Source organism: Spermophilus citellus (assembly GCF_964194105.1).
Source record: "Spermophilus citellus genome assembly, chromosome: 6".
Classification (NCBI taxonomy): Eukaryota; Metazoa; Chordata; class Mammalia; order Rodentia; family Sciuridae; genus Spermophilus; species Spermophilus citellus.
In genome coordinates, this window is record NC_138187.1 from 36,338,140 (window position 1) to 36,477,856 (window position 139,717).

The 139,717-nt window shown below is 52.7% G+C and overlaps 4 protein-coding genes across 10 annotated transcripts in view; 2 read left to right on the forward strand and 2 right to left on the reverse strand.

The window, feature by feature from the left end:
* The first annotated feature begins 14,336 nt into the window (after positions 1-14,336).
* Positions 14,337-70,149, forward strand: FOXK1 (forkhead box K1). The gene is made up of 9 exons (XM_081299418.1): positions 14,337-14,922; positions 52,952-53,137; positions 63,189-63,345; positions 63,802-63,948; positions 64,584-64,777; positions 65,834-66,000; positions 66,087-66,371; positions 67,324-67,548; positions 68,061-70,149. The coding sequence occupies exons 1-9, from the start codon at positions 14,396-14,398 to the stop codon at positions 68,336-68,338; spliced, it is 2,166 nt and encodes a 721-aa protein (XP_081155544.1). The 5' UTR covers positions 14,337-14,395; the 3' UTR covers positions 68,339-70,149.
* An 8,110-nt stretch (positions 70,150-78,259) lies between these two features.
* On the forward strand, positions 78,260-89,169 carry AP5Z1 (adaptor related protein complex 5 subunit zeta 1). 4 transcript variants are annotated; one of them, XM_081299413.1, is made up of 17 exons: positions 78,260-78,399; positions 80,623-80,757; positions 80,987-81,173; positions 82,084-82,228; positions 82,368-82,571; positions 83,081-83,245; positions 83,773-83,913; positions 84,288-84,325; positions 84,398-84,560; positions 84,971-85,152; positions 85,458-85,600; positions 85,869-86,009; positions 86,538-86,649; positions 87,324-87,421; positions 87,960-88,092; positions 88,173-88,387; positions 88,594-89,169. In XM_081299413.1, exons 1-17 carry the CDS (start codon positions 78,359-78,361, stop codon positions 88,862-88,864), a joined length of 2,514 nt encoding a protein of 837 aa, XP_081155539.1. In that variant the 5' UTR covers positions 78,260-78,358; the 3' UTR covers positions 88,865-89,169. The 4 variants fall into 4 exon arrangements, with proteins under 4 accessions (XP_081155539.1, XP_081155540.1, XP_081155541.1 ...); XM_081299414.1 differs by having other exon boundaries at positions 82,462-82,571; positions 83,077-83,245; XM_081299415.1 differs by lacking the exons at positions 82,084-82,228; positions 82,368-82,571 and having other exon boundaries at positions 83,077-83,245.
* An 8,635-nt stretch (positions 89,170-97,804) lies between these two features.
* RADIL (Rap associating with DIL domain) overlaps positions 97,805-139,717 on the reverse strand; it is a 56,396-nt gene continuing 14,483 nt past the window's right edge. The window contains exons 3-15 of one of the 4 annotated variants that reach the window (XM_081297748.1): positions 122,848-123,095; positions 121,947-122,570; positions 119,552-119,589; positions 111,693-111,853; positions 108,120-108,232; positions 107,178-107,415; positions 106,328-106,500; positions 102,293-102,443; positions 101,021-101,211; positions 100,310-100,661; positions 98,940-99,079; positions 98,463-98,542; positions 97,805-98,173 (exon numbers count right to left, since the gene is read on the reverse strand). In XM_081297748.1, coding sequence (XP_081153874.1) covers positions 98,068-98,173; positions 98,463-98,542; positions 98,940-99,079; positions 100,310-100,661; positions 101,021-101,211; positions 102,293-102,443; positions 106,328-106,500; positions 107,178-107,415; positions 108,120-108,232; positions 111,693-111,853; positions 119,552-119,589; positions 121,947-122,570; positions 122,848-123,095 — 2,615 coding nt within the window. In that variant the 3' untranslated portion in view covers positions 97,805-98,067. Of the gene's footprint in view, positions 98,174-98,424; positions 98,565-98,939; positions 99,080-100,309; positions 100,662-101,020; positions 101,212-102,292; positions 102,444-106,327; positions 106,501-107,177; positions 107,416-108,119; positions 108,233-111,692; positions 111,854-119,551; positions 119,590-121,946; positions 122,571-122,847; positions 123,096-139,717 lie in introns of all 4 variants that reach the window. The other 3 variants (XM_081297750.1, XM_081297749.1, XM_081297747.1) reach the window with 3 other exon arrangements.
* The window catches only part of PAPOLB (poly(A) polymerase beta), a gene marked incomplete at its 3' end in the record, with an annotated part of 2,327 nt that continues 941 nt past the window's right edge, over positions 138,332-139,717 (reverse strand). Inside the window, 2 exon segments of the mRNA XM_081299825.1 lie at positions 138,332-138,373; positions 138,375-139,717. The exon segment at positions 138,375-139,717 is cut by the window's right edge and continues 941 nt beyond it. Of these exon segments, the coding sequence (XP_081155951.1) occupies positions 138,332-138,373; positions 138,375-139,717 (1,385 nt within the window).

Genomic DNA, 139,717 nt, shown 5'->3' on the forward strand with positions numbered 1-139,717 from the left:
ACTTTTTTTTTTATAAACGGCCAAGAGGCGGGCTGGAAGCCAGAGCTTCTCAAATTCCATTTCCTTCTCTAGGATACAAATTTCTTCATAGATGTGGGAAGCTCCATTTTCTTCTTCCTTTTCTCTTCAAAACAGGGCAGATATTCCTATGAATTTAGAGCCGAGAGAAACAAGCCGTCCCTACCCACAGCATGTAATTCACTAACACCCAATTCCGCTTTCTCTCAGCTTCTCTACTTAAAGATTTCTTCCCTGTTCATGGCTCTGAAGATTTCTCATTGAACTCCTACACTAGGCTCCCTATTAAAAATTTTTAAGCTTTGATTATAATTTTAGGTTGAACCATATGAGATTAATGCCAATTGAGCCACAACTGACCATTTTCAAATGGCAATTGCCTCTGCTTCAACTCGATAAAAAATAGTATGTATGTATTGAGATCTTGCTCACCGTGCTGGGCACTGCACCAATTCTTATTACACATCACCATCATTTAGTCTGGAGGCTTGCGTGAAGAGGGGATACTGAGGCCTGCAGAGAGAGTGATTGTCTTGACAGGGATCCTGCAGTCGAAAGCTTTGGAGTCACAATTAGAAGAAGCCAAGGGACCTGGCTCCAGAGCCGGTTCCTAGACTCCACACCCTAGCCCCTGGTTCCGCTAACCTTAAGGACACACCAAATTATTCGCTGCATGGTCCATGAAGTATTTTGAAGAAAAGTACTACACCAAAGTGGCTTCCTTATGTATTTTAGTAACTTTCCCTTCAATCAATAATTTTCATCAATTGACAAAGAAAAGGGGCTAGGCAGAGTCAAAGTGGGCCTTGGCGTCAGACCGGCCCAAGTTCTGGACCTCAGCTTCGCCATTCCGACCAAGGCAGAGCGTGCCTGCAAACACGTGGCTTCAGCCCTTCCGGTCTCAGTTTCACTTGTCTGCTCTGTAAAATGGGTTTAGGAAGAACTCCTGGCATAGGTCTGTTTGGAGAATTAAATAATCCATACAAGGTGCCTAACACGGTTCCTGGCACCCAGTGAATACTCGATAAATGTTAAATACATTACAACACAGTGAATTGCAAAAGCACTAAGGGTTAGGAATGGGGGTCTGCTGTAACCAGCCTGGTTATTTCTTCACTAGCAGCTTCTGTGAGCATGGATGAGTCATTTAAGTCAGAATATTCACCTTCTTAGGGACAGGACAAGGATAGCAATGGTCTCTCCAGCCATCACAGGGAATGGGATGAGGACGTGCAGCCAGTAGTGTCATGGCAAAGTCCCTGGGCATGGAAGAGTGAGACTCCAGGCTCCAGGCCTTCTGCAGCCTGAGAGTCATAAGCTTTGGGCCTGTCACCCATCCTACCTGAATCTCAGCCTTGTGTCTATGAAATAGAAATGAGGACTTTTTTTCCCCTCTGGCCTCTGTGAGTCAATCAGATTTCAAAAATGAAACAAAGCTTTGATACCAATAAAAGTAAGGTATTGTTTCATAAGACATGAAGATGTGCATGGCAAAGTATCTCCTGATACATACATTTGCATTTAGTTCTCTTTGTCTCTTTCAGAAGTAGCTGGCCCTGTGTTCCCTCCTTTTAAGGGAGGTTTGAAGAGTTCTGGCAGCTTAAGTTTTAAGTGAGGGGGGTCATACTGGGGGCTTCCAAAAGGGAAAGCTCCCAGACAGGGTATCTCCCAACCCCAGAGAAAGGGCCACAAGCCAACAGCAGTGACCGATACCAATTGTGAGGTGCTACAGGCTACAGCAATCTGTGTTCTGCTCTCTTGAAGACCTCAATAAGGGGACAGGCCACATGTAGGCTGGGCCTTGGGAGATGGACTTTCTCTTCTTGCCCAAGATTCCTGGACTATGAAACTGGAGATGCTTAACCTCAGGGGATCTTTTAGCCTCAGTCAATGAACACATCAGCAAAGATTGGTGCAAGGTAAAGGCTTGAGTCTTCTCCAACACATCGTAGACAGGGCGAGATGCTTTTGTGTGATTCTGGAACAGGGTGGGACTGATGACCAAAACCGAATTTTCCACTCCTGTTGGGTGCTGGGGATGAAACTCAGAGGTAGAGAGGCCTTGGTCAACTTGCTCAGCAAGCATGAGACCCTGGGTCCTGGGTTTGACCCCCCAGAAACACACACACACACACACACACACACACACACACACACACCAATTCTTGACTTCTGTGCTCAAAGTTTTTGTTTGTTTGTTTGTTTGTTTGTTTGTTTTTGCGGTGCTGGATAGAACCCAGGGCCTCACACATGCCAGGCAACTGTTCTACCTCTGAGCCACACCCCACAAGCTCATCAAAGACTTATTTTGATGACTTGAAGAAATTCTGTGAGATTTCCTACATTTTGTGCAGTGGCTATCAATTCATAATCATGTATCCATTCATCAAATCAGTTCTGGGCCCTACAACGAGCCAAGCTGTATTTCAGGTGCTCAGGAAGCCAAACAAAAGAGAGTACCTGTCCTCACGGATCTTATAGTCTAATGAATTCTTTGGTACTTTTATTTTATAATTTGCTAGAAACCAGAGAATATTGCAGTTATTTAGCTCCTGCTGGGGAAGTCTGGACTTTGAATAAATAAGACGTTTTCAAGTGAGCAGAGAACTCCATGATAAGTTTTTGCTGTTGTTGTTGTTTTGATACCAGGGATTGAACTAAGGAGCCTTCAACCACTGAACCACATCCCCAGCCCTATTTTGTATTTTATTTAGAGACAAGGTCTCACTGAGTTGCTTAGTACCTCACCATTGCTGAGGCTGGCTTTGAACTCAGGATCCTCCTGCCTCAGCCTCCAGAGCCGCTGGGATTACAAGCATGTGCCAACACACCCAGCCCATAATAAGTTTTGATGAGATAAAATTTGCTCTTGTTAACACCCTTCCTCACTGCAGAACTCTCAAAGGCATGAGGCAAACAGTGAAAGAAAGATGCTAAAATAGAACCCTCACATATTAATACCCCTTGGAACAAATACTTGATTCAAAGGACATGAATTTACCAAGCCAGGTTTGCAATAAGCAAGGTCAGGGGCAAATATTTTTATGGGGGGTCTCTTTTTATATCCCAAAATAAGCTGGCTGAACACGCGTTCTGGGGGGACAGGCAGGTGCATAGCCAGGAAGCTGGGTATCTTCCAAGAAGATGTGGCATCGCTGACCTCCTGGTCTCTGCTCAAATGCTTGACTCTTTGTGGATTCAGGACAAGAGGATGAAACACACAGAAGACCCTTATTATCTCTATTCAAAGGGTTCTTTCCCTGAAGCCACTTAAAATAGGAACCCCAACTTCTTAGTTGGTAAAATTTTATGAATATTATATTTTAAAAAGTATAACTCAGACTTTACCTAGAAAGATGATTAAAATGAATTGGTTTAACTTAGATGCAACTAAATTTAGTTCACACACAAAATTTAGCTAAATTTTAATAGCCCTGAGTTAACTCACCCATTTTAGTTCACAATTTGATGGCTATCAGTACACTCATACAGTTGTGCATTCACTGCTACAGTTAATTTTAGGACATTCTCATTCCACCAAAAAGAAACCCCACACTCCTTAACTGACACCTTGACTTCCTAACCCCATCCCTCCCAGGCCCCAGCACACACAAATCATTTCTGTCGATGGATCTGCCTATTCACATGCATGAAATCACAGGCAGGTGACCTCGTATCGACTTCTTCACTGAGCGTGATGCTTTCTAGGACCATCCATGTTGTGACATGCCATGGCTTTCCTTCCGATTTATTTCCAAATAATTTTCCATGGTGTTTTGTTTATCCATTCATAGGTTGATGGATCTCTGGGGCTGTTGTGGGGGCAAAGCCGCTGTGAACACTCATGTACAGGTTTTTGCATGGACACATGTTTTCACTTCTCCCAGGTAAAAATCTAAAAAGGAAACTTAGGCTAATTATTAGGGGAAAAAAAAGAATGAATTAACTATATATATATATATATATATATATATATTTTTTTTTTTTGCTTGTTTATTTTCATGGTTTTTTGGGGGGGTTGGTAAGACTTTGTGGGTCAGGTAGTGTTCTAAGTCCTTTGTTAGGGAGTATATTTATCCATTTCTTTTCTTCCTCCATTGCAAACTCGGGACTTGAGTGATGGTGAATATTCGCCAGGACCCTGTAATATTGCAATTTGAAGTTGCCTTCTTTGGAGTTGGAATTAGAAGTCTGACTTTCTATGCTTCTTCCTCAGATCCCAAAGAAACCTACGGCCATTTTTACTGTGGAAACCCTTCAACATTGCTGTGCACTGGCCAGGTCACCAGCAGGGTGTCTGTCCCATAAACTAACCACATCCTTAACATAGAAGTGGGAATAAGGGTGGATATTTTTCTTTGTCTCTGCCAGAAAATTTAAAAAGTCAGCTTCCACTGAGCAATCAGCTTGTTTTTATCTTATGGACAATAAATTGGTAAGGGGACCTGTTTCCTTCTTTGGGTTGTAAGGTAGCTCAGAACTGAAACTGAGATCTGTCTCTACCAACTCAGCAGACTCTACAATTTGTATTTTGTGAACTAACTGTATCCATTCCCAATTTCCAGGCTTTCTTAGTTTCCTCACTTACTAATGTACTTTAAAAAAAATTGTGATTGTAGATGACTTTATTTTATTTGTTGAATTCTATGTGGTGCTAAGGATTGAACTCAGTGCCTCACCCATGCTAGGCAAGCACTCTGCCACTGAGCTGCAGCCCCAGCCCCTAATGTACTTTTATTTTTATTTTCATATATGTGTGTGAATATATATATATATATATATATATATATATATATATCTGAGTAAGCTATCAGAAATGCTTTTGTTTTGTTTTGAGTTCAGATGAACTTAGACATCATGATGTAATCAGCCAAAGTCAGACTGTGGGAAACTCTAAGAAACAAATGACCCAATTTCTTAAGTAAATGGAAAGTGGGGGCGGGGAGGGAAATGGAAGAGAAACAAACTAAAACAGATTAAGAGAACACTCATCCTTTGTTGTCGGGAATGTCAGATTCTGCAGCCACTTGGGAAAAAACAGTCTGATAATTTCTTAAAAAGTTAAACACACACTTAGGATGTAACCCAGCAATTCCACCCCGAGGAATCTACTCAAGAGAAATGAAAACACATGTCAAAGACGAGTCTGTGAATGTTCATAGCGACAGCATTAGTCATAAAACCAAGAAACTGGAAGCAATCCATATGGCCATCAACTAGTGGGTTTATTATTATTTTTTAACTGTGGTGTATTCACCCAATAAAGCACTATCAGCAATAAAAAGGGATGAACTGCTGATACAGGTAACAACACGAATGAACCCCAAAACCTCTTCTTGGAGACAGTAGCCAGGCACAACAGGCTATGTGCTGTATGGTCCTGTGGGGAGGGGGTTGAACAGGGAAAACTAGAGAGGAGAAGGGTGAGACGAAGGTGATTGCAGAAGGGCATAAGGGATCCTTTGGGGGTGACAGAGACACTCAAAAACTCAATTATGGTGATGACGGAACAACTGTATAGGTCTATTAGAAACCAACCCCTGCACACTAATGGTGTGTGAATTTTATGGCATGTATTACAGTTTTCATCTTCAATGTCCCCCAGAGGCCCAGGTGCTCAAGGCCTGGTCCCCAGCTTGGTGCTATTGGGAGGTGGTGGAAACTTCAAGAGGTGGGGCCTAGTGGCAGATTTTCTGGTCACCAAGAATATACTTTTGAAGGGGGTATTGGGATTCCAGTCCGTCCTCTCTCTCTCTCTCTCTCTCTCTCTCTCTCTCTCTCTCTCTCTCTCTCCCTCACTTCCTGGCCATGAGGTCAGCAGCTCTGCTCAGCCATGTGTTCCTGGCCATGATGGTGCCTCACCACATGCCCCAAAGCGACTGGGCCAATTGCCCAGTGACTGAAACATCCAAAACTGAACCCAAACAAACCTTCCCTCTTTAAAAGTTGATTGGCTCAGGATTTGACAATACCCCAAAGCTGGCTAGAACTATGTAATTATATCTCAATCAAGTAAAAACTAAAATCGAAACACCCATGGGCTGGGGCTGGAGCTCAGCAGTAGTGCACTTGTCTGGCATGTGTGAGGCACTGGGTTTGGTTCTCAGCACCACATATATATATATATATATATATATATATATATATATATATATATATATATATATATAAAAAATAAGGGTCTATCAACAACTAATATATATATAAATCTAAACACCAACAAATTTGCTAACATTAAGGTATCATTAGGATTCTTTTAGGGGTAATAATGGCAGAATGGTTATTTTTTTTTAAACAAACTCTTACCTTTTAGAGATATACACTGAATTCTACGAAGGAATATAATGCCTGAGAGGTGCCTCAAAATAATGTGAGAGGGTTATTTTGATGAGCCATAAGTTGATCATGGTTCAAACTGGGTGATGGGTCCGTAGGAGTTGATTTTATGGGTGTGTCTTCTTTTGCATGTTTTAAATGTTTCCATAACTAAATGTTTAAAAAGATGGATTTGAGAGTCTTGAAAACACAGACCAATGAATTATCTGAGCTCTCCACAGGTCACTGACAAAATCTAGTTGCAGTGAGGCAGTGGACAGCCATTGCTTTTGGCCACTCTGTGCCCTGACTTCTGCTAGCACTAACCAGACTTTGCTTTAGGACTTGGGGCCCTCCGCCTGCAGTCCCCGAGAGGCTGCCTGCCACAGCTCCCGTCCACTTTCTGCCCAGGCCTAGCCAACCAGCTGCTCTCCTGTGGGGATTCTGATGCAAGGAAAGGAAAACTCTGAAGCTGATTAATCAGGTGGGAGCATCCTGAGGGACCAGGCTTGGGATTTTTGCTACTCAGTCCCCAAGGCAGCCCTGGCTCCTGCCCTTTCTGAAACAGGGATCTCGACTCTCTTTGGTTCTAAGAACTGCTGGCATCCGGATGATAAATTCCCTTCTTATTTAAGTTGGCCAAGTTTGGTTTCCCTGGCTCCAAACCAAAGCACCCTGCAGTCACCCACTATTTTGTGTTCTCTTTCATGTCTTCACCTTCCTCATGCGGTCACACGCTCAGAACCCCTTGGAGATTAAAACTCACACACATCAATTCGGTCACCAAAAGAAGGAGGAAGACAAATGACACAAAGACAACCAAATGGATCCTTTGGAGCCTGTGTTCAGCTAAAACACAAGTTCAAAGCAGTATTACATTAGAAGCATTTATTAAGACAAGACAAGTTTCACTGAAGCTGCCTGATCGAGATGCAAGATGAGCTACAGCTAGGGACCACAGATGCCATTGATTTATTTATTTTTTAATAGCAACATTAAATTGGGCAAACTTAATATTGTTTTATTGAACCCCATGTGTCCAAAATAGTGTCATGTCAAGCTATAATCAATATAAAACTATTAATGAGATTTTTGCATTCTTTTCTTTTCAACAAAGTCCTTGAAATCCAGCATATAGCATATTTGATGGCTCATAGGGATTTGGAATAGCCACTTTTTAAGTGCTTAACAGCTACAGATGACCAGCAGCCATTATATTGGAACCTCGGGCGGGTCTGCAATATGTCCAAGTATTCTCCTGGGTCATGAAGTCTTAGAATGGCCTCCACATCTGCCCAGCTACATCTTCATGGTTCTAGCTAAAGGCTCAACTCCATGTGGTTCGTCAATCATGTGGTTTTTGTCTGTGGGTGGGGACTCCTACACCACAATGACAGCACCTACCTGAGGATGGCCTGACCCCACACAGGCAGCTCAAAGACAGGAAGTCCACTGTGCCCTTGTCCACCAGGCCTAAAGGTGATTCATGAGGCTGGTCAGAAGTTTCTCTAGAGGAGTGACCCTTGAGACACTGGAGAACTGAGCAGTTAGTGGCGGAGGTGGAGGCTTAAAGAGATTCCAGGAGAAGCAGAAATCGAGTTGCTGAATAACCATTTGTAATTACCAACTCCCAGTTCCGTGTGGCATGGAAGAAGCCTAGAACTCACCGCTCCTATCAAAACAACAAACAAACAAAAGGTGAACAAATAAAAATGAACACCTCTTCTTGGATCCATGAGGCCCCAGAGCAAACCACTGAACCAACTGGAGAAAGATAGGAAGATAGAGAATCACAACTTCCCAGAGCAGACACCTATGGCAGAAGCTCTACAGGAGCCCAGAACCAGGATTGGAAATCCTAAACTGCCGTGGATACATGACTGGAGGCTCCGTGTGGACAAGTCTGAGAGCTAAAAGCTGCAGGGACCCAGTCTTAGGATCCCTCATGCTTTGCTGAGTTTTGCTTTTACCAAGTCCTACCATATTTTCTTTTGCAGTAAAGATGAGTAAAAAAAAAAAAAAAAGAAAAAACTTTGTGCTTCCAGCAGGGAGGGGAGAACATAGTCATCTTGAAATACACTGGAGCATTCTAACTGCGGTTAGCCAAAGACTCTCTGCGTACAATTAATCTTTTCTGTGCCTCAGTTTCCCCATCTATAAATTGGGGTAACAGCCATAACCCATCTCGCAAGGTCACTGGAGGATAAAGTGATTAATGCTTGGGAAACGCTCTAAGTAGTGCCCGGCCCAGAGCCTGTGATAGATTTGCCACCACTGTGCTTATTTTCATTATCCCTTGCTGCCAAACAAGGGAGACATGGAGTTCTGGATCCCAATAATCTTCCAGTCCCCACTGGTCCCCAAATCCTCAGGGGTTTCTGTATGGCTGGCTCCAATGTCCATGCCCCTTCCACACATCATCAAGTTGGTCTGATTTCATGGAGCATCCCAAGCATCTCAGTATATTTCATTTCACCTCCCCATCCAGGTCAGAGATAGACTTATTCAGGTTGCTTTCATTATTATCACCAGCAAATGTCAGGATGCCGAATAACTATGTGGCACATCAATACCACTTTCCCACTCCTCTCCTGGCATCCACATCACTGCACAGTCCTCTTCCACACTGAATTGGGCTGACCTGGGTAAATATTAGGATTCTGTGGACAGGCAGGGTGGGACTTCTGAGGCCAGGTCCTGAAAGACCTTGTGTTGTGGCTCCTCTGTGCTCTTCCTTGAATCCCTGGCTTGGGAACCTACCAACCCCCATGTTGTGAGGATACTCAAGCAGTCCTGTGGAGAGATCATGTGGCCTCCTATCTATAAAACAGCACCAACTTTCCAAGTGTACAAGGTGCCACCTTGGAAGTGGAGCCTCAGGGCAAATTTCCAGAAGACAGAGCCCTAGCTAACATCTTTTATTTTTATTTGTTCTTTTTAGTTTTATACATGACAGTCAAATGTATTTTGACATATTATACATGCATGGGATCTAATGTCCCATTCTTGTGATTGTACATGATGTGGACCCGCCAATATCTTGACACAGCCTCACAAAATACCCCGAGCCAGACTCATTCAGCTAAGTCACTGCTACCACACTGATCCACAGGAGCTGTGAGAAGATACATGTTTATAGTTTAATAATTTGGGAGTTATTTGTCACACAGAAATAGACGAATCACACACAACGCTTCACTTCTATTTTTTTTTCCTAAGCCCCCACACAAGCGTACTCTGTCAAGAGCATTTATGTCCCCATGTTTTGGTTTGAACACATTTCCTGCGGTGTCCGAGTCAGACATATCTTTTCCTGAATTGGTGTTTTAAAAAATATGTGCGAGTTCTAAATGACAGAATGTCTGTAAAATAAAAAATGAGTTCGCCTGTTGGAAGCAAGCTGAAGAAACAAGGCTCATCTCTCTTAGGTTTTTTTAGAGGATGATCTGTAATGGGTAAGGGAGTGTGTCCATGGATGATTTATCCTGTGCCTTACACACACACACACACACACACACACACACACACACACACACTTTTTTTTGCCTTTTGCAGTGATATACAAATGCAGTCCTTCTCAGGAGGGGCAGAGTCCTCGTCATAGTGTGATGTGAAATCCTAGGGGCTCAGGGAATGGGCAGGAAGCAATATTGAGGACACAGGAAGGATCTGGGAATGATATAGAAGCAACAGGATGTGAGATCCAGCAGACCGGAAAAGGAAGGGTCGATGGGAAGGCAGAGAAGAGTTCGAGTTCTCCAATCATTCACCACCTATTTATGGAGCTCCAAGTCTTCTGAGATACTAGAGGGAGCCAGCTGCTTTTGCATTTTGAGGATTCTCCCTCTGGACTTTGTCTCCTGACTTCAGACTCAGCTTCTGCTGGGGGAGGGGCTTCCCTAGGCTCCTGTCTTGTGCTGGGGGCTGTATTCTGCTGCCGGTGTCTTTTCACCCAGAGTCACAGGCAAAGCAAGGACCCCTTTGGCTTAACGTGGCGAGTGACCCCATTGCTTTTCTCTGTGGGTCTTCTGCTGCAGTTATCATGTGTCGGGCACATGTTGCACGGTGTGATTCTCAGATTTCAGAGAGTAAAGGGAGGAGAGGACAGAAGTTCCAGCCACTCTCAGACTCTCAGGGCAGCACAGTTCAGTGGAACTTTCTACAATGTCGGAGCTGTTCTTTATCTGTCCTGACCAACACAGTAACCATTAGACATCGGCGGCTACTGAGCATCTGCGATGAGGCTCCTGCCACTGAGGAATGGAATGTATGCTGTTATGTCATTTTGATTAGAGTGTAAGTTCAAGTACCACACGTGGCTAGTGGTTTCTAAATTGGGCAGCAGAGCTCTTAGGCCTCGTTTTGGCTTTTATAAATATGATCTCTCCAGAGATTTAAAGAAAAATGTTAAATGCAGGTTTGATCGACATAGAGTAAAATTCTCTTTATTGCAAAGCAGTGCTACTTCTGACAGATATGTAGTCATATAATTGACATCATAATTGCCACACCTCCCCCTACCACCAGAATCCCCAAAAGTCACTTTGTGACCAATTTCTTCTCTATCTCTATCAGTATTCTTCTCTATCTCTATCTCTTTTTTTTTTGTCTCTTCCAGAATGTCATACACATAAAATCACATATGGTACACATAGGATTCATCCATGTCATCCTGTATATTGATATCTTGCTTTTTCGTTGTTGTAGAGTACTCCAAGGCCTGGTTGTAACACAGTTTGTTCCCTCCCTAGCTGAGATACAGAGGGGGTGTTGAGTTGCTTCCCATTGTGACTGATTTTGAATAAAGTCACTATAGTATTCATGTATAGATCATTGTGTCAATCTGAGTTTTCATTTCACTTAGGTGAACACCTTGGAATGCAGTTGGGAGCCCTACAGTAAGAGTAGTATACAAGATATTACTGCCAAACTGGTTCTTGAAGGGTCAGTACCATTCTGCATGACGTCAGCAATGGGTGAGAGTTCAAGTTGCTCCACCTTCTCTCCAGATGTTGATATTGTCAGTTCTGTGTGAGTGTGTGTGGTTTTTTTTTTTTTTTTTTTTTAGTGATGGACTGGGGATTGAACTCAGGGGCACTAAACCATTGATCCACATTCCCAGCCCTAGTTTGTATTTTATTTAAAGACAGGGTCTTACTGAGTTGCTTAGTGGCTCACCGTTGCTGAGGCTGGCTTTGAACCTGCCATCCTCCTGTCTCAGCTCTGTGTTTTTTTAAGCAACGTTAACAGATGTGTAGTAATAGGCCATTGTGATTTTAATTTGAACACTATTCATGAATAATGTTGAACATCTTTTTATAGGTTTGTCTGTCACCTGTATACCTTCTTTGGTGAAGTACCTGTTCATACCTTTTGTGTATTTTTTAGTGGACTATTTCTTTCTTTCTATTATTATTATTTCTATTTCAGTTGTCAGCCTATCATAGTAGGAGTCCGGCTATTATGGGACTCCATCTTTGTGAGACAGCTTTAGCGTGCCCTCTAGACCTGAAGGGAGTGAAAGAAGAATTCTGTTTACATATTTTGGTTGTTTTAATGACTTTTTATTGGCCCTTTTCTTACCTTCTCTTTGGTAGTTGTCAATATATCAATGACTTTCTTTTTAAGGAAAAAGTGATTGCAAAAAAATAGATGTCTAGACTTGTCAAGGTCACAGTGAGCTGCAATCTCTGGGCATTATTGTCATACAGTTTCTTGCTACTCAGCAAAGAATCATCTAGGTTTGTCAGTCTGTGCATAATTCTTCACATTTAATATTAAGTCAGCCCTGACATGCCTGGAAGCATATACATGCCTCTGGTCACAAAACGGTCCTGCCATTAAAAAGTTAACAAGTCAGGGGCTGGAGTTGTGGCTCAGTGGTAGAGCGTTTTCCTCGCATGTGTGAGGCACTGGGTTTGATTCTCAGTACCGCATATAAATAAATGAGTAAAATAAAGGTCCATCAACAATTAAAAACAATTTTTTTAAAAAAGTGACAAGTCACGTCAGATGAGCCAGAGGAAGTAACCTTATGTAAATCCCCCCCCTTTAATTTGTGGTAAATCATATATAATATAAAGTTTCCAAACTGAACCATTTTTAAGAGCACAGTTCAGTGACATTAAAGCATTCAGACTGTTGTGCAGCTATCACCCCTATCCATCCCAGAACTTTCTCAACCCTGCAATTTCAAAGTCTGTCCATATTAAATTCTTAAATACTGACTCCTCTTCCCCCTCCCCAGCCCCTGGCACCCACTATTCTACTTTCTATCTTCACGAATCTAATCACCCTAGGACCTCACAGAAGTGGAATCACACAGTATCTGTCCTTTTTATTGCATCTGTTTAGTTGCACTGAGCATCGTGTTCTCAAGGCTCACCCATGTTATAGCACCTTCTTAAGGCTGAGTAATAGATCATTGGATGATGTGCAGGTATGGATGGGCATCTGGGTGACTTCCACATCTCAGCTGTTGTGAATAATGCTGCCATGAATGTGGGTGTACCAACATCTCTTCAAGATCCAACTTTTAGTTGTTTTGTATTTATACTCAGAAGTAGAATGCTGCATTATATAGGACTGCTATGTGTGACTTCAAGGAACCACCATACTTTCTCCCATGGCAGCGACACCATCCTATATTCCTACCATGTTGGTATGAATCTCTTGGTATGAGCTCGATGCTTCTCAAATCCCTTGGCTTCTCTCCATCTCTCTCCTTAAGCCCATCTCTTCAGTCCAGCAGCTTCCTAACCGGCCTCCCATGGATCACTTTGACCCTTTGTGAAGTCAGGCTCCCTGGTAGCCAGAGTGGGTGGATTTTAAAATACAGGGATGTGCACACCCTCCATGCTTTTTTGGGGGGGGGGAGAACCAGATCCATATAGGACCCAGCACAGTTCTGCAGTCCTCCTTAGCCTCATTTGGTTCAGCTGACTTGGTCACTCTGCTCCACACACAGAAGACTTCCATCCACTGCTCCAAGGCACACATCTTCAGCACATATGTTCCTTGGCTGGACACTGTCCCTCTACACTCCCAACTACTCCCCCAGTTAGCGCCAATTCACCCTTTGGGCTTTGGCTCATGTGTCTTAGAGAAGAGATTCCTTCTCAATTAAGTAGGGTCTGTTGCTGCAGCTTCTCATGAAAATGAGTCCCTTGCATCCCAACACATACTTCCTCTGTTCACATCCATATACTCAATAACGTCGTGCTTGGATTCGTGTGTGGCTGGGAGGTGGGAAGAAGGTAGGGAAGCTTCCCACCATAGATGGTCAGGTCTCCCTTCTCCCTCCTGCGTGCCGCTATGCAGCATGCCCCCCACCAAACATTGGGTCGTTGTGATTTTACAAGTGTCAGTCTGTGTCTCTGATTTTAACGTGTCTGTAACTCCCAAGAGACTGTAAGCTCCATCCGGCTGGGAGCTGTGTTTACTTTTTCATACTCAACAGTTATTAAAAGAGGAGACTACTTTTTTTTTTTTTTTTAGGGGGACCTGGCTGAATTAACAATACAGGACCAGGACCCTGCTGTCCTAAAGGGATTTGAGTAATGCCCAAAGTGGCCATTCCCTGTTTGCAGCTAAGGTCTGTGTTCGGGCATCTTAGTCCCCTGCGTATTTGTTGAATGGTTCCAAAAAGTACAAAAGGGGGTCGGGCTGGATCACCAGCGTCCTCCCTCAACCTTGATCTTCCGCGACTGTGTGAAACTCTCAACTGGGGTTCTCAAGTAGGCTCTCACTTAGGAGTTGGGGTGGGGGGAGGTGGAGTCATCGGGTCCCAGGAGACGCCTTTGGGCATGTCCCCCTTTTTCCGGTGACCCTAGGGCAAAACTTGGGGGGTCGCGGGGATGGAGGCACGGGCACGCGCTGCTGCGAGCCGGGGCGAGCAGGGGCCGCGCGCAGCGGGGAGGGAGCGGCGCCTCCCGGCCCCCGCCCGCCGGCGGCTGCTGCTGCGCTGCGCTCCGCTCCGTGTCCGGCCCGGGTTTCCGCGCGCGCCGCGCGCCCCGCCCCGCGCCGCCTCGCCGCCGCCGGAGCCGCTCGGAGCTGCGCGAACATGGCCGAAGTCGGCGAGGACAGCGGCGCCCGCGCCCTGCTGGCGCTGCGCTCGGCGCCCTGCAGCCCCGTGCTGTGCGCCGCGGCCGCCGCCCTCCCCGCCGCCGCGCCTCCCGCGCCCGGGCCCGCCGCGTCGCCGCCGCCGCCGCCCGCCCAGCCCCCGCCCGGGCCGCCGCCGCCGCTACCGCTACCGCTGCCGCTGCCGCCCGGCGCCCCCGCGGGCGCGGCGCCGGCGCTAGTGGCGGCGGCGGCGGCCTCGGTGCGGCAGAGCCCGGGGCCGGCGCTGGCGCGCCTAGAGGGCCGCGAGTTCGAGTTCCTCATGCGGCAGACCAGCGTCACCATCGGCCGCAACTCGTCGCAGGGCTCGGTGGACCTGAGCATGGGCCTGTCGAGCTTCATCTCGCGGCGCCACCTGCAGCTCAGCTTCCAGGAGCCGCACTTCTACCTGCGCTGCCTCGGCAAGAACGGCGTCTTCGTGGACGGGGCCTTCCAGCGGCGCGGCGCGCCCGCCCTGCAGCTGCCCAAGCAGTGAGTCCCGCCCCGCCCCGCCCCGCCGGACCCCCGGGGTCGTAGCCGCTGCGACACCGTTCGCCTTGACCCCCCAGGGCCGGCCCTGAGCCCCCGGCACCACCCCAACCCCTCCCGTTTTGAACCCCGGAAACCATCCTCGACGTCGACCCCCACTGGGCCAGAACCCCTGGGGTTAACCCCGCTGCGACCCCGCTAGGCCTGAATCTCAGGGATCACCCCGGACTCCGGTCCTGAATACCCCCCCAGGATCATCCCAGATACCGAATCCCTGGGGTTAACCCCCGCTGTGACCCCACCAGGCCCATATCCCCAGGGTTACCCCCCAGATCACCCTGGCTATGACCCTGCCCAATCTGAATCCCCGGGGGCCCCCATACTGGCCTGAACCTCAGGGTTACCCCCACGCCCACCCCATCAGACCTGAATCCTTGGGGTCACCCCCCACACACACACTTCCACCTAGTCTGAACTCCCAGAGTCGACCCCTGACCTCATCAGGACTGAACCTCTGGGACCACCCCTGACGGTATTCAGCCTGAGTCTCCAGCATCAGCCCGACCCCAGTTACCCCCAGGTCTCAACCACTGTGATCAACCTCAACCTCCACTTGTCTTAGTCTCTGTGGTCACCCTGGACCCTTGACAACCTAGATCCACAGGTACACTCCTGACCCTGACTCCTGCCAGGCCCCCAGTGTCACCCCAGCTGAGCCTGGGTCTTGAGGTCACTCTCCACGCCCTCCCGGTCTTGACTTCAGGATAATACCTCTAGGCCCCAGGTCTGGATCACCCATATCACCCTTCCCCACCCCAGACCGTGATTGTCCTGGAGGGGACAGCCTGGTACCAGTGGTCCCTGGATGGGATCCCCACCCCATAGTCCCTGTGTTAGGGGCAGGTCTGAAGCCAAGGGTCAGCTAGGCAGGGAGGGGCCAGGACAGGAAATGAGTGCCTCAGTGTAACCTGAGGTCAGAGGTAGTAGGGAATGGGAGGCCTTAGCCACCGGAACTGGGACCCTTGTTTCAGAGTCCTATTAGACCACTGACCATCTGATTGGTGCACTGCCCCTTCCCTGCCGCGCAGTTCCCCACCCCATGTGCTGCCCTCAGCTCTTGGGGACTTCAGGGGACCTCGGGGACTTCAGGGGACCTCGGGGACTTGAAGTCTGTGCTTTAGGAGAAAGCCTGGCAGATTACTCACTTCCTCTGCTGCACTTTCTTTTTCTATTCCGTAATTGCCTCCAACCCCTCACTAGTGTGTGTACCCTTCAGTGCCGGTTGTGTACACTCAAGAGTTGTCTGTCTGTCTCATAACACATTCAGAAGCACTGGAATCAAGGGAGTCTTTGCTGGACTAACTCCCAGGCCTTGCCTTTCTTTCTTTAAACTGCTCTCCTTTTAGGGTCGGGCATGTTTGTTGTAGACACTTTATTGAATGATTTTCAACATCAACAGTGACTCACCCCAACTTAGGGTGTGAGAGGGAAAGTACACCTTCATTTTCCAAACCTGAAAGGTGTGCACTTGTAAAGTCAGGACTTGGCAGATAACAGTTCTGTTCCTCTCTCATAACCTACACACTGGGTCCATTGCCATGTTAAAGGTGTCCCTGGCCCAGACTCCTCCAGTGAGAAAATGACAGGTAAACACTGCTCTCCACCTCCCCCAGGCCCCTAGAGGCCTGTCTCTGTACCTTCATGTAGCTCTGATTCTACAGCCCTCTTTTCAGGTTTTCCTGCCCTAGCCACCCCTCACCTGCCCCAGTTACTGGATCTTGAATGAGGTGTTCATACTCGTGTTTTCTCCATAACAGGGGAAAGTTTCAACCCACAGGGTCCTCCTGGTCATCTACCAAATTGGCCAATTCAAGTCTATTATTTTTGAAAGTTTATTGGTGCACACGGTGCCTCAAAATCTGTACTTCAAGGAATTGGTATCTCAGTGGGTGTGTTTGGGAGCACTGGCTTAGCTGTCAGGAAATGTGTGGCCACTGAGTTTGTGCTTTAGACTTGCACCAAGTACTCCGCCCCACTGTGCTGTCTGTATTTATTTGATTTCTACTTCTGAGCACCATCCGTGTTAGCAGAGACGCAAATGGTAGAACAGAACCACGGTGCAGGAGGAAAACTAGTAAGCGGATGCCCGTGTCTGCCCTCCTAGAGAAAAGACATTTGTTCTGCAAACCGCTGAAGCCTGTTAACAATAGTTGAACAGTTCCAGCGGGTGTGCATTCTCTTTTCCTTTAGGAAGCTAAGTAATCGAGTATATGGAACAGGATGTTGTGAACTTCTGTTTAAGAGTTAGGTCAGGTTTCTTAGGACGAATCAAATAATCAAGAAATTTCAATGAATTCAGAGCAAGGAAGTGGGTTGTGAACATTTTCATCACTCTGAATGGGAAATGCGTTACTGACTAAAGTCACCGCAACACTCACCATGTCTGTTCCCTAGGGCTTTGGTGTCCACTTTTGCCATTAACATTTGAAGCTATGAGTTTCTTTGCCTTAGCTGCAAGTTCTCTCTCATGGCATTGGAGTTTTGTTGACTTGAACATGTGTGAATTCAGTGGACGGAATGGTTTTGTATTGCTGGTTTTGCATTGTATTGATTCCCAAAGCAGTCTTGTCCCTAGCCTCCTTTTTCCCCATCCTTAGGACAGGTGACAGCCACCTGGGTGACATTTGCATGCACTCCCCTGTGCACCTCCCACTTGGGAAGAAAACCAGACTTCACCCCCAATTGTTACTAGAAGTATAACTTTTCCAATCTTCCACATTTTAAATTATTGGTGGTGGCAGGGGGAAACAACTTGCGACACTGCTCAGAGCTGAACTTGGTGCACTGCAGAGTCTGACCCTGTGGTAGAAAATCACACCAGAGCTGCTAGGCCCAAAGGAGCATGCGTCAGCTCTGATTCAGTAGCTTCTTCAGGTGGCCTTGGTGGGACTTCGGGTGGGCTTGGCAGGACTGCATGTGTCTGAGTGGTAGCACTTTTCTAGCCCCTAAGCTCTCCTTGAGGCTCAGGCTGAGAATCTGTCACCTTTAATTAGCCTCGGTGCAGGCACTGGCAAGCAGTAACAGCAACTCACTTATACTTGTTGAATGAACAAATCGATGACTAAGTGGACTTGTAGTTTCTATAGGGGCAAAACATTGTTATAGATTTGGCTTTGTTTCCTGAAATGTGGCAGTCTTCTTAGGTTACATAGTGTGTGTGTGTGTGTGTGTGTGTGTGTGTGTGTGTAGTCTTTGACACCACTTAATTCAGAATTTGAATTAGATATGACTGGTGAACTTGAAATACCCTTTCACGGCCCTTCTTTGCTCTTCCTCCTCCTCTGCAGCCCTTTCCCCAGTCCCTTTGTAGGAAGTCTTGAGCACTTGAATAGTTTCAAAACTTCCCTTTGCGGTAGCTTTGAGTGGCAAGATTTATGAGACTTTTTTTTTTATTATTAACTTTATACTTGTCTTTATTGACCAAATTTTCTGCAAGGAACATGGTTACTTTCTAAAAACATTTTTTTTTTTTGTTATGGAAAATTTCAAACATAAAAACAGAGTAGTGGACATTCATGGACCCATCACCTCGTGTCCACAGTCATCATCTTATGGCCACCCTTGTTTCATCTGCATCCCCGTTCTGCCTTCCACCTCCTGGAGTTACTTAGAAGCGAATCACAGATGTCATATCACTAAAATTGAAGAATTCTTTAAAAAAAAAAAAAAAAAAACTTAACCACAGCGTCATTGTCACACCTGAGAATTTAGTTCCCTGCTGTCATCTCTTCACTCCACTTTCAGGTTTCCCTCACTGCAAGGGGATTTTCTTCCTCCTGTGCCTTTTCTTGAATTGAAAACCCAAGGAGGTTCTGCTGTGGGCTTGGTGGCTGGGCCTCCTGGATCTCTCAATCTGCAGGCTCCATGTCACCCTCTTTATTTTCCTGCTTCAACTTATCCATGGAAGGAAGAGGGTCATCTGTCATGTGCAGGTTTCCACAGCTCCTCTTACAAATTGGATTCCTGTGGCATCCGCCCCGGTCCCCTGTCATTCCTGTAAATTGACTGTTGGATCTGGAGAGCTGATCAAACTCCAGTTTGTTTGTTTGTTTGTTTGTTTGTTTATTGCCCAAACTGCATGGCAGGTCTTGCCATGTGTGTCTGCCAGGCAGCGAAAATGTTCTGTTAGGCTCCTTTTTGTAACATTAGCAGCTTTGGATAGTTGTTGCCTGAGTCCCTTAATTTATTCTCTCTTGTCCTCTCATGGCTCCTGCCAGCCACCAGCCCTAGGTGCTTAGCAGTGCTGACGCGTTCTACCTGCTGAAAAGGCTACGGTGAGTGGCGGGTGTTATGGATCCCAGCTCCTGCACTTGTGCCGTGATAAAAATCAATTAGTTGAAACCACCAGAGCGTTTTACTACACAAATAATTATTTTAGACCCAATAAAAACATATATAACATAGTTTCTCGTTGCTGTTTTGACTGGCCAATTGAAATATGTTCAATTAGTTTTTAACCATTATGCAACTAGTTATCTGTACAACATGGTTATTTTCAAATTAATTGGAAAATGCCATAGACTTGACAAAGACCGCAAGTTTGTCTGAGTGTCCATTGTGTAGCATCCAAGGACAGTCACAGCACTCCTTCAGCACTGCCTCCCCGGAGGGAGCTGCTGGGTCACGGCTGGTTGGCCAGGAATGGCATCTGTGCTGAGCTGAGATTTGCACTTGGGACGAGAGAGAGTGTCAGATCCACCACTTTCCAGTGGTCAGAGCCAGAAGCCGTGAGGACCAGGGTTGTGCTGTTCTCGTCTCCACGCAGAGGGGGCCTGGAGTGAAGATGGGCAGAGCCACGTGGGGAGGGGTGGGCTTGTGGTAGCTGTAAGGGCAGCAGAAGCCACGTAAGGGACCGGACAGTCATCCAGCCTGGCTTACTGGACCTGGGGCCACAGTGGGGCAGATCCAGGTGAAAGACTATCTGAGGAGGACGGTCCTCCCCAGTGACTGGATAGGGGGAGGAGGGCTCAGCCCCAGGGTGGGAGGAGGCGGCATAGCCATCCCAGGCAGGCTGGTGGGGCGCTGTGTGGCAGAGAGGAGAGGCCTTGGCTTTTCTTGGCTTTTGTGTGCGTGTATGTGTGTGTGTGTGTGTGTGTGTGTGTGTGTGTGGTCATCCAGGCAGAATAGGAAGTACAGTGTCTCCTGTTCCTTTCTTTCTTGCTGTGATTGTGCGTTGGGTGTGTTTGTTCAGTTAAACCGTCATCTTGTTAGAGGCTTGCTTTAAAAATTTGGGGAGAGCCAGTTGCTGTGGCACATGCCTGTAATAGCAGAGACACAGGAGGCTGAGACAGGAAGATGGCAAGTTCAAGACCAGGCTCAGCAACTTAGTGAGGCCCTGTCTCAAAATGAAAAATTAAAAAGGGCTGGGGATGTTGCTCAGTGATACAGCACCCCTGGGTTTGATCCCAAGTATTACAACAACAACAAGTTGTGGGAATGTGGCAAATCGGGACAGCGGTCCATTGAGTCCTTGTTATAACATTAACCATCTCCTAGGGTCTCATTCACACTGAGAGTTTTGAGTTTACACCCATTCATAACAAAGTTCATAGAATCTTAAAAATCAGTCCGTGGAAAGAATGTCATTTATCCTGCAGTGCGTGTTGAAACGGACTTAGAGTAAATGTGTGGAGGCCTTTGTTACGCTGCTGGAAGATTGAGGTGGTGGGTTGGTAGGACCTCAAAGGGCATAATGGAGAGTCTTTATGGGGTTCATATTTAATATTTTTGAAAAAGACTCAGCTATGTTTAAAGTTATGTACTGAAATGAAACCAAAGCATTTGCTTTGGAGTTATAGTAATTTACTATTTGCTGTTTTTGCATCTTGTGAATGTCAGGGGATAAACTTGCTAAATTAATGACAACTCAAATTGCAGCAATGCCTCATTACCATAATTACCCCACATTTAAAGCATTTCATATTAAAATGAGAGGATTATTTGAAATGCTTTTACTTTGATTTCCTGGAAGTAGACTGTTAACATTGCTATTTGTTAGGAGATTTCCTAGTTAATTTTCATTGGGACGATCACTTCAAGAGTTCTGGTTTCCTGGTAAGATGTTACCAGTTGGTAAAAAGAAAGAAAAACGCAGCGTGTATGTGAACACGGCTTGTGAGTTTACAAGGGAAACCAGGAGGCGTGCTGTGTGTGGCTTGGTGTCTGAGGCTGGGCTGGCCTGGGCAGGATTGCTTCCCTCGGGTGACCCATGCGCAGAGAGTTGGTGGTGTGCGCCTCCCTGGCCACTGTGAAGATGGGCTGGTGTGCGTTGGGCTTTGCTTAGACATGACAGTTCCAGCTGCCGGCAGATGTGCGGCTTTCCTCTCCTGAGAGCGATTTCTGGTGGGTAGAGGAAGCTGGTCAATAGACAGAAAATGGAGATGGACATTTTGTACGTGACTTGGTTGAAAAGACTCCTGTTTGCCCCCAGTCATCCGGCACGTGTCTAACCTTGTCTCAAGGGCGCAAACTGTCCTCCATTTATTCCCTCAGAGGTACTGACTCGTTCTTCCTGGTGCTGCAGAGCTGAGCTCTGATCCGATTGCTGCGATGCTCAGAAACCTCACTGGCATCCCAGTACCTGCTCTTCCCCCCCTGCCACCTCACCAGCCCAGGGCCGGCTCTCCGGTGGCACTGCCTGGACACACTCTACCTACATAGCAGCTCACAGGGGTTGGTCCAGGGCCCTTGTGTGCCCTTATATGTTCTTGGGGACCTCAAAGTACTTTGGTTTATGTGAGATATGTCTGTGAATGTTTACCATATGAGAAATTAAAACACATATTTATTAATCTAAAAATAGCAATAATAAGCATATTTCAAAAATAACTTCCATGGAAAAAACCTCTATTTCCCAAAGGAAAACAAAATTAGAAAGGGTCATTTTTTCTCCTTCTCCTTCACACGTCTTCAGCGCCTGGCTGACAGACACTGCTGGACTCTCATAGCTGCCTCTGCTTTGGGTGTGTCACTTTGGCCAAAGGACATGAAGACGATCTGGCCGCAGACGTGTGGCTGGAGTGGCGGGGGCTTTTAGCAGGCTTTTCAGGTGACTGAAGCTCCTGACATCTCACCAAGACTCCGGTTTCTTATAGACTAGTTGCAAAATGGACTCTGAGCTGTGTCTCGGGCTCTGGTGCCAGACTACAGATTACGTTAAAATCCATTGCTGTCTTGCATTCACGAGTGACCTTCTTACCCCCACGCATGGTTTTATGACATCCTGTGTTGGCCACGGGAAAGGTACCTACTGAGGTGTGCAGACTCACACCAGTGCATCTGACCGTACAAAGATCTACCACGCGGCCTGCGCAATGGTTTCATTAATGAGGTTCTAGGCATAAAGTTAGCTAGATGAGATCGAAATAAAACACACAGACTCAGTTACCTTATTTCTATTGCTAGGTCCGAGACGGCTCCCCTCTCTGGTTCCCTCCTCTAACCGCCCAGCAGGGCAGCAAGGATTACTCAGGGCTAGCAGGAGAGAGAGAGAGTGAACACGCCTGGAGTATCCTTTTATTGGGGAACAAGAGATTCAGGGGAGAATTCCATCCAATGAAGGTTGAGGGGGAGCTGCACTCCAAGGTCAGGGTCAGTGATTGGGTCCCCAGGGTCAGTGGTCAGGCACACCCCCACACGGATGGGCTCTCTCATCAGGAAAGGGCCGGGAAAGCTTCGACAGAGCCAAAGCACCTCAGACCCTTAACGGGAGTCACCCAATCACGTGTTAGAATGGCTTCCCACACAAAGACAAGTCTGTGCCACCTTAGGTTCAGTTGGTACTTAAACTTGGTCCCTTTGAATATAAAAGTGGAAACCTTGCACCGGAGCAGACTGCAGTCACTGGCCTGCCTGGTGCCTTGTGGCATGATTCGGGTAACCGCAGCAGCGTTATGGCACAGTGGCACTCCTGCGTTCTCTCAGGTTGTCGGTTCCCCTGAGCAGATGGGCCTGTGGGTCTCCCTCTCCCTTTCTGCCAGGGGTAGCAGGGTGGGCGGGCAGGGCAGGGCCAGGGGGCTCCCAGGGGTCTTGGGTAATGTCAGCTACCCCGTGCATTTTTAGGCAACAGCAACTGTTGTTTGGGATTCTTATGAGACTTTTCTAAGCACACTGTTAGAACTACCATTTTTGTATTTTATAAAAATGTGTTTTCTCCCACCCACTACAGTACGGGGACCCTGGGAGGCCTGCTTTTCGTCCTCTCCTCACCTAAGCCAATTCAGGCGACTGCTCTTCCACCGTGTGGCTCCAGCTCCAGGGTTGAAGCTTGGGGTGGGGTTGGCAGTGTCCAGGATGCACACAGGGAGTCCGGTGCTGTCTTCCCTGTGGCTGGGCCGTGTGGTCGTCTTTGGTAGTTGTGGCTGTGACATGGGAGTCCGTGGGGTCTGGGTGCAGTGAGCTACAGACTCAGCCGGGCACACTCCCACCTGGTCTTGGAGGGTGAGCCAAGCTCAGAGGTGCCACAGGGCCGAGGGGCCAGAGAGCCTTCCCAGAAGTGTCCCTTCCGTCATGCTGACAAAATGAATGCCCTGTGTTCCCAGGAAGCAGTAGCTGGGCTGTCCTGAGTGGGAAGTGATCTGTAACCCTGGTCATTCCTTGGAGCCAGTCTTGAAAGTGTCAGATGAAAGCTGATGCTGGGGACAGCAGGCTGGGGTGGCAGGCGTGAGTTGGAGGAGGAAAGCATGGAGGGTATCTGCCTTGGGACGCAGGGATCCTGCCTGCCTGGCAGGTACATCCCTGTGGTTGGGAACAGACTCATCTCTCAGCCTGAGGAAGATTCCTGCCCTTGGAGCATCTGGCTCTCTGTTGGGTCGGGACCCGCCCGGAGCACACAGAGCCCCGTTAGGTTCTAACCCAGAGCAGACCTTGCCAGCTGCTCGGCTCTCTTTGTAATTGCGTTTTCCTCTTCAGTTGTGGTGTGGACAGATTCTTCCAGGCCTGCCTACCCTTGGTCTGGCCATAGGGATGCCATGGAGAGTCTCGAACTTTCTACAGCTGCACTGTGTAGCTGTGGGCCATGTGGGGCCAGCAAGCATTTGGAACGTGGCTGACATGACTGAGGAGCCGAGGTGTTCACTCCTTTCCAGTGTTCAAGGTAACTTGGGACAGTCAGGTGCCGCTGTTCCCAGAGTGCCCAAGAGCCCGCAGACCTCTGGGTGTGGCCCTTCTGTCTACCTCTGCCTCAGGGCAGCCTGGTTTTCTGCAGTGTGATTGGAGGTGGTGGAGGTGGCCCAGGCTGTGGGGTAGGCTCTTTTGGAGTGCCTGGTTGCTGCACAGGTGGACAGCTGTCCTCTGTCCCTGCCACTGCGGCCTCAGTTGGAGCAGGTATCTTCCATGGTCCCTTTATTGCCCTCTTGAAGCCAGATTTGGATGACTTACTTCCAAAGGAAGATGCCTGCGGAGAGCGGGGCAGGGGCAGGTGTGCTGCGCAGGGGCTCCACAGAGGGGCCTCTGTGTTCCTGGGGTTACGGTTGCCTGTGAGTGCAGGTCCGTCGTGTTTCATTCATGTCCTTGCAGATGTTGTTTCCTTGGTAGACGGTGGGTGTGGCACGTCTGCCTGCCCCTGACTGCGCCCACATGGCTCCTGTTCTAACCGGGTGGCACTTGTCTGACAAGCCCTTGAAGTGCTGGCTTTTGGCTCACAGGACCTGGACCTGCCATGGCACTCGCTACGTGTTGGGGTGAACTTGGGTATTGCCTGCAAGTCCCACAAGGGCAGGGGGTGGCACTGTTGGGAGACTCCGCTGGCCCCTGCAAGTCCCACAAGGGCAGGGGGTGGCACTGTTGGGAGACTCCGCTGGCCCCCGCTCAGCTCTGCAGGCTGGCACCAGAGGAGAGGTGGGTCCCAGGGATGATGGGCCAGGCCCACTCATGCCAGTGATCAGAGCCCAGCCCCTGGCCACTCCAAGGAAGGGCAGTGTGCCCAGGAAAGGGATGACAGCAGTTCACTCAACAGCTAGCCAGTCCATTTTAGATCAGGGCGGAAAGCTGCAGCCTGTGGACTGAAGCCTGCCAGCCATCTGTATTTATAAATAAAGTTTTATTGGAACACATCATGCCCAGCTGTCTGTGTGCCATCTGTGCTGCTTAACTGGGATCGAGGCCCTGTGGCTCACGGGCCTGCACTGTTTGCATCTGCCCTTGACAGGAGCAGCGTGCACAGTGCCCTCGTGGGCTGCTCTCCAGGCCAGCACCCTGCAGCACTGGTTTGCTTCAGACAGAGCCGTATTTTTCTTGTCATGTTTAATCCTAGGTGTTTTATGTATTTGTTTTCATAGTATGAATGGATCTTTTTTCCTCATTACTTTCTAAAGAGTTAGTGTTAGGAAAAGTAGGCTGTGTGTTTTTCTTTGGTATGAGTTTTATAATACCAACTTTAAAAAAATCTTAACATTAAAAAAATAAGCTTTCAAGAAAGTTTTAAGATTAGTACAAACAACTCACCCATCCTCTGCCCAGATTTGTTCCTTTTTAGCCTTCTGCCACATTTACTTTAGCTTTTCTCTGTGTGTGCTTTTAGGAGTGAACTGTATCATATCCTTGACACTGCAGCCTAGATTTTCTGTAAATAAGGGCATCTTATGTAACGTTGATCTCACTAAGTTCGGGAAATTTAGCATGGATGGGTGCTCGTAATCTGATATGAAGTCCCTGTACCAGTTTCATCAGCTGTCCCAGGAGCACCTTCAGTGTGTTCTGTCCCTGGTGCAGGACGCGGTCCAGGATGAAGGGTCGAGTTTGCTGTCACGTCTCTCTGGTCTCCCCAATGTGGGTCAGTTCCTTTGTTGTCTTTATTGATCTTGGCATTTTTAAAGAAGACAGGCCAGATATCCTATCTCTTGTAGATTTGTCTGATGTGATAAAATCCTGATTAGAATCAGATTGAACACCTCTGCTTGAAATACCAGAAAGCAACAACGTGTGCCTTCTCAGGCTGTCCCGGCCAGTTGCCATCCCTGGCTTAGGTGCTGTCTGGCTCCCCACCAGCCAGTTACTGTTGCTTCTTGTGTAATTAGCAGCGATGTCTGGGTGGGGCTTGGTGGAGAAGGTTTTGTATCTAGTGTATTTACTGTTTCTAGTAACAGGCCTTCGGTTCCTGGGCTGCACTTCCTAGGCCTCGTCTTCATCTACAAGTGAAGTTTACTTTGTCTCTCTTCCACTATTTTATCTTTCGTTTCTTTTTGTTGAATTGGCTGGAAAAAACTTCCAGATAACATTGACCAAACATGGTGACGAGGGGCTCCTTTCTTGTAGCTAGTGGAAAAGGAACCTCTGGAGGGGTTTCAGAGAGAAAGCAGCTTTGACCACTTAGGAGACACCTCCTCTCTGGTGTGGTGGCACACCCCTGTGGTCCTAGCTCCTTGGGAGGCTGAGGCAGAAGGATCCCTTGAGCCCAGGAGTTAGAGGCCAGTTGGGGCAACTTAATGAGATCCCATCTCAAAAAAAACTAAGAATAAGTAAATTTGTAAAAAGCCACTTCCATCTGGTTTGGTTTGGTCCCAGAGCACCCACCGAGCCCTGTGACTGTTGTGGTGGTCTGAAGTTCTGTTTGTCTGATGCGTGCTAAAGAGTTATGGGAAGCTGGATGCGGTGGTGTATGCCTGTAACCCCAGCAATCCCAGCAGCTCGGGAGGCTGAGGCAGGAGGATCACAAATTCAAAGACAGCCTCAACAAAAGTGAGGTGCTAAGCAACTCAGTGAGACCTTGTCTCTAAATAAAATCCAAAATAGGGGATTGGCTCAGTGGTCAAGTGTCCCTGAGTTCAATCCCTGGTACAAAAAAAAAAAAAAAAAAAAAAAAAAAGTTATTGAAGGAACACCACACTTTTCTGGTTTACTGCTGTGACCCCAGTGTGTGCCAGACACTAGGTACTTTGTAAATAGTTGTTGGCAGAATGAATAAACAAATGGCAGAGAGCTGAATGCAGAAATAACCTGAGAAGTGATTGGAGCTTAATTTGCTTAGCTTCTAAAAGATCCAGCTAAGTCAGGTTAGCTGGGTGCCCTTGGGCAAGTAGCCTGGTCTCTGAGCCCATGTCCCCATCCATAAAATTCTCACACTGCCCACTTCCCAGGGAGATGTGGGAATTTCAGGAGGTGGGTTAGAGGGCCTTTCATGCCTGGCACATAGATAGTGTCTTAACCCCCAAGTCTGCACATCATCATCACCATCATTACTGTCCTTGTTCCCAAGCACAAGAGACTGTCCCCACTCTGTGGGGCCTATGGATGTGGAAGTGGGGTGTGTTTTGAGGGACCATGGAGGGCCCCAGCTTCTCCGTCCCGGCCTGTTCCAGCAGAGGTGGCCGTCAGCTGACAGGTACACCGGCTGGAGGATGGGCTGCCTGTCTCTAAGGTCCCTGCAGGCTCTGAAGGCTGTATAATCGGAGCAGAATAGTCGTGTTTTGTTTCTTTGTGTTTGTCTAGAGAACAGGAGCTCAAAGTACAGAGGATTGGAGAAGATGAACTCAGGTTTTACCTTTAATGCCTTTGAATGACCTTTGGAGGGCACCAGGACTGGCTGAAGCCTGGGGAGGGCACAGGGATGTCGCCAGGAGTGTTTGGGTCCCAGGTGAGCCACAGGCTTCAGCCAGTGCCATCCTTGAAGGGCTTTGACCCCAAGCCGGGGTGCAGAGAGGTTAGGAGTCATGGACCAAAGCACCAAGTGGATGGTGGAATTCGTGTTTTAAGGCATTTTTAAAACACAGGAAAATACAAAGGATAATTTAGCAATTGCTGTGCATCCACTAAGAGTTGATGCTCTTGCCATTTTGTCATATTTTTTTTAAGAGAGAGAGAAATTTTTTTTAATATTTTTAGTTTTCGGTGGACACAACATCTTTATTTTATTTTTATGTGGTGCTGAGGATCGAACCCAGTGCCCCGTGCATGCCCAGGCGAGTGCACTACTGCTTGAGCCACATCCCCAGCTCTTGTCGTATTTTTTTGAGCCCTTTTTTTAGTTGTAGATGGAACAAGACCTTTATCTATTTTATGTGGTGCTGGGGATCAGACCCAGGGCCTCACACATGCTAGGCGAGTGCTGTACCACTGAGCCCCAGCCCAGCCCCCCACTTTGATATTTTTGGGTTGTAGATAGACACATGCCCTTATTTTATTTTTATGTGGTGCTGAGGATCGAACCCAGCATCTACCTTCCACGTGCAGGGTGAGTGCTTTATCTGTCAGCCACAAGCCCAGCCCCTCGGGCCCATTTTGGGAGGAAGCGTAACAGCAGATGGAGTCGAGGTCCAGGGTCCCCATCACCATCCTCTTCTCCAGCAGCAGCTCCTTGGAAGTAAACCTGGCCCTGCGTCCGGCTCTCCCTGGCTATCTGAGGGCGTCTCTGTGGAGTGTTGGACTCTAACACCCCTAAGCCGTGGCTTGTGGCCTGCACCCCAGGGCCGTGGTCAGGCAGGGCCCCTGTCTCCACAGCCCCCGTTCAGACTCCAGCCCTTGGCCAGGCGTGGTGCCCTTTGAGTGCCTTTCTCTCATTCTCGAGCACTGACATTGGCTTTCCGTCCCAGAAAAGGCCAGGTTTACTCCCACCACTTCACCCTCTGGGGTCAGGCTCCTGTGCCCAGCCCAGGGTCTCCTCTCCAGCTCACCCCTCTTGAGCTAACGGCTGCGTGTGACCGCTCCTGGGCTCTTCCGCCAGCCCCTTGCATGCCAGCAGAAGGCAGGTCTGGCGCACTTCAGCAGGCTGACTGTGCGCTCGGGTGGTGCTCCTTTGGGCATTTCAGGTGTGGCGTCCTCTCTGAGGAGGTGGCTCTGCAGCTCAGATCTTGGTCACCTTAAGTGCCTGGTGACGAGGGGAGTCAGAGCCCAGGCATGGTAGGCAAGCAGAGGGACACCAGCCCAGAGTGAGTTGGCTTCGGGGTTCCCAGGCAGGGAGAGAGCCTCAGATGGCTCAGAGAGGCGAGGTGTGAGGGCCGCCCCAGGGACAGATTGCCGAGGCCATGCCCAGGTGCAGAGAATGGTTCTTGTCATCTACGGCAGAACTGGAAGCTTGACTGGTAAAGCCAGATTATCTTGGGGAAGCCCCAGGTGGGGGACTGTGCCCCATCACATTCAAAAGCCATCAGACAACCCGCTGTCCCTCCAGTTCTTGGGAAGCCTTTTAGCCATGTCTTTCAGAATATTGTGACCACATAAAAATGAAAACGGAGTCTCGGCCTGCGGAGGGCTGTCTGGGCTGCTGGAACCGGGGTTTCGCTGGGGAGAGGAAAAGTGGCCTGCGGGAGCCGGTGACATCGGTGAGCCCACGAGGAAGCGTGCCCTCCGCGTCACTGTAGGTGCAGCAAGACCGAGCCCTGTAGGGAAACGTGCGCTGCGTCCACATTTGGAACTTTGCCTCTTGCTTTCTTCATAAAATACAAGTTACTCAGACACCTCGAGGCGCAAATGCAGGTCTGACCCTGTGAGCTTTAGTGACCGCAGCTCTTGGGGTGTCTTTTCCCTTCTCTGTGAACAAGAGCCCTGTTTCAGAGACTGAGAAGCTGAGCCTGGGTGACGGTCATCACAGCTCCTGGGAGACTGTGGCATCTCGTCAGCTCCCTTGGTTCCCTCTAGCCCAGCCGAGTCCTGTTTGCAGACTACAAATTGCAAAGGGAAGCAGTGGAGCTCAAGGTGCAGGGGCCGGCTCGTGGGGCTGGGGAGCAGAGCTGGCCCCACGCTGGCTACCACCAGCAGCAAAGGAAATGAAAGAACCTCTCTAGCTGAGAGAGCGTCCCTGTGCCATGGCTATCTACAGCCGTCCACAGCCCTGTGAGACGACAGGTGCCCCTATCTCCTAAGCAGATGTGTTCCCTGGGACACTCAGTCCACTGAGGGCTCACTGGGGCATGAAGGTTGGAACCACTAACCCTGGGGTGTGCGGGGGACTTCCCAGAAAGGGTGTCCTTGACAGGGCCTCATGGGTAACTGGGCAAGGTAGAAGATGAGGGAGCCGCAGGGCAGATAGTGCCTGCCGTGCGTCTGCAGGGTATGTGGGATCCACAGGCTGGGGGGTGCTGCTCCAGTCCCCACGCAGCCCCGCAGCCCGTGCCCAGCCTGGCGTCTGGAGGGCAGGTGGTGTTAAGCCACCCCTCTCTCTCCAACCTGGCTGTGTTCTGGCTCCTTCTGTCTGGAGGGTGCCAGTCATCCTCCAGATGGGGGCTGGCCCCGCTTGGTCCGAGGGAGCCCTCTTGCTTCTTGCAGTGCCTGGGGGAGACGGAGAGGCCGACCGCAGCCCTCGTGCCCCTTCATCTGCCTGAAATTATGGGATTTCCCGTAACGTTTTTCCCCTTACATTTAGTGCGATTTAGGGGATCGTATCAGCCAGCAAATTTAATTTTTCTGTGATTTTTTGTTTTGTTTTTTAAGTGCCAGTGAGATTCATGGTTGGTGTCTCTGGGCAGTTTGGGACATTTCCCTTTGTTTTGTCTTTGAACTGAGGGTCAGCTTACCAATGAGCTACTTCCTGGGCCCTTTTTATCTTCTGCTTTGAGATAGGGTCTCTCTGGGGTCCCAGGCTGGCCTTGAACTTACTGTTTCCCAGTCTCCGCCTCCCAGGTTGCTGGCACCACAGGGTGGGCCACAGTTCTCAGGCCTGGCATCTTGCACAGTGTTAAGCAAGGCTGTCCCTGGTCAGAGGCTACTGCGTGGCCTGTGGTAGGGGCACAGAGACTGGCCCTGGGGTGACCAGGCTGAGCTGGAGCCACCTGTGAGCGTGGTGACAGCAGGAGCCTCAGGGTAGCCTCTCTGGGTTTCCTGTCCAGGGCCGTCTGGTCACCCCTCCACAAGGTTCTGCACCCCTTCTCCTGTCCGCCACCCCAGCCACCGCGCAGCCTCTCAGTGGTTACCATCATCATCATTATCTGGTGAAATAGAAATAAAATTGCCACCTTGAGTGTCTGGGGCCTCAGGCACGTTCCCACTGCTGTGCAGCCGTCACCACCGCCCACCTCCAGAATTTACATTTTCCCAGGTGGAATCTCTGCTGGTGAGACACTGACGCCCCGCCCAGCCCTGGTACCCCCATGCCATTCCCGTGAACTCACTCCTTGCCCCCCATCCATTTCTGGGGTCTTTGTGCATTGCAGCCAGTCTGAACCTGTGCTTCCACTTAATTTAATGTTAATTTAGATGTTTTTGGCATCATGTCCCTTTTCATGGGTGTCCTGAGCCTTCAGCTGCCCCTCCCACCGAGTGCCCATCTCTGCCATTGCCCCTGCACCGTGGCCCGCGTCGCCCTCTGTTCCCTGCCCTTCCCACCATATGCTGAGTGTCCCTGCCCACTGTCTGCCATGTGGACCCTGTCCCTCAGGACCCCTCCTGGGGACTGTGTTTCTTAGTGTGGTTTATGGTTGTGCCTTTTTAAAAAATGTGTCATTTCACTTCTCCCTTCCTCTCCTGTGCTCCACATGTTCTGAACCGTGTAGAGAAGGGTTTCTGTCATTATTTGTAAAGATTCACACGGGCCCTTGACCCTGCTGGCCATGTCACTGGAGTGAGTAGCAAGGGACATGGAGGAGGTGAGCTCTGGCACTCTCCCTGGTCCGACTGCCCCTGAAGGGTGTGCTGGGGTCTGGGCCTGGGGGATCTGCCTGCGAAGTCGCTGCTGCCTTGCAGCCCCTCGCCTAGGCCCAGCCTCAACTCCTCCAGGATGCGGTGGCTCCTGGCCCTCCGTGTGGTTGTGGGTGGCTCTTGGCCCTCCGTGTGGTCGTGGGTGGCTCCTGGCCCTCCATGTGGTCGTGGGTGCCTCCTAGGCTGTCCGTTTCCCTCATCTCGCACGGGCCACCGGGAATGTGGGGATCCCATGCGGCTACCCAAACCCCAGTGTGCCCATGGCTCCCAGCCTCTGATCAGCTCCTCATGTTTAGCTGTCACTAGGATCCTGCACACGGCCACCAACACCGTGTCTGCGTTTACCCCTTTAAAGCAGGGCTTTCATCAGCTTGTGCTTGTAAGTCGAGCAGCGCTCATCTTCTCAGCTTTATGAATCATGATTCTGTTTTGTCACTGTATCTAAGAAGCCAGGGAGTAGGGTGTAAGCTGATCAAGATAACTGTCGAAAGGGGCAGGGTCCGTCCTGCGGTGCTGGGGATGGAACCCTGGGCCTTCTGCTTGCTAGGCCAGGGCTCTGCCACTGAGCCTTATTTTGGTTTTGTTTTTTCATTTTTAATAGAACAGCTGATGGTTGCTTTGGAGAACTCATCCATCCAAAATGACTTTTTCCCTGAGGACTCTGGATTATTAGTATGGTAGAGTTAATAGAAAGTCAAAGCTTGAACTTAAGAAATCAAAGTTTCTCAGGCCAGCCTGCATGCATGGTTTTCTAAGTCAAATTTTATAGGTGATTTGTTTTTGTAGGAGCCAGATTTTTAAAAGAAAGCTTTAAAAAGGTGCTTTAGCCTTCATGTTATGTATCTACGTAGCTTTATTATTTCAGACTTCTCCATGACCCGGTGATGCTCCACATTACAGAAGAGAACCTTCCAGAAGCACATCCTCAGCTGACCTTATCACTCTGAGCTGCAGCCTGTGCTCACACTAACTAGGATGATACAGCGTCACCAGGCCATAGGATCCATGGGACCCCCATGGTACACATAGCTTGTCCTTGACCAAAATGTCATGTGGTGTGTGTGCTTATGGAAAAAACTGGAAAACATAGAAATGTGGGAAGGAGAAAAGGCACACACAGCTCTCCACCAAGGTGACTGTGCCTCTGTCTGTTTCCCAAAAAAGTCCACTGTGGGGACTTCACTGAGCTGCATATTTACATCTTTATAGCCTCTGAACATCCAAGTCCTTATTGGTGAGGGACATTAGAGTATTTTTAAAACACCTTTCCTATATGAATGCTCTGTTTAAAAGGCTAGGTAAGTTTTTTGGTTCCCTAAGTTAGGAGTGTGCATCTGTGGAAGGCAGGCTGGCTGGTCCCCAGCAAGGCTCTCTGCTCAGCCCAGTGCAGGGGCTTGGGGTCTGCGTGTCCCACTCTCCACCTCACCAGTGCAAGCCTAGTGCAGACACCCAGGCCACCCTCAGCCCAGGTTGGACAGTGCTGTCCTCTGCAAAGAGCAGCATGCGGTGTGTGGCTGTTTCTGAACCGCCTGCCTGGTGGACAAGTGTCTAGGACTAGCAGGCGCAGCCTTAGAAACCCGCAAGGCAGCCTGCGTTGGGACGCTGCTTAAGGGAGGATGATCTCCTTTCCTGGGAGCCTAAGTCGTCTTTGAATCCTGAGTTTGGCGGGCCCTTCCCTCATGTGCTTGGACACTGCTGGGTGTGGTGCCTTTGTCCTCTTCTGGTCCTTTCTTGGGGAAGGACATTCCGTGGTGTTTGATCTCCAGCATCTTAAATGCTGTGGAAACAATTCCTCAAGGAAGTAATTCGGCTGCTTCACGTGCTAATTGAATTCTATTGCCCTTTCTGCTTAAAAATAAAAACCAAGACCCTGGGGTTCCTGCCTCTGTCCTCCGTGGGGTCTGTAGAGTAGACCACGCTGGACAGGCCAACCTCAGGGAGCTCCTGATGCTTCTCCCTAACGTACCCATTTCTTGTGAGGCTGCAGTGCTATGGGGACAGACCCCGAAGGAGAGTCACTGGACCTTTAGGACGCCTAGGGAGGGATGTGTGGGGCGGTGGGCTCAGTTTTGATTTCAGGGAAAACTGTGCTGATGAATGGGCCGTTGGGGAGGGATTGACGGGACTGAGGGTGCGATTTGCATAACAATTAAACTAGTTTAGTGTATCCTGTAGCACTGGAAACCTGGCTGCTCCCAGGCGATCATTCAGTGTTATTAATCTGTTTTATGACCCAGTTTCCCCAAACGGGTAATTTCTCCTTCCTAGTATTAAAATCTATTTAGAGACGCAGCTCTCTGAGCAGGCAGAGGAGGTGGCTGGAGAGCAGTCCCTGGATACTCCTGGGGCCTCCTGAGCTGCTCCTGCCCTGTCTTTCCAGGCCGCTCTTATGATGTGGGACGAGGTTTGCCACTGAATCTCAGTTTTTCACACATTTTTCAGAAATCCATGTGACTGTAGAGGTGGTTGGTGGTTGCCCCAGAGCTGGGGGGGGGTGGGGGGCTCTGGGTCAGGAAGGCCAGCGTGGGCCTCTTCCCAGCAGGACCTGGTGGACTTGGCAGAACCCTGTGGCATGTTCTCTTGGAGTCTTAAACCAAATAGTGCCTTTTCCTGCATTCTGTTTGGTGCTGACCCCGGCAGCTGGGTTCTCTCTAGACTGGGTTTTATCTAGGTCTCTAAACAAAGGCCGGTCCCTGTTGCTGCAGCTGCAGTCAGCCAGCTTTCCTCCAGCACCCCCAGTGGTCTTTGATCAGGTTTTATCAATGGCTGCTAGTTTGGGGAAACAGACTCACATGCAAATCAGAGCCGTGCTGGGATAAGCACTCCCCTGGGGAGCACAGGTCAGAGCCCAGCTAAGCTGCAGAGCCTAGAGTTTTCTGTTTTGTTTGAATTTTACATGACACAACAGCACAAAGGCGACCTAGTGTGTACACGGATGTAATAAAGTACAGTGATTTGCCCCCAAAAGGTGTTCACTTGACTGCTGCGCGGCTGGGGGACAATTCCTTGGAGAGACCCCGCTTGGCCATGCGCGTCTGTTGGAGGTTCCCGCATCCCAGTTTCGTCCTGTCTCCTCATCATGGGTTGCACTGCCCTGCTGATGGCCAGCCCCGGCTTCTCTGAGGGACTGTTTGATTTCTATTCTTAGGGCGTATACAGGGCCTGGCACAGAGGACTTAATAAGTGTTGGTGAATTAAAGGCTGGACACTCACCGCACAGGCCACCTCTGGCAGGTCACAGCTGACCCCCTCTGCTGTCTGGTGGCCTGGTGGACGCAGACTTCAACTGGCAGCACAGACCTTGTCTGCAGAGCCCACACACAGATACCAGGTTAGTGGCAGGCATGTGGGGTCTGCCAGAAAAGAAGAGGTTCCAGGGAACTGAACCAGCAAGATGGCAGACTTGTTCTGCCACGATAAGGTTTCAATTCACCTGATAAAGAAATAAATCCAGTTGCATATTGTGTCTGGTTGGAACATCTGCGCAGTGAAATCCCACAATGTAATGGTGATCGCTGACTCTGACTCACGTGGCAGCATCCTCTGCGTCCTCTCCCTGTTCAGGTAACAATGTCTCTCCTGTAAAATGGGCCCAGAGGTAGCTCCTGCCAGAGGGTTGAATGAGCTCACCTGGGAGTGGCAGCTGGCTGGAAGGAACGCCACAGGACAAGACTGGGAGTTGGGGTTACACTGGGGCCTTAGGGGAGCAACAGGCAGGGTACGGGATTCTCCAGGCCCCACGGTGGAGAGTTAGTTCAGCAGGACTTTTTGTGGTTTTGATTTTATTGTCAAGCAAAAAAGTTTTTAAGAAAATTCAGTTTCTTTGTTTCCTCATATGAGGAGTTAGAATATTGAAGCATAAATAAAATTCATCATTTGCTGCTTTGATGCCTGTGGACAGTTACTCTCACTCCCCTAAGCCTGGGTTTCCTCATCCGAGATACAATGTAGATGGTGCTTCCATCTGATCAGGGAGAGACTCCTAGAAAGTACAGAGACCTGAGTCTCCGTCTTAGGATCTGCAGTCTCAGTGGCTACTCATTATTTTTTGTGTATGCTGGGGATTGAACCCAGGGATACTCTACCACTGAGCTTACATCCCCAGCCCCTTTACTTTTTCATTTCATGACAGGGTCTCAGTTGATGAGGCTGGCCTTGAACTTGGGATCCTCCTGCCTCAGCCTCCAAAGTCTCTGGGATTTCCGGCATGCATCACTGTGCCTGGCAATTGGCTGCTTATTTAAAAAAAACCCACACAGTAAACTTCAGATTTGGTGCCCTCGATCCATCTTTTAATTGGCATTTGAGTTAGGAGTATTGTAAATTTTTTTAGAGGACTATTTTACATATACTTGGAATAAAAAAAAATGGCCTTGGCCTTCAGATAAATTAGTGCACCCAGGTTTGGCTTTCTGCCTGGATAGGGAGAAAGCCTGCTGGCAACAGGGGGCCTCAGCATTGTCACACCAGGTGGCCACACTGCAGTGCAAGGGGCACCAGTTCTGGGATGGGCTCACAGGCCACGGCTGCTTTTAGGGGACACTAGACCCAGAGGGAGCTGCTCCATCCCCCTACCCGGAATCACAGCAGTTCCACACCTTGGATTTTCTCCGTTTCTTGGTTTTCAGTTTGTCCTTGTCACTGGTCTTGGGACAGTTACCCTTGTTCCTCTCCTGTTCCATGCGACTCCTTCTTGACAGGGCTGTGTGTCTTGAAAACGTCCCTGTGTGTGATTTAAATGCCCCAGCAACCTGGCCTCAGCTCCAGCCCAAGGGCTCGCTGTCCTCCTGCCTTGCTGATCTGTCACCCTCAGATAGGGGAGACTTCGCTCTGTTCCCACTTGGGAGAGCGCTTGGATCCATTTATGATTAAACACTGCGCAAACAGCCAGGTACGTTGTTGACACTCCGCGGGTCGGTGCAGACACAGTGCCGGGGGTGTGTGTGTGTCGGGGGGGGGGGTGGTGGTGGTGGTGGTGGTGGATATTTTTCTCTTTTCTGTTTATTTCCAGTGGACAAGAGATGACATTTCACTTTAAATTGTGCTCAGAGCCCTGTGGTTTCTGCCAAACTCCAAACAAGATTGCATTTTTAAAATATGGCCAGAAGAGAGATAAGGAATCAGATGTCACCAGGTTACTCTGTGACATTATTAAACTGTTGTCACCACCAAACCACTGCCAGTTCCCCTGGGTCCTTCCACAGCAGCTCTCAGGTGCTAAACTCTACATCTAGAGCTCATATTAGGATTTGGTTCAGGTGGCTTATCCTTAGTGGCTTAGTGCCCTTCCTGTCCTGCCAGTGAGCTGATTCCACTGTGAGATGCTCATAACTGTCCACAGCCGTCTGTGTGATTGCAACGTGATGAAGGATGTTTCTTTTACACAAATGTGTCCGCGTGCTTCAGCGCCCAGCTTGGGGTGGGATGGGGGACCCACATGGAGAAAGAATGAAGCTGCGCCGGGCCCTACGCCTACTGTGGGGTCAGCAGGGGTCAGCTCCTGAGAGAAGGGTTCCCGTGGCCACTGTCCTTCCCTCTGACTCCTGCTCATCTTGCAGGTGGTTTTAGGTCTGCTTTTGAGCCCTGAGAACTTACTCTGTGCCCCCCCCCCAGTGCAAGATAGTGCAGAGGCTCGAGGACCCCCGGCCTTGCTGTAGCTTTGAGCATGACGCTTAAGGTCAAGAACAAGATCCTGGAAGGGATGCATTTGTTGGTTGGTTTTGTTTTAGGAGGCACATCTCACGGACTTGGACCAAGTAGGTGACATGTTCCCACAGCTCAAAATTCAGGAGTGACATAGGAAAACTCTTCTGCCACCTGGGGTCCCTTCCCTGGTAACTGGTCTCTGGCTTAGGGAGGGCCTGGAATCCAGCCCTCCTACCCTTAGAGGGACGTGGCTGGTGTCAGCCCTCCTGTGCCTGCAGGAAGTGTGCAAGGAGTTGTGCCCATGGGGCAGGGTGTCGCAGCTCTTCCAAACCTGCCTTTTCCTGGTGCAGAGTGAAAAGCCTCTCCAGCCACCGCCAGGTGCTAGGAAGCATGAGGGGCAGCTGCTCGGGTCAGAGGAGTCTCTCGCTTGTTCAGTGCATAACACATTCACAGGGAGCGGGACAGGGCTGTGACATGGGGGTACAGGGAAAACTGATTGGTGGCACTGGTTTGTTGGCAGTGAAGCTGGCAGGCTCTGGCATGAGCATCAGGGGATCAGGTGGGGGTGGCACTGGGACACACCTGGCCAGGCTGGGGCTTCGTCTGGCTGCTGGCAGACGGGCCTTCAAGAAGCCTTGCGCCCATCAGCCTCTCCCACAGAGTGGAGCCGGGAGTGAGGAGCAGGCACCTCGATGTTCTCTGGGGTTGTGAAACGTGAAGCTTTGCGAGGTCTCCTAGCGGTCCTCTTTGTCTCGCTGTGAGTTACTGGCAGGAATCAGATGTCACCAGGTTACTCTGTGACATTATTAAACTGTTGTCACCGCCAAACCACTGCCAGTTCCCCTGGGTCCTCCCACGGCAGTTCTCCAGAGCATGTTCCCACCCGTGGTGACTCTGAGTCTAAGGAACCATGGGGCATCAGGACAGGCGCTCACCGTGCATCCAGCCCGGCCTCAGCAGGGCAGGGGCCAGCTCAGCCCCACACCTGGAGTTGGTAAAAACAAGTCAGCAAAATTGGGTGCCTCTCTGCAGGGTGCTTGGAGGGAGCCGGCAGGACGTGGGTGCTGTGTGGGAACCAGGAAAAAACCGGGCACATGAGCCTGGTCCGTCTGGCTCTCCCGAGGATGGCGAGGGTGGGGGGACCGGCCCCTCCATGCTGCAGCTGTGCGCAGCCTCCTGTGAGAAGGGGTGCCCTGTGCACATGGGCCTGGGCCCTGGGCCAGCCTCAGGAGGAGAAGCCACTGTCCCCATGTTGCAGTGACTAGGTGCAGCTCACGAGCCGAGCAAACCAGGGGCCTGAAGGTTGTGACTTTTAAGCTGATTGTGTGATTTTTCTTTTTGTTATAAAAATTAAGCCTGCCCCTGGTTGTACCTCGTGTTCTGAAGCAGCACCTTAGCAAAAAGCTGGTCGTGGGGGTGTGGGACCCCGATCTGCACCTGCCCTTAGCATCTGCAGCTGCCTCTATTGGAGTGCCGAGCCCAAGCGCCAGGTGCTGACATTTTGCATGGGGCACGTTTTGTCGTGAGTGCTCTGGTCCAGTTTCTTGTAGAATAACTGAATTCTGATAAAAGGTGCAGACATAGCTCTGGGCTAGTGTCAGGTGGCGTTCTGTTCCCAGGTCTTAAATCGGGTGATTTTTTGGGGGGGAGTTCTGGGTATTAAATGCAGGGGTACTATACCACTGGGCTACATCCTGCGCCCTTTATATTTTCTTTTGGGGCAGGGTTTTACTAAGTTGCTGAGTCTGGCCTCAAACTTTATCCTCCTGCCTCAGCCTCCCAGGTTGCTGGGATTACAGGTATGCATCACTACACCTGGTGCAGAGTCTCATTTTTGTAAAAGCAGCAAAATAGTGAGCATCTTTGCCTTCCTGTCTCTTCCTGGCAGCCTCCTACCGACCCTGCTTCATGTTTTTACCCCTTCTGCAGGGTATCCCAGTTTTTTTTTTCAAATATTTATTTTTTAGTGTAGTTGGATACCGTACCTTTATTTATTTTTATGTGGCGCTGAGGATCGAACTCAGGGCGTTGCACGTGCGAGGCGAGCTCTATACCCCTGAGCCACAACCCCAGCCCCGGGATTCCAGCTTTGAGAAGGGGAAAGGGCTGCTCCTTCTCCCTCAGTCATGACCCCAGGAGGCATGTGGCTCACAGTGAGGGGCTCCTGCCCCTCAGCTCACAGGTACCCTTTTTCTTTTCCCACATATTTAGTTTTTAGTTGTGGTTGGACTCAATACCTTTATTTTATTTACATATTTTTATGTGGTGCTGAGTATCGAACCCGGGGCTCCGGATGTGCTAGGGGAGCGCTCTACCTCTGAGCCCCAGCCCAGCCCCACAGGGACCGTTTACTGTGAAATAGATTCCCAGGAGGTTGCAGGTGTACTCCAGAGAGCACAGCCACCTTAGTACCCAGGTGATAATCAGAGCTGGACACTGACGCTGGTGCCGGGTTGGGGCTCCGTCACCTTACCAGGTGTGCACCTGTGCCTCAGCCCCTCAGGGAGGATGCAGCGCCGCCCCCACCACCGTCACCTGCCACGGTGCAGCCACCCCAGCCCCATCCCGACCCAGCCACCCACTCTTCTCCGTTGACAAGGTCATCCTCATTCTGAGGCTGTTGGGGTCACTGCAGGCTCAGCCTGCTGCCCTCCTGTGCAGTCGGTCACTCAGCCCTTGAATGGCCAAGGAAGATGTCACAGGGAGTGATGTCACAGGGAGTGACCGCCTCTCCTGTCGGGGAGCTGCTCAGCTTCTCCAGCTTCTGAAGCTGCTGGGAACAGCCGGCCATGGGCTGGTCTGCAGGGGACCCCAGTCTGTTTCCCTGGAATGGACAAGCCCGGGCGTGAGTCATCAAGTCGTGTCCTCAGTGGACGTTTAGCTTCTGGAGCACCTGCAGAGTGGCCATGGGTCTCACGCTCCCACCCATGTGCAGGGGACCCAGGGTCTCCGCTCCTCACTGTCCTATGGTGGCGTTGGTATTTTTCACCTCCTGAGGGGCTTCAGGGTGACACCACAATTGCTGGGGTGCAGGTGACACCAGAACCTCTGCTCATTTGTTTCCCAGCTTCTCCCTTGATAGTGCACTTGTTTGGTGATGCCTGTGTCGGTGGGTGTATAGTGTACATATTCCGTAAACAAACGAGCAGGGCCCCCTCGTTGTGCCGTCATGGGGACACTGAGACACCTCACTGGCTTTGCCCGTAGACAAAAGTGTATCAGTAGCCAGGTGCATGCCTACAAACCCAGCCACTAGGGAGGCTAATGCACGAGGATCACAAGTTGGAGGCCAGCCTCAGCAACTTAGCAAGAGATCCTGTCTCAAAATTTAAAATAAAAATAAGAAGGGCGTGGGTGCAGCTCAGTGTTGGAGCAGTTGCCTAGCATGTGTGAGGCCCTGGGTTTGATCTCCAGTGACAGGAAAGGGGAGGGAAAAGAGGACAGCGTGGCAGCTCATCAGCTTGCGGGCCTTTGTGTGGAAGGCACTGCAGTTGTTGATTTTTTGTTGTTGTTGTTGTTTTGGGTACAAGGGATTGAACCCAGGGGTGCTTAACCATTGAGCCACATCCCCAGCCTTTTGTTTTGTTTTGTTTGTATTTTATTTAGAGACAGGGTCTCACTGAGTTGCTAAGGACCTCACTAATCTGCTGAAGCTGGCTTAGAACTTGCGATCCTCCTGCCCCCCCCCCCCCCCCCCCCCCCGTTGCTGGGATCACACGTGGGCGCCACCACGCCCAGCCCTGCAGTTGTATTTTTTAACTAAATAAAAAGCCTAAAAATATTTTAATTTTCTCTGAATTAGTCCTTAAAAAGAAGAAAGAACGCTTGCTCACCACTGCTGTGGCTATTGCTGCCCCTGCAGGACGACCACCCACCTCTAGGATAGGTCCTTGTGAGTGACAAGGACCCTCTACTTGGCAGGGTAGAGGGCACAGGCAACATGGGAAAGGGCCGTTAGAGGTTCCCTGGATTTCTCAGGAAGGATGGAGAAATTGTGATCAGATGAACGTAGCCAGGGGCTGGGGCTGGGGCTCAGTGGCAGAGGGCTCGCCCGGCATGTGTGAGGTCCTAGGTCCAATCCTCAGCTCTGCATATAAATAAATAAAATAAAGGTCTGTGGACAACTAAAAAATATATTAAAAAAAAAAAACAAATTCTTCAACAAAAGGAAAACAGCTAGATGTGGCCCAGGTGAGCAGCAGATGCCAAGAGCAGCCTCCCATGTCCCCTGACCCTCGGGTGCCCTCTGGCTGGCTGCAGGGTGTGGATAGAGAGGCGCCGTGGCTGGGCCTCAGGGTTCTTGTCCTGTTCTGCACTGGTCAGTGGGTTGGGGGGCAGGAGAGTTGTGTGTATTGGTAAATACTTGGTTCGGGTCCCTGGGTCCCTTGCTGCCTTAAAGCCAGTGTGTGGTGAAGGAGGCGGGGCCTCGTTCTCCCCTGACTATCCTGGATCCTCACCCAGACCTGTGCTCTGAGGTCCCTGCCGGTGCTCCGGGGCCCTGTGCGCTGTGGCAGTGTTTCCCTGGCTAGGAAGTGTTCTCCTGTGACCAGGTCCCCAAGGTCGTGGCCACAGGGCTCTGCCCACTTGCACGTCACGCACACACTTGACCTGTTCCACGCCTGCTTATGTAAGTTACACACACACTCAAGAAAGGTGCACACTTGCACACTTCATGTGCACACTCATGTACATTTTCATTTTCTCAGAAACGTGATCACCTGAGTGTCACAAGGTGTGCTTGTCCTGCAGCAGACGATGCAGAGCCCAGGGGCGCTCTGGGGAGAGCCCAGTGCCTGGCTGATGCTGGCCCCGGGCCTCCCCAGCCCTCCGTAGTGTGGGTCTCCCAGGGAGCTGGCATCGGGCCCGGAGCTCCTTGTGGAGAACTGTGCTCACAGCCAGGCCGTCCCCAGGTGAGGGACCAAAAGAAGGAGGCTGGCACCGGCACCAGATCTGGAGATCCGGCCTCCACCGAGGATGACTTTGTGATCCTGAACCAGAGCCCGGTCTCCTGAGCCTGATGAAGGTGTGCACCTCAGCAGGGCACTGTGGCCGTAATGGCACGCCAGTGAGGGACGACCCAGTGCCCCTGCTTCTCGCCCCAGGCAAGTGTACCTGGTCCCTGGGTCCCGTTGCCTCTTGGCCCCAGAGTGACAGACACCGCAGAAGAGCATGTTCGTGACACTGCTGCAGACGCTGGCTTGACCTGTCTCCCCAGGGCGGTTTTGGGTTATTAGATGCTCCCGGCTAACTAAACCCGCCCCCTTCATTCAGGGACCCTCTGAACGATCGTGGGTTGGAGACCTACTGACAGTGCCACACGATGCCCTTGTGCCGCCCTGAGGCCTGGTGGGCCATGTGCTGTGCCTGCTCCTTCAGACCTGGCTTCCCCGAAGCCGGGCAGGACCCTGTGGGCGCAGGACAGCTCTCGGGGACCTGCAAGGCTCAGGGCTCTGTCTCTCCTCCCCGCTCCGAGCAGATGTCCTTCAGAATAATTCTCACCGGGCTGAGGCCTCATGGCCTGTGTTCCCAGCATTCTCAGCGCCTTTCTTTTCTGAGAGCTCTTGGCATTGGGGTCCCTGATATGAAGCTAGGGGAGTGCACCGCTGGCTTCCCCAGGGCCGCGTGCCTACTTGGGACTCCGATTCCCCCACTGGGTGCTGGGATCCGTGGGGTGCTGCTCTGTGGCTGGACTCTCCTCCACTAAAGGGACGGCGGCAGCTTTTGCCCAAGCAGCAGGTCACCCTGAGAATGCCCCCTCAGCCTCCCCTTTGCCGTAGCAACAAATAAGAAGAAGCATATCCCTGCAGAGGAGCCCAGGGAGCTGTGCCCTGGGACAGTGTGGGGGATTGGACTGCTCTCCGTGGCCCACCGTGCTACCTCCCGTGGCTGCGGGCCAGGCACCTGCTTTCTCTCTGCTGACTGGCAATGCAGCTGGGACCAGCCTCCACAGTCCCCGCGGATACCTCTGTGTCTATTCACTGTCAGCTTCCTGGGCTCTGTCCCGCCCTCCCAGGTTTCAGGTCTTGGGGGAGCCCACCCACCACCTGGAGAGGGTCTGGGCCTGGCTGGGTGTTCCATATTAGGAAGGTACCCCACTGGCGGTGTGGCTGAGGCAAGGGAGGTATCTGTCTGAGCCTGTGGACTTGTCGCCGCTTTGTTTGGATAGACGGAACTTGTTTTTAAATGGCAAAGACCTCCCCTTCCTGATGAGGGGTAGTCAAGGTTGGGGCTCACTTCTGAGCTCTGCCGCCCGCTGTCTCCCAGAGGTAGCAGGAGGGAAGGTTAGAGCCAGGCATTGTCTTGTGTCTGGCTGGGGACATGCCTGTGCCATGCACACTACTGCTTTCATTGCAGGGGACAGGCTGCCGCTCGCCTGGCGGTGATGTGGGCTCCTCCCCAGAGGCCCTTCCCGCTCTGCCCTCTGTCCTCGGCTGCTGGAGGCATTTCCTGGGCCAACTTTGACAAACTCAGGCCAAAGCCTCTTGAAGTTGCCAGAATCCAAGGAGTGAGCCAGTGCCTGTTCCCCGTGTGTGCCCACGGCCCCTACTGCTCTGAGCTTCAGCTTCGGCTTGTCCCAAGGTCCTGTCTCTGCCTGCTCAGGTTCACAGGGAGTGAGGGCAGCCTTTGTGTGACATCCTCAGACATGTTTGTGTATAATCCTGGGGTCCAGAGACTGGAGTGTCACAGCTGTTGAGCCCTGCAGCACTCAGGTGGCTCCAGCTCTGGGGGCAGGTGCTCCTCCAGTCACCACGCTGAGCCCCAACCCTCTGGGTCTTGCTAGGGACCCTGAAGCGCAGCGTTTCTGCTGAGTGCCAAGGGCCGGGGCTGGCTTCGGCACTCCCTGGACAGCATGCCATTCCTCTCCCTTGTCCCTCGTTCCTTATCCCTCATCTGGCAGGAAGCAGGACACAGAGGAGGAGCCTGCCCAGTGCTCTCTGGGTGGGTGACACGAGGTAGTCTGTTCACAAGGGACCCCTCTGTGGCCACACTGACTCTTCAGCCTCACAGGGTCTTGGACTTGAGACCCCCTTTCCTCCTGCTGGATGTCCTCTGACTCTGGCTGACTGATTCTCCTAAATGCCACAGGATCAGAAAGGCTGGCAGTTCCTCTGTGGCTTTGGGGCATCCCGGACAGCATGGGTTTCCACCAGCTCTCCTCGGTCACCCTGGCTGTGACTCCCGCCTGTGCTGATAAGCTGTTTACACACATTTGTCTCCTGATGGACTTTAAAGTCCTGGAAGAAATGCATCACAGCCTCCTGTCCGTGAGCACCAGCTGCCTGTGTTGGGTGGCTTCCTGGAGGAGCCTCGTTTATTGGGAAGAGAGAGCCTACCCCAGCAGGAGGAGGCCCTGCTGGCACAGGGAGTGGGCCAGGGAGCTGGATCCAGGGAGGCCCCTGGCTGGAGCAGGTGGCCTGTGGGACCAGCCTTGAAGGATGTGAGTCTTTTCAGATGAACCGTGTCTGGCTCTCAGTGTCCACGGGTGCCCAATGAGTAACGATTAAATTGAATTCCTGTGGGTGACATTTAAGGATCTCTAGATTAAGCCATTTGGACTTTTAAAAAATATTTTCTTTAAATCAGCCCAGAGGCAAAAGGGAAAAAGGCCCGGGCTGCTCCTCGAAGGCGAGCTTAAAGGGGCCCTCTGAGCCCAGCTGCTGCCGGAGTCCCCCGTGCGCTCGTGTGCTCTTCTGCAGCCCCACAGCACCGGAAGCCCATATTCTGCTTGGAGCTGAACTTTAGGAGGTCAGCACTTTGATGGCTCCTCCATTCACCCAACTGGCCGATCTTTGGTGTGCTTTAGGCAAATTGGATTTTCCAAATTGTAAAGCTTGGGAGTTTGACTTACAGACACAGTGATTCGTGGCTGGGCGCCGGGACGGGGAACGTTGTCTTAATTCTGACAAATCTCTGTAGAAGGATGGGGCGGTCCCCTGGGAAGGACGGCCTGCCCCCGACCATCATGTCTGCCCCTCTGTTGGCTGCCCTGCCAGGATGCCTTGAGCTTCCACCCTGGGCCCGGGTCCCTCACTGATTTCCCCTCCTGCGGCCTCAGGGGGACGTGGGGAAGAGTGACTTGCCAGCCTGCTCTCTGACCTTCAGGATCATCTTCAAGAACACCTTCAAGGGCTTTCTCCTGGAGCTGGTCAGCAGAGGCAGGCGTCCTGGCTCCCTGTTGGCACTTGGATTCACCAGCGTCTTCGCAGTTCCACAAACTTGCCCAAGAACAAGCTCTTTAGAGCAGATGATTCCCTTGGGAGTTCTTGTTAAAAATGCAGATTCCTGGGCCACCCCCGTCACCATCATCTGGGCGCCACCATCATCTGAAGTAAGGCTGCAGAAGTTCCTGTGGCTTCCCTGCAGCTGGACTTGGAGACAGTGCTGCAGTGTCCTTCCTGAGAGGGCAGGTGGCACAGCTGTGGGGCATGACCCAGGCACCTGCTTTTGAAGCACTGCTCCTCTCCTCCGGTGCGTGCCAAGTGTTCCCTGTTCTGGAGAAGGGACCACTGCATTTCTGCCAGCATCTTGGCCTTGTCTATTGGTAGGCCTGAGCAGGACAGTAATCAGGAGCAGTGGTCCCCCGCCTTCCCAAAGCCAAGGCTCTTGGCTTCTGCTCCTGCTGCTTCGAGTCTGTTTTATTTTTCAAAGCTGTGCTCAGGCCTTCTTGCTGTGCTGCTCCCTCTGCCCTTGGTGTCTCTGTGCTGTTTTGTGTGGCTTCTCGGCACCAAACAGGTGCCATAGCCACAGCCACATTGACTCATTTTGGGAGTGTTTTAGGAAAATGTATTAAATTTTTAACAGAAGATATTTTGGGTTAAAAACATTTAATTAAGATTATCATATTCTTTGCTGTGGGATTTTACATGTAAAGGGTCTTTCAAAGCCATTTCCTGAAGGGTCTTATTTTTCTTTGGAATTCTTACAAACACATAGAGACCCTGGTGCCTTTGGTGCTCCAGTTTCAGACTTCCCAGAAAGATCCTCTTCCAGAAAGGGCCCCTCCCGGAAAGCCGTTGGCTGGTGTATGCAGAACACGCTGGTGCAGGGGACCATAGGGTCCCTGAAGGGCTGTTGGTGGCCTCTTGAACTATGCTTGCTGTGTCCAGCCCTTGGGTGTCCTGGGGCCTGACCACTTTTTCCTTGGTGGGGCCTGGCCCTGGGGGCTCCTCCCTCCTGAAGCCTGGCCCTGCCCAGGATAGGACACTTCTCTGCACCCCACGGAACATTGGAAGCACCTGTTACCAGTCCTCTGCCGGCTTCTTCCCCATTGTCCTATCTTCTGTATCTTAAATGAAATAAGAAAGGCCAGCGTGACACACCTGTGCTGCGCAGAGGTTTCCGTTCCCATCCCTGTCCCGTGGAGTCACAGGAAGGGAAGTAGATGTGCACTGGCCACTTGCCCCACACAGCCCTGTGCTCGTGGCCATGTTTATGGCACCGAAACCTCCAGACCCAGGTAGGAGGGATCGGCCAGCAAATGGCCTGGGGCCCCTGAGGTGTCCAGATAGCCCTTCTCAAACCAGTTCCGTCTGGTCTCGGATGCTGAGCCCCTGCGTGGCTGCGATAGGTCTGCAGGTTTCTTTGTCAGCGTGGAGTGGACATTTCCCACGTTCCTTCGCTGAGTGGCATTTAGCGGGCCTGTCTTGCCTGCGAGACACTCTCTGCACGTGCTTCCCACTCCTTGCCCCAGAATCTTTCCTTGACTACCCACAGGAACCCCCAAGTTTTCAGAGTGCTCAAGGTGCCAAGTGGCAATCGGCCCTCCACCAGGAGCAGGCAGGCACTCTGTGCGTCCATCCCCTCTCGGTGGGTCTCTGGCACCTGGAGTGTTCTAGGAGATCTGCAAAATCAAGGGAAATACAGCGTTCTGAAAAAATCTCCCAAACAGGGTAGGTCTGGGGCAAACCCCAGAGCTCTCATTCCCTTGCTGACCGTGTCATCTTCTCAAGTGTCACTTTGGAAATGTCACGTGTAAGTCGCAGTGACATTCTAAGATGGTGAGGCAAGCTTCACCATGGGGCCAGGGCAAGTGCAGGGACCACCACAGCAGGGTCTGGTGGGGCAGAGGTTGGGCCAGGCTCCTGGAATGTTTTAATTTTGATTTAAATGTCTTAAGAATGCCATCCTTGGTAGCTTCATTTATTACATAAAATTAACAGAATTTTGAAATTAAAAATTTACGGCTCATGTGGAAAGACCGGCCCTCCTCTGTCCCAGACCTGTCCCAGGGCTGCTGGGTGCACTGCCACATCTGGGGCTTTGAGTGGCAGGCTGATGGCATTCGCCTTCCGCCTCAGCGACCCCCCCATGTCCCACTCAGAGGTCCTGGGTGGGGTTTGAGCCTGCCCATACCCTGCGCCCTGTGGAGGGTCCCAGGTCTCTGCTTCTCCAGGTCCCCTTGCCCAGGGAGGGCGTGGCTTGGGCTGGGGGCGGGGCCAGCGGAACTGAGCTGGAGTTGGTCTTGGGTTTTAAAAGCCTTTGGTCACTGAGGAAGGTTTTCACGCCCAACTTTTACTGTTTAATTCATCAGTACATGTGGTTTAAGAAGCCGAGCAGCCACATGGCCGCAGACAGCTGTCCCTCAGCCGCACTGTGCTCAGCCCGCCCCAGGGACTTCCCTAGTACCACGCCCGCACTGCTTGTCTGCATTTTGGGCCTCCGGCTTCCTGTTAGAGGGGAGGCCGACCTGGCTCTCCTCCTCCAAGCCCTGCACCCACCCCTCACCCCCTCCTCAGAGGCCACTCAGTGAGTCGTGGGACTTGGCGACAGTCATCTAAGCCCAGGGTCCGTGCTGTCCCCTCTTCACCATGCGCCTCTCCCTCTCTCCTGATCTCCGCTGGCTCGCCTTCCGTGTCCCCACTGCAGATCTGTCCCCAGATGCTGACAGCAACCTGCCTAGCAGTTGGGCAGCATGATGCGTCCATTTTTAAGTTCCCGGTGACCGTTCATCCCACAGCCCTGGTCCTCTTCCAAACTGGAAGAGGTTTCTCTCCTGCACTGAGGCAAACCTTCCCCTGCAAAAGCAGGTGTTTCTCTTGAGGCCTCTGCACATCGCCTGTTCTGGGGCTTCGTGTCATGTTCCTGAACTCTTTGAAGTTAGGTTACAGGCTTGGTTTTGTGACAGGGGTGAAGTGTTTTTCCTTATCATATAACACTCTTCATATGAACTGACATGGTGTATAACCTGGCACTTTCTAGTGTGTCACTATTAGCCACTGTCCACTCTGACCCATTGTGGCTGTTCCGCCTCCTGCCATCACACCCACAGTCTGCCTGTTGGGAAGAGGAGACATGAAGAAGACACTTCATTCCCTGCAAGGCCACACATAGCCCATTTGCACCTTGTTGGACAGCACATAATCTTGTGGGTACTAGAGAGGCAGAGAAATGTCTTTATTGGGTGGATGTGTGTCTGACTAAAGCATTCACTGTGGAGGCAGGAGAGGACATTTTCAAGGCCAGCAGTCTCTGTCACAGTCTGCCTTTTCAGACAAGCATAAAAACCATCACCCTCGCTGTCAAAGGAGGCAGCCAAGTGCCCACAGTGACTGCATTCCACAGGATTTACTCTTGGGAGCTGCACTGCAGTTCGCCTCTGTGCGGGGCCCGCTGTCTTCCCATGTGGGTGGAGGCTGCTTTGAGGCCGCCTGCAGCTGTGGGCCTGGGCGGGAGGGCAGGAGCCCCCACCTGCTCCTAGTTGTAGTCTGGCTCAGTAGTGTCGCTGGTGGCTGCCACCTGATCGAGACTTGGAGCCCCTTCTCCCACTGTCAGTCTGTCCTCTTGCTGGACAGCTCAGGCCAGGCGGAACCTTAGCTCTGCACACTGCCCTTGCGTGTGCCCCGGGCACGGTTCAGGCACAGATCCCGTCTCTGGGGTCTGCTCTCGGGTGCTGCAGGGGAAGGGTCACCCAGTGTGCGAACGTGGCCTGCCTTCAGCGAGTGCCCAGTGCTCCCTCCAGGCCACAGCGGGGGGTGCCCCTGCCTTAAACATGGTGCTTGCAAGCCAGACTTGAGGTGGCCAGCCCTCTGCAGTGGAAGGACATGGGGACAGCTGTCCCCTCAGCCACAGCTCTGTGGGTGGGCCCTTCTCCCAGGTGTGGGATTCTTCGCGGCTGCCTCGTGGAATGACTGATTTTCGTGCTCTGCCTCCTGGATGGAGCCACCGAGGGTTGCTTTATTTCCTTGTTTTTTCCATGAGGTTTATTGAAGTCTGTCATCAGCCTTGGCTCCTGGGGGCCTGTGGGGACTCATGGTCCTGCAGAGTGTGTCAGTCCTGTTTTCTCTACAGAGCCTGGTGTCCTGCGGCTGCCTGTGTCCAAATCCCAGCCCAGGCTTCACAGAGAGCCAGCACCTCTCCACTGGGAGGAAGAGGAGCCCAGGGAGGGGGCACTTGGTGCTATTAACACCTTCCCCAGGAGCTTCCACTCTGCCATCTTGTTACTTCTTTGTGTCTAAAATGAGGTGAGCTGTTTCTGCTTAGATCAGTGAGAGCAAGGTGGGTGCCTCTTACTTTCCTGACGACTCCCAGGACCAGAGTGAAGTGACCTGCCCGATGTCACTGAGGCGCAGTGGTCGAGCTGCGACGAGGACCGACCACAGCTCCCACGTAGAATTCGACAGCAGTGTCTTCTCCCACCAAGGCGGCTCTAGTCTGCCCACTGTCCAGGAGCCGCTGGCCACCAGTGGATGGGCAAGGGGCCACGGCTGGAGCAGACAGGCTGGCAGCAGCTTCAGGGCCAGGCCTCTTGTCGGAACCCTTGGACGGGATCCACCTGCCTCCCCACCTGCCCCTCAGTCATCCAGGGTGGAGGTTTTCAGCCAAGTGCTGAGCGCCACGCTCTGCTCCCAGCCTTGAGGACAATCAGTGAGGATGTTTTAAGAAGCACTCTCCCTGGCCTCCAGGGACACCTGCTTTGTGGGAACCTTCCTCAGTGGGTGGGTTGACCCCAGCAGGGAAGGACAGGAGTCATGTGGCTAAGCAAGATTGTGACACCTTCCAGAAGAGACTTCAGTTGCAAAGCAGCTCATCTGCACTCGCCTCGGGCCCTGAACCCGTGAGAACATCTCTGGGAAGAGCAGGGCGACCGCAGGGAGCAGAGGGCACTTGGTGGGGAGCGTGCCCTGTGCCCCTCCTCCTGCCCCTCCAGGTCACTGCCTGCCCTGACAGTCTCGGAAGAGTGAGTCAGGAGCTGAATTTGAAGTAGCTGTGACTGCCCATGTCATGAACAGGCCTGCTGTTAGCTCCACTGGAACACTGCCATGGTCCCCACAGGGTCGTCCTGCACCCAGCAGCTCCAGGCAGCCTGAGGTTTGGCCACTAGTGTCCTGCCAACATCCCAGGCCTGGAAAAGCTCACATTACTAAGAGCTAAGTCTATGTGCATGCTGGGTACGACCTTAGCTTTTGAACTGGAACTGTGCTTAGAGGTGCTCTCTTCTTCCCAGACCCTCTAGTTCTGTTGGTTAAAAAGCAAAGCAAAACAAAAACAGGACAGGACAGGTTCTGTCGCAGTCATCTATGGCCAGCTCTGCGTGAGCAGCACACCCCACTTCTAGCATCTGTCCCTGGTTCCTGTCCAGTAAGACTCAAGGCCGGAAGTGGAGGGAGGGGCCTGGAAATCAGATGGCCCCCCGCCCAGAGCCCCTCTGGGGACGTGACCCTCTCTGGTCTTCACCCCCAAGCTGTGTTCTCACAGATTCCTATCTGCCCCTGACCTCGGCATGGGCCAGAAGCCACATCCTCCTTCTAGTTGGCCTCCATGTTCCTGGGGTCCCTGGTTAGTTCAGGGACCTTCAAGCATGGGACTGTGACCTGCTGACAAATGGGGACCGTGGTTGGTTTGGCAGCTTTGCCACAGTGGATGGAATGCGAGAAGGAGGCACACAGTCAGGGTCTATGGGAACCGTCCCACGTCCTCATGCCTTTCCGCTTGGCATCAGTAAGTCACCGGCACACACGACAAGCGTTTGCTCCTTCACACCGTCATTCGCAGAGGGCTGCATCTTCATCTGCTCAGCTCATCGGCAGGGGCCCAGCCAGACCCCTGACTCCAGCGTCTTTTCCGTCTGCACTTGGGGACACGTAGTCTGTCCTCAGACTTGGCTGTGAGCAGATGTTGGCTCCCCAGAGCCAACACTGTTGGGCCTCTGGATGGTGAGCCCGTAGGCTTCAGAGGCATCTGAGAACAAGGGCTGGTGGTCCCTTCTGCCCAAGTGCTGATGGAGGAAACCACTCTGGGGAATCTAACAAAAGTGGAAATGACATCAAGTGCCTTAGGTTGGACTTGGGAGCAGATGGGGCAGCAGACTGCCTGCAGGCAGAGCCCTCCCGTCCTTAGCACCGGGCTCCCAGGCAGTGCTTCCCGTCATGCTTCTCACCCCAGACAGCAGCTGCAGCCCCTTCCTTGGGCTTCATATGTGGGAACATCAGCATGGTGGCCTGTTGCCCAGCACCCCTGGGAAGTCAGCTGCTGGTGATGCCCCCTCTCCAGTTCCCCTGGCCAGAGCCAGTCCAGCCTGGCCTGTTGTTTGAAGTTCCCATCACCTGTTGGTGTGGGAAGGCGGCCTCCCGGGGAAGGTGTGGGGAGCACGCGGGGCCGAGTCATCTCCTCCTCTGCAGGGCCCTGGGCAGGGGTGGACTCCTGGAGCGCCATTCTCTTAAGTCTTGTTTTTAGAACACTGTTTGCTAAGAGCAGGAGGATCTTGGATGGAAGGGCGCCTGCCCAGGTCTGCATCTGCGTGGGATTTGGGGCAGATTCCCTGTTGCTCCAGAGTAAAATCCAGGGTCAGGAGCAGACTGGGAGCCGCACTGGGGTGGCAAGTATCTCCCCGCCCGTGGTCTCACGGTTGTCGTGGTGGGGTGCCCGAAGTGCTGGAGGCAGGATGGGTGATACTCAGCTTCCCACCTCCCATCCACTTTTCAACAAAGACCCTCTTCTAGAGAGTTGTCCCAGGGGCCAGCATAGCCGGTCCCTGCACGGCCAGTCTGCCTTATTATTTTTTTTTAAACTGGCATGCCAGTCAGCAAGTTGTTGGTTAGTAACTTCTCAGTTCAGAAATCAGAAGGTGTGCTGGGTAAACGTGCCCAGACTTTGATAAGCAGGAGTTCTGTGAACTTTGCATTGTCACTCACGCGTTCACCTGAGCACACGGGCGGGCGTGGTCTTGGGTGTTGGGAGCACCTCCCTGGGCTCCAGGATTGGATTTGTTTGCACGTGGCCATGTCCTATAGGAAAACCAGGGCCGCAGGTTCCCACCCAGAGCTGGTGGTGAGACAGCTGGAGCCCCTGTGAACTCCAGGCCCCTGAGTCTCACTCCTAGAGAGTCCAGGTGTGCACAGGGTGAACCTCTTATTCCGTCCCAAGACACTTGTTTTATACGTCCCAGTGGCCCCAGGGAATCATATCCATAAAATCTCTACAAAATGTCATCACGTCCTTTGAGTTATTTTCCACATGTGGTAGGGAAGGAACCCCACCTGGCAGCTGCCTGGTGGATGTAAAGGGGCTGGGCCTGTGTGGAAGCCCCAAGAGCGGTGGCATGATGGTGTTTGGGGTTTCTCTCTCTTGTGTTCACGCACAGAGCTGATGTCAGCAAGAACCCACATTTATATTCCAAAGTGTGCTAAGGGAAGCATGAATGTGCCACCCTAGGCACAGAGTAGACTGCAGGCTACGGCCAGCGATGACCGAGACTGGCCCCTTTGGGCAGGGCTTCCTTCCTGGGCCCTGAGCCTGATCCACTGCTCTCCTCCTGTTGCAGGTGCACGTTCCGATTCCCCAGCACAGCCATCAAGATCCAGTTCACTTCTCTGTACCATAAAGAGGAGGCTCCAGCATCTCCCCTCCGGCCACTCTACCCTCAGATCTCCCCGCTGAAGATCCACATTCCGGAGCCGGATCTCCGAAGCCTGGTCAGCCCCATCCCTTCCCCAACCGGCACCATCAGGTAAGTGGAACTCCTTGCCAAAACGGCGTGGGCAGCGGGCCGGGTGACTACTTGGTGGGGTCTCTGTCAATGCTCCTGCAAGGAGAGGTCTCTGCCAGCTCGCCTGTCATCCAGCTTGACTGACGCTGCCTTGCCAGGCTCTGTGGGGGCAAGCGCAGGGAGACAAAGCAACATTGAAAACGTTTTTGTTTTCTTTTACACATTTTCTTTCTACATTTTTCTTTTTTACACATTTTCTTTCCACATTTGTTTTTGGTGCCTTAATTCTACATCACGATGGGGTTTGTTGGTACATATCTGTACGCACACACAATACGGCAATGCAATTTGGCCAATATCACTTTGAAAACATTCTAAAGTAATATTTGCTTACCAGGAGTTGAGGAATTTTGTTTTTCTAAACTGCATTCATGGAAATTTTTTGTGAAGTGATTGAAATTAACTAATTGTTGTTAGATTATATGATACAGAGGTAAAGCCCTGGGGACAGGTTCTGGGGCACCCGTGTACATGAGCTCCCATTGTTGCCCCACATCAGTCACACAAGTGCTTCTGGGAACAGCCTTCAGCCTTCGCACCCAGCCCAGGCCCTTCCATGTGCTCCTGTCCCCTCATTCAGGACGCTACAAAGATGTGGTCTTGAGGGCCAGGATTAGTAAGTTTTAAAAGGTCTTGGTATGCCATCACCAGCCTCCTTAAATGCAGCGGCTTCCCCTCGCAGCTGCGCAGGCGTGGGCCTGAAGGTGCAGCGCATGTGCAGTGGGGTGCGGTGGCCGTGGTTCCCTCCAGCCCCACAGCTTCCTCTGCTCTGCATTGGCAGCAGAGGTGGCCCCTCGGGGGCGCTGGCAGTGTTCGGTATTGTTTGGAAGTGGTGTGTCGGGGTGTTGATGCTGTGAACCACTCTGCAGAGACAGCCAGTGCCAACCCCTAGACCCGGCACCCCCGTGCTGCCGGCCAGCCTCACTCGGCAGTCCCTCTGGGCTGCACGCTGCACCTCTCAAGGCCTGTGCAAGAACCCCACGTTGTCCTCTGTCTACAGTCCCTGGGAGCGGGATTCCCCAGCAGTTACTCCATCGTGGGCGCCTGATTCTTCCTGAGTTTCTACCTTGGAATTCTTTTCAGAGGCCAGTCACTTGTGTTGAAGTTGATGGGAGTTGTCCTGTTTCCAGAGTCAGCACGGGGTAGTCTCTTTGGGGTGGCCCTGGAGGCGGCCACCACAGAGTTCAAGTCTGGGATCTGAGTGTGGTCCCAGCCATGCTGTCAGTGGTTGTGCACCTTCAGGCATGTCCCCATCTGTAAAGCCAGCCCTAATAGTTCTCTGTGGTGTCGGTGATGGTAAGTGACAATTGCCTGACACAAGGACGTTCGATGCTTGTGCATTAGGACTTAGTCCTTGGAGCTTCACGAGAGATTGGTGTTTTCTTAACCCCATTTCAGATTTCTGGAGTGGTCTGTTCCAGTCCCTGAACTCTGCGTGTGACCTCCTTTGTCCCTTCAGACACCTGGCTTGTGTGCAGTCCTGACAGTCAGCCCAGGGCTCGCTGTCAAGTGTCGTTTTGTGACCATGCTATCACATTCACTTGTGTGTGTAGTTCCCATGCGGGTAAAAAATTATAGCTTGAGACCCCAGGCAGCCTCTGTGGAGAATTTGGCAGTTCCCAAAAAGGTGACTCAGTAGTGCACTGTCACGTCCATGCAGTGACTCAGCTTGTGTTCACAGCAGCACTATTCAAGATGACCCCAAAGTGTAGACACTGCAGACGTGTGACCTGTCCCTACAATAGGCAATTACATGGCCAAGCAGAGACCTGAGGTACTCTTACTGGTCGAAGGGGTCAGGACACGCCATGGGCAGAGGCAGGACGTGGGCCAGTGGATGCCTGGTCAGGGTGAAGGGAGGGGTGTCCATCAGGGGTGGGACAGGACCATGTTTAGGAATCAGACAGTGGCGTGGTCACTCCCTGAAACCACTGTATTGTACACTCAGTGGGCAAAGTGTGTGGTGTTGACATGCATCTCAACAGAGCTGTTGGGAACCACAAGTGGAATTAAATCTTGATCCAGTATCACCTTAAATCAGCTGGTGGAGTGGAAGCCAAGACCATTCCTCCAGCCTCCAGGTGCTCAGACCTGCTAATTCTGCCTGTGTCTATTGCCTTCTGCAGGCAGCAAAGGCCTTCCCTGTCCACAGGAAGCCAGACCATGGGCCACTTAGGGACCCCTGAGGGGTGAGCTCACCCCTCCTCCTGGGACTGGTGTGGGCTATTAGTCAACAGTTTGTAATCCAGCTGAACAGAAGCTGTTTCAGAAAGAGAAATGTTTGGGTTTGTATATAGCAGACTTACTAAAATTATTTCCCAAATAAAAATAGCCTCCAGCTGGTGAAGGTTGAGTGAAGGCTCAGGTGTGGAGTCCTCTCTCTGGAGCCGGTGGTGATGGGCTCAGGGGAGCTCTGGTTGGCTGCAGCTTCTGAGTCCCAGGTCGTAGCAGCTCTGGGTTTGTGTGTAACCTGCTCTTCCTGTTGGAGCTGGAAGGGTCAGTGACCCCTGTCCCTGCCCCCCCCCCCCCCCCCCCCCCCGGTTCCCATCAGGTGTGTGGGACTGGGTTCCTGGGCGCTGGGTGAGACTAAGGACTTGGGTTCTGCTCTGTGTCTGGACCTTTAGTGTTTCAAGAAGACCTTTGTTGACACCCTTGACACCCGTTTATCTTAGCGCTTTGAAATTCACTTGAGAGTTCAGAAACCTCAGGCCTTGGGGTTGGCTTGCCAGGGCGCTTTTCAGTTTGAGTTTCTTTGTGGGGGCGGAGCCGGCGTGTTTACAAACATGCGCTGCCCGCCACTCTCCCGCCAGGTCCCGAGGGGCGGGGCGAGCCGCCGCTCCAGCACTTTCCTAATTTGGTGTGTCTTCGCCTCGCGCTACCCCATTGGCCGCCGCATCGCTGCACTGGAAGACCTCCGGAGCCGGCTCCTCCCTGGCGCAGCTGGCCCCGAGCCGGCGGCTTCAACTGGTCCCCGGTGGCTGTGGCCTGCGGGATCCTTCCCGAATTGAGCAGCGGCCCGGCCCGGCCCAGCCCGGCCCCGCCCAGCCCCGCCCCGACCCCGCCCCAGGCCCCGGCCCCGACCCAGGCCTGGCGGTGCCTGGCGGCCGGAGGGCTCCCTGCTCCAGGTGGGCTGTGCTGCCTGTGGTTGTGTGTTCGCTGGCGTGGTTTGGGGGTTTGTCCTGCCCAGAAGGACTGCACCCAGAAAATGAATGAGTGCTCTTTGAAATAAACTCTGCGACTTTTAGCAGCACTCTTTTCTTTTTCTTGTAAAGAAGTGTTTTTAGGAAAGAGCGAATGGGTTAATCATTTTCCAGGCCTTATAAAAACAGAGGCCAGTCTAAGCCATGGCCCCCAGGCTTTAAGAAAACCTCTGGATTTACACAAGAGGAAAGGCGGTGGATGGGGGATGAAGAGACAAAGGAAGTGGGAAAGGGGAGAGGGCAGGTTCTACAAACTGCTTCTGCCGGGCCTCTCTGGATTGCCCCAGTGTGGGCCTCGCTGGGGAGGTTTTATTACATAACAAGTGGCTTGAGTCTGGACCCCTTAAATCATGGTGCTTGTGCCCAAGCTGCGCTCTGCTGCCAGGTGTGTCACCCTGACCTGACCTGCTGGGTGCGTCTGGGTCTTAGAGACGTTAGCCCGGTGGTTCCCCATCCTTGCTTTCACTTTCCTTGGTTTCGGTTACCCAATGAAGTCAGGTTCATTCTGAAAATACTCAGTGGAAAATTCCAGAAGTGGAATTTTAAACTGCATATCATCATTCTGAGTAGTGCCATCCTGGGGCCCGTACCTCTGTCCCATGTGTCCGAGCAGTGTGCCACCCACCCACTCAGCCAGGGCACGACAGTGGGGCGCGCTGGGCTCCAGGCAGGTCCCAGTGCCAGAGTCATCTGCGACTGGAGCAGGCCCAAGACAGGCTGTTGGGTGCTTCCTTTAGGTGAAAAGAAGAACATTTCCCACACGTGTGGAGGGGGCACAGCAAGGTTCCCATGGGGCTGGGTGCCATCCCAGGTCTCAGATGTCCACTGCAGGTCTGGGATAGGGGCCTGTGGAGAAGGAGACTCCTGGACTCTTTGTTTTTCTGGTAACCGTGGGTCCTTCCTTCAAGATGACTCGTCCTGCTCCAATTTCTAGCTGCAACTCCTCCTTTATATCCAGTGTTGGCCTTAAGAACAATGCGTACAAACATTGGGTAGTCACAGCAGGGACCCAGCCTGGCTGGCCTGGGAGCCTTGGCACTTGTAGATCATGAGGCTCCAGCTTCCTGTTTCCTGCCTGTACCTGCAGGCCTCGCCAGCCCCATCCCGTCTTGTCCCCTTCCCCGTCTAAAAACTTGAGGAAAATAAAGTGGGTTCCTCCACACTGAGAGGTTGGGACCCTCTCTTCTGTGTTCCTTTTATTTTTCCCTCCTTTGCAGAGGTATTTTTGGCTCTTAACTGCTGGAATAATTGAGTGGGGTTAGTGGGGACGTCCCCAGTTCTCCTGTGATCACCGCAGGAGCCTTTCAGGGGCCATGTCTGGCCTTTGTGTGGTAGGCCTGCTGTGTGCTTTTGTGGGGGCACATGCTGCGCAGTGGAAGCCTGTCCCAAATTTTGCACTCCTGGGAAGCAGGAGCCTCTGTAGGGCACAGGGCTGCTGGAGGCCCGGGAGGCCCGCCCCTGCCCAGAGTCACAGAATCTGGGACTGATCCTTAGCCTGAGCATGTGCATGGGTCTGGGTCTTAAGCCTGTCTGAGAATAGCTAACAGCTGGGGGCTAGCTGGTGTTTTTCACTGGGGCAAAAGGCATTCCAGAGACTAGTCAGTCCTCTAAGGTAGTGTCTCAGGATTTTATGGCATTTCATTCACTTATCTTAAGGAATCTCGGGCATTCTTCAAGGTAGGTCCTAACAATTTTTTTCTCTGAAAATGTCCTTTCACTATATTTTTCTTTCTTTCTTTTTTTTAATTTAGAAGCACTACATGTACATTATATAATGTGGACATTTTAAAAAATGAAACCCTTCTCGGGACACCCCCCAGAGATTATTCCTGTCCCTCTTGACTCATCTTCTGGGCTCTGTCTGTGTGCCTCTGAGCCACAGACTTATGTGGTTGTCCCTGGGGTTTTCAGCTTTAGGTGTCACACTGGACTTCCTATGTGAAGATCAAGAATGTCACCGTCCCTCCCCACCCCAGCCTCCCAGTAAAGCTGCATTACTCTTCGGTTCCACTAGAATCGACATTTCTTTATTACAGCTGTGTTGTCATCATCATGCCCAGCCATTTCCTTCCTGTTCTTTCGCCTTGTTTCCCCCTCCTTGGAGTTCATAATTCCGCTTTTCTGTTTGGCTGGTCCTCTGTGTACCTAGTGTGGCACTTCCTGTGCGCTCTGCTGGGTGTGTATGAGTCTCACTGTGAGGCCTTCCTGCCGCCTCTAATCGGGACCTGGGTCTGGGGCCCCTGACCGTAGGATCATCTTCTCTGTCATTCTGGGGAATTCCCACGGACTGGTATTCCCTGACTCAAGGGGTGGCTTCCTCTTTCCTGCTTTGCTCCTTTGTTTATTGGGAAACATCCTTCATTCGCTTCCTGGGAAAGGGTCCAGGAGAGGGACATTTAAAAAAAAATCTTCCCTGCCTGGAAATGATTGTTATTTTTCATTCCCCTGCTTGGATGGTTTTACTGGGTAGAGAAATCTAGGTTGGAAACCTCTCTCCCTCGGAATTTAAAGCCTTTTTCTGGCTTTGAGTGTTGACGGTAAGAAGCTGGATGCTGTCTGGTTCTGGCTGCTTTCCCCCGCCTGGGATTGGGGGGTTCTTTTCCATCCCCTGGCCAGACATGCAATGGGGTCCTTTCAGGCTGAGGACGTGCTTCCTAGACTCCAGGACATCATCTTAGGGCCCGCAAGGCCATGCTCCACCTTCTTGTCCTCTGTACCCAGGGGCATCCCCAGGTCCCCTCCATTCCTTGCCTCTGTCCCCTCTTGGCTCTTGTTCTGGTTCACAGGACCTTCTCCACTCTCCCTCTCCTGCCCCCTTTGTTGTTTTTGTTTGTTTGATTTTTAGGAGCCTTTTCTTCTAGGATATGCTTTTCATGGCGTCCTTGCCAGCTCCTGCCTACGGCATCTCTTCCCCCTGAGAAGACTCGCCGTGTCTTGTTCTGTCGTTTTGTCTTCTCCTTGGCATGTGGCGGTCTCGTCTGTGTCCCCTCCTCCTTGTTCTGTTCTGCGTGGCCCCTGCCTGGTGGAAGCTTGTCTGAAGACAGGTGCACCATGGTAGCCTTTAGGCTCAGGAACAAGGTGGTGGGGACCAGGACTTGGACCAGGCCTTAAGTGGGCTCTGCTGGTGAGACCGGCCTCCTCCCCCAGGGAGCCTCCCAAGGGTGCTGCAGGGGCTGCCTCAGGGGCAGAGGACACAGAGCTTCCTGCAGCCTCCCCAGCCCAGCAGACATTTAGGGCATGGACTTGATCCTTGTCTCCCCTGGGGTCTGGGGTCCAGGGATCCCAGGGGCCCGTGGACTTCTCACACTGTAGCCATCTCTGGTTCTGCACAGCTGCCCTCCGGCCCCTAAGTCTGTGCTTTGACTTCAGGGACCAGCACTGGGGGACAGTGGTGAGGGTCCCTGGCCCTCTCGGGGTCCCGTTTGGGCTCTCCAATAGAGCCATCTGTCAGGGTCCTTCTGGAGGTCGGCAGCTCTGTGCCTGGAGAAGGCCTATCCTGGCTTTGGCAGGCTGCCCAGGGGTGTCTGGCCGTCTGTCTGTCAGATTTCTTTTCCTCGACTTGAATTCTTACTGCAGTGAGGCTGAGGGCCATCCGGCCGATAGCCTGTCCAGTGCCCTGGACGCAGAAGTGTGGTGTTGCCAGGCGTGCCTTGGGCGGCCACCAGAGCAGCTTCCAGACCTGGCTCCAGGGTGTGGCCCTGGATGTCATGGGGCCAGCATGGGGTGTCCTGGCCAGCACAGGCTGTTGCCAGGCCAGGCCAGCCCTTGGGGAGCGTGCTCAGGGCCTCCAATCTTCCCTGCCTGAAGCGGAAATGTGACTTAGGAATTGTTTTCCATAAAAGGGAAGAGGGTGAGCTGCAGCTGCCCGGAGCCTGTCCTCCAGCCCCGGCTGCTTCAGAAGCGAGGACGATGGGCATTTGTTCCACACCGTGGTTTGGTCTGGGTCCTGCTCAGCCCAATGCCTTTACCCCATTCAGAACGTAGACTCCCTCCACCGAGCAGCAGGGGCGGTAGGGCATGTCCCTGGACTCCTCCCCAAGGCACAGCGCGTCTGCCTTTCCTGGAATGATGCCTGGCATCCAGGCAGAGCTGAGACCAACGGCCCCTCAAGAGCTTGTTCAGATTTTTTTTCCCTTCAATTGCTGTCCGAGATTTTTGGTGGAGCAAGATGGGACTCGTGGTGTGGACCTGCACACCCTGGTCATCCTCCCTGGCAGCCCCTAGGCCAGCAGCCCGTTCCCAAGCTCCAAAGCCCTCTTGGCTGGGGCCTTGTGTTCCAGCCTCTCCTCAAGTCCAGAGTTTCCCAGCCCTGGGTTTTTCCAGGCCCTGTGGCATCTCTTTGCCTCCCCCTGGGTGTGGCCCTTGTGTAGAGGTGGCGGTTCCAGGCACAACCCTCTGGGGAGGGTGGCTGAATGGATGCATTGAGACAGGAGCCGCTTGGAGGGCAGGAAGGCCTGAGCAGACACCTCACCCGTCCCCTACCAGGCACTAAGGAGAAACCGCTGGGTGTTGTGGCAGCTGGACGCCGCCACTCTTAGGAGGGCTTGCGGCACCAAGCAGACACAGCAGCCAGGAGACCCCCTTGCCATCCTCGTTTTGAGCCGACCTTGGCCAAGGCCATGGGTCACCTCCATCAAACTCGACGCTTCTGGCTTCCCCTTGTGGGTGTGGGGTGCACTTTCCACCATTGCTCAGGAAACATCCCTGGAACCGCGGCAGGGGCTCCCGAAACAGGTGTGCTTCTGGGTGGCACCTCTTGGTCTCGTGTGCTCCAGTCCCAGGGAGCGTCCAGGAAGCCCCCAGCAGCCGCCCAGCACCACCACGTCGCAGTCCCCTTGGGCCCACCCTGTGCTGCCTCTGGTGGAATCGTGAAGAAATCCTGGTCTTGGACACCGTTTCTGGCGAAGTCCTTGCCTCACCTTCGTGCTAGAGTTCAGGTTCAGAGTTGAATTCAGGAAAGGTTTTATTTTCGTTTCTCCCTCTCACAAGCTCATTTATGGTTGTCGATCTCCATGTGACCAAGGCCTTAAGCCACTTCGTTGCCAGGGGCTGGAGGGCGGGACACACCACCTGAGAAGAGTCTCTACATGCACAGAGTTGGCCTGTCTCTACCAAATTTGGTGACACAGGTGGACAGAGAGTAAGAATTCTCCAATTAGAGTCCTCAGAATTCTGCTTGGCTCATTACTGCAGAGGTGATGACCAGAATTGAGTTCTCCCGGGTCAGTGTGGACGTTTCTCCGTCTGTCCTTCCTTCATCCAGCAAGCATTTCTTGAGCCCCTGGTATGTGGGGGTGGCTTCCAGCCAAGACAGGTGACCCATGGGCAGCCCGCCTGAGGCCTGAGGGGCTCCAGTGTGCAGGAGGGTGCCCCCAGAAGCAATGTCTGGAATGAGTGGTGACATTTGTTTGGATAGCTGGGGAGGGGACATTCTGACAGCTTCTAGGACAAGGGAGCCAAGCACAGGGCAGGTTCCCTGGAGAGGGCTCTGGGTGCCTGAAGGGCATTGGAAGTGCATCCCCTCCCGGGCCTGGCCTCCTGCCATCACAGGCCCTGGGTGGGGTGGCATCACAGGTCTGCCCATGTTGCTGGGACAGTAAGGCAGGGCCCCGAGTGAGCAGGACGAGGACCAGGAACACTTCTGATCTGGGCTGCTACACCCACTTGCCATATTCAGTTAGTTTTCTCTCAAAGGTTCGGAAAAGAAATTGTTTTCAGAATCCAAATGTTGATGTGGTGTGATCGGCAGAGCCTGCCCCAGTCAACCAGGGGAGGCGGCCACAGCACAGCCCTGAGAGCAGCACAGGCCACTGTGGGTCCAGGGAGCCGGACCGTGGTGTCGTCATGACACACGTGGAGGACAGGGCTGCTCAGGCCCTGCACAGCCCACTCCCGTGGTGTCACGTCTAGCTGAGGGTTATTGCTCCCACCCAGGAGGAAGGGGCCGCAGGGTGCAGGAGACCAGGCTGAGCTGGGCTGGCCTGGGAGACCTAGTGTGCCCTGCTTCATCCGCCCTTGGTGCTCCCTGTTTTGTTTTTTTTCCGATGGGCAGACCACATTTTATTATCAATTCACTGTTAATGGACATTTAAGTTATTTTCATCTTTTGGTTATTATGAATACCCCCCTGTTAACATATTCCATATTATTGTTTGTGTGCAAGCTTGATCTATGTATTTTTGGTTCTCTTTAGGCACACGTGACGGTAGCGTGTATTTTGACATGCTATACTTACGTGGAGTCTGACTTATGCTAATTAGGACCCCATTCTTGTGGTCGTATGTTGTGTGGAGTTTCACTGTGATGCATTTATGTGCATAGGAAAGTAATGTCTGACTGTCCCGCTTCCCAGGCCCTCGTGCCTCCCACACAGGTTGGTCCCCCTATTTGCGTGTATAGCTGGCAGTCTCAACCCAGAGCCTTTTCTTGGGGTGCCATCTTGTGGACACCTTAGCACAATCCCGTGGCTCCCACAGACATGAGCTCAGTCTTCCTCCTGCCTGGGGCTGAGGCTGCGCCCTGGGCCCTGCTGGGCAAGGCTGGACCTGTCTGCAGGCTCGGGACTTGAGGTAGCCTGGCCTTGGAGCAGAGCTTTCTGCTGGGGTAAGACAGGATTGCCCCTCCAGGGTCCTGTCTTCAACACTGCGTGGCTCTGTGCTTCATTGTGTTGGAGAGCATTGTGTGGTGTAATGGGACTTCCAGGAGGAGAGTGAGTTCTGTCACCCCATCCAGGGTGGTCCTGAAACCCTGTCCTGCCCAGATTCCTCCTTCCCTGGGTTGTGAACTCACAGTGTGTCCTTTCCTCCCTTCAGTGTCCCCAACTCCTGCCCAGCCAGTCCACGTGGAGCTGGGTCCTCTGGCTACCGGTTCGTCCAGAATGTGACCTCGGACTTGCAGCTAGCCGCAGAGTTTGCAGCGAAGGCCGCCTCAGAGCAGCAGGCAGACACGTCTGGCGGGGACAGCCCCAAGGTCTGAGCCTCATATGTGCAGTGACCGGGAGTGGGCGATAGAGGCTCCTGAGTGACACAAGCCAGGCACTCCAGGGTGTAGCACATGGTTGCACGGGAGGCACTGCCCCATGATGCACTTGGCCACTGGTGATAACTTGGGTTCGTGCACCCTGCTCCTCCCTATCCCGTCTCCTACTGACAAAATGATTTCAGAGTTTGAATGACAATGACATTGAGAAGAATGACATATTTTTTTTCTTATAATGTTGTGTCTTGGTTCTTTCCATCTGATAACTGACTTGATATGTTGAGCAGGTAAGAAACTTCAAACTTAAATCAGGATAAAAACCTAATTTCTCCTCCCATGGGGCACAAGTGGCTGAGTGTAGCGCCAGCTGGGGTGGCTTGATGAGGAGCAGGAGACACGGCGGGTGGACCCTGCCCTTCTCCAGGTAACCCCGTGGTCTGCTCACAGGATGAGTCAAAGCCGCCCTACTCGTACGCTCAGCTCATTGTACAGGCCATCTCCTCCGCCCAGGACCGGCAGCTGACACTAAGTGGCATCTACGCCCACATCACCAAGCATTACCCTTACTACAGGACGGCCGACAAGGGCTGGCAGGTGAGGCAGGGGGCCGAGGACACAGCCCGTGGCCTTGGGCAGGCCATTCACAGGTGCCCTCCGGGATGCCACATGGCAGCCTCGGGGACATCCGTGTGCAGCGCCACCGCGGTTCAGCCGGCATCTCATTAATTTCTCCACATGTTTGTGCTCTTATCCTTACCCCACGGGGGTCCTGTGTCGTCTTGGAAGGACACTGTGCACGTCATGTCATGTGCTGGTTGTAGTCTCGCTCGTGGAGGTTGGGCTGTGGAGCAGGCATAACCGACCTGTGTCCTGCCTTTGTGTTTCCCTGGTTGCTATTTCCCATCTGCTGCTCTGCTCAAGATCAGCTCTGAACCCCGGAGGCCCACTCAGGTCTGGGTGGCAGACATGCTCCTGCATGTGGCTTGTCTCTTTGTTTTGCTTTTCCTGCAAAGAACAGTGATGGGTTTTACCTGAGTGGAATTTGGATAGGAAAAGCTGCCCTGGACCCTTGGAGGTCCCCCATGAGGCACAGTCACCAGGCAGCCATAGGGCAGGCCATCCATTCCTGTCACCTCTGGTCCTGCAGCTCCGTTACATGCAGATTCGGGGCAGTGGGATATGTGCTCTTGACATGCTAGTGACCAGTGACTGTCCCTGCTTCCCTGCAGAATTCTATCCGGCACAACCTCTCTCTGAACCGTTACTTTATCAAAGTCCCGCGCTCCCAGGAGGAACCTGGGAAGGGCTCCTTCTGGCGAATAGACCCTGCCTCAGAAGCCAAGCTTGTGGAACAGGCGTTCCGAAAACGGAGACAGAGGGGTGTCTCCTGCTTCCGCACCCCCTTCGGGCCTCTGTCCTCACGGTAAGCCCCCTGCTGTCCTTGAGCGCTTAGGAAAGCTGACTTCTCCAGGTGTAGAGGGTCACGGATTGTTCTAGACACCACAGAACTCCACCTTTTCTTGAGACAGTCTCAGGACCACTGAACTTCTGGACTCATCACTCCATTTATCAGTAGATTGTTGACTGCTCCTCAAATGTGTTAGCTCTTAGAAGTGGAAGTGTGCGATGCACTGAAGACAGGTACCTGTCAGTGCCTGTGAACCCGAGCTTTCTGCCAGGGAACTGAGGGGTCCCAAGCACAGCCAGCTGCTCCCCTCCTCCATGGTCCAGACCTTTGAAGGAGCAGATGAGAATGAGGCTGGTGAGCTCAAAAGCAATTCCACTGTTAATCGAGTGGGTACTGTGACTGACAGGCTGTCAGGTGGACCTTCTTGCTGGTTGCTGGCACCTGCCTGGAAGGTGAAGGCCTTTCTAGCCCAACTCGTTCCTGGCCATGCTCAGTCCGGAGGAGCAGACTGCCCCTTGATGGGCTGGCAGCTGTTCCCACGCTCACCTGTCGGATGAGTGGCTCCGGGCTGGGCAGGGGATGGAGGGCTTCCAAGATGAGCATCAGCCTCAGGCGCTCCACGCAGGCTTCTGTTTCAGACTCGATTCTGTGACAGGCTGCCCCGGACCCCAGGCTCCCGTTTCTGGTCTGGGGCCTACAGATGTGGTTCTCAGGCAAATTGGTTGTGCCGGCCGTCCAACAGGAGCTATGTCCTTTGACACCGAAGCCGAGCCACTCTTAAGGATTCTGGTACCTTTCAGGAGACAAATGCTGTTGACTGTGGCACTGCTGGGAGCCATAGGCAACGCCATGCCCCTGGTTAAGGGAGCCCCCGACACTCAACCCCCACTGAGTGGAGCTAGGGCTATATCACCAGGTGACAGAATTAGACATGCCTCAGGGACAGAGAGGTGCCTCGGAAGCCTGAAGTGGCGGGTGGAGGGACGCTGTGGTGTGTGGCACCTTCCAGGTCCTAGTGGTTCTGTGACATGTCACTTACCACCCTGGTCCTTTCTCTTTTTCCTTTTTCAGGAGTGCTCCGGCTTCACCCACTCACCCTGGGCTGATGTCCCCTCGTTCCAGTGGCCTGCAGACTCCAGAGTGCCTGTCTCGGGAGGGCTCCCCTATTCCACACGACCCTGACCTGGGGTCCAAGTCGGCCTCTGTTCCTGAATATCGGTGTTCCCAAAGTGCACCCGGTGAGGCCCGGTCTTGTCCTTTCCTGGCATGACAGCCCTGAACAGGGCCAGCAGGGTCACGTCCTCTCTCCCTCTGCTCCCTGCAGGCTCCCCTGTCAGCGCTCAGCCAGTGATCATGGCTGTGCCTCCCCGACCGTCCAACTTAGTGGCCAAGCCCGTTGCCTACATGCCAGCTTCCATAGTGACCTCACAGCAGCCCTCGGGCCACGCGATCCACGTTGTGCAGCAAGCCCCTACCGTCACCATGGTCAGGGTGGTCACCACCTCCGCCAGCTCAGCCAATGGCTACATCCTCGCCAGCCAGGGCTCGGCAGGGGGCTCCCATGACACGACGGGCACAGCCGTGCTGGACCTGGGCGGCGAAGCCAGAGGTAATGAGAGCCGCTGCTTCGTCTCAGCTGCGCTGGTTGCCATGCTGCTGCCCAGGCCTGGGCCACGGGCCTCAGAGCTGGCCTGTCGGGCGGAGGCTCAGGGAGGGCGGCTCCTGCTGCTGTGTCCTCTAAGGCATCACTGACTATCCCCAGGTGCCCCCTCGCCTGGCTGAGGATGCAGCCTGTGGCACGTGGCTGCGGCCTTGAATTTTGTTTCTCCTCAAAGTGACACTGAGTTTAGTTGGAACTCATTTAACATTTTCTCAAGGAGAAGGAATAAGAATAAGCCTGGGGAAGTGACCTCTAGCACGCTGGTGAGGAGTCTTTAGAAGTTATTGGGAGGGACAAGTCATGCTATAAGTTCCTAAAAGAAGTCCAGATCCCAGGGGACCCCCAGGGTGGGCCGGCCAGTGCCTCTGTGCTGAAGAGCACCTCTCAGGGGCACTTCCCAGTTAAGCAGGTGGTGTTGTTTGATCACGGTCCACTCAGTCTTGGTGGCCATTTTTTATTTTAATACATCATCATACAAACTGTCTCTTGGTAAAGACTAAGCCATGGCACTAAAACAAGACCATTTTGTTCCGAATAATACTTTCTGTTTTGCGGATTAAATTTGGGATTTGGGTTGGCTCAAGTTTAAGGTACATTTTTTCAAAATCCTATTAATTGTCTTTTTTTGTTGTTGTTGTTGTTTTTGGAAACACGTTTCTTCTGTGGGATTTTCATTTGAGAAGCAGTTTCTCCCAGGGCCGCTCCCTCCTCCCACCTCCATTTGCAGGTCCATTGCTGAGGCATTTGTGGCCTTTGATGACCTCATTGGCCAAATGCAGTTATCTCTGTTGTGTTTCGTGTGGTGCCGGGGATTGAACTCACATGCTAGGCAAGTGTCCGACCGCTGAGCTGCATCCCAGGCCCTGCCCAGGGTGGTTCTGATTCGCTTCGTGCCCCACAGGCTTGGAGGAGAAACCCACCATTGCATTTGCCACGATCCCTGCAGCCAGCCGAGTCATCCAGACAGTGGCCAGTCAGATGGCCCCTGGGGTTCCTGGACACACAGTCACCATCCTGCAGCCAGCCACACCAGTGACCATCGGGCAGCACCATCTCCCAGTCCGGGCCGTCACTCAGAATGGAAAGCATGCTGTCCCCACGAACAGTCTGGCTGGCAGCGCTTACGGTGAGGTCCGGCCCCTTCTCCAAGCCCGAGTCCTGAGCAGCGGGGTCCTGCCCACAATCAATGAGCACACCAGAGCTTTTCCAGTCCCATCACTGTGACAGTGCAGCTCAGTAGGGAAAACCAGATGTCCCCGTGCCGTGCAGGCCACACTGAACTGTGGAGAGACGGGAGGTCGGAGGAGGAACATGGGGTGGGGCCCTGGTTGGAGTGGGCTCAGGTCTAAGTGGGTGGTCCCAGGCAGGTGGTGTTGTGTGACAGAGGTGGGAGAGGAACCCTGGGCACGGCTCTAGGGATCAGGCAGATGCAGCAGCAGGAGAGCCTGAGGTGGGCTCCTGGCAGGCTGGAGGGAGTCAGAAGGAAGTGTGCCTCGGGCAGGCAGAGAAAAAGGGGAAGGCTGGGCACTGCCCTGGGAGAAGCCAGAGCTGGGAGCCAGGCCCCTGTCTAGGTGACCAAGGAGAATGGGTGTTGGTCCTCCGTAGACTCCCAGGTAACCTCTCCTTCCTTCACCCCAGCCCTCACCAGCCCCCTGCAGCTCCTTGCAGCCCAGGCAAGTTCGTCCACGCCGGTGGTGGTCACCCGGGTGTGTGAGGTGGGCCCCGAGGAGCCAGCAGCAGCAGTCATGGCGGCCAGTGCCACCCCGACCCCAGCAACCTCCAACGCCACCTCAGCCTCCTCCAGTGGGGAACCTGAGGTCAAAAGGTCCCGGGTGGAGGAACCCAGTGGGACAGCGACCACACAGGCTGGGGTGATGGCAGCTGCCAGCCCCCAGGGCCCAGGCACCGGAGAGTGAAGTCACCTGTATAAGGTGGAGCAGGACATGCCACAGGAACCCGAGCAGGCCCCACAGTGCAGACGGCTGCGCTCGAGGACCCAGGAGAGGGGCCCCAGGGCTGCCTGCAGCACTGCCACCTGAGCGGTGGCCACCACGCCTGGAACACCCATCCTTCCCACTTTGCCTTCTGCCCTCCCACGGTGTGAAACAAAAACACATAAACCAGTTCCGACAACTGATCGCATGGTCCTGGGGATCTCGTGTGTTTATTTCCCGCTCCCTGCACCACTGCCTCTCCGGGCCCTTTGGTCAAGGCATGGGGAGAAGGTCTGGCCCAGCACCTCAGGAACCTGTCAAGACCGCCCACCCACCAGGAGGAGGACGCCGGCCTCGGGGCCTTTGCTGGGGCAGCAGCCTTTGCCTGGAGGACCCGACAGGAACTCAGCAAGGTGCCAGCCAAGGCCTTCTCGGGGGTCGGGAATGGGACAGATTCCTGTTTGTCATAGATGGGGAATAGGCAAGAGAAAGGCAGGAACTGCCACTCACGTACTGTTTTATGGTGTCTTTTCCAAAATGACACAGAAAATATTGGCATTAATTAGATGGGGGGGGGGTGGGTCTGGTTTGGCTTTGGACCCCAAGTATTTCTTGTTGTTTAAACACGGAATTCAGGCTTATCACCAATTCAGGCACACACGAGAGGGCTTGTGTCCCTTGGGTTTCTGCCTGAGACAGTTTAGCAGCACTGGGCCGGTACTCTCCTGGCTTCAGCCCTGTCTGATAACTTCAAGAAGGATCCGCGGCTGCCGCCTGGTGTCAACATGCTTTGGGTGAAAGGTCAGTCTTAAGTCAGCAGCTGCAGTCTCCAGCCAGCCCTGGACACGTGTTGAGCCGCACGCCCAGGAAACGGGGCTCCAGGCAGAAGTCAGTTGCCTGCTTGGCAAGGAGGACGTTCATGTGTGTCACCAGAAGACCAGGGTAAACCCCAGGGTCCCCACAGCTCTGTCCCCGGACTGAGGATCCACTGGGACACATCTGCTCACACTGCCTTTCCCACCACATTCCAGTTTCCTGACCTCCCCCAAATCCATCCACTGTTTGAAATTGGAACCAGTTCTGTCAGAAGCTCGGGGACTCTGGTCACTTAGCCGAAAGGAAACTCCCCACCATGCAGCAGTTGGCAGGCAGGCCCACGCCAGCTCTGCTGGTTTTGACTTCAACGAGGTGAGAGCCAAAGGACAGAATGCTCCCTGCAGTTGGTCAAGGGGCTCCAGGGCACCTAGGGATGTCCCTCTGCATGTCCATACGACCAGCAGCACTTTGAGCCACGTCACAGAAGCAGGAGCTAAGCTGGAGCTGAGGAGCCGTGGACCATTTGGCCTAGTGAGGGGATGAGATTGGAGCCCTTCAGCCACCCCGGGGGACCCTCGGAGGAAGCATTCGCGCATCCGCGTAAGTTGGCCTTGCAGTGGCCAGGCGCTCTCGCTGGTCCTCTGAGTGGCCACGGCCGGAAACAGCAGCACTCCAGGGCAGCACCTGCCCTTGGCCTCACAGCCTCTCGCCAGCGGAGCAGCTTCCTCTGCCCTGCCCTTGAGGAAAAGACCCCGGGACATCCAGTCCCTGGACAGCAGGGAGTGGCAGGGCACATGCCACCTCTAAATGGAGGGGACAATTTCCCAGGTGATTTGGAGGTAGGGCAGGGAGACTGACCTTCCTTCTGCCTGCAGGGAAAACCCGTCACTGTCATTATTTTAGCCCCTCAGACCAGGGGTTTCTATGGCACTAAACCTTAACTGGGAAATAAGCTCTTTGAAGTCTATACCTTGGCCTTGGTGAAGTTCCAGGAGACAGGCAGGGTGAGGGCGGACCCCTTCTGCCATAGCACCCTCCGCGCGCAGCGGCTCCTCCTTCCCCTTCCTGGGCCTTTCCGCGTGCCTGGTGTGTGCGTGGGTCGGGAAGCAGGAACGGGGAGAGTCCTAGGTGAGGACCTGTGACAAGGGATGTTAAGGTCATCAGATGCTTCTTTCCCTTCCCTGGCTGCACGTGGTCACCTCTGTGGGGAATTCTGTTTGATTCTGGACTGTAGTGACAGCCACAGGAGGTGCTTGGGTGGTGGCTGCCCAGAACTGTAGGTTCCTGACTCTGGCTCCAACTTGTTTGCTCTTCTAGCTTCTGAGACATTCTGGTCCCTGTCTTCTGTACTGTGTCACTGTGAATGTGTCACTGTGAACACTGCCCAAGTGAGGGGCAGAGGGGGCAGGGAGGGCAGGGACCCATTCCCAGAATCCTGCTCGTGGAGGGTCTCACGATTAAAGGGACAGAGAAGTGCCCTTGGGGTCAGTGCAGACTCTGCGCAGGGAGCGGGTGGGGAGGCTGGAATGTCACGCTGGGTTGATAAATGGTGTTGGAAGGGTTTTGGTCATCCACCATGTGGCATACCTGGCTCCTGCCAGAACTTGTCCTGGAGCCAGTAACCAGAGACCCAGGCGTAGCTGGTGACCAGAGCTGCACATCCCAGCCAGAGCTCTGCAATTGCTCCAGAGCCACCAAGCAGGCCTCGCAGCTGAGCCTGTCTTGGAAACCAGAGTTCACCCAGAGGCCAGGAGAACCTCTACCATCGGGCTCGGGCCTATTAGGTGTCACTGCAGACGTGGAGCAAGAGAACCTACTCTGGGTCGTGCCAGGCTCTAGGCTCTGGCATGACCCAAGGTGGAGGCCCGAAGTCCAAGGTCCAGGCGATGGCCGGGGAGGCTCCCTCCTGCCTGGCCCTGCTCTGACTGGAGCTTCCAAAGACCCGGGTGCCTGGCCAGCCGCTCCCTACTCAGTACGTCACCAGACTCAGATGCAAGAGTGTGTGAAGACGGCCAGCCCTCCCCAGCAAGCTGGCGTGGTGCTGGGAGTCAGAAGTTACCCTAAGAGCTCGCCTGGCTGTTGGGACCTCAGTTTGCATCCCTCTGTCCGTCTCTCGTGTGTCCAGCGGCAATTGGTGGCACTTTCCTTCCATGCACTTCGGGTGTTGGCTGTCCCTTGTGTCTAACAGGGGACTAACCCACTGTCTCTGAGAAACTCAAGAAGGAGACTCATTGTCCTTGAGACCAGGCCGGGAAGACACGGGGTGGGGAATAGGCCCAGGCAGGTGGAGGACCCGTGGTTTCCCACCCAAGGCCTAGTTTGTTCCTATTTGGGGTTTCTGGGTTTCTTTTTTCTATTTTTGTTATTTAGACCCAAGTCAAATAGAAAGGGTGGGAGTAGACGTGGGCGTTGCTGGATGGATGTGTCATGGACCTAGGTCTCATGCTTGAGTGATTTCCAAATTGGGAGGTAAAGATCTGGTAGAGCTTCACCATGGCAGGGACAGAGACTCCCCCACCCCTCTAGGCCACCTCTGTCTCCAGGTGGGTAACCAATCTCGGGATCCACTCCTGGGGCTCTTTGCTCTCCTCCCCAGGCCTGGAGAAAGAGTGGCTTGAGGTCCTAGGATCATTTTAGTTAATGCTCATTATTTCCTCTGAAATGAAGAGCCTCCCTGGGACATTCCAGGTGGGCTGGGAGTTTCCAGTACCAGGGTTCCTCTCTGTAGACAGAAATCTCTACACTGGTGGCATACCTGGTTCCTACCAGAACTTGTCCTGGAGCCAGTAACCAGAGACCCAGGTGTGGCTGGTGCCCAGAGCTGCACATCCCAGCCAGAGCTCTGCATGTGCCACTCTGACTTCGGAGTCAGAGTCCTTCATGGAGAACAGACCTCACTTGAAGAGACAAGAGCTTAGTTGAATGCAGGAGGAGGACAGGAAGAAAGGATTCCCCAAGCTCTTACAGCACAGAAACAAATGCAGCTGGTGGGAGGGAGCTCTCTGCTCTTCTTCAAAAGCCTCAAATTCCCCTTTGCACCTAAGTGACTTCATCTGGTCCAAGGGACGGGACCCTCTCTCGGGACATTCCCCACCTGTCCTGGGCGCTCCCTCACCCTCTGAGAGTGCGCCTCAGTGCCCAGTAGCTTGCTCCGTGGTAAATACAGATAAATATGAAAAGTAAGACTGTACTATTAAAAAAAAAAAAGAAAAGTCCCCATGTGCCGAACAGGAGCCTTTGCTGTCGTGGGCCACTCCGCTGAGCACAGAGAGCAGAGCCTGGCCGACCTTCCTGGTCTCGGCTTAGGATGGAAATGTGTTCACCCACAGCCTCGTCTCAGGGCTCCTTCAGATACCTCTGCCTAGAAGCAATATTATTTAATAAGAACAATTTAAATTGTTCCAATTGCTGCTATGAAGACAGGACTGGTCTTCAGCTGGGACTTGGCTTTGGAGGCTCCCCAGTGTGTACGTGGGCTCTTTGAGGTGAGGGCAGATTACAGACTGGAGCAGAGGTCTCGTGCCCATCTCCGCCTGCCCACTTCCCGTTGTGCTCCTGTCCTTTGCGACTCCCTTTTGTCATACAAGTTGCTTTCTGCATGCCTTGTTGTCACGCTAAGGTTTTTGGAAGGCTCAAGACCTGGTCCTGGTCATGCATACGCTCACTGTCCTTGCTCAGGTCTGGTGCAAGAAATCTGCTCCCCGCGTTTTCTCTCAGTACCCAAAGCTGCTGTGCGAGCAACTGGAGGGAGGGGCTGGCATCAGAGCCGGCAGGGTGTCCCGGCAGTACTGCAGCCCTGCAGGCTAGTGAGCTGGCCCACATTCCTCAATAGGAGACCCTATCCCATGGTCTGGGTTTGAATTTCAGATGTTACAGTTGTAGAAGGGACGGTCCCGTTTGGAGCAGCTCTGCTTACCTGCCCGCACCCCCTGAAGTGGCAGCAGCTTTGCAGCATGGGATTTTGTGATATTCCTGTGGGCATTTCCTCTAACCTGAAACAGAAAACAGGCCCATTTCAATGACTTTGTTTAGGGAATATAATTTTATACTTATGTTTAAAAAAAAAAAATCCATGCTCCCCTTTCCAGGTCTCAGCTCAGCTGTTGGAAGGAGTATTCCAGAACCACACGTAGGTGGTCTGGTGCAGTAGCCAGGGCAGTGCTGCCCCAGAGGTGAGGCCAACCAGATGCCCATCACCAGAGGTCCCCCGTGGGCAGGAGAGCCAGTGCTGTTCCCTTGTAGGTGGTGCGGAGGTTCTAGGGGGCAAGGCTGAGGGCACAAGAGAGAAGTGTGAGCCAGAGGGAGCAGTCAGCAGCATCTACTGGTGAGCCTCCCTGTGCCTGTGGTCACCTCTGCCCATGGTTAGACCTGCCCTGAGAAGTGTCCTTCCTTGAAACGGTATGCCCTCGGGCGCAGGCAGAGGTTCTCAGGATGAGGACTGAGCTTTCCTCAGGAGCCCCCACCTGTCACCCAGCTGGGTGCTTCTGTTGCATTTTGGGGCAGGGCTGAAATGAAGATCCTTCTCTCAATTAGTGAGCCACGGGGAATTTTTAGCTTCTTTTACTTACCCTAATGGCTGGTTGGGGCTGCAGAGTGTTCTAGAAAACAGTTAAGAGAGCAGTTACTTTTTATTTTAGGCATCCTCCATTCTCTCTGGGCAGAGACCCAGGCACAGGATTTTATTCATTCTCAGCATCTGCTCTTCCTTCTAGACACAGGTGGAAAGAAAGCCCCTGGGGCCGTGAGCAGCAGCAGATCCTCTTAGGTACTGGGGTTAAGCAGCCAGTCACTGGCCATAGAGGACCCCTGGGGTCGCAGACCCCACAAGCCAGCAGCATCTTTAAGCTGCTTCCTGGTTTCAGTCACCTGTAGGCTGCTGAGGACACTGGAGAGGGCTCCTTCTCTTCTTGCCCACTTCCCATGAGAGAGTCAGCAGAGAATTAGAAGAGTCCTGGATTAGATTCTGTATCTGGGATCTTGTTTCTGGAATGGTTTGCCCGTTTGATTCATCAGATCCGCAAGACACAGTGAGCAGCGTGCAGGAGGCTGGCCCAGAGGACGTGTGGCTGCCTGAATGAGGACAGGTCCCGGCATCATGCGCAATCCCCCAGGGCTTCTCTCCCTGCAGTAAAAGCACTTGTGGGCTTCAGCATCTAGCACTGTCCCCAAACTCCCAGATATGTTGGCTGAGCCCAGATGAGCCCTGTGACTCTGAAGTAGGTTTTTCCCCCTGTGTGAACCACTCTGGCCTGTGTGGATTCAAACTGTGTCTGTGGCCTCTGAATTTCTGGCTTAGCTGGGCCAGACCCTTTTTTTTTTTAATTAATAAAAATAGGGATTTAAAATCAAATATTTTGTTTGCCCTTCCTTCCCTTCCTGACTTCCCTTGGAGGGAGGCATTTTGGATTCCTCGTTATACCTTAACTTAACATAGCTTGATTCCTGCTTCAGGAAAAGGTGGCAGAGAGGAAAGAAGAGGCAGGAGCTGTTCCAGGTCTTTCCTTAGGCTTTGGTGCGTCCCTGAAGGCTGGCTGCTCGGCGTGTGCTAGGATGGGTTAAAGCCAATACTGAAATTGATTTTTCTTACCTAAACAATAATTCTCCTGTAAAAATAATTTGGGGGGTGGGTGTTGTTCGGGGAGTGTGTGTGTGTGCGCGTGCGCGTGTGTGTATGTGTTTTTTTTTTTTTTTTACAGTGGATGTCTGAAGTATTTTCACAGTATGTTTAATAATCAGTGCTTTAAAAAGCAGTGGTATCCTGTCAAGTGGGGATTCTGGTTCTTGAGCTTGGGCTGTGTCCTGTGCCAATGGGTGAAGGTCCCACCCAGGATGGCATCCACACACCAGCTCCATGGGCAGGAGCAGGCGCTGGAATCAGAAAAACCAACAGACCCACGTCAAAAGCAGCCCGGCATGGGTTTTTCATTTCATATGGGATACAGTATTTTTTTATTACAGAGCCATACTTTTTTTTTTAAGTTGAGATCTGAATGTGATTTCTAATTGTATCAGACGTTAAATGTTTTAAAGCTATAACAAAGTTTAAAATTTCTACTTTTTGTTTTTCATTTAACTGTTCTTATCTATTAAATTGTTGTATGTGGATGGGGAAGTTTTGTTTCTCCTCTTAGCATTTGTTTCTATAACCAGAAATAAAATTATATATTAAAGAAATGATAGCAAGATTCCGGGTGGTCCTTGTGATTGACTGGTCCTTGTGATTGATTTATTGATTTGTGAAAATGTGTGTTTGCTACAAATATATCCTGTCAAGGCCCTGTGCGGTGTTTGTGCACGTGACTGTCTCACTGGGCTGAACAGACACTTGGACTGACAGATGGCCTTCCTGCTCCCTGGAAAGCACCCCCAACGTGCTCTGGAGGCTGAAGGGCAGCTCCTAGGGGGCTGTGTTTCCTCTCACTTGTTCTTGGTGGTCTGTTGCCCCAGAGAAGCCAATGGACAAAGATGGTTTCCACAGGTGCCTTGATTGCTGCACTGGGACTCCCAAGCTCCAGAGCCAGAGTATCTGCAGTTCCAGGAATGTGAGGACAGCTTGAGGCCATTCCTCAAGACATGATGAGGGACAGCCAGTTGAGCCATCCCCCTACTCCTGGGCCCACACCCACAGCTGGATCAGGGCTACCCACAGGTACCTGAAGTTGCCTCAGGGGCCCTCACCCAGGTGAGATTCTCTGTACATCTATGTGTGCTAAGCCCTCACCTATTCCAGGGCATGAAGGGCTACAGAGCAAATATGGCCAGGCAGTGGCTCTGATGTCAACCTGGGGTCAGGCTCCTGCCCTGCCACACTTCCTCCTGCTGTGGCACCTCAACCTGGGATAAGCTGTTTCCTTCCATGCAAAACGAACACTGACCTCACAGACATGGGTAAGTTGAGAGGTGTCAGAGTGTTGAGGATGTCAAAGTGCTCTTGGTCACCTGCAGCAAGGCTGGTCCTCCTCTAAAGGCCCCCAAATTGACAAGATTAATGCAGAGTCCCTCGAGTAGAAAGTTTGTGAAAATGTGTGTTTGCCACAATACATCCTGTCAAGGCCCTGCCCTGCGGTGTTTGTGCACGTGACTGTCTCACTGGGCTGAATAGATCGTTGGAATCTTTCAGACTTCACAGCTGCCCCTAGTTATAGCTGAAGTTTGTTTGCTTCTTGGTCTCCCTTCCGGTCACTCCTTTTTTGATAAACAGTTCCAGCCATAAGCATACCATGACATTAACAGATTCATGACAAGATTTTAGCCAAACAGCAAGCTTGAGAATGAGTTTCCTCTAGGGAGCTGCACTGGCTAATTAACATCTGTTTTTAGTCTTGGGTTTTTAAATTGTTTTTAGGACTATGGTTCACTACCAAGACCTTAAAATAACATTTTGTGCAAACATAAGTTTTTTTAAAAAAAAAAACAGTTCAAATATTAATCCTTAAAGCTTGGATATGTGCGTGTGGAGAGAAGGCATGGGTAGATGTGGATCACTGGCACATAACAGTGAGCTACTCTGGGAACCTGGTATTTACCAGAGAAGCAAGTACACATCCCCAGTAAAAGATCATGGCTGCAGTGTGTTTCATTGTTGCCAACATCTGGAAGCAAACCAAATATACATGAATGAACAAGACAGGCTAAATAGTTCCCGATTCCATTTATCTGAGGTGTAGAAAGAGGCAAATTCATCCCTGGCAGTAAAAGTGAGGTATTTGGTATGCATTATTTCTGGGGCAGGGGAAGGGTAGAGTTGACAGAGGGGCACAGGCAGCCTCCAGGGAGTTGGAAATGGTCTACATGAAATGGCCATGACAAGAATCAATCAAACACGAATCAGTCTCCCACCAATGTAGCCAGTTAAACACCAGTTTTCTGATTTATAAAAATGTAAATAAGATTTGGAAACTTCACTGTGTACGGTTCACCTTAAACCTTAAACATGAAAACTGAGCGTGCAGTAGGCATCCCATGGACTGCCTTTTTAGTCCTCACCAGTTCCCCACTCCAGCCATGTACCCCATCAGCTGGTTCCCATCTCCCCATCCTCAGCACCAGCCCACCTTCAAGTATCTTCAGGGACTAGGTAAAGAATGGTGTCTAGAATTCGCATAGGTAATTGCCCAGCCCCTTCAACCATCCAGGTGTCTTCTCAGTGCCTAACCTTGACCGATGCAAACAAAAGAACATTCATCTCCACTGCCACTCTTCAGGGCCTGAAACAGTACCTGACAAAGGAAGGGACTCAAATCAGGGTTTGCTCACCCAATGACTTTCCACAAACTTCCCTGTTTCAATACCAAATGAATGGCACCACCCAGTGCCCAACCGAGACACCTGCCGTTTGCCTTTGGCTTTTCCCTTCCTCTTCCTGCTCTCTAATCTTTCCATCACCAGGGCCTGCAAATCCCACCCCTGAATGGTTACCAAGTCTAGTTAGGGTTCTCTAGCTCCCTACAACATGGAGTCACCACGCTGGACTACAGAAGGCAGCATGCTGCCTAGGCTGCCCCTTGCCACACCCTTAGGGCCAACCGCATGCAGGCCTTTCCGGTGGGATCCCGGCTCAGTTCAGGCGGCGAGGTGGTTATCACGCTGGACAGCAGCTGTGGGGTGTCTCCAGAGCCCCCAAGCAGCTCACAGGTGGGAATGCTGCCGCGGGGCCCAGCACAACCTTGAATGGCATTTTTAAAGTTGTACCTACAGCATGTGATCAGTGCTAAATAAAGGAGAGCTTTAAAACAAAAACTGCTCTAAGAGCTGCAACAAGTTGCAGTTGATGGGCCACTTCCGGGCCGCGCCACCCTGAGGCCTGCACGCCACCCAGCCGTTCAAAAAACAGAAAGTGGAAGGGGGCACTGGGACATGGCGCCACCCGAGGCCGGGCGACCAGGTGCCAGAGAGAGCAGTTCCGGGGTCAACGAGAGATCCGGGGGCACAGCGTCCACGGAACCCGAAGCCGACCAGGACCCACAGCGCAGGCGCCTCCGGCCCCGCCCCCAGACGCTCTGCGTCGAAACCTATAGGCCGAGGGCCCGCCCTCCTCCCACGTGACGAGGCTTGGAAGCTGGCTGGGCGCCCGAGGAGGCCGGCCTCCGTACGTGACGTGGCACGTGACGTGGCACGTGATGGGCCGCGGAAGTCCCTGGAGTCCTGCGGCACTGGCGCGGGTTTGGGCGTCCTCGCAGCGGCGGGATGTTCACGGCGGCCGCGGAGAGCCTGATCCACCAGGCCAGGTGCGGGGCGCGCCAGGCCCAGGTGCTGGCGATCTGCGGGAGCGCGGGCGGACCGGCTCCGGAGATTGGGGCCGGGCCGGGGCAGCTTCCTGGGCTGCGGGCCGCGGAGGCGACCGCTGAGCCGAGCTACCGGAGGGCGACGGGAAGCCTCACACTCACGACAGGCGGGGAATGAGAGGCTTCCGAGTTCGGACGCGGGGATGAACCCGCAGCTCTTCACCGCCCCTGGGGCGGGGAAGCCGCGCGAGTGTTGTGCGGAGGAAATGCGGCCAGACTGAGGAACTGTTCGCCACCCTGCGCTCAGTCTGGTTCTGGGCTCTGACTAGACCTAGCCCCTCTTTACCAACCAACGAGCCCACGACCTGGTGCTACTCTTTTTAAAACAAAGAAAAATGCAAGCTGGCCGTTGTGGCGCACGCCAGCTCCTCGGGAGGCTGAGGCAGGAGGATCACAAATTCGAGGCCAGCTTCAGCAATTTAGCGAGACCCTGTATCAAACAAATTAAAAAGGGATGGGGATGTCGCTCGGTGATTAAAAACAATCCAGCTTCAGTCCCCAGTACCATAAAAAGTAAAAGAAGAAAATGCAGCCAGATCTTCATTTAAAAAGCTAATTTGGATTCAAAGTTGGACTAATTGGTGAGAAATGCTAGGAAGGTTGAGGTCCACGGAGTTATAGCGAGCAAGGTCAAGAAGGCAGGTTAAGGTCGGAAGTCTGAACAGGACAAAACTCTGGTCAGAGTAACCATTGAAAATGTCTTGGGAAAGTGCTACATCGTCACCCTCATGAGTCCAGTGTGGCCCACCTTGCCTTCAGTAGAGGATGCATGTGTAGATCATTTGAGTTTAGGTAATGAATGAAACAAACCCGCATCCCTCCCCAAACCTGCTCACAGACACAAGGAGAAACAAACCCACTCATCTTCATTCCCGACTCATTCTGTCCAGGGCCATGGACCAGTAGAATGAAAGGCAAAGAACAGCTTTCTGTTCAAGTTCATGTTCTCTCTCCTCTGTGAGGGGGAGATCTCCGGGAGGAGGTGGCAACAGAAGCTCAGAATGGGAAGTTTCAGGCAGAGGGTCCACATAAAGGGGCAAAAGCAGGAGAAAGGAGGGAGGGACCAGTATTTGGAAGTGACTGGGCAGGTTGGCCTTAGAGGAAGAAGCCTGAGGGGCTGGGGTTGTAGCTCAGGGGTAGAGCACCTCCTAGGCCTTGTGGGGCTCTGAGTTCCATCCCCAGCACCACAAAGAAAGAAACCTGAAATTTGGAGACTAGTAGCACCACCATTCTGGAAAAGAGTCTCCCATTAAAATTGCAAGACAGACTGGTAAGCTCCTCTCTCAGTCTCCTTTAGTGTTTATGTCTCAACATGAGCCCAGTTAGACAGAAACCTGGACTTGTCCTCTTGTCTTTCCATGTCCCTTCGTCCTGCCTGTACCTGTTCTAACTTAGGTTCCACAATATGACTGAATGGCTTAAGTGGGAAACAAGACAGGGACAAGGGGTGGTAGTGGATGTATCCAGTGAGTTTCAGGGAAAAGCCAGAGCCACCCAAGACCTTGGCCCCAGACCATCACTGAACCTCTGCCACCCCAGGGTAGCAGCTCAAATATGTGACAAGTTCAGGATGGGTTCAGTGTGTGAGCTTGGACTGGTCAGGAAGTCATCAGTGGGGTCTTCAGCCATGGGGTCACAAGGAGAGGGTCAGGGTGAAGGGGCTTTTCTCAGGTCTCAGTGGTGCCGTCTGCAGTACCTCCTTCACCTTTTGCCTATTAGTTTGGAATAGAAATCTAAAAAGAGAGACCGGAATCTCACCTGTTGCAAGTGCTGACATATTTTCAAATTAATATCAGACTACCTTATAATCAGGCTGTCTTATAAGCTTTATATGGCCTTGTTTTCAGAAATGAGAGGCTCACTGACGCATCCTTTGAAAAGCTTTCCTTGAACTAAACTTGCCCTTGAATTTGAATGCAGCTCCTAAAGTCAATCAGTTTTAGTTTTGTTTCTGGAAGCACAGAACTGCTACATGTGGCGTCTCCACTCGAGGGGTCTCCACTCAAGGGTCGGTACTGTGAACTGGGGTTCTTCGCCCCTGCAGCTTCCTGCTCTTTCTGCACTGGATGGGATTGTCCCCCAGGCTGGGAGGGCTGCTGCCGTTGCTCAGGCAGCACCGCGGGGTCCCCAGGCACAAGGCAAGCTGCTGATGCCCTTCCTCCTCAGGGAGATCCAGGATGAGGAGCTGCAGGGCTTCTGTTCCCGGATCATCAAGCTGCTGCGGGAGGACCTAGGCCCGGCGGCTGTGGACGCCCTGCAGAGGCTCTTCCTCATTGTCTCCGCCACAAAGTATCCCCGGAGGTGAGTGTCAGGCAGCTGCTCCTGCCCCTTGAGGCAGCCTGGTGTGTCCGGCATGGTGGTGCTGTGCTCCTCGCTGTCTGAGCCTCTGTGTCCCTGAAAACCAACACTAGAGGGCCTCATGGGAAAATGTCCAGTCCACCTGCCAGATGGACCCAGGCCAGCTTCGTTGGGGGTGCCGGGTGCCCTTGCAGTGGGTGTGATGTGTTGCCCACTGGGTCTCAACCTCCAGGCTGGACAAGACATGCATGGATCTGCTGCAGGCCACCCTCTGCTTGCCTACGTGCCCCGAGCAGCTCCAGGTCCTCTGTGCTGCCATTCTGAGAGAGATGTCACCCTCTGACAGCCTGACCCTGTCCTGTGATCGTGCCCCGAACACCCGGCAGATGAGTCTGGTGGCATCTGTGCTCCTAGCCCAGGTAACGAGCTTGTTGCCACTCAGGGTGAATGTCCTGCCTCTGGTGGTCCTGGGCCCTGTGGGGAGCACAGCAAGCTGCCTGTGACCCTGCTTGTGCCCAATAGACTGGGTGGGCCAGTTGGTTCGGTTCACATTGCCTTCAGCAGCTTTTACCACTGGTGAACACCCGCCCCCCCCCCCAACCTCCTGGCGCTCAGATACATCCAGAAAGGGCAGGTTCCTGCCTGTGTCCTCTCTTCCTTGGAAAGGAGCCACGCAGGACTCCTTTGAAGGCTAGATCAGGCCACGGAGTCTGGGCTGCTTAGGCGACATTAGTACACACATGTATGGATAGCATTAGTGACCAGGGGGGCAGTGGCATTCTGCTTTCCAGGTGTCTCCAGATCAGAGGCCTTGCTGTTGTGAGACGACTACACAGAGGAGTTTCACCGAGAGGTGACTGACGTGCCTGACAGAGCAGGCCAGACCTGTGCTTCCAGGAGCATGGCTGCCCAGGAGCCATCCTGAAGTGCCACCCACTGTACCTGCCTCCTCCGTAACCTGGGTGGCCTTGCCATTTGGAGGCCAGGAAGCCCCTGGGGTGCACATGCCCACAGGAAGCCTTGCAAGCCACTCATGGTAGTGACCAGCAGCCCAGGCCCAGATTCCTTGTCCCTGAGCATCCAACCTGGTGCCCGCTCCTTGCCACCTGGCTCTGAGGAGACTGGGTCCCTGAACCTCTGTTCACATGGCAGCCCCAGAGGCCCTGCCCCAAACCATACAGGGATGTGTTTTTCTAAGAGTCACATCAGGGAGGGGCTCACAAGGACGGAGTTTCCTCAAAGAGCCTCCTGCAGACCTCTGGAGTGGGGGTTTCACTCCAGCATGAGGGCTGAGGCAGCACCTCAGCACCTGCCCTGTTTGCTTTGAAGGGTGACAGAAGACAGGAGGTCAGAAGTGTGGGCCAGTGCATCTTTACAGTCCTTGAGAGCCGGCAGCCCGAGGGGCCCAGCCTGAGGCACCTCCTCCCTGTCCTGTCAAAGGTGGTGGGCCTTGCCCCAGGGACCTTCCAGGAAGGTACACAGGCCCATTCCTGAGGCACCTACACGGGTCTTCCCTCCTGGCCCCTCTCTCCAGCATTCCCATGGGGGGGGGGGGAAGAGGTGGGGTGGGTTCCCTGGGGAACACCACAGGCTCCCTGGATCATGCCCTGTAGGGCCCTGTTTCCTGAGCCACTTCCACCAGCATCATGAGGGACTTGGGAGTCCGCAGTGTTTAACTGTTTTCCTCAATGGGACCCCTCACCATAGACCAGACCGACCTCCTCAGCAAGCGGCTTGTGGATTGGCTCCGCCATGCCAGTGTTCAGCAAGGGCTCCCGAACTCGGGGGGCTTCTTCTCCACACCCAGGGCCCGGCAGGTGAGCCCAAGCTGCTTAGAGATCTCAGACCTGAAATCACAGAATCTGCCCCCTCTGGGGAGTTCTGTGTCCCCACAGTCAGCTGACCATGAGGTTCCCGTCAACACCTCTCCTTCCATTGACTCTGGGAGAATCCCTCATTGCTATCTCCACTGGGGACCCTGGGTCAGGAGGCCACAGTCCTTTAGCCTGGGTGGCTCTGGAGGTTTGTGTGGGACTGACACCCAGAGGATGCAGGACACTGTCTGCCCTGGGGTCGTGTGGTGTGTCTGCATGTCATGAGGTGGCTACTGCTTGGACCCGGAAGAGTAGGCAACTTCTGATGTAGGGTCGGGATGGGTGGGCTTCGGGGCTGACATCTCTGGGCCGTACTTGAATTCATGTCCACCTGCAGTGTCCTCTCCGCCCTCCCGGGTAGCTTGTGAACCTGTCGGCTGTTCCCCAGCCTCAGCCTCTGCACCCAGCTGGCCCAGAGAACCCCCAGCCCCTGTCCTTCCTCCCCCAGCCAGGCCCCATCACTGAGGTTGACGGAGCGGTGGCCTCGGACTTCTTCACGGTGCTCTCCACGGGCCAGCACTTCACAGAGGACCAGTGGCTAAACGTTCAGGCCTTCTCCATGCTGCGGGCATGGCTACTGCACAAAAGCCCTGAGGGCCCGAGTACCCTGGACACAGGTGAGCCAGGGGGAGACAAAGGTCAGACGAGGGTAGGAGGTAGGTGCACAGATCCTCAGATGCGGGTGGGAGGTGGGGGGCACAGGTGTGTGGCAGTCCAGGAGGCCAGCAGCAAGGCCTGCTGAGCTGGGAACAGCAGAAAACGAGGCCCAGACCATCAGCCTCCCCCAGGGCCTCAGTCAGCACTAGGGACCCTTCTTAGATGTGCCAGTGACTCTCGTGATGGCCCAGAGAAGCCTGAGAGGGCTCATGTAAGGCCAACAGCCATGCAGTTGTTGAGACAGCCCCACTGAATTCCTTCTCTTCAGTAAACCCCTGGTTCATAGATGGCGAAACAGCTGGCATCCAGACAGGTGCCTACAGCCAATGTGGGGTGAAAGCTGCCAGGTGCAGTGCACAGGCTCTGGGGCCACGTGGCCACTTGGGCCAGCCAGTGGGTGTCCTCTTCCTACCCATCCATGCAGGGGCAGCTGAGTATGGCTGACTGTGGGCCACACGGTCCTGCTGAGCCGCCCCTCTTCCTACAGATGACAAGTCAGAGCTGGAGGGCTCCACCCTGTCTGTGCTCTCCGCCGCCTCCACAGCCACCCGCCTGCTGCCCCCACGGGAGCGGCTGAGGGAGGCAGCCTTTGAGTACTGCCAACGTCTCATTGAGCAGAGTAATAGACGTAAGTCCTCAGGCCATTGCCTGGACCACGCCCAGGACTGCCCCCCCCCCAGCCCAGCTCCCCTCCTGCCAGGTGTGGTCGAGGGCAGCAGGTCTTCACTGAGCTGCTCAAAGGAGACTGGGTCCCCGGGTAGCTGCTCGGCCTCAGGGGCCTCCTTGTTTCTGAGGATGAGCTTGCAGTGACCAAACCTGCAGGCCTGTGACCCTGCCAGGCCCGTCCCATCCCATCCTGCACCCTGTGGGCCCTGGTCGCCACCTCATGCCCTCTCCCAGCCAGCCATTCCCTGTCCTCACCTGGAGCTTGCAGAACACAGGCACCTTCTCATGGGGCTGTTTGAGGCGGGGGCAGAGGTGAGCTGACTTCCTTCCTACCAGGAGCCCTGCGAAAGGGAGACGCGGACCTGCAGAAAGCCGTAAGTGGCCTGCTGGGGTGGCTGGGGCAGTGGCAGTGCTCAGCACCCTGACGTGCCTGGGTGTCCCTGCAGTGCCTTGTGGAAGCCATACTGATCCTGGATGTGCTGTGCCGCCAGGACCCCTCCTTCCTGTACCGCACCCTCTCCTGCCTGAAGGCTCTCCACACGCGACTGGGCACAGACCCAGGCAGCGAACGGGCCGTGCTGCCCCTTGCCCAGTTCTTCCTGAATCATGGTAAGCCCCAAGCTGGGGAGGAGAGTCCGCGTGAAAGGACAGCCCTTCTGTCCTCAGTTATAGAGCGTTACTTTCTCCAGGGGCTGTTGGCCCCGATGGTGGTTCCCTTTATTTTTTAAATAGTGAAACAAAACATTCTCAGCTTCGTGTCGGGCTCAGAACTGTCTTTACCACATCACGGCTGTGAAACCCGGAAGCTGGGAACCAGCACCTTCCCGAGACGCTCTGGGGTTCCTGGATTTTCCTGTCTGGGATGTCTCTGGAGTCTGTGTGCTCGAGGCTTATGCTGGCCTCAAGATTCAGCCAAGATGTCAAGGGGCCCCGAGGGGCAGCAGAGATGCCTCGCCACACGGTGGTGAAGAGGCCCCTGCAGCAGGCCTTCCCACCCAGACGGGTCTGTTGCCTTCCAGGGGAGGCGGCAGCTGTGGGCTCAGAGGCCATCTACCAGCACCTGCTCACCAGGCTCCCTTCTGAGCACTTCCACAACCCCATGCTGGCCTTTGAGGTCATCCGGTTCTGCAGGGACAACCTTCCCCTGTTCGACCTTCACCTCCTCGGCATCCTCAAGTCAAGCTTCCCCAACCTGTTCAAGGCATGTGCGGTAGTCCTAGGGGGACATGGGCCAGGGTGCCAGGGTCCAGGGCCTGTCCCCAGCATGCAGTCCTGGGCCCCGAGATGTGGGGTACAGGGCGAGGTGTACAGGCCCGGTGGCTTCTCACATCCATTTAGAGAGTTATCTTAAGAAAAAACCTAACAGGTGGTTAAAAAGTTGATTTAATTGTTGCACCAAAACTGGCAGCAAAAACAAGAAAGTGTGAAAGGAGGGGCAGAGGCGGGTCCCACCTGGGGAGAGCAAGGCCGCTGCCTCCAGCTGAGCTGCTGTTCTTGTCCCCACAGTTCCTGGCATGGAACAGCCCTCCCCTCACCTCCGAGTTTGTGGGGCTCCTCCCGGCTCTGGTGGACGCCGGCACAGCCGTGGAGATGCTGCACATGCTGCTGGACCTGCCCTGCCTGACTGCCGCCCTGTACCTGCAGCTCAGGTGGACCCTGCTCCTCCCCGCCCCCTCGCGAAAGCTGCCCCCACGCTGTGCTGTGCTGAGCACCCGCTCAGGGCAGCCCCTGAGCCCTCCTGCCTGTCTTCATGTTCACGGGAGGGCCTCCCACAAGTCCCAAGGGTCCTTCCCTGTTACCCCAAGAAACTGATGTTACTGTGCCATCTCTCTGATCATTGGTGACCCGGGGGCCAGGGATCAAATCTGGTGCCAGGAGCCATATTAGCCAGGCCTCGTATTCTCTGCTTTCACACAGATCATCATCATCCCCATCTGAGAGGCCCCTGTGGGACGCCTCTCTCAGGACTCCCGGCTGCCTGGAGGCCTTCCGCGATCCGCAGTGCCAGGGTCTCTTGCAGCACCTGCTGCGCACCAAAGCCAGTGGCTCCGCAGAGAGGTGGGGCTCAGTGACCGGGCAACTGTCATCAGGATGGTGCTCCCTGTGGGGCCCTGTGTGTTCCCTGTCTCGCGGGACTGTGTTCCTCCCAGACCTGGGAGACAGCTGTGGCCACCAGCCCTGCAGAGGACTAGCTCACGTCGCGGGGTGGCCTCTAAGCACAGCCAGTCTTGGACCTGCTCCTTCAGTTTCCAGAACCCTGAGCTGGTGCTGTGAACACACCCTTTACAGACGGTGACACTGGGGCGTGGCACGCTCCGGGAGGGGGCAACCCCGGGCAGACCCTGCGGCTCCGCCAGCCAGCCCCATTTTCCTGGGTGTGCTGACACCTCAGGGCTTCCCTGAGCCCTGTGGGTGGGTGTCGTCCTGAAGAGCAAGCAGACAGTGATGGGGACAGGGCCTGACACAAACAGTGGCGGGTGGCCCCCTGTGACCGACCACTGTGTCTGTCCTGTCCTTTCCTGGTGCCTGTGGAATTCCACAGGTGGGGGACATTGGAGACACTGAGCGGCCCCACTGTGTCCCCAGTCTGACGCTGCTCCACCAGCTGCTGCAGCCCATGGCCAGCTGTGCCCGGGTGGCCCAGTGTGCCGAGGCAGTGCCCGCCCTGCTCCAGGCATTCTTCTCTGCTGTGATCCAGGTGAGCCCACTGTCCAGTTCCCCATTCCCGTGGGCCTCAAGCGGGGGCACTGGCCCTGTGTGAGGACTGTGGCACTGCCCGTGACCTCTGCAGACGGTTATCCTGCTGCACTCTTTGGCTGCTCTAAGGGTCAGAAATGGAGAGGGTGCACTCCACAGCCCTAGCCAGGTCCTGTTCCCTGTCCCCAGGGCAGGGTTAAGTGGCTTGGAGGGGCTGGTGGCCCCAGCTAGAGCCAGCCGTGTGTCCCGGAGCTCCAGGCTTCCTGCATGCTGGTGGCTCCCACTGGCTGCACCCAGGGAGCTCAACCCAGGTGGGGCCCCTGGAGACAGGCTGGTCACGGCGGGGCTGGATGCGGGCTGGGCAGCCTGGGCTCCGCTGCAGCTGAGCGAGACTGCACCCTGCCTCGCAGGCCGGCTCCTGCAGGGGGAGCCACAGGTCAGGAGTGGGGTCCTGCCAGGGCACCTGGGGCCAGGGATGTTTTTTCCTCTCCCAGTCAGCCCTCCCCCAGCTCCCCTCGCACCCCTCACTCTGTCTGCATGGTCCTGAGTGCTGGGGGAGGCCACTCAGAAGGAAGGACAAGGGCCTCCCTTCCAGCTCCTGGGTCTTCCCCTCCCGCTGTTGTGATGTCCAGAAAGTGGTGTCCAGTATGTCCATATTTTGCTCTTGACCCACAGTTTGCTGACAGGGCCCTGACCACCCAGCTGGCACTGCTGCTCCTGGAGAGAAGCGACTCACTTTACCAGGTCCCGCAGTACGAGGCCCGCGTGCACAGGTTGGCCTCACCCCACTGCGGGAGCAGGTCCCACACTGAGCAACCCCATCTCAGACCCTCCCTCCCCTTCCACTGCCGCAGCTCTGCCCCCAGGCTCATCTCCCCTCCTCTCCCGGCTGTCCCCAGCAGCCTCAGATCCTGCCACGCCCACAGCAGCCCCACGTGCACCCCCAGCCTTGCCCCAGCCCAGCCCCCAATCCAGAATGTTCTCTTGTCCTTCCCTCCCCTAAGCCTGTTTCCAGGGCCAGCTTAAGTCCTCCTTCCCGACCCTCTTGCCCTCTGGGTCATTTTTTTCCTAAAGGCCTGACAGGCCTCCCTCAAGTCCAGGACTGAGGACAACACAGGCCTGGTCACCTCTCCAGTGAGGCGAAAGGCCCTGTAGGGGTGGGGAGGATCCTCATCTTCTGACTTTTGGGTGAGGAGTCACCTGCACCTGGCCACCCGTGGCTCTGGGGTCACCTCCTGGCTCTTAGACTGGATGGGCAGGCCTGAGAGTTGCAGAGCTGCGTGGAGCCTGGACGTCTTGCTCTCTGGGCAGGGTGCTGAGCTCTCAGTTCCTGGCCCTGTGTCAGCGGAATCCCTCCCTGGTGGTGGAGCTGGCCAGAGAGCTCCTGGAGTTTGTGGGAAGCGTGAGCAACATCCACAGCAGAGCAGGCGTGTTCACCAGCGTGGTAAGCTGGCCTGGCCTCTCCCGCCCTCTGCTGACAGAGGAGGGTCTGCAGCAGGGGCTAAGGCTCCGTCCTGGGCTTAGGTGTGGGCCATCGGCGAGTATCTGTCAGTGACCTGCGACAGGCGGTGCACCGTGGAACAGATCAACAAGTTCTTCGAAGCCTTGGAGGCCTTACTGTTTGAGGTCACCCAATCCCGCCCCTCAGCAGACCAGCCCAGGCGTCCACCACAGGTTGTCACTGTGCTCATGACCACACTGACCAAACTGGCCTCCCGGAGCCAGGACCTGATCCCCAGGTACTGGGTTAGGGAGTGGAAAGATGGAAACCCTGCTTTCCATGGGGAAGAGACACTTCTGATGTCTGTCCTGGTGTTGCACCGGGTCCTGGCTGGGGGTGGGCACTGCCAGGCTACAGCCAGGCCACCATGTGCATCAGGGGTCTGGACCCCTCCATGAAGAGGGGTACACTGCAGCTGACAGGCTTGGACCTCCTTGTCCCCAGGGTCTCTCTGTTCCTGTCAAAGATGAGGACCTTGGCCCAGGGCCCAGCTTCCAGCTCCACACACAGTGAGGAGGATACAGAAGCCATCCGCATCCGGGCCACTGAGCTGCTGAACCTGCTGAAGATGCCCAGTGTGGCCCAGTTCGTGTTCACACCTAGTGCAGAAGTGTGCCACCCTCGCTATCACCGTGACACCAATACATCACTGCCCCTGGCCCTGCACATGGTCAGCCGGCTGGTGGAGAAGGAGTCCAGCCTCCTGCCAGGGTGAGGGGACATTGACCATATGGACATCGGCTGCAGATTAAGAGCCTGAGGTTCGCCGGCCTGGTATTAGGGCCAAGCCACTGGCTTTGGTGATAAGAGGAATCAGAGAGGAGCAAGAGACCTCCTAGGACAGGAAGGTGGCCCAGGTGGCTCAGCCCCTCAGGGGTGTGTCTGACCCTTGCCTCTGTAGTTGGTGGCCTCATGCTTTCTCTGGGCCGACTGGAAGCTGCAGACCCTGCCCCATTGTTCCTATTTCTGGACAGTTTGGTGGCGTGAGAAATACAGTACGAATAAACCTTTAAAAGCTTGTGTGAGTAGCTGCAGGTTCTTTTCCCTCTTCCCTCCTGCACCCCTACAGGAGGACGGCGACCAGAGAGTGCAGCAGTTGCCCTGAGCTGCTGCCCAGTCCCAGGGCATGGCTTGGCCAGACAGGCAGGGCCCACTGCACCAGCCCTGCCCACTGCACCAGCACCCCGACAAAAAATAATCCATCACCCATAGGAAGCAGTGTGTCCCCGGTTATTAACAGGACATGGACAGGTTCCCTGTTTATTTCCCTCAGTAACTTGAAGGCACAAGTATGAGGTCTTGACATAGCAGGGGACAGCTGGAGTGCTGTCACCTTTGCAGGCTCCCACCACCTGCCACGGGCAGCCAGCCATTCTCAAAATGCTGGGCCCAGGACTGAGTGTGTAAGCCACAGAACCACCTTCTCCCCCCCCCACCCCCAGCCCGTGGTGGCCCCAGGCTCTGCCCGACGCTGGAAAGTATCGGCCACGAGGTGGCGCTGCCTCCCGCGGGCCTCTTGGCCAGCCCAGGCGGCCTTCAGGACCCGTCCCCGACGCTGGACTCCCGATGGTGCGGAGGTCTAGGCGGGGAGGTTCTGCGCCCACGTGCCCCTGGGCCCTAACCTAAAGGGTCCTGCGAAGCTACAGCCCCGGCCCACGACCTCCTGACCCAGCTCATCCCACCCTCCCCGCCAGCTGGGGTCACGGCCAGGTTAAGAGGAACTCCGGGACAGGTGTGTCGCAGAAGCCCTCACCGTGCCTACCTGTGCCGATCAGCCCTGGTGAGGACAACCACCCTGAAAGCCCGGGACTGAGGAAACTGCGCCTGCACGGTTTAGAGTATTGCGTTTGTCGTGTTCACATGTAGAATGCAGATGGCATGTTACCTTGCATGGCGCACACAGCTTCAGCCATGCGTTTAGGATGTGCCCAGGGATGACTGGAGAGGGCGCTGCACTCCTCCGGCCAGCGCCAGCCAGGCTGGTCCTCTGGCTGAGAGAGAAGAGGCAGCCCAGCCACTTTCCTATCCCTAAGGAAGTCCCGTGGTGCCTTTGCCCCCTCTCCTGCCCTCACCTGGTGGCTCTGGACTCCCTGGCTGCTCCAGGGACCCACGGGCTGGCACATTTTCATATCTTCTTTTAGCATCAATATCATAGACCTTCCTGTGAATGCTTGATCACAAACACATATGGCTAGAAGTGTTCAAAGTGTTTACTTTTTTAAATCTTGCCCCTCATCCTGGACGTTGAGATTTGCCCTGGTGGGCAAAAGCAGTGGCAGGTCAGCCAACCTGCACTCACAGTCGTGTTCTTCATCCCTCCACGTGCTCATGTTCTGCGAGAAGTGTGATTTCACTTAAGATGTCCTCGATGAAGCAGTAGCAAATTTTAACTTTATTCAATACTTCCCTGGGACACAAGCTCTTCTAATACCCGCTGTGACTACATGGGGCACGCACTCCAAGCCCTGGGCCTCTTAGACACAGACTGCCCTCAAGCCACACGGTGTAGGGGCCTGTGCAGGGCTCTCTTGTGAGTTGAGCCTCTTTTATTTTTTTTAAGCCAACACTGTTATTTGAAAGAAGGACAAGCTATGCAGATGTGGGTATTTGGCAAACATTGCTAGGAAATGAATAAAACACTGGGCCACTTGAAGGAAAACAACAGAGAGTCTTTGTTGCCAGTGATAAAATCAGAGTTCTCAAATCCAAGTTGGAATTTCGGAAAATGTGCACCTGGGCTGTTATAATTCCCAAACTAAAGAGGAGGTTGGTCTTGATTTTCATGAATGGGATTTTTTTTTTTTAAAGAGAGAGTGAGAGAGGAGAGAGAGTGAGAGAGAGAGAGAGAAAGAATTTTTTTAATATTTATTTTTTAGGGCTGGGGATGTGGCTCAAGCGGTAGCGCGCTCGCCTGGCATGCGTGCGGCCCGGGTTCGATCCTCAGCACCACATACCAACAAAGATGTTGTGTCCGCCGAGAACTAAAAAATAAAAAATATTAAAAATTCTCTCTCTCTCTCTCTCTCTCTCTCCTCTCTCACTCTCTCTTTAAAAAAAAATAATATTTATTTTTTAGTTTTCGGCAGACACAACATCTTTCTTTGTATGTGGTGCTGAGGATCGAACCCGGGCTGCACGCATGCGAGGCGAGCGCGCTACCGCTTGAGCCACATCCCCAGCCCCATGAATGGGATTTTAAAAACACTGCATAAAATGTCCCTTTTTCTCTCTCTTTCTAAATTAAACTTCTTTTCTCCATCTTTTTACCTCTCTATGCTTAACCCCAGATATATTATTCAGACCTTTTTTCAGTTCACTAATCCTCTCTTTTGTGACTAAATCTCCTGTTGAATTCTTCATTAACGTTTTAAATGTCACTGACTAGATTGTAGGGAAATTTGTATAACTCTAAATATATACTAGAAACCACTGATAAATTCTATGGTATTTGAATTATATGCCAATAAAACTTAAAAATGTTCAATAACAAAAAAATTGCTTAAAATTGTTTTAAAAAATGTTCAATAACTATAGTTTGCATTGCTTAAAGAAAGTTCTAGTTGTTGTACTTACCACTGAGCTTTATCCCTGACCTTTAATACCATCATCTCTGACCTATGCACAGCATTTTTATTTTCGTTGATTACCATATAATTTAATAGGCACAGATTCATTCACCTAGCACCAGAACTGGGACCCAGGTGACATCCTACATCTACCCAGGTTCTCCTGGCCATCCATTCTCCTGTTCTGCCATCGCAATCCTGAGCCATTAGTTTCATCGACTTCCTTGAAATGTAGGATCCCCCACACACATAAATAGTATCCTTCAAAATATATTGTTTCCCTTTAATTTTAGCATTACAAAACAATATCACACTGCAATCAATCTTTTAGGGATATTTTTTATCTTTTATTAATTTTTATTTTTTTAATACATGACAGCAGTGGAATGCATATAGAGCACAATTTTTCATATCTCTATATATAGAGTACGTTCATGCCAATTCATGCCTTTATACATCTACTTTGGGTTTTTTGCATCACAATTTTAATACACATATATACCACAATTTTCATATCTCTGTATATAAAGTATGTTGACACCCAATTCGTATCTTCATACATGTACTTGGATAGTGATGTCTATCACATTCCACCTTCCTTGCTAATCCCCTGCCTCCTCCCTTCCCCTCCCACCCCTCTGTCCTATCTAGAGTTCGTCTATTCCTCCCATGCTCCCCCTCCCTACCCCACTATGAGTCAGCCTCCTTATATCAGAGAAAACATTCAGCATTTGTATTTTTGGGATTGGCTGACTTCACTTAGCATTATCTTCTCCAACTCCATCCGTTTACCTGAAAATGCCATGATTTTATTCTCTTTTATTGCTGAGTAAAATTCCATTGTGTATATATGCGACTTTTTTAAAATCCATTCATCCACTAAAGGGCACCTAGGTTGGTTCCACAGTTTAGCTATTGTGAATTGTGCCGCTATAAACATTGATGTGGCTGTGTCCCTGTAGTATGCTGTTTTTAAGTCCTTTGGGTATAGTCCAAGGAGAGGAATAGCTGGGTCAAATGGTGGTTCCATTCCCAGATTTCTAAGGAATCTCCATACTGCTTTCCATATTGGCTCACCAATTGGCAGTCCCACCAGCAGTGCATGAGTGTACCTTTTCCCCCACATCCTCGTCAACACTTATTGTTGTTTGTCTTATAGGGATTATTTTCCATTCACATGTTACATTGGTAAGAGTGAGGGGCGTGGCTCTGCTACAGTGCTTGCCTGGTTTGTGTGGGGCACTGGGTTTGATCCCCAGCACTGAAAAAAAAAAAAAGTCTGCCTCCCAGCAAGTAGCTGAATTCACTCCACCAATTAGAATTGATGACACTCTGCTCCAAGATACCAACGTCTCACCTGGGTCACTGTGATAACCTCCTATCAGAGTTTCCTGCTTCTGTTCTCAGTACAAATGACAATACAGTTGGTCACTCGATGCAGCTAAAAAGAATTCTATTAAGTCTCATAGCTTCTTTGCTCCCAAGTCTCATAATAAATTCTCGTCTCACCCAGACTAAAATCCAAAGTCCTTGGGCCCCCAAACACTGTCAGCCAATTGTCCACAACTCCCCTTGATGGTTTCAGCCTCACTGGCCTTCCCGTCCTTTTAAGTCACAAATGTGCCCAGTCTAAATCCTTTGTGTGTGTTGCTCCTCCTGGGAGTGCTCTGCCACCCAGACACCCACTGGCTTGTTCCTCATCTCCTGCTCTTTGCACTGATGACACCTTATCAATGAATTAATAGACACACTGCAAATTAACTACCGCCCCCTCTCCCCATCCTCCTTCTCCATCCACACGCTGCCCATCTCATCTAGCTGCACTGTTTTCCTCTGAAGCATGGATTACCGTGCACTCTGTCTTAACCTATTATTATGGGTTAGCTATGAAGGGTCCCCCAAAAGCTCATGTGTAAAATAATGCAAGAATTTTCACAGGCGAAATGATTGGTGTAACTAACCTAATCGGTGAATTGATCCACTTATATGGGTTAACGGGGTGGTAACTGTAGGCAAGTAGGGGGCTGGAGGAGGTGGGCCACTGGGGGTGTGCCTTTGGGGTTTCTGTTTTGTCCCTGGGGAGAATAATGCTGCCCCTCGCTTTCTTTCTCTGCTTCCTGGTTGCCGTGTTCTGAGCTGCTTTCCTATCATGCCCCTCTGCCATAATGTTTTGTTCTGCTTCATCTGGGGCCCAGAACTGTGGAGTAAGCCCACCATGGACTGAACCTCTGAAAGTGAGTCAAAATCAACTTTTCCTCCTCTGTGTTGTTCTTGTCAGGTCTTTTTGGTCACAGTGATGAAAAATCTGACAAGAACATCTATGAATTTGTTTATTGTCAGCCTAGGGAAAAAATGGTATTTAATTTCCAAGATGTCAAGGAAGGATGGTCCTTGTCTCTTTTGCTCCTTCATATATCCTAACTGATTTTCTACCTGTTTGATTTACCAATTACTGAGATTTATGCTTAGGCCTCCCTTTATGATAGAGGATTCATCCATGTTTCCCTCTGATTTTTGCTTTATGTATTCTGAAAAAAATGTTATTAGGTGCATCCAAGTTTAGAGTTGTTTCATCTTCCTGGAGAACTGAATGTTAATTACTTTATCCATCTGATATATCTCTGTCCATCGTTTTAGCTTTAATTTTTATACATTCTTTTGTTTTATATTTATTATAAATATTACATAGATAGATTATGTTTATCTAGTTTGATGATCTTTTGACTTTTAACCAGTCTCAGTCCATTTGCATTTGTTGTGATTACTAATAATTTTGGATAAATTTCTACTACCTTATTTAAAAGTAAGTACCTTATTTTGTCCCCCCCCCCCTTTCCACCTTTGGATTTTTGTTCTTCATAGTCCATGTTTCTCCTCTGTTTGTTTGAAAGTTAAATATTCTTTCTATTCTCTCAGTGGCCACCCTTGAAATTTCAATATATATTCTTAACCAAGTCTAAAGTTAACCAGTAACATTAGTATCTCCAAAATAATGAAAGAACTTACACGCAGCTGGTATCCTGAATTTTCCCACTGACTTTTTATTTAAACACCTCCCGAATCAGATGCTACTCTTGTTGCTTTATATAGTGCTTTTATAATTATCTGCCCTGTTTATTTGCCTATCATATATTTTGCCATCTTAGACCTTCCAGCAGACGTGATTTTCATGAAGTACAATTTCTTTGGTGTCTATCAGTACTAATTTCTCTCAATGTTTATCTGAAAATATCTTAAATTTGCCCTTATTTTTGGAAGATTCCTTAGGAAGGTTTATAACTCTATATTAAATAGTTTTTCCTCATCCCTGGAGAGAGACCACTGTTTGCTGTTTCTCTGTTGTCTGGGAGAGGCTAGCACTCTGCTGAGGCATTTTTCTGGAGATCTACCCTAACCTCTGGCAGTTGTGCAGATCCTCTGTTTGTCTTTGGGGCTCCGTAGTTTCATTTTAATGTACTTAAGTGTAGTTATCTTTTGCTTTACTCTCTCCAGCATTCATTGATCCTCGTGATTCTAAGGATTTTAGTCTTTTATCAATTCTGGAAAATTGTCAGACCTTAGCGCTTTAAAAATTGCTTCTCCCTTATGTGCTCTCTCTCCTTCCAGAACTCTAATTGCTGCAAATTTTTTTTGCACCTACTCATTCTGGGTCTCAACCTTCATGTTCACATTTTAGATCTAACTTTGCACACTGTATGATGAAGAATTTTCAACTCTTTCTTCCTGTTCATTATCTTTTTGTCTGTCTCATCGGTTAATCTGAATTTTTAATATCAATGATTCTACTTTTCACTCCTAGGAGATCTATCTAGTTTAAGGCCATTTGAAGAATCTCTTATTCCTTAAATTGCGCTTTGAATTTCCTATTTCATTTCTGCAAGCATATGATGCTTGTTTTATAATCTGTGATTCCAATAACTGAAGTGTCTGTAGATGGTATTTGGTTATTTTTGTAGCCTGTTATTTCTGTTTTGTGATTTTGATTATGAGCTCATTGATCACCTGCTGGTGTCTGAGCAGGCCTGGCTTGAGGATATGTTCATCTGAGAAAATACTCCTAGCTGTTGTTGCCACATGCCTGGGGACGGGGGAGGGTCACTTTCAACTACAGGCTCAGGCTGGGTGTCTCCACACCATCCAGACGTTGTGAGATGATCCCAGCCCTGCACGGTCACTAGCTTACCATTATATATTTTTGAGAGGGCGTGTTTTTCTGGTTTATATGGAACCAGAAACATTTTGAGAGGGCGTGTTTTTCTGGTTTATATGGAACCAGAAACATCCCCCTACCATTTCTTTGCAGGGTAGGAAGGGTCTGGAGTCAAACCCCCCAAGGTTAGATCCTGGCTTGTCTCCCTGTGGTAGACTTGATCACTGGTCTCAACTGTCCACTCCTCTGGAGGAGAGTCACATGTGCACACCTTGCTGTGGTGTGTACGTGGCCACTCCTGGACTTGGGGCTTGGCCACAGGACTTGCTGCGGCCCACAGGGCATCCCCAGAGGTGACAGGAGGCAGGAATGTGCTCAGGGGCCCTTTTTGCCCTGTTGCACTTTTGCCACTGATGTGAGAACATGCCCCAGCTCGTGTGTCGGGCGAGGTGGGAGCAGCATGGAGCAGGGGCAGATGCAGAGATGCAGCCAGCTCCTACCAGGCCACGCCTGCAGGCCAGCACAGGAGGCCCGAGTGGGAATAAATGCTTTTGCTCTAAGATGCTCAGCCCTCTGACTTCCCCCCCTTTACTGAATTATGGCCATGGCTGACTGATGTGTCTACCCACGGTCTCTCTGGAAAACATCTTCAGGACTAAATGGGCAAATGCTGTAATGTCTTGCAGTGGGCTCTGAGAGGTCTGTTAATGGTAGTCCTAGGCCTTCTCCCCAGGGCCCAGCCCTTCAGGAACTCTGGAGGAAGCAGAGCCCCCGGCCGCTCCCCAGCTGCAGGTGGCCTTGTTCCTCTACCTCTCAGGCCCCGTAACCAAAGCAGAAGTGTGAAGTGCTGAGCCCCACAGCCCAGCCACCCAAGCCAGCCGCAGCCTCTCTGAACCTGTGCCCTCACTTCAGTGCTGGGCTCTAAGGATTTCCTGCCTTCTGAGTCCAGCCATTTTTTAAAATGCACTTTTCCCAGCATTTGGGGCACCTGGCCAGGGACCACTGGTTGGAGCTGGGTGGGGTGCTGTGTGGGCAAGCAATGGAACAGTGGCCAAAGGCCTGGGGCAGACGTGTGGCACCGCCTCCTGGTGCTCAGCGGGGGTGGGGGGGGGCAGAGAGCTGCTTGAGCCCAGTGCCGAGACCCACCCAGGACACCGCTTCAGAGGGTCAGGTCCTCCGGGGAGGCCTTTCCACGTGAGGGGTGCACTGCAGCTGAAGAACTGAGGTCTTGTCCCCAGGGTCTCTCTGTTCCTGTCAAAGATGAGGACCTTGGCCCAGGGCCCAGCGTCCAGCTCCACTCACAGGAGGATGCGGAAGCCATCCGCACCCGGGCCACCCAGCTGCTGAACCTGCTGAATATGCCCAGCGTGGCCCCCTTCACGCTCACACGGTGCAGAAGTGTGCCACCCCCACCACCACCGTGACTGGTGAGAAGGAAGCCAGCCTCCAGCCAGGGTGAGGGAATAGTTAGCCAGGTGGACATCAGCTACAGATTAAGAGCCTGCGGTCACCAGCCTGGCAGCAGAGCCAAGCCACTGGCTTTAGTGATAAGAGAGGAATCAGGGAGGAGCAGGAGGCCTCCTGGGACAGGAGGGTGGCCTATGTGGCTCAGCCCCTCAGGGATGTGTCAGGCTCCCTTCCTTTTGGGACATGTCGAGCAAGGTGATTGGAAAGATCAGCCCACACTGATGGGCAGTGTGGCCTCTTCCCAGCTGGACGGGTGCATGGTCTGTTTCCTGCTGCTCCTGCTTCTGGCGGGGAGCGGGCAGGAAGGGTCAGTCAAAATAAATTCACCCACAGAGAGCATTCCTGGGCCCAGCGGTGGTTCTGCACACTGGCAGGGAGGCAATTGGCCCTGGAGAGCCCCCAGCAGCCCCGCAGTGCTGCCCACACGGCGGTGTTCTGGGAGCCCACAGATGGCAGAGCCCAGCGACACCACTAGGAATATGAAAGATAGTTTATTGCATCTACTTCTGAAACATCAAAGTCTTTAAACATAAAAGCTCTGTAAGAAACACCACAACTTAGTGTCATCTGTCATATAAATAAAATATACACTAAGATGTACAACAGGAACAGGGTGTTCTCAACATGAGGCCACCTTGGGGACAACACATGGGTTTAAGAAACACACCCACCGCTGCCGCGCCCGCCGTCACCTGGCAGCCAGTGGGCAGCGGGAGGGGGTCCCCCCAGCCCCGCCTAGGGAAGGGGCGAGCGGAAGCAGATCTTTTTGGCTGTGTCCACATCAGACTTGGCCACCAGAAACCTCATCTTCTTGCCCCCATGTCGGATCAGGTCTACGGCTCTGAAACCAGGGAAGGAGGTCAGGGTGGTGCCCAGGAGCACCAGCGGCCCCAGAGCGGGTGGGACCCAGGGCCTCCGAGCAGCGCAGTTGGACTGAGCCTCCTGCTCCCCTCTGCTCTGCTGTCGCTCAGGTGAGGGCGAATGTCCTGCACCTTCCCCACCAGGGGTGCCCAAGGGCCAGCCCTGTCTGCAGGCGGCCCCGCTCTGGCTCACTCCACTGCGGGGACGGCACGGGCCAGGGGTGGGGAGTACCTCAGGTAGCTGACACCCATCAGGCTGCTGCCATTCACCTCCAGGATGCGGTCTCCCAGGGACAGGCGCCCGTCGGAGGCTGCGGGGCTGCCTGGGAGCAGGGTCTGGATATAGAGTCCTGGGGAGCCCAGGGGTGTGTGCTGGGGAGAAGCAGAGGTCTCGGGGCTCTGCTGCGCCAACACGGTCCCCAGCAAGGGCCCACTGCCCCTCCCTCAGAACCTGCAGGCCCCGCCCTGGAGTCAGCCAGCCTCATTCATGATCGTGTATCCAGTAAGAAAAAGGAGTGGACACCAGTCCTACTCCCAAAGGGCCAGGAGAGTCCTCAAAGGCCTGAGGGACGCAAGATGACAGCAGGCCCCAGAGAAGCCCCTTGGACAGGCTGAGCCTTCCATGAAGGGGGGTGTCCCCATGCTCCTCCCACCCGACTTGACCATGGCCACATGGCCACACAAGCTGGGACCAGGGGCAGCTACAGGAGTTGGGGTCAGTCCAGGGAGGACCCAGGCCCCACTCACCATGCCATCGATCAGGCCCATCCCCAGGCCTGAGGGGCCCCTCTCCAGCTCCACCATGAACACGTAGCAGAAGTCCTCGGTGCTGGAGCTACGGCTGGAGGGGGCCGCAGGGGGCTCATCCGTGGCAGCCGCTGCATCTCCTGGTGGGAAGAAAGGTGTGAGGGACAAGGGCCCAGGGGCTGGAGGCAGTGCCCAGCTGAGGAATCAGGATGCGGGGACCTCGCGGAGGGCAGACACACCATGGGTGGGAAGTACATGGAGCCCAGGAAAGGCACCATCCAGACACAATGTGAGCTGTAGGCCTGGGTCAGGGTCAGGCCTGTGTGTGGGCCTCACCTCGTCCTAGCCACCAAGTGCCCAAGGACGTGGGCCCTCTCAGGCTGGCCATTTCCTGGAAGCCAGGACCCTGAGGGTTCTAACACTTGGTCATCCAGCAGGCTCTACTGCCCTTCCTTCCTCCTCCTCCCCCGTACTGGTGACTCCATGTCCAATCACCCAGAGGGGACCCACCACTGAGCAGACCCTGCCCCCCACCCCCAACCAGTTGGTGACCCACCCTGAGACCACAGGCTGGTGTTTTTGGTACCCAGAGGCACTTTACCACTGAGCCACGTCTCCAGTTCTTCTTATTTTTGAGACAGGGTCTCACTAAGTTGCTGAGGCTGGCCTTGAACTTGTGATCCTCCTGCCTCAGTCCCCCACGTCACTGGGATTATAGGCGTGCACCACCGCCACCATGCCGGCCCTGTGCCTTCTCCCTCTAGTAGCGCTCATGCCACCAGGGTCACCTGGGCCAGGGCCTTAGGGCAAAGCCGGGTCTGGTCTGGAGGCTCCCCTGACAGTTCTCTGACCTCAGTCCCCACACACCTGAGCGGTGCCCATCGCAGCCTCTATTGGCAGGAGACCCAGAGCTTGTGGCACCTTCCAAACTCAGCACAAGCACTGAGGACAAAGCACGGTGCTCCTCACCAGGGCCAAGTGGGGGCTGCTTGGCCAGCAGTGCCCTTTCCAACCAGGCCCAGCTGTGAACTGCACCCCACAGAACACACCTGCACACCCACACACACAGGTGCAGACAGCAGGGCACACACCCCTCCTCCTGAAGGCTCCAGCTCCGCCAGCGGAACCCATCACCTGCGTGTCCTCTACCTTGAGCACAGGGCATCCTGACAGGGGAATGTGTCAGCCGGAGAGGCAGCCACAGCTGCCAGTCCTGAGCAGGGGTTGGCTTCCCTGCTCCTTCCTATTTGGCCCACCATGCTGGGTGCTGGCGCTGGGGGACAGGCTCTTAGGGAGGAACGACACAAAGTAACCTGCTGTTAAGGTGCAGAGTAGGGCCTGAGGTAGGCCAAGCATGAGCTGGGCCTCACCTTCTAGAACTGCACCTGGGGGGCCACCCAGCCCATTCCTCTGCCCTTCTGGGAGAGCTTTTCCACAGGGGCCGCCTGGTTCTGGCCAGCCAGGGCTTCTGGGCTCCAGGCCGAGTGGGCTGCTGGGAGGCGTGAGCAGGCACGAGGAGTCCGTGTTCAGGGGGCCAGCGGGGGAGCCCCTGTGGCCCGTTCGGCTGGGCTGCCTTGCCAGGGGGCCCTGTGTCCGGGGAGCCCCAGCAACAGGAAGAGAGTGCACAGGGGTAGATTCGAGGGCTCCTCTGCCTGGATCCCTGGGAGCCAAGGGGCAGCCCTGGCCCTCAGGGTGCTCCTCAGGGATGGTATGGTATACACCCTAGGGAGAGAAGGACAAGAGTCAGGCCCTGGGGAGCAGGCAGGCCGGCTTCCAGTGAGGGAGAGGGTCCCAGGGCCCCTGCAGGACGCTGTGCCATGAGGCTGCATGGGGCACAAAGGGTCAGAAAGGACACCTGCTGGCCTGAATCATTTAAAATGGCAGGCCTCCCCACCACCTACAGTCGCAGCTCGAGATCACTCAATGGTCCCTGCTAAGTCCCCAGCTGCTTCTAAGCAGACCTGCCTCCATTTCCACCCTAATCATCAAAAGAGGGCTGTCAAGCCCACTGGGGAGGGACCACGGGACCAGGCAGCTCTGAGTGACCGGCTCTCTTCCCAAGCACACCCATGCCCTGGTACCTCAATCCCAGTGGCCTGGGCTGCTCCACCACCAGGACTGGCTGGGCCCCGCAGGCCCCACAGGAAGTGCCGGATGTACAGGAGGTGCTGGTAGACGCTGTCGCGCGGGCACTCGGCCTCTAGGTCCACCTGGAAGCCCTCACTCGGCAGAACGATGGGCGGGGGGTTGTCATAGGACTCCAGGACATCCTCTGCAGCAGCAGAGGAGCGAGGACACTGTGAGTGGCCCTCCCGTCACCTGCCACCCCACCAGCACTGAGGAACTGAATCAGCAGGCTGAGCTCCAAACCACCAAGGACACAGGAGGGTGGGATCTTAGGGTGACCAGCCATGACCTGGCTTTCATTCCTTCTGATGACCACCCATCAGGGTGTCCAGGCTCCTGGACAGAAGACGAAGCCCTTACAGTCTGGGACTCTCTCACCACAGCCCAGAGAGCTGCTCTGGGGCCAGCCTGCCTGAACCCACGCTAGTCCCCTGCCTGGGGCATCGCCAGGTGATGCGGTCCCCCCAGTCCTATGAAGCTGGATGAGCTCTGCCCAGGGGTCAGGGCCCAGAGGGACCCCACCCCTGCACAGGCTGCAGCATGGGAAGGCCAAGCACGTGCTGGGCTCTGTCCTCCAGCGTGAGCACCTCCTGGGCGCCAAGACCTTACAGTGACATTGCTGCTGAGCTAGAGGAGTGGCGGGGAGGGGCCCATGGGGGGTATCACACAGAACCTGGAGTGCGCTCCAAGGTGGCCGCTGCCACCGGTGGCCAGCAGCGGCTCACAGGGTGGGGCTGCAGCCTCCTCCTCCAGACTTCACCTCAGGTGCTGTGGCGTAAATGAGGCTCACCAGTGGGACGTGAAATTATTTTAAAAATTCATACGCAGCTATGTGAGGCTGGACCTGCCCAGACCCCCACATGTGGATGGGGTAAAAATGTGTGTGTAGCCCACAGATCCTCCAGGCCGCGTGTGTACAGGTGTGCCCATGAGCGGCTCACGTGCTCAGAGCCCTGGACTACCCCGTGGCTTTGAACCCCAGACAGAGGGAGGCCTCTGGCCTGAGTTCAGGTGCAGGCCCAGGAGCTCCTGACCCCCAGCACAGGGGTTCCTGGGTCTCTAGGTGGGGCAGAGTGGCCCAGTGGAGGTGTGGAAACCCAAGGACCCCTACTCCCACTTCAGATGAGCAGGTACCAGTGGGCTGCTCTGCCACTTTCTGACCTGGGGATGCAGGCAGGTCCTCAGACCCCTGCCCTGACCCCTAGCCCTGCCCAAGGTGACCTTACCTGTCTGGAAGGTGTCAGGGCTGTCCTGGGCGCCTGGCTCCCAGGCACTCATGGGGCCCATGGCTGAGGCCAGCTGGTACTGAGTGAGCAGCCGGTGCAGCTGCGCAGGGCTCAGGGCTGGGAATGTCGTCCGGAGGGTGGCCCAACTCATCTGGTGACAAGTAGGGGCACAGAGTCAAAGGCCTCCAGGTGCATGAGGCAGCCCCAAGCACAGCCGCACTCCCGGGAGAGTCCCAGTGCGGGGCAGGGCACCCCGGCTGGGCTCCTGGCCTGCATGCTGGTGCCCAGCGTTCTCACTCCCACCAGAGCCGTGCAGGACAGGAGTGAGATCGGTGAGGGGACAGCACTACGCTGCCTCACAGGACAGTGGACGCCACACAGAGTCCCCTGTCACCAGTCAGGAATCCCCTCACAGCCACAGGGTGGAGAGAAGAGGCTACTGGGAAACAGGGGGTGGGGGTGGGGGGAGAACCAGATTCTACCTGGCACTGTATGAAGAAACACCGTGGGCTAAAGTCACGGCTGAAAGCAGAAACTGTCATTTAGGTGCCCTGAGCCCACCATGAGCACAAGGCAGGGGGCTCACTTAGAGGAGAACATCGGCCTCTGGAGGAGCCCAAGCCACTCCTCCCCCCAGGGCATGTCTTGTTTTCATTTTGCTCTGGAGGGTTTCAGGTTGGATACCTGGGTGTGGCTCCTTGTGACAATCACGGCTTTCTCTTGTTGCCCCGCGGCATCTGAAGGCAGTGACATGCCACCCTTCACTCACACTCTGCTGTTGATGAACAAGGACTTGTGGCCACTGAGTGGCAGGCAAACAGCCCTGTGCAGGGCTGGGGGAGGGTGCAAAGTGCAGCTTAAACAGGTCCACTGGGAGGGACTCTGGCTCAGCAGGGCATGTGGCCACCCAGGCAGATGCCACCCACAGCCTGCGCCAACAGCAGCACAGCAGGCAGGGACCTGTGCGGTTCCACTGCTGCCCCCTCAAAAGACTTGTCTTCAGCAGCCTCCGTTACAACCAGGCCCGTGTGTCTGCGGATCAGGACACGAGGGCTTTAAACTGAGTTCCTTGGATGGTTGATGGAGCTGCTCATCTTTCATGTGGAATTTTTCTTCCCCGCTTTGCAGTTTTTCAAATTGAGGTTGTGCTGGTGTTTTCAAAATGAGGTATGATTATCAAAATGAGATCTTTTCAAGTTCCTGGATGAATTGGGGTCATAATGGTCTTTACTTTCTTCTGTGAAGTTTAAAATAGTTCAACAATAAAACCATCTGGATCTTCTTTGTGGGGGGTTCAACAGATTCAACTTCTTCAATACACAGGACTACTCATATTTTCATTTCCTCTTGTATTAGTTTTAGTAAGTATTCATTTTCCTGTCCATTTCATCTAATTTGTCAAATCTGTCAACATAAAGCTATAATATCCTACTACTGATTCATAATTCATAATGTGTTCCTTTTCATTTTTGATACTCGCAGTTTGTTTTCTCCCTTTTATTAAATGTTTCAAAGAACCAGCTCTTGGCTTCATCTCTTTTCTCTACATGCTTGTCTGCCAACTCACTTTTTTTTTTTTTTTTGCCCTTATCCATCATTTCTCCCCTTCTACTCTTTTTGAGTTTGATTTGCTTTCTTTGTCTTGCTTCATGGTCATTCATTCTCGGCTGTCCTTGTTTTCAACTGTATTTATTTATGGCTATGACTTTTCCTCTTAGCACTGCTTTAGTGCTAGGATTTTGCCAGTTTGTATCTTTATACTTGCCCACCTTGATGCAGCCAGAGGGAGCCACGGGTAAGGTTCAGTCCACCTCTACACGATCCTCACACCAGGGTTTCAAAGGCAAGTTGGGTGTTTACACTCTAAGGGTCCTGAGTCTTTGTCTCAGCGTTGTGAGACTGCTGCAGATTCCATTCTGCTTTTCAGACCTCTGTGTTTAGTTTAAAACCCCTTCCCAACCTGGAGCTCCAGATCTTCGGCAAGCATCTCCAGGGGACAGCTCCCTGGGTCTCTCATTTTTGTGTCTAGCCTAAGTGATGACCAAAGCCATTTAAGTGTCTTTTTCCCCAGAAATGTTCCCTGCCTGGAGAGAGTCTGGGTTCTCAGCCTCCCACATATCCTGCTCCCAAGATAGCAAATGCCCCTGGGGGAAAGCAGGAGGCAGAACTTCTCTTTTGTCCCTCTGGGCAGATCTGTGTCTCTTCTAACCTTTAGCGACTCTCCCTCCTTTAAAACAGAGGACTTCTGATCCATCTGCTGTGCAAGTTGCTCTCAAAAGAAGTGGCAGGCTCACTCCAAGCTACTACATTCAAGTCTTTTCCAAATGTCTGCTGAGGGACAGGGTATGGCTAAGTGCTTGCTTGCATGTTTGTCATGCACGAGGCCCCAGCTTCCATCCCTATCTTTCACGTGGTTCTATTGTGTCAGAATCTTTACATCAATTTCCAGAGACATCTTTCTTTCAACTCCTGAGCCTTTTGGTGGCCTTGCTATAAGCCGATTGCTTCCCTGGGGCCAGCTTTCTTAGACCTGCCAAGGCAGCTGCCATCTACCTGTCTGCCATCTGCTTTCCAGCTTCCAAAATGGTATTGCTTTCATCTCTTCTACCATTTTCTTTTTCTGGGGTATGCCACTCAAATCACTGCTTTATTTTATTGAGTGATATTTTGAAAGGAAGCAAGTTAAGTTATGGTTTCCATCTGTTCTATATTCCAAGACACCCACATTTTCTATAGTGATTAAATGCTTCCTTTTTATAATGAGAAAACAAATAACTTTTAAAGAACGACACTGTGAACTCTATGTAAGATACACAGTTCCTGACACGCAGCAGGGTTACAGTACCTGCTGAAGGACTAAGTGATGCCTGGATCCAGATTTGAAGCTCAGTTCCACTGAGCGCTCACTGTGCAACCTCAACTCTGCCATCCATAAGATAGGGACCACAACTTCACCAACTCAGAGGGTGGCACTGAAGACCAACTGAGACAACACGGGCAAGGCCTGGACCCTCAGCAGTAGCCCCATCATCATGAACACCACCACCGGCAGGACAGGCCCGGCATGCTGTGCTGGGTGGTGGGATGCTCTTCTGGACGAGCTGGCCACTCACTCCAGACTCTACTCGGAGTTTTGCCTAGAGATGGGCAGAGTAGCCACAAGACTATTCAGCTCAGAATCTACCTTCCTCAACAGCACGGAGAGCAAACCCCGCCTGGGCCGCCCTGTGGATGGCCATCATCCTGCAGTTCACCCAGTGTTTTCCCAGCAGGAAAGAAACCCTGGACTGGGTTTCCATTAGTTACCTGTGCTGAATATTTTCCAGGGAAGGTGGCGAGGGAGGAGGGCAGGGTGGATATTACACAAAATGACCATGAATGTAATCGCACAGGTCCGTGGCTCAAGAGTTCAGCACAGGTCTCACTGGCAAAAATCAAGGTGCCAGCAGCGGTGTGCCTGTGAGGGTCCAGCCCCTGGCCTGCCTGCACCTCTGTCAGAATTCCATTTCTCGCAGCTCTAGGGCTGAGGCTGTATTTCTGTGCTGGCCATCAGCTGGGGTCCAGCTTCCAGAGGCCCTCAAACGCCCCACTCCTGGCCGTTCCATCTTAAGAGCCGGCCACGGCAGAATGAGTCCTTCTTTCCCCTTCCATCCACCTCATCCACCTCTCCACCCAACACTGCAGACCTGTCTGGTTAGAGGGGACCCACCAGGATAACCCAGGGTCATCTCCTCATCTCATTAAGATCCTTGATCTTAGTCACATCTGTGAAGCCCCCCTTTGCCATGTGGAGTGATAATCACAGGACCCCAGAACTGGGAACAGACACCCATTGGGACCAATGCCCTGCCCACTGCAGGTGGGGACAGCTGAGGAGAAACTTTGTGAGTTCTCTATGGAAGGTTTAAGTTTTCTGGGTCTGGAAACCAGGTCCCCACCACCCCTGACCCAGTGTGTCAGCCAGTGACCCCAGATAAATACATGGGACCCACTCCTCCCCACACTGCTGCTCTCCCCACTGGGATTCCCTCCTACCTGGATGAGCTGAGCGCTGGGAGTGGCCAGCAGGTGGAGGGTGCAGGAGAGCTTCCGGAAGAAGCACTCCGCAGCTGTCCCAAGGCCGGCGCTCCTACACCACTCCAGGAGCTGCTGCAGGCGGGCGCAGGCCTGCACACCTCGGGGCCAGTGGAAGCAACTCAGGGAGGGTCCTGGGAGGGGGAGAGGGTGATGCCCATGCCACTCAGCACAGGGCCTGCTCTCCCTCTTCAGCTTAAGGACAAATGTGAGACCCTGCCTCAGTTTCCAACGCAAACTGACCTGCTCCCCAGGCCCTGTCTGGGCAGGGGTGGGCGGGGTGAGAGATAAAGGAGACAAAGCAACAGGGCAGAGGGGTGTGACAGCCACTGACTGCAGAGTGCAGGTATGGACTGGGACCCTCTCCCTCCACCCAGTGCGGCCCCATCTGTGCTGGTGACACAGGTGCTGCAGCCTGCTCCTGCTTGGCTCTCTCATGCCACAGCAGTGCCCCTGGCTGGAAGTGACCTGAACCTCAAGCTCCTGCAGCTGGAGGTGGCACATCAGCTCCCCACGGCAGTGTCGAAGGTCAGAGCCTCTGCAGCTGGCTTCTGCCCACCAGGTGGTTCTGGGCAGTGTGTGCCCTCCCAGTGACCAGGAAGGGCCCTGGAAGGCCTGTCAACCCTGATGGGACCAGGGCTCCTGCAAGGCCCACTCTGGGCCATGATTCTACACCCCTAGGCCTCAGCCAGCCTCCCACCCACCCCCTTGGGACCCCCCCCCCGGGGGTCCCGCACTGTGGCTGAGGGTCCCTCGGGTTGTGCCCGTTTGCTGCGGGAACGTGGGCTGGAGGCCCCTTGGCCACACTCACCCTTGTCCAGGAGCTGGTTGAGGAGCAGCGTGCCAGAGAAGAAGAGGAGGTAGGAGAACATCTGGGAGGCCACCTCAGGGTGCACCTGGAGCTGCCGCAGGAGGTCCAGGGTGGCCTGGTACACACTCACGACGCGCCGCAGCTCCTCGGGCAGCGTGGGGGCTGAGCGCCAGCTCTCTCGGCGCTCCGTCTGGAAAGGGGGGCATTCCAGGAGGCCCGGGAGGCAGACGTACAGGCACTGGGTGGTGACAGAGAACCGACAATCACTTCCAGAGGTGCCGGGGCCCCCTGGAAGGCCCCATCCAACAAACGCCCACCTGGGCCTCATCAGGTCCACCTGCCGAGCAGGCAGCATCGGGGCCTGGCAGGAGCTCCTCTGGGACTGCTGGGCACAGAGTCACATACAGCAGGCTCAGTGGGGGCTGGCCATGGTGGTCATACAGCACATGCTCCTGTCAAACCCACGATGTCCCGCAGAGGCACACAGAGGTGGCACTGGTGGGATGAGCTCCAGCAAAAGGAGCTGGAAACACCTGTGAATTCTGAGGGAAGAGTGGCCCCTCCTGGGAAAGGGGCTCACCCTGCCCTCAAAACAGCCCACCTGGCTCAGGGCCAGGGTGCTGGCAGCAGTACTGCAGGTACCAGCCAGGGTCAGAGTGGCACAGTGTGGCATCCCAGGTGCCCCATGCCGGACCTCTCAGGCCTTATCACTGATGCCCCCAAACACTGCCAGGCAGGGGTGTGTTTCAACAGAGGGGAGGGGATGCCAAGTGATGCCAGGTGTCCTTGGAGAGCAAGAGGTGACTAGGGGATGAGGGGTGTACCCAGGGCCTGGCGGGACAGAAGCCACCTCATCCCTACTGAGGCTGAGCTCATCACGGCCCCTTCCCCAGTGCCCCAAAGACGCCCTAGGAGAGCCCCCCCTGGGCACTGCCTGGGCACCTTGGAGAGGTAGTAGACGCACTGCTGGAAAGCGTACAGCACCACCTCCTCCAGCGCTGCCATAGCCTCCTCGCTGGCCGTCAGCGTGCAGGAGAAGAGCGACTCCTTGGAGCCTGTGTGGAGACAGCCCTGTCACCCAGGCGCAGGCTGTAGCAGACCCTGACCCTGGCTCCCAGGACGCCTCTCCTGGGAACACAGGGTGAGGAACCCACGCAGCAGCCCTTGGAGAGACCCTCACCCCATGAAGTCAGAATGCTCAAGAAGAGAGAAGCCGCCACTCAGCACCAGGGGCTGCCGGCCCAACTGCTGGCCACACCAGACAGCCCGAGATGCAGGCTGGGAGGGGGCAGGGCCAGAGCAGAGGGACAGAGCCAGGCCCTCCCACCTGCACAGGCCAGCCTTGGGCAGGCCTGTCTGAGATCCAGAGTCACTGCACTTGTCAGTGCAGGACAGGACAGAGCTGGTGGGAAGAGGGATGGGCAGGCTCTGCGGGACGAAGCCAGGAGTGGACCAACACAGGGGACATGGGGTCTGAGACCCCGCCACAAAGACACTTGTGTCCACTAAGCCTCTGTAAGAAGAAGAGGCCCCTGCAAGCACCTAAGGAACCCGGCCCCCGCTGCTACAGGTACAGGGGCCTGGCCACCTGCAGAAAGCCCAGGCCGTGGGGATCCTACAAGGGTACGAAGAACACGTGCCATGACAGACAGGCAATGAGGCCTCCTGGGCAAGAGCTTTGGACAAAAAATCAGGAATGACGAAACTAATCCTGCCAGCTCTCAGGACAAGACCTCCAGGCCTTCAGGATTCTACCCACAGCCACTTCCTGAAGGTCAGCAGGGACCCATGGCCTCTGCCCTCTCCATCACTCTCCAGTTGCTCTGAGTCTCCCTGGGTCTCGGCGCCTGCCATGCTCACCCAGACCCTAGCCACGAGGCTTCTGCGTCATGCGCAGGACGGGACACAGGATCACTGCCCCCATGCCCATCACCAGAAAGAGACGCTCAGGCCCCACCAAACACAAGTCCTCCCGAGACCCGCAGTGCTGAGATCACAGACCCTGGAACCAGGGCAACGCCTCCCAGGAGAAGCAGCCAGGGACAGTCCCTGTGAGACCTCCACATTGCCCAACAGCACTGAGCACAGCCTGATGGCACCACAAGGGAAGGGCATCAAGAGGGCACTTGTAGGTCAGGAAGGTGGGCTGTCGGGTCCTGAGCCCTGACCACAGGGATCTCCTGCCCACAGCTCCCAGCCCAACCCCAGCACATGCCCCACACGGAGCAGCAAGCCCCGGAACAGCAGCAGGGAACCGCAGCTCCAGCCGCTCTTTACCACAGACCCGCCTGCTTCAGAAGCAAGACACGGGGAAAAGATGAGAACAAATGTGGAGTGGAGTGGAGGGGCAGGGGCAGCCAGATTGCAGGCACTGGGTTCCAGGAGCACCAGGCACCCGTGGAGCCTGGGCAGGCAGGCGGCTGGAGACCTGGGCCCCTGCAGTCATTCACACCACACCCAAGGCCTGCCAGCAGCAAGACCATGCCCCTCCCCGGGAGGGAGTCTAGCTGCTTTCACAGTCACTTGAGGGGGAAAGGGGCAGGGTCACAGTCTGAAACACCCATGGGACTTGGGAGGATCCATGTCAAGGGCCAACATTTCCCTCCATGTAGCCACAGGCTCCAAGGCCCCAGTAGTCCACAGAGGGTCCCACCTCCTCTGTCCCATAAAGCAGAGGAGGAGAAAATCCCCTCTGGCTCTGTCCTGTCCAGGTGCAGGGTATGTTCTCCCCCAACAATCAGTCTGTCACCAGAGCCCTGCCAGGACAGACAGGCCTGGCCCCACCCCCACCCTGCTGGCCCAGGGTTCCCAGGCACATGGTCCCAGCTGGTCTCCGTAGCCTGCGCCCCTCCCTGACCCAAGACAGGACCAGGCCCCCCGAAGCAGAGCAGGAGCCTGTCTTGATGACTGGACACTTCAAGGTCACTATGCAGACACTCCTGTCCCTCACCCTGACCATGGAGAGCCCCTCCTCTCAGGAAATCTACCCCCAAGGCACCAGGAGCCACCGCAGGATACCAGCTTATCTAGGACCCACTCTGGCCTTGACTTTGCAGGGCTCTTCCTGCGGAGTCCACGACAGCGTCCAGGGCAACACACGTGTCTGAAGACCAAGGCCGCGTGGTCTACCACGCGGCCTGCGCAGTGGTTTCATTAATGAGGTTCTAGGCATTAAGTTAGTTAGAAGAGATCAAAATAAAACACACAAACCAGTACCTTATTTTACGTTGCTAGGTCCGAGACGGCTTGCCTCCCTGGTTCCCGCCTCTAGCCGCCCAGCAGGGCAGCGAGGATTACTCAGGGCTAGCAGGAGAGAGAGAGAGCGAACACGCCTGGGAGCAGCCTTTTATTTGGGGGACAAGAGATTTAGGGGAGAATTCCATCCAATGAAGGTTGAGGGGGGGCTGCACTCCAAGGTCAGGGTCAGTGATTGGGTCTCCGGGGTCAGTGGTCACGCACACCCCCACACGGATGGGCTCTCTCATCAGGAAAGGGTCGGGATAGCTCCGACACAGCCAGAGCGCCTCAGGCCCTTAACGGGAGTCACCCAATCATGTGTCAGAATGGCTCCCCACAGCGTGGTCCATCTGCAGGTCTCCCGTGCCAAGTACCTGGCCTGTACGTCCCTTCCAGCTCAGAGAGGCCCGAGGGCGGCTCCCAGTGTGCCTCCTGCTGCGGCTTGGACCCTCAGAGGCAGGGCCCACTAGGGACCCACCACACCTGAGACGGGCCTCTCAGACGTGAAGGACAGCAGCTTTGTTGCTGTCACCGTAGAGCAAAGCTGTGTGAGATAACCCCTGGGCCACCCCCACAAGGCTCTGGACCCACGTCCCCTTGGTACCTGGTCCCACTGCAGGACAGTCCTGTCCTCCTCCCTGGCTGCTTCCAGGGAGGCCACCTCCCAGGCCACCTCCAGCCCCCCCGCGGCCCCCCCCAGCAGCCCTCAGCAGACACGCACCAGCTGAAACCCTGTGGGCCTGCAGTGCCACCTCCTCCGCAGAGCCCTCCCAGACCACCCGGCCAGAGTCCCCGTCCACTATTTTCAGAACACTTCTTACTGTATTTCATAAACCCTAAAAGGCACATTAAAATCCCCACATTTAAACCTCTGAGATTGACACAAGCTATGAGTTTGCAACTATAGGTGGCAACACCCGTCCCTCCTGAAGTAAGGGTGCACCTCTGATCCTTGCACGTGACCCATGGTGCATCTGCCTCTCCCCTACCAGGTGACCTGTGCGCCCCGGCCTCCCCATGAGCCAGACAGAGCAGGGCCGCGCCAAGATGCCCCCATTCGACAGGCCACGGGACGGTGGGGCCAATGGTGTCACGCACTGTGCATCCAGAGGCTTCAGGTTGACCAGACCACAGGCGCTGGGCCCAGAGGCAGTCCCCACACGCCAGCTGGAGTTCAGGAAACTCTGACATGACTCCACTCTGTTCCTGCAGCCAACTGTGCCCCAGGACCACACCCTGCCTGTGAGGGCCGTGTGGCCGCGGGGCCGCCCAGCTCACCTGTGATGTCCAGCTCCTCTTCCATGCTCTGCACGTACAGCGGGCATTTCTGCTGCATGAAGTACAGGAGCTCGATGGAGTTAGCCATCCAGAAGAGAATATGCTGCAGGTCCGGAAGCAGGTCGGCCATGGTGAAGCTGGCCCAGGAGATGGGCTCCTGGCTGCCAAGACAGAAAGACCGAGAGTTATGCTGGCCCACAGCCTTGGGCTGAGTCTGCTGCTCTGTCACATGGGACATTTGTTCTCATGGGACCCTGACCAAAACAACTACTTTTGTCAACCTAGTAGTGTTAGGCAGAGAGGCTTGGAACTATGCGTGAACCCACAAGATAGCAGAGGCCCCCAGATACCTAGTGGGACGGACAGCCAGTTGTCACCGTCACTGGTAAAGACCTCTAGTAAATAACCTGTTTCTGTCTCTTCTCTTTTGAAATAAGATAATAAAGTAGCTGTGAATGCTGAGAGCATGTGTGTGTGGGGGGGCTACATGCACAAGGAGGGGGTGAGGCCCATGGTTTCTAGAACAAGGAGCGTGAGCCTGGGTGTGTTATTTAAGAGTAAGAAATAGGAGCTTCACACAACATTAAACAAGGTTGTCACCCGAGGAGACAAACAATAATAGAAGTTCAGGAGATGCACTAATATTAGCTAAATTCTACTTTACTCAAGAAGGAAGTCAGGAGAAGACTGTGAAGTCAATGAAGCAAGGGGCCATGATCAAAGCCTGTTCTCTGGAGATCTGGAGGTAATCGTCAGAAAACCCCAGAGCAGACAATTAACCAGGTCACCTCAGACCTCCAGGAGGAGCAAGCAGGTGGCCGGGTTTTCATCATGAACCCTCCTGCAGTTTGGTGCTTTGTCCACATGGGGCGCTACTACTACGGGTAATTCAAGCAGAAGCTACCTCACCAGCATGGCCAGGTGCCAGCACCAAAAAGCAGTTCAGACCCCTCCTGAGGCCATCCTGAGTGGGAAATGAGCATCTTCCCTCCCAGACCTGCGGCCTCTCGGCTCAGAGGTCCCCCCTTTTTAAAAAAATACTTCTTTAGTTGTCAATGGGCCTTTATTTATTTATACGCAGTACTGAGAATCGAACCCAGAGCCTCACATGCTGGGCAAGCGCTCTGCCACTGAGCCACTGCCCCAGCCCTCAGGACTCCCTCTTTAGGGTATGGTGGCAATGTCAGGGTTGCCTGCCTCCCTCAGTGGCAGTCTCTAAGGCCACCCAACCATCTCTCCATCTCCTGGGCACTGGCCCCAGTATGTATGTCAACTGCCCTGTGTGACTTGAAGCTCCCTTTTGTCACTGTGCTGGGTGATTCCTTAGTTTAAGATGCCAGCACGTCTTACCCATCTCATCAACACACCAGCCCAGCAGTAAGCCCTGAAGGCTGTGTGGGCCGCCTGGCGTCCCCGCAGCTCAGGACAACATGGACACCCACCAGCTTCCGCAATCCCATCTTGTGGGCATGGTGGACGTCAGCTAGCTGTGCACCCCTGGAGCTGCGACTAGACAGGGGGTCCACCTGCAGACCGCCCGCCCCCATATCTGGCTCGGCCTGGCCTGGGGCGAAGACAGACCCCTGCTGCCTGATACCCAGCTAGGCTGGGACCCCATACCACCTTGTCCCCCTCACAGGGAACTCTAAATCACAAGCCAGGTGCCAGCTGCTCAGCCGCCACAGGGCATCTGCGAGCAGTCTCTGCCCAGGACCTGGAGGGGCTCTTGGACCCCACCTGCACCTGGAGGGCATCAGGATGAAGGCCATCAGAGGGGCCCAAGGGCAGCACCTGATGTTGGTGTCTGCTCTCAGTCCAGGGTCCTGGAGGACTCGGCAGTGTCCTGGGAGGGAGCTGCTGAGAGCACGCAGGGCTGGGCTCCGAGAGGTCGCGGCAAGGCCAGGTTTGTTTTTCTCCTCTATCCACGAGTCTCCCCAGGGCCTGAAGTCCCCCTTGCTCTCTCTGATGTAATTCACTTTTGTCCACAAACAAGGCTGACATCTCTCGGTCCTACTCCTGGGTGGGGACCAGACCGGCTTGGGCGGCTCCTCCTCACTGCTGCCTTGGAGCAGGGCCAACCCCTGCTCCCGCCCGTTCTCCACAGCCACCCGAGTCCATGTGCACACAGCACTGTCATTTAGAAAGGGTCAATTTGCTTTTACTATTTACTGTCCTTCTTAATTTCACCCTAAGAAACCACCCTCCAGCCACTGCCACCTGGAGCTTCGGTATCAAGCCCCAGCAAGGTCAGCACGGCGCTCCCCAGCCGCCAGCTAAGCCCTGCACCGGGGCTCCCTCTGAGTTGGGCACACGGAGACCTTCCTGCACAGCCTATGTGGACGAGGGGCAAGTTCAAGCCTCCTGGCAAAGAAAGATGCCCCACAGGCCAAGAGCAGGTCCCTCTGGAACTCAGCGAGGAGCGCGAGGGCCTGCATGGCTAAGCAAGGCCAAGGTGAGGCCTACAGAAGGGCGTGTGGAGGGTCCACAGCTGGCACTGGGGCCCGCAGGAGGCAGGCAAGGCATCCCGAGCTGCAATGGGAAGGCGGACAGCAAATGTGGTGGCAAAACCTGGACCTGCTCAGCCCGTCCACCAGGAGAAGAAGGCACGCAGGTGGTGCAGTGCCACCTGAGTTACAGCGCACCGCCAAGAGCAGCTCAAGTCACATCTACTGACCTGGCGCCTGTAAGAGAGAGCCAATCACTACACAGCTCATCCTGTGCAGCTCACTGGGTGGACGGGAGGGGTGGGGGAAATGACCTTGTCACATGCAGCAGCTGCCTTGGGCCTGGGGAGGGATCCGGGAGACAGCGGGTGCTGGACTTCCTGTTATGGCAGCTGAGCCTGGCCTGATTTCAGGAGAGAGCATGTTCCTGTCATGTTTGTGCAACAGTGAAACGAATTCCGCTGGAGGACCATGTGGGGACAGGACGGCCAGGCCACAGAGCCACAGAAGGCTGGACTGCAGTGAGGTGGATGGGCATGGCACCAAGGGATGACCAGGGCAAGGACTGGCAAGGTGACAGTCTGGCAGAGCCACCACTGACAGAATGAGAAGAGGTGACAAAGGCAGGCAGAATGGACAGGGGTGTTCGGGACGGGGCATGGATGGAGGGAGCAGGCAGAGGACAGAGCAAGAAGATGGACCAGGCAGAGCTGAGGAGGGACCAAGAGGGACCAGGAAGGTCCTGCAGAGGCCCATGGACCCCAGGACAGCAGGTGGAGCAGGACAGGGGCCACACACCCAGCAGCCCATGGAACACTGTGGGGAGAAGCAGAAGCCTCCCGGGTCCTCAGACTCTGGATGTGATGGCAGTGTTACCAGGTGGGGGACAGAGGATGCCAGGCTGGGAGGCTCAGGAAAAAAGGCAGACAGAAAACAGAGGCAGTAATGCCACCAGAGGCCCAGAGTCAAGGACAACAGGGAGGGAAAAGCAGGGCAGCCATGGAGGTGGCAGAAAGGCTGAAGGAGCTGCCCCCTCCCAGGTGTGGAGGCCGAATCCAGTGGACAGCAGAGGCCGTCCCTCCATCCAATGGCAAAATTTGAGCCTACGTGAGGCTGTTTGGTCTCAGGAACACTTCGTGCAGCAGCCCTGAGCACAACGCTGTCCAGCTAAAGACCTCTGGGACACCAGCACTCTGACCCCGACTCTCTAAACCCCAAACATTCTGAATCCCAAACACATCTGGCCCCAAAGATTAGGGATGAAGGACTGTAGGCCTGAGGATGACACATGGCGATCATCTATTAAACGTGAGTGCTGGCACTCTAGCACATAAACCCTGGGGCACCATTAGGAACGAGGAGTCTCCCTGAGCCCCATGGAGGCAGGAGGGTGACGTGTGTGGAGGTGCAGGAGAAGAATGCCTCAAAGGGGTCTTCAGCCCTTGAATTTCAAGTCAGAGTCCAAGTTCTGAACACAGAAGCACAAAACCAAGTTCTGCAGACAGCCTGCGGGGCCCTGGCAGCCAGGGCTCTGAACGCAGGCAAGGACAGAGTGGAGATGAGTCCAGAAGAACTGGAGCTGCACCCCACAAAGCCCAGGGCTCTGCATGGGTCCACAAGGCCTCTGCTTGTTCAGTGTGTGGGGAGAGGGGACAGAATCCACAGGAACACCCTCAGCCTACACCACAGAGAGGGGCACACAGCCATCGGGGGGCGTGAGCAACCCAGAAACAACAGCAACAGGCCCGAGCTGCAGGACCAAGTCCTGGGACAGCAGGGGGCCTCCACATGCAGTGCACACTGGTCACCACAGAAAACTACACTGACTTCAGTGGGGAAGGGCCAAGGGAAGGGAGAATCGCCCCAAATACACCACCCAAAGACGAGGCGTGAGGTCATGCAGCAATCATATCTCAAGGGACTAAACAAATCAAAGAAAGACTGTAAACCGTGATTGAACAGGCATAGGAAAAGAGAAGAAGGACTGAGAGGCCAGGAGCGATTGCTGAGAACGCACCAGGAGCAGGCAAGACAGGAAGGAGCGGTGGAGAGCTGCAGGACACAGGGACTTGCAGGGCAGATACGGTGGCGGGAGTCCCTGGGAAAAGCAGGGCCAGGCAGAGCTGCCAGACCAAGAACAGCCGTGTGTTTCCCAGAACCCCGACCAGGAGAAACACAAACAGAACGAGCCCAGAAATATCGGGTGTAAAACTGACCACCTGAAGAGAATCTCAAAAGGCAAAAGAGAAAACTAATCACAAAAGAACGAAATTAGACACACACACGACTTCTCAACAAGACAGGGTGCTAAGAGATGATGGAACCACATCTTCCAGGGCTGAAGGGAGAGAGCTGACCTCCTCCCTAAGAGGTAAGTAGATGGAGACATTTCCTGACACCACATCCAAGGGCTGGCCACCACAGAGCTGCACTCAGGATGACTTCAGTCCCAAGGGAACATTCCGGAATGAGGGAGCGGCACAAGAAGTCACGATAAGGAGAAAAACACTGGTAAGCAAAAGCACGTGGGTAAATCAAGATAAACACAGATTATAAATACAAATAAAAACAAAGAATGTCATGGGGAATGACAGGGTCGAGAGCAAAGAGAAACTCAAATAATCCAAGTGATAAACTGAGAGCCAGAGGTGGGACGGGATGGGAGCCAGAGCATTCTAAGACCTAATCTTGTGTTCCGCAAAGAGAGATGTCAATATTTTCAGCATAACTCTGAAACCAAGAAAGGAGTTTCTAAAATCTAATGGGATAAGGAAGTATAAAAAAGAAAGACAATAGGCACGGTAAACAAAAACCACAGTGAACTTGGTAAAAATATCTCCAGTACGTCAGTAAGTGTAATAAATGTAAATGGGTTAAACTTGCACACTAAGAAAGAAGAACAGACTGTGTAAACCATTACGTTCAGAAGTAAAAAGACAGAAAGATTCCAAGGAAGAAATGAAAAAACTTACCAAGACAACAGAAACACACGAAAAGTGACACTGTATTAATATCATAGAAAAAGGCAGTAAGAATTTTTAGGAAAAAAGAGGGACATGACTTTGAAAGTAACCGTTTCAAAGTATGCCATTGAAGCTGTAAGCCCCTCACTGCAAAGCACCAACAAAAATAAAACAAAGCCAATAATTTTTTAAAAGAAACTTACAAATTCACAAGAACAAGGAGAAATGCTAACTTATTCATCTCAAAATCACAGTTTAAGCTGGCAAAAAAAGTTAGTGTGCAATCAAATTAAGTAGACGAATGTGAGCTCATAGACATGCTGAACATTAGACAAAAAATACTCTTCAAAGCACAGATAGAATGCTTGCAAAAATTGGTCACAAACTAGCCAACAAAGGATTCTTAACAAAATGAAAAATAAGAAAAAAGTCTTACAAACCACATTTTCTTATCATATTGTAACAAAATGAAAAATAGAAGCACAGAAAAGCTTAAGTATATAGAAATTCGAAAAACATTCAAAATAATTCATGAATTCAAGAAAAATTAAATACTAATTATGCAGGAATAGGGAACTAAAGCATGGTTCTACGTGAGAAAACCTGGCAGTGCAGACCCCACGTTAACAGACGAGAAAGAAGGGGGAGGGGGGTCCCAGATGTAGGCCGGGGTCCCATGAAATCCAAAGGCCGTTCACATTAAAAAGAAACAACAGGCTCGCAGCAAGCATGGCAAAGCATGGGCCATGATAACCCAGGTGTGGGTTCGTGGTGCCTGGCAGCATATCCTTCACTGTTCTCTATTTTGGAAGTGGTTCATTTTTTTTAAAAGGAAAATCAAACAAACAAACAACAACAACAACAAAAAAAAAAAAAAAACCAGGAGTGTGTGTTCAGAATGGAAACAGGACTGACTGCATTAGGCCCTGGTGAACGCTCTGGGGCGCAGTGGAGCAGATGGGCTGGAGGGAAGGCCCGGCTCTTCCGGTCAGTGGAGAAGCTGGGTCCACCCTGTATCTGCTTCATACCAAGGGTGCTGGGGGCTCCAGGCCACCCACATACAGCCACTGGGACAGAGGGGCCTGGTCTTACCTGTACCTCAGCACACAGGAGGAGGGCTGGGCAGCTTCTGCCACCTCTGTGCCCCTTGGCACTCTGGCTGTGTTGAAGCCCAGCAGGTAAGTCCCTGGAGAGGCCCCATACCCAAGCTGGCCCTGTCCCAACTTTTACCAAACTCCCCTGAAACAGAAACCCAGGAACTCAAGCCCTGCGACTGCACCTACAACTTGGCTACCTTCCTGCATCTGCCCAGTGTTGCCCCTGCTGGTTCTACAGGAAGCCATGCCTGGGTCCCCACACAGCCTCAGACCCCAGAGGCCGTGGCTCCGCTTGGTACCTCTGTCGGATCTTGCTCTGGCTCCTCACACTGGCAGGAGCCAGGGAGTGAGTGGGCCTGTGCAAGTGAGTGGCACCTTGAGCTCAACTGCACCTGGGGGACACCGAGAAGGGACAGTGACCCCAGCCCTGAGGCCTCCATCTGAGTGTCCCCAGCTCCTACTTTGAAAGGGGGGGTGAAATCACCTGCAGGGCCCCAGAGCACATGCGAGCGAGCACATGCGGCAATGGTGAGCTCTGGTTTTGAGAGGGAGGCATGAGCAGGAATGAGGCTGGCCTCTACCACGCTGTGGCCTGACTTAGCCAGGATGCCACTGGTATGTGGAGTCCCTGGGAGCCCCACAGATCCGGTCCCCTCTCTGGATTCCCTGCCAGGCCTCCTTTGACTCAGCCTTCAGTGTTACCACCTGAGTAGGGCTCTTAGGGAGGTGACTTGGTTAGGAATCCATGTGTATGTGCACGGGATCATATGATAGGTGCAGGGAACTGTCCTTCTGCATGCTTTTTAGGTCTGATGACACAGAAAGCAAGTGGCTGCGGTTCAAGGACTCTCACATGGCAATGTCCACAGAACAGACACACAGCACTGCTGTCCCTACAAACCAGCCCCACAAGAGGTGCTTCTGAAGGGTGTCCACACAGAGCGGGCTGCAGGGCTCAGCGTCTGCACATCTGTCAGACAATCCAGATGGCACGGCTGAGGCCCAGCAGCAGCACAGGCTAGGGTGCGGGTCTTGGACAGAGCAATACATGGCCCCATCTTGCAACTGAGGGCTGCGGGCTTTTCCTGAAGGGAGTGGGTGGTTATCAGGAGAATGGGGCAGGGAAGATGGGCACAGGCTTTGCCCACTCCGCCCTTAGGAAATTTCTACCCAGAGCTCCCCAGGGTGCTGATGAGAGAAATGGACACAACTACTCTGAGATGGAAGGCCGCTGGTGAAGCGCGGAGGGGAGTCCCGGCATCCAGAGGCTCCCTGAGGACTTAGCTCCCCGGAAAGCAGGAGCCCACAGGGAAGGTGCAGCTGAGAGGCGGGGACAATAACTGGACCGTACTTACAGTTGCGCCTGCTTCTCTGCTAGCTCTTTGGTTTTCTCCTACAGAGAGAAAGAGAGAAACAGGACAACAGGATACCTCCAAATACACGATGCTCCATCTCCATGAAAAATAGGGCACACTATCCCAAGACACCCTGTGAAGGCTGATATTTGATTCTCAGTGAAGTTGGAAAGAACTTTCCCATCCATGACTGAACGTGATCTACACACAATCAGTCCACAGCCCTCAGCTCACACAACTGGCCATTTAGAAAATAGTAAAGACAGGACAAACATTTGACAGATACTAGAATGAGTAGTCTAGTAACACTCTTTGTTGTTACTCCTAATATACACATATTGAGATGCCAGCCACAGTCACAGCAGGCAGACACACGTGTGCCTGGACATTTACAATATAGGTAAACGGGGCTGGGGATGTGGCTCAAGTGGTAGCGCGCTCGCCTGGTATGCATGCGGCCCGGGTTCGAACCTCAGCACCACATACAAACAAAGATGTTGTGTCTGCCGAGAACTAAAAAATAAATATTAAAAATTCTCTCTCTCTCTCTCTCTCTCTCTCTCTCTCTCTCTCTCTCCTCTCTCACTCTCTCTTAAAAAAAAAATATAGGTAAACGGCCCAGAGGGGAGCAGCTAACATCTTCTGTGTGTTCTCTTAATCAGCAATTGCTCTTGCTTTAGCAGCAAACTAGTCTCAGTCCAATAGAACCCTGGTTGCTGGCTTGGTGCTCGTGCCCTACTCCTGTACAGTGTGCACATCCACCTACCTGTGTGTTTGCTAAGAGGACAGGGGAGTGGCCCTGGGAGCTGCTCTGTAGGAACATGAGAAAATTTATAGCAAGTGGAACTCACAGGGGCTCTGCTCAGGCCAGAGCCGAAGTGAGGAGATGCCACGGGTGCAGGGCCACCTGGATATAGACACCTATGTCTGCGAGCTCAGGATGCTATGGGAGCAGCTCCTGTCTGCCAGCTTCAGCTTCCAAGCTTGTGCAACACGGCAGGGCTGGGTCCCCGTAGGAATGAACCAGAGTGAAGAGGTGGCCGTGGGTGAGGCTCAGTCTCGTCTTGCCACTGTGCCCTCTCGTCAAGTGACCTATGCCCTCCTGGCCTCAGTTTCCTTGCCTGTAACATGGGATACAGCACCTGCCCAGTCAGGGTAGCTATGAAGGTTAATTGGGTCAAAGAGCATTAGCGGGGCTGATGAGTGCCAGGCACAGAGCACACTCAGAAAATGCCATGAGGTTCCCCGTCCCCACGCACATGATTATAGATGGTGCGTGGCCATGCTGTGGGGCCCCCTGTCACATTCCAGCACACCCACAACGCCTATGGGTCACTCTATGAACCTCTTGAGGGGATGGCCCATCAGGCTTATGCTTCCAAAAGGTGTCACCTATTTTAAATGTGGATGTTTTAAAAATTTGTTTTAGTTGTTGACAGATCTTTATTTTATTTATTTATATGCAGTGCTGAGAATCGAACCCAGTGCCTCACACACGCTGAGCAAGTGATCGACCACTGAGCCACAGCCTCAGCCCCTAAATGTGGACTTTAATACAAGAAAACTGACCAGGTACCACACGGCCCTGCCCACTAGAGATGAAAGAAGGCCTCTGAACAACTCCAGGTGACTGCAAGCCTTCCTCTGAGTCTTGCGATTCAAGACAGTGGGGCAGGAGCTGGCAGGGAGGCTGAGACCATGAGGCACCCCCAGACAGCCTGCTCCGGTGCTTGTCCAGCCCAGTGGGGTGACAATTCCAAGTAATCCCCAGGGCCATGCCTGGAGTCCCTGTGAGCAGGGACCAGCCCTGTGGGTGGAGGCCGGGGTACGATACCAGGGACAAGGCCCAGAGGAGTTCTACCCACAGGACCACAGCACCAGGTTGAGACTCTGGCCTGACAGAGAATCTATCAATGTCCAAAAACTGACCAGTCCTGCATCCTCACTACCAAGGGAAAAGGGTGTCAGCGGGGGACAGCTCAGGGGGACAGCAACTCATCTGCCCCAGAGAAAAGTGCCAGCACTGATCCGTGGTCAGGGGCCTGCGAGAGTGCCCAAGGTCCCTGGGCCCTGCAGTGCCCAGCCTCTGGGGTGTCTCATTTCTGGGCATGTGATGGTACCAGGCCAGGCTGGACCATAGGAAAGGACAAAGCTCAGAAGCAGCAGCCAACTCTGCACTACCCAGACCCACATGGAAGCCTGGAATGTGGTGCAGCTGCCGTGGGCCTGGAGGTGAGGGGTAGACAGACCAGAGAGGCTGGCCCTTTACCCAGCCTGGCATTGCCACGAGGCAATCAGAGAGGAATTGGGACCTCCCCCTGACACAGGCAGAAGCCGGAGGCTGTCCCGCTGCCCACGGACACTCTGCGGTGGCCTGCGCACCCAGCCCACTCACCCACACTGCCTCGCGGATCCTCTTGGCTATCTTGAGCAGGAGCTGTCCAAATGTGCCGGGCTCGAAGTGGGTGGCCGAGTGCTGGACACAGAGGCATAGGAGGAAGGCAGGGGTCAGCTTGTAGTCGTCCCCCCCGGGCTCAATCAGCGTCATGACTCTCTGCAGCAGTGCATCCTCCTCCTCAGGCTCAAACTCCAAGAGCAGCTGCCGCCGTCGCGGGACAGCAGCCAGCACGGAGGAGGCATTGTCCCCAGCTCCCAGTGCCATGCCACACATCCTGCAGTTCTGCGGCGCAGCCCGGAGCCGCGCCAGGGTCCCCGCGGGCAAAGGCCGCGCCTGCGATGGGTCCTTGAACAGCAGCAGGTAGTAGAGGCCCAGGGAGAGCAGGTCCCCGTGCTGCAGTGCCACAGTGCTCCACCCCACCTCCTTGAAGTTGACGGAGATGGGCGCCCCAGGGATGGGCTCCAGCAGCAGGACCGCCTGTCCCTCGGGGGGCTGGTACCGCCGAAGGGTGCAGTGCAGGGGCAGGATGTCAGGGGCCGACAGGCTGATGCTGGGCTTGCTGGAAGGCGTGCGCTGGCCCACCGTGTGCCGCTCGCGGTTGAGCACATACACCAGGCTGTCCTGAAACACAACGCCTGACTCAGGGGTGGGTCCCCACCTGCCCAGACCAGAGCAGAGGGTAAGAAAGGGGAGGAACAGGTGTTCCAGTCTCTGGCTGGGACTGCTGTCCACCAGACACACCACACTAAGTCGCCCACCCCTGGCCACCCAGCCTGTGCTGGGGAAGGTGGTTTCCCGGAGGAGCCTTGTGGGTGCGTGAGAGGCCACACCAGAGGCACAGGGCTGATGTGAGTCCTTGGGTGGGGCTTGGGGCTGCGGGTGTCAGCGGGGGGCTCACATGCTGCTGGCTGTAACCCTGCAGGAGAAGCAGGTGTGGGGACTGGTACAGGCAGTCACGCATGGTGTCTTGGCTGGGCTCCTCAGGCCCCTGGGCAGCGTCAGACAGGGTGGTGGCCAGGTTCAAGCTGGTCTCACTGACAGTGCGGCGCAGCCGGGGTGGAGGGGAGCTCCGGGCAGCCCCTGGGTCCACGGCCGGGGTGCCCTTGGCACGGACCCGCTGCAGCCTCCGGGCTTGGGCATTTATTCCTGAAACAGAACCAACACAGGTAAACGGGCCTGACTGTGACCATCTCCCAGGTCCTCCTGCATCATGTGAATCTCCTAAGACACTGCTGACACCTGTCACAGTTCTATCAAAGCAGGTTTACAGGAGGCTCAAGGAACTCTGTCCACTGGCTGTGCCCTCCGAAAGGACAGGCAGCACCTCAGGATCACAAAGCACCCCCAGAAAAGCCACCCCCAGGGCAGTCAGGAAGAAAGCACCTGCCCTACAGAAGCCCAGTGATACATGGCCTGCACTGTGGGCCCTGGGCCAAAGCCCATCAAACACTCCTCCCACCAAGCACCAGCTCCTCTCAGGTCACCATGTCATCCCAGAACGTTGTCTTGTCCACCTACCTGCCCTGTCCTCCAGCCCCGCGTGTGGAAGGCTATACTTCCCTGGGATGAGACACAGTTGGTCATCATCCCTCACTAGACGAGGGGGAGTGATCAATTACCACAGTGTCCTGTGGGTGGCTTCCGCAACAGCATGCCTGCCACCTTCCCAAGGCCACCTGGACTCCATCAGGCTAGAACAGGCATATGCACAACACACACACATGCACACACAAATACATGTACACTCACATGTGCACACACACTCATGCACTCACACCAGCACTGCACCACAGTCCTCATGCAACTTAAAGGCGAACAGACATAAACATGGGCATATGCACACTCATGAGCGCGCGCGCGCACACACACGTACACACAGCCCAGAAATCACACACATCCCGTAAAAGACCTTTAAAATCTCATGCTCACAAGTACAGGAAGCGCTCTCTGAACCGATGCTGCGGAAGGCTTGAGCAGGATGGGTGGAGCCCAGGAGACCCCAGACCCCTCAACATTCCCAGCGACCCCAGCGCTTTCTGCCGCACACCTCTGCTGGGTCTCCTCCAGCCTTATCCCCTGGTGTGGCATCTTTGTCTCCAGCCATTCCAAACAAAACCAGACAAAAGCCAGAGGAAGGAGGCTTGTGAGAGCGAGAGCAGTGGCCGGTGCAAGCCATACCAGGATCTGGCGGCTGAGCCCTGTCCTTCCTTCCAGAGGCCGCCTGCGCATCTGCAGCCCGCAGGGGGCCGGGGATGCCGGGAGGCCTGCTAGCTGCAGCGCTGAGGCCGCTCCACCCGTCGCACCCCTGCTCCTGCCTGCTGCCAGCCAGACCGGGAGCTGAGCAGGTGCCCAGCAGGTGGGGTCGGAGCCTAGCCTGTCCCACCTGTCACACTGGCTGCAAGAATAGCAGCAGACCCACAGCCTGGCCTCACCGCACAGCCTGGGGCCAGATCTGAAAAAAGAACACAACAGTTCAAATGATGCTCCAGCTCCTAAGTGTCCCCAGTGGAGCACCAGGCTGCAGGAGAGCGTGCTCAGTATCTTGAGCAGCAAGCCAAGAAGGGGGGGCCTGTCCTCTTGGCTTCCCAGGGTCTCCAGAGGGCCCCAGCCCTGATGATCAGCACACAGGGTGTTCCAGGAGTTCCCCAAGGCTGCTGTCCCATGCAGAAGGCACACAGCAGACTGGACCCTGCTCTTCCAGATGGGGACTGGCACACTTCTCTGGGGTGACCCCCTTGCAGGGCTGGGCTCTGACTCACCCCTGGTCTACCCATCCTGCACGTGGGAGCTGGGGATGCCCAGGCCCACTCAAGGTTTGTGTCCTTGATCCTGGTGGGTTAAGGGCCACAGCCTATGGCTCCAGGCAGCAGCAGTGGTGACTACACCAGGGCCAGGGGCACGTGGGCACCTGAGGGCAGGAGGGCTGTGGAGCAGCAGCAGCTTCTGTGTCTTCTGTGGCAGCGGCTCTCGCGGCCACTGTGGTGCCGGCCAAGGGGACAAAAATCTGACTGCTCCCTGTATCCTTTCCCTGCCACGGTGCAGCCAGGAGGACACCTGGGCACACACGTGTGCACATGTATACACACAGGCTGAACCCTGCATCAGGACGGCCTCACGCACAGGCCACCTGAAGGGCCCTTCCCTGCGCACCCAGTGGTGGGTGCAGACTGCCAGTTGAGACGCCACCAAGATCACGAGGTCCAACACCTGCGTGACAGACCTAAAAGCACCTGGACACCGCTGAGCATGGCTGTGGCTTGTGCAGAAGTAAACACGACACCATCTTCCACAACAGAAAAGGCCACGGTGAGTTCACAACAGGGCTGGGCCCATGGGTGGGGCTCCCGTGCCAGGGATAGCGCTGCGTTCCAGAAATGTGAGGTGCGATGTCAGGAAGGTGCCAGTGACTTTGTGTATATGGTGCTTATTTAATTTTTTTAAATTTTAAATAAATCTGATAAACAGTTATCATCTGCAGCTCTGAGAGGCAGGTACCAGGTGTCCATTCAATGTAACCGATTCTTTAAGCTTTTATTTTAAAAAGCTTTTCTTAGGGGAAAAGTCACAGAGGTCCCACGGGCCCCTCGCTTGCATGTGACTCTGTGATGTTTTTTTCCTACTCCCAGGAGGTGGGTCCAGGCCTTGGGGTCCAGGAGGTCTTGGGAAGAGCTGTGGTCACAGTGTCACGTCCGGTGAGCCTCAGCCCTGCATACTGCCATCTAAGCCATGACTACAGACCTCTCCACACGGCTCCTGGGCTGAGGGTGACAGAGGGGCAGGGGATGGAGTCCCTCACAGGTCTACACTTACAAGTCAGAGCCATTGCTGGAAGGACACGGCACGGGGCTGCAAGTTTCTCGGGCCCCAGCCATGAATCTGAGGAAGGAGATTACAATTTAAGTGGCTGACTTCTTTTGGGGTCTTACACATGTGGGGTCTTTGCCAAGAACAAGGTCACTCTGGAGCCCCTACAAAGCCAATAGGGACTTCACATCCAAGGGAAATGGGATGACACATCCATCATAGAGAACCACTGGCTGCCACAGCCTAATTCTGGGCAGCCAGGTGACAACAGCGCCAGGCCTTTGGCAACACAGTAATTTGAGAGGCAGTTACTCATCATGAATAGAAGCCGGTCCTTGCCACTGGAAGAGGGAGGCAGACCCCAAGGCTCTCTCACTCCCTGACCATGACACAGGTGACAACTGCCGGCTGGTCCAGCAGTCAGCTCTGGTCCTAATGTTCTAAAATTCTTCAGGGGTTTCTGTGGCAGGTTCAGTAGGTCAGAGGCTCTGATTCCGCAGGTCTGGGGTCTGGGGTCTACCCAGGAACCCATATTTTGTAAAAGCTCCCTGACAGGTTCAAGACCCTTCCCTGCCCCAAAGCTCTGTCTACAGCACTTCCTCTCTGGAAGAAAACCCCCAGGGCACTCAGAAAGCTTCATCAAAAACCTACATTCTTTTATTTGTTTGGACATCTAGTTCTTCTCCAGATAAACACCCGTTAGTTCCTAGAGAGAAAATAGGCAGATGTGGGCTTCCTGGATTCGCCTGTTGGTATCTGCTCTGCGGCAGAGAACCAGAAAACCACCAGGCACAGCATGAAGGACTTGGGTATCGGGACCTAGGGGGCTGCTGTGTCCCATCTTGGGGACCTTGCCTGTTGCACCTGAGTATACACTTGGGGACCCTGCCTGCCCCCAACACATGGCACCCAGACCCAAAAGCAAAATGAACACTTTCTAAAATTTTGAGGACACAATGCACCCAGAGCGGCTCTGGGACAACTCTGCAGGCTTCCAGAGGAAACAGCTGAGCAAACAGGCCACCTGGGAGGGAGCACTCTGACACTGGGCTGGGAACGACAGAGGGGAATGAGACTGTGCCGGAGACAGCGCCAGCACCAGGAGCCGAGCGCTCTGGGAGGAGCCTGTGCTTACCCCCTCACACCCCTCCCGCTGCCTCAGTGCCCAGGGTGCAGCTCGCAGGGCAGGAACCCTGGCTCCTGGGCTCCCAGACAGATGCGCTGGATGAAGGAGCGGGATGACCTGCGGGCCATGTGGTTCTTTCCTGTGTCACCCTCCTGTCACCTCCACAAGGAGGTGGTGGCCAATGTGCCCTCTTCCAGCAGAGACTCTGTGTGGATTAGGGGTGGCAAAATTAGTTTTGACCACAGCTGGAGATGGTCATCAGAGCTGCCATGTTGGCCCGGCTGTGGCTTCAGACAGCCCTGGAAAGAAAAACATAGCTCCTTCCTGAACGTCACCGAGTTTCTCCAAACACTTTCCCTGCAGTTCTCCCATCCTGCTCCTGCTTTCCCTTCCCTCCCTGACCACAGGCAGAGCAAGGAAACACGTGGGCCTCTGCTCCTGCCAGCGGGACGTGGGACAGGTGGGCTGGAGGCACAGGCAGTGCAATGTCCCCTGTGCTCAGGAGTTTCACCAAAACCGGGGGCAACGAGCCTTTCTATAAGTGACCCCAGTAACAGCTGGGGATTTGCTGCCAAAGTAAACCCTCAGGAGCTGCTGCAAACCCACAAGTCACTGGCCTGCGCATCTCCCTTTGCTGGAAATATCCTTTCCTAAGTCAGCAAAGGCATGGGCTCCGCCAGCCAGGCATCCGGGAAGAGAATCACCCAACGCCCACAGGAGACTCCCCGCACAGGTAGGGGCCAGCACCTCCCCCTCCACAGACAGCCTTACTCGGGCGCTGTGTCTCACCCTCTCTGTAGCCCTACAAAAGACTGCGGCCTGGTGGGAACACAGCAGCCTAGGCTTTTAGGACCAAGTCTACCAGTAGGGGAAGATCTCTGAAGAAAATTTACACAGAAACCCACCCTAACTAGGAACAGGATGAGGTGGCCTCCTGGGACCATTTCTATTCAACACTGTGCTGAGGAACCCAGCCAGTATTCTGTCATCCCAGTGACCCGGAGGCTGAAAAGGAAGGATCCTAAGTTCAAGGCCAGCTTGGGCAACTCAAGTGTTTCTTTTTTTTTTTTTTAATTTATTTTTTTAGTTACAGGTGGACATAGTATCTTTATTTTATCTTTATGTGGTACTGAGGATTGAACCCAGTGCCTTAAGCATGCAAGTTGAGTGCTCTCCCTCTGAGCCACAATCCCAACCCAACTCAAGTGTTTCAAAATGAAAAAGGGCTGAGGATGTCGCTCAGTGGTAGAGCGTCTGGGGCTCCATCCCCAGAACTCAGAAACCAAACGACAAGCCAAAGCCTGGGAGAAAGAATACTTTAAAATAACATATCTGGTAAGAGACTTGTATCTGGAACTTATACACACACACACACACACACACACACACACACACACACTTTTATAATTCAGTAATGCAATAAGAATTCAAACTACCACATTTAAAGATGGGGAAAAATCTGAATAAACATTTCTCCAAAGAAGATGTACAAAATGGCCAACAAGAACATGAATGAATGCTCAACACCATTAGTCATCTGCAAATTCAACCCCAACAAGAGAGTACGTCACACGGCCATGGTTATAATAAAAAAGTACCCAATGGGGGCTGGGGTGGCACAGAGCTGGAGTGCTGCCTGCCATGCCCAGGCCCTGGGTCAGAGCCCAGGACTGAATAAAACAAGCAAAACCCCCCAAAGATAAACAATAACAAGGGTACAGAGAAGCTTGGACCCTCCCACATCACTGGTAGAAATGTGAAGGGGGGGCATTTGGGAACAATTTGTTGATTTATTAACATATTAAACCTAAATTTACCTTAGGCTCCAGTAATTCCACTCCTCGCTGTGCACCAGGAGAAATAAAAATAATACATGTCCACACAAACGCTCGTCCACAGATGTTCAAGCAGCATTATCCATGATGGTCAAAAGGTGGAACTCACCCAAATGTCCATCAACCGGCAGATGGATGAACAACACATTAGGGTCATAAGAGGGAACTATTCAGCAATAAACAGAAATCAAATGCTGACACCTTTACACACGGATGAAACTAAAAAAAATTACATTGAATAAAAAAGATGTCTCTGTCTGTCTGTATGTCTCTGACACACACACACACACACACACACAGTACGATTCTATTTATTTGAAATGTCCAGTAAGAATACACTACAATGCCAGAGCTGGCTGGTGGCTGCCTGGGACCAGGGCTGGGGGCCGACCAACTGCAGTGGGCTCAGGGGTCCTTTCCTCACGGTGCTGGGAGGGAGGCGGGGCCAGCACGTATTAAGCAAGCTCTCACCACCCCGCCCAGCCCACAGGAGGTTTGGTTTTGGTAATGAATCGTACACTATTCAGTTCATTGAGTTTATGGCATATAAATCATATATAGGAGCACACATGTATGTATGTGTGTACACATGTGTATTTGCAATGCTGGAACTAAACCCAGGGCCTTGCACGTGCTGGGCCAGTGCTCTACCCTGAGCCGCATCTCCAGCCCCCTAAATTATCTCTCTTAAAATAGAAGTTTAAAAAACATAGTGGATACCATCTTCTTCAGTCATAAAGTCCCGACTGACACCAACAAGGAAGAAGGCTCTATAGAGCAGAGACTGACAGGACACTCAGCGTTGCTGAGCATCTCCCAGAGTCCACTGATGGAGCAGGAAGAGTGGCAAGGACAGGAGAAAAGGATGACAACCAACAAGGTCGACAAGGCAGGAAGGAAGAGTAGTCTCTGCACGCACGGCTCCTCGGCTGTGTGAAGCTGTACACAGCCACAGAAAAGAAACCCATGGCTTTTAACCCAATCAGACTGACTGCACAGAGAGGAGAGGTCAGAGGAATGGGGTATTTGGGGGAAGTGGGCGGGGGGAGGACCAAATCCTCATTTCCCATGGTAGGAAGTCACTAGGTACCGTCTGAAGTTCAAAACTCAAGAACTAGTGGGATAAAACTGTCATTTAAAAATATAGAACTAAATGCCAAAAAGAGCAGGCCACAGCTGAATGCAGTAGCCTCTAGGGACAGCAGAACTGGGAAGCTAGAGGAAGGGCTGGCAGAAACCGCTGCTGTGCTTTTGCTTTGATTAGCAAGCGTTGCTTTCCCTGTGCACATACACGTCTCTGGTGAAAAGAAAGCTCTTTAAAAGCACTGGCTTCCCAGCCCAGCAAGAGCTCAGGCGGACATGCACACTCATGGACTCCGTCTCATCACCCCGGGGGTCCGCCTTTTCCCCTCTCACACTGGGAAGCAGCCCATCTTCACAGGAGAGCCGTCATGCGGGAGTTTGGCTACCACTGCTGGGGTCCAGATGCCACATGTAACCCAGGTGAGGACCACCGAGGAAGGCACCGAAGCTCCAGATGTCATCCGCAAGCTTGCAGAGCACAAGCCAGGAAAGCACCCTCCTAAGAAATGCTATCACCAACAGGCTCAAGGACACAGAGGCTGCACTGTGTACAGTGCGGCACTGACAGCTCTGTGCTGAGAAGATGGGTTCCGCGTCTGTGTCATTCACACACACCTTTTTGTATAAGCACAGCACAAATGCAAGGTGAAAAGCCACGTGCTAATGGATCTTTAGATCTTTACTAGAGTTCTTTCTGTAAGTACAAAAATAAAAGTCTTGAGAAATTACAGTATTTTTCATGTTAGTGCTGATCATGGAGGTGTGATCTTACAACTGATAACCATTTTATTTGTTAAAATACAGAATACATAGGAATATGTATTATGAAATTATTCAGATGACCCCAAAAATATATAGAACTCCATCCACATCGTGAACTATCCCACAACCATTAAGAATGGATTGGAGGGCTGGGGTTGTAGCTCAGCAGTAGAGCGCTTGCCTAGCACATGTGAGGCACTGGGTTCAATCCTCAGCACCACATAAAAATAAACAAATAAAATAAAGGCATCTGTCCATCAATAACCTCAAAAAAAAATTTTAAAAAGAATGAGTTGGAGCTATAAGAGGTGATGTGCAGACAATTCCAAGGAGACTAAGAAAAGAAAGACATAGAAACTAGGGTTATGAGGGCAAAAAGAACTGTGTGTGTGTGTGTGTGTGTGTGTGTGTGTGTGTGTGTGTGTGAGAGAGAGAGAGAGAGAGAGAGAGAGAGAGAGAGAGAGAGAGAGAGAGACATGATCCCGTGCAGGGCAGCATTGCCTAGGAGAGATATGGAAGGCCGCTGTTCTGAGTGAAATTCTAAGATGGTCTCTGTCTCCTGGGGTCACTCAGGGATTGTGTCTCGTGGCAGAAGAGATCTGACAGACAAATGAAGTTACCAATCAGCTGACTTTAAGTCATGGAGATCACCCCAAGGGCTGAACCTGACCATATTTTCTCCTTCTGTGCTGAGGGAGCTCTCCAGCTGGTCACAGAGGAGAAGACGCAGAGATCTCAAGGGTGAGAAGAGTATGATGCCAGAAGTTCTCCAGCAACCACTGGGAGCCAAGGGCGGTTGCTGGCCAGCAGCCAGTGAGACAGAAGAGCGACAGGGACTCTAGTCCTATGTCCCTGAGGAATTGAGTTCTGCCAACAACCTGTGAGCTGGCAAGAGGCCTCCAAGCCCCAGAAAGGAGCCATGTGAGCCTGAGCAGAGGTCCCCACGATCCTGTGCCCAGACTCCTGGCCATGGAAACGGTGAGAAATAAAGACCTGTTGTTTTACATTTCCAGCTTCAGCAGCAGAAAACAAGTGCTGATTCCAGTCCAGGGAAATGAGGGGCTGCGGCAACGCGCCTGAAACTGGGAGCCAGGCAGCAGGCAGAGGCTAGAGGCCTGAGGAGCAGGAGAGAAAAGCCCCGGGTGCCTGGGAGAGGCCACCGGTGGGAGATGCTGCGACAGCGGGCATGTTGCTGGCAGGGCCGGAGCAGGTGAGAGGGCTGCACAGGGAGCAGAGCTGCAGAAACCCAGAGGAACAGTGCTGCCAGCGGAGGCTGGAGGCTCCGAGGAAGCAAGGGGCAGATTCCTGGAAACTGAAGGAAGGAGGGTCCTTGTCACATCCGGGCAGAGTGCTTACAGCAATGTGTCCTGGGGACTGGGGTGCAGCTCACTGGGAGAGCACAAGCTTAGTGTGCAAGAGGCACAGAGCTTGAGAGGGAGGGCAAGGAGGGAGGGGAAAAAGAACCTTCCTGCAGTGGCGTGGGAAGTGAGGTTTGCAAACGATCAGCTGAGGTTTCTGAACGGACGGACGGACGGTGGAGGTGCGGCCTCGTGTCTTCTGTGGCTTACAGAGAGAAGCAAGGGGACAGAGACCAACTGCAGAGAGCTGTCAAGCAAACAAGAGCCATGATCAGATGACTCTGGAACGGTCAGTCTCCCCAGAGGACAAGACGCCCAAGGTAGAAATGGCTACCAAGAATGGCACGGAGGAGAGTGGGTGTGTGCCTGCCCAAGGTGGGAAGGTCAGCACTCGGCCACGCAGGAGATGCCTGCAGGGTGAGCGTGCTTTGCAGATTTTCTCAATAGAGGACCTTGAGGGAGTTCAAGAGCACTGTCCTTTCACCACAGAAGCTAAAAATAGAGATGGGATTAGCTCACATCTGTGCACATGGCTTGCGCACATGACTTTGGTCTAATGGCTTGAACTCCCATGAAATCCTCATGTGACCCACAAAGTTCTTGGGAAAATCCTACCGGTGGGAACGCTGAGGGCAGCACTGGAGGTTCAAACATGGAGCAGCAGCACACTGACAGGACCTGGGCTGACGCACACGCTCCCTTCCATGAAGAAGGGCAAACGGCTTAGGGTGGGGCCGAAGGACCAACAGGTGGCACCTAGAGCCCAGAGGGAAGGCAGAGACGCTATTCCTGGGTCTGGACACCTAGCTGAAGAACTCGGCCTGGAGTTGACTGGGATGGATTTCAAAACTGCTTTGGAGCAGTGATTCTTTGTTCTTCTAACTCCCTGCTTCTGAACCAGGATGTCCACCGCCATCATCCCAGGCCTGTCCCCCTGCAGGCCAGGAGTGTGGGGAGATAGCGCGTCCCTTGAGTTTATGGGTCCACAGACAACCTGTGCCCAAACAGGCCCCATTCCATCTGATTAGAGTAATGAGATGCTCAGATTGGTGTTGAATTGATAACAGGATGAGACTGGAGGACCTTGAAATGGGGTGGGTGCATTTTCCAAGGGAATACAGATACGAATCACTGGTGGCCAGAGGGTGAAGTATGGCAGCCAGAATTCTAAGATGACTTCCAAGGCCCCTGCCTATAAAATATGTCCCAAGTGGGAGTGGAGCCTGTGAAAATGATGTCATTCTCTGATTATGTTTTGTTACATAGCAAAAGAGATCCTGGCAGATATGATTTTACTAAGCAGATCACTCCAGGTTCATCACAAGGGAACTTCTCCAGGTGAGCCACACCTGAGTGTGAGCCTCTTAAAAGCAGAAAGGAAGCCAAACAGTCAAAAACAAGGGAGACCTGGGGTGCCCTGGCAGACCTGAAGACAATGGAGGCCATCTGGGAGGCTAGTGTGTGTTGGGAAGGCTGTCACCCACTGCCAGTCCCCACGCTCTTCTTCCTCATAGCACAATCCCCGGGCTACTGGTGAGTTTGCCCAGTCAACAGGAACTGCATTTTTGGGGGTCCCTTGCAGGTAGGCACGGTCACGGAAATGAGCTCCAGCAGGTAAAACATGAGGGATGCTCCTGTGGGGGACAATCAGGAAAGCTCCACAGGAGGACAGAGTTTGCAGGAACACCTCTGCCTTGCCCTTCTTCCTGCTCTAAATGAGGTGGGGTGGCAGGGGCCCCCTCTGCCATTCTGTACCTTGAATGACTCTGAGAACAGAATGAGGTGGGCAGACAAAAGTGGAAACAACTCGGGGCCCTCATGACCAGGCAAGCCAGCCCTGAGCTTATTATCCATTATGTGGAAGGAAATAAAACTGCACTGTGTTCAAGCTAAATCCTGGCCAAATGCAATTGCTAACTTGATAAAATCGATTACTTCACAATATCACTTTGGTATTGATGTTGGTATTGAAGGGTAAGGTGACTGCACAGGGCATATTTCACAAGTATGAAAGCATTTATAACTTAAACTAATAATAAAATGAATACCTTTGTATCCACCATTCAACCTAAAAATAATGAATCATTCCATTATGTACAATCTTCCATCTCTTACCCTACCAAGGAGAACCCCTATTTTGGATTCTTTGTTTTAACAGTCCCTTATTTTGAATTTATAGTTATTCCACACATTTCTGCAACTTTGAATTATACTGCTTGACTTTACTAGTTTTAAAATCTTATATAAATTATACTACACTTGATGTACTTTTCAGCCATTTGTTTTTTCCTCAGCAATCTGACACATGTGAATGTGGATATACATAGCTAGGGTTTACTTTCACAGCTTTATGGTACTGACTGCATGAATGCACCACTCTCAGCCATTCCACCCTTGGTGGGTATGTGTGGTGGATATGTGGGTTGTTTCGAGTTTTAGGCTAACACAAAACACTATCAACACTCCACAGGCTTCCTGGTTACCCATGGGACACAGCCTCTTGGAAAGTGCTTCCCAATTTCTCTGACACCACGGTGTATACAGAAAATTTACGTGGCACATTGGAGGCAACTAAATGATATATAAAGTCCCAGATGCAGCTATGGGCCCACAGACTCTGGCCATCCCAAGGGTTAAGGGGACCAGAGAGATGAAGCACATCCATGCCCCCCAGCATGATGCAAAGATTTCAAGTAGAACATCTGGGACTCCAGGGTAGAGGCATGTCAACCTAACTAGATAAGGCCAACTGTTCCCAGAGGGGTCAAAACAACGTGCACTATCCTTGGCCCTGTGCTGAGGTTCCCACTGCTCCTCAACCTCATCAACCTAGATATTGTGAGCCTTTTTCATTTTTGTGAAAAAGTTTTTTCCTAAGCTGGGCATGGTGGTACACTCCTGTAATCCCAGAGACTGGGGAGGCTGAGGCAAAAGGATCCCAAATATAAGGCCTCTGCAATTTAATGAGATCTGTCTCAAAATTTAAAACAATAGTTTTTTCCTGGTCTTAATTCATATTTTATTTCTTACAAGAATGGGATCTTTTCTTATTGATTGATCATTCCTAGTTCCTTTTCTGTGAAATGCCTGTGCATTTCTTTTGCCCATTTTTAACTTATTTATTTGACCTTTTTAAGTATATTTTTCTTGCCATCTTTAATATATTTTAGACATTAATCATTTGTCAGTTTTATGTATTACAAACTCTCTCCCCAATTAAGATTATTTGTCAGCTTTTCATTTTCATTATTTGATGAAGAAAATCTTTTGTTATCAATCTCTTCCTATATGGTTAGAGCTTTTCTGGGTCTTCCTTAGGAAATTCTTCTGTGTCATTTGTTACTGATTCCTAGCTTACAATACTGAATTCACAGAACATATTTTAGGAGTCAGATACTTCGAAATATGTTGAATATTACTTTCTAACCTAGCACGAGGTTAATTTTTATACATGCCCAATACTTACTCCAGAATTATATGAATTTTCCAGTTGTCAGGTGGAGAGTTCTATAATGAATGCCTGGAAATCACTGATAGCAAACAAACAATGGTGGGGGCAGGAGATGGGTGACAGATCCAGCCCTGGCCATCTGCTAATGTATTGTCTGCGTCTGCTTTCGTTCTACAAAGCAGAGTTAAGTGGTTGTGACAGAGACCGTATGGTCTCATAAAACTGAAACGATGTACTAGCTGGCCCTTTATAGAAAAAGATCACCAACTTCTACACTAGATTGAGTTCAGAAACCATTTCCCTTCTACTTATCTCCTTCTCTATGTGTCTCTTTTCCCTCCTTTCTGTTTTGCATTCTTCTTTTTGGTGAGGAGGGGTACCATGGATTGAGCCCAGAGGCACTTAACCACTGAACCACATCCCCAGTCCTTTATTTTAGAGACAGGGTCTCGCTAAGTTTCTTAGGGCCTCACCAAATTGCTGAGGCTGGCTTTGAACATGTCATCCTCCTGCCTCAGCCTCCCAAGCCACTGGTATTACAGGTGTGCATCACCACACCCAGCTTTTGCACTCTTTTGTATTAAGTTTTAACTCCATTTAAAAATTATTATTGAAAGAGCTGAAGTTTTAACCCTTTCATTTCCCCAACATTATACCATACATTTTAGGCTCAGTAAACTTAAAAAATTCATCAGCGTCTCTACCCTCTTTCAAAACAATGTAAGAACATCTGAATTCTTATCAGATTTAAACATTATTCAGTATTTTAGTTTCACTTATTTGTTTGCCACTTATTTTTATTGTGTTTGTAATGGAGAAATACATTATCTGTTTTCAAAATAGTGCTTGAAAATACAAGGAGTACAGATACTACATAACAAAGCAAACCCCAGGCATGAGACTCTACATATATCACATGAAAAAATAGTCTGATATTCAGGTAATAAAAACTAGAATTAAAAAGTCCCAAGTTTCCAGCTTGGTAAAACAGGTATGGCTACATGAAACACTTAATAAACTAATTTTTTTGCCAACGTGTAAACAAAATGACAAGACTAAACTTGTGGCTGGAGATTTCAACCAAACACCATAGCTATTCAAAATACAGATACTGTGCACGTTTCACCTGATTTATTATTGTCGTGGAAGGGTAAGGTGACTGCACAGGGCGAAGACGTGAGACACAGAAATATTGTATACCAGATATCAGAAAGTCTCAATTACTGCATAGCCTAAAAGGAAAAAGACTATCTTCCAACTTTGGAAAATTTATCTAGAAGGACAGGGAAAGAGTCTAAACATTGCAGTTTAACATGAAACAAGAAAAAGAATGCACGCATGGGAAAAGGGAACACAGGTGGGAGAGGGGAAGACAGAACCAGGCTACTTAGAAAATCTGTTAAGTCTTCTGGGCTTTCATTCATCTACATCCATTATCCCTCGTGGTTCCTGGACATGGGTATTCAGCTGCTTATGCTCTATTATGAGGGATCCTTTTTAAAGAACAGTATTTCTAATCTTGGATAAGACCGAAAGAGTAGAAAGCTAACTAGCTATCAAATGCTTTCTAGAAATTATTTTTATATAACTACATGAAAAATTCACTGATGATTTTTGGTAAGTCTTTAAAAAATAACAATTGGTTAAAGATTCTTGCAGAAAATGTCTTTTTTTGCCTATGGAAAAGACAAAGATTGGGAATTAGCTTTCCTATAAAGCAGTATTCTATGGAATTTGTAAAACTTCTCAGACACAGAGATCAAATATTTAGTGAAGTTTTACTGAAATATTAGCCATGGAATCAATTTGGTGTTTTGTGCCATGTGGCACAAGATTGTTGGTTTCACATCATGGTTTAGAAAATACTAGATTTCCATGTTTTTTAATGAAACAACACACAAGCATACCCTGTGCACACAGCAAAGAGAAGAGGGTAGAGGCCATAAGCTTATTTTAGGACAAATGATTGAGGACAGGAGAATATGGAGCTTTGCTAGCTCAAAGAAAATGTCTGATTGCTGATCATGCGCTCTCTAATATCATCCTACAGGTATCATTTCTAGGTCATGTCCCATCAAAACCAAACACTTAGTAATTACTATTTTGATGTCAAATATATACCCAAGAGTTGACATTTCATTTTAAAGGGTTTGCAGTTATCTCACAGGGACTGAGTTACATGTACTTTTATGCTTTCTCTGAAGTATATTACACCACTGCACAATGGTATCCAATTTTAAGATCAGTACTGAAGAAACTTCTTCAAGGAAAAAAAAACAACTAAAATTCACCAAGCTGAAAAAGCCAAAATTAGTTATGGTTTCTAACCTTAAAAAAAAAGTACATAAAGTGCATTATTAATATTAGGAATTCTGATATTAGTTTGTATTGCAAATTTCCCCAAAAAATGCATCAAACATAAATTCAGTCCAGATGTCAGTCATGGGTACAAATATAGTTGTTTTTTTTCTTTTCTATATTTTTCTCATCTTTTAAGAGTCGTAGTCTCTTTGAAATAGTTAATGTACTGGGACTAACACAAATAATCTGAGGCATTAATAATGGCACTTCTACCTTCACATACTAATCTGGACTTCTGATCAAGATTAAGTCAGTAAAGGAAGTTACCAAGTGAACATTAATCTTTTGAGTCATATCTAGTCTGGTACCCTTGTTCTCCTTCTTTAGCATTTGAAGACAACAGGTTGAGTTGGCAGATATTGTTTATGGGCCCTTGTGGTTGTCTTTATCCATTTCTATTCAGTATGTTTTACTGAATTCTTGATAACAGGAATAGGATCTGGAGAGAGAACAGGGATACCGAGTATATCTGAGCCAGATGTTTCCTGAGAGGCCAACAGAGAAGTTGCTGTCTGTTTCTAATTGAGCTGTACTTATCTGGTTGTTGCCCTTCTGTTCTGGTTTTCTGTCTTTATGAGGTGAGAATGTCCTCTACATTCCTACTATAGGATTAGGTATATTAGTTGCTGCATTTCCTGAAGGTCTAGGTGGATGATTTACCAAATGTGTTGAAGAAACAACTCTGGTGACTGTGGGCTTTGGTGGTGGAGAAATGGTAGGCTGTGAGGGAGTCTGAGGAATGCTTTCACTCAATGTAACCCCTGAGCTTTCACTGGGATTCACTTGTTGCAAGGAAACTTCAGGAGCCTGTATGTTGGTCACAGATGCTGCCATCACAGCCAGAGCAGGACTGCTTCTTCCCTGAGGGCTGCCAGTCAATGGGCCAGTCTTTGTGGCACCCATAGGTAAAGGCACAGACATGCTGTTTTCATTATCTACAGTCAAGTGGAGGCTGCTGTCATTCACAGCTGACAACATTATACCTTCTGCAGAATGTGTTTTCTTTTTCTGAAGAACATGATTAGGGAGTAGTTGATGAAGCTCCTTTCTTCTTAAATGCATTGCAGCAATTTTCATATCCATCTCAAACATCTTACTATTTATTGCTTGCCTATAAACTGTATCTGTGAAAGACTGAATATCATAGGTGAGATCAATACTGAGAGTTTCAGAATTTTCTGGCTTTTTTAACACTAACCCAATCACCCACATTGTACGAAATTCTTCCTTATCAGGATTTTCTTTGGGTGCTGGAAATGACTGGGGATTCACGTGTGCCAGCGTAATAAATTCATTCTTCTCCAAGCTCCCAACCAGAATTCGGATCTTTGATTCCACCAAGCCCACCCATTCTAGATGTTGTTTTTCTGTTGGTGCACTTGCCAGAAGTACAATATAATGTTTGTACTTTTGAAAGAAGCTTGGAGCTTCAAAAAGTTTGGACCACTCTGCCTTGTTCAGCAAAATTTCATGTGTGATAGCAAGCCCTTGCTTAAACTCCTCAATCATGACCATCCTGGTTGAAACTGAAACATTGTATGTGGAGTTCTGCTGTGGGTATGCTGGTGTGATTATAGGCATAAGATGGTACCTATCACTGGGATTTACTCTTGGGTCCCACACAGGTAAATTAAGATTTCGTTCTTCAGGCTCTTTTAATAACACTGGATTTGGCCATTCCCATTCAGAAAACACCAGGAAAAATTTACGGACAAGAGTTGATGCTATTGCATTTGGATAAAGCTGGCAGGTTCTTGCTACTAGCATAGCCCAGGAAACACCTCCAAGGAAACCTAATATATTGGAATAGATATTGTGGCATTTGGCCCACAATTTGATGGCTCTCAGAGTTAGCCTGAAGTTGTCAATGTTTGGTACTAGATGCAAAATTTCATCAGTTACCCGGCAGCCGTTTAGGCTTCTTATGCATCTAATATCTAAATTTTTAAGCAGACTGTCATCTCTTAAGTCCAAATCTTCTGGAATAG

Excerpts from the sequence above, each read along its gene's own strand:
- FOXK1 (XM_081299418.1), top strand. The coding sequence starts at position 14,396 with ATGGCCGAAGTCGGCGAGGACAGCGGCGCCCGCGCCCTGCTGGCGCTG. Across the intron at positions 14,923-52,951 it reads GCCCTGCAGCTGCCCAAGCA|GTGCACGTTCCGATTCCCCA; the intron begins GTGAGTCCCGCC and ends CTCCTGTTGCAG. Across the intron at positions 66,001-66,086 it reads GTGTTCCCAAAGTGCACCCG|GCTCCCCTGTCAGCGCTCAG; the intron begins GTGAGGCCCGGT and ends TGCTCCCTGCAG.
- AP5Z1 (XM_081299413.1), top strand. The coding sequence starts at position 78,359 with ATGTTCACGGCGGCCGCGGAGAGCCTGATCCACCAGGCCAG. Across the intron at positions 78,400-80,622 it reads AGCCTGATCCACCAGGCCAG|GGAGATCCAGGATGAGGAGC; the intron begins GTGCGGGGCGCG and ends CTTCCTCCTCAG. Across the intron at positions 83,246-83,772 it reads CCCGAGTACCCTGGACACAG|ATGACAAGTCAGAGCTGGAG; the intron begins GTGAGCCAGGGG and ends CTCTTCCTACAG.